This window comes from Artibeus jamaicensis, unplaced genomic scaffold (assembly GCF_021234435.1).
Source record: "Artibeus jamaicensis isolate MK-2021 breed Jamaican fruit bat unplaced genomic scaffold, CSHL_Jam_final contig_76, whole genome shotgun sequence".
Classification (NCBI taxonomy): Eukaryota; Metazoa; Chordata; class Mammalia; order Chiroptera; family Phyllostomidae; genus Artibeus; species Artibeus jamaicensis.
In genome coordinates, this window is record NW_026521954.1 from 4,045,166 (window position 1) to 4,155,326 (window position 110,161).

The 110,161-nt window shown below is 39.0% G+C and overlaps 2 protein-coding genes across 7 annotated transcripts; one reads left to right on the forward strand and one right to left on the reverse strand.

Moving 5' to 3' along the window:
* Nucleotides 1-392: 392 nt before the first annotated feature.
* On the reverse strand, nucleotides 393-68,267 carry KLHL5 (kelch like family member 5). Of its 4 annotated transcripts, none has more exons than XM_037138009.2 (12): nucleotides 67,815-67,897; nucleotides 51,046-51,497; nucleotides 39,306-39,488; nucleotides 36,576-36,712; nucleotides 35,859-36,055; nucleotides 31,194-31,406; nucleotides 28,153-28,339; nucleotides 22,719-22,943; nucleotides 18,855-19,017; nucleotides 10,695-10,907; nucleotides 6,900-7,071; nucleotides 393-2,458 (listed from the first exon to the last, which is right to left on the reverse strand). In XM_037138009.2, the coding sequence occupies exons 2-12, from the start codon at nucleotides 51,426-51,428 to the stop codon at nucleotides 2,402-2,404; spliced, it is 2,130 nt and encodes a 709-aa protein (XP_036993904.1). In that variant the 5' UTR covers nucleotides 51,429-51,497; nucleotides 67,815-67,897; the 3' UTR covers nucleotides 393-2,401. The 4 variants fall into 4 exon arrangements, with proteins under 4 accessions (XP_036993904.1, XP_053528398.1, XP_036993905.1 ...); XM_037138010.2 differs by having other exon boundaries at nucleotides 398-2,458; nucleotides 51,046-51,334; nucleotides 67,815-67,904; XM_053672423.1 differs by lacking the exons at nucleotides 51,046-51,497; nucleotides 67,815-67,897 and adding an exon at nucleotides 40,807-40,829 and having other exon boundaries at nucleotides 397-2,458.
* Nucleotides 68,268-81,756: 13,489 nt separating this feature from the next.
* TMEM156 (transmembrane protein 156) lies at nucleotides 81,757-108,906 on the forward strand. 3 transcript variants are annotated; one of them, XR_008392860.1, is made up of 7 exons: nucleotides 81,757-81,891; nucleotides 92,850-93,119; nucleotides 94,635-94,895; nucleotides 97,596-97,715; nucleotides 99,630-99,713; nucleotides 106,640-106,828; nucleotides 107,701-107,779. XR_008392860.1 is itself a non-coding variant. In XM_037138006.2 (7 exons), the coding sequence occupies exons 1-7, from the start codon at nucleotides 81,804-81,806 to the stop codon at nucleotides 108,347-108,349; spliced, it is 939 nt and encodes a 312-aa protein (XP_036993901.2). In that variant the 5' UTR covers nucleotides 81,757-81,803; the 3' UTR covers nucleotides 108,350-108,906. The 3 variants fall into 3 exon arrangements, 2 of the variants coding, with proteins under 2 accessions (XP_036993901.2, XP_036993902.2); XM_037138006.2 differs by lacking the exon at nucleotides 106,640-106,828 and adding an exon at nucleotides 108,337-108,906 and having other exon boundaries at nucleotides 107,701-107,803; XM_037138007.2 differs by lacking the exon at nucleotides 106,640-106,828 and adding an exon at nucleotides 108,337-108,906 and having other exon boundaries at nucleotides 97,689-97,715; nucleotides 107,701-107,803.
* The last annotated feature ends 1,255 nt before the right edge of the window (nucleotides 108,907-110,161 follow it).

Consider the following 110,161-nt stretch of genomic DNA (forward strand, 5'->3'; position numbering starts at 1 on the left):
ACACTAACAAAAACTGATGAGCAAAAACACTGTCCATGCATAATTTATGATTTTGTGTGGGGTCATATTCACAGCCATGCTGGGCTGCATGCAGCCCATTAGCCACAGGTTGGACCACCCTGGAAAGAAAGGAATGTTCTTAGACAGGGAAATCAGTCCCTTTAATGTGAGTCTGGCTCCACTGTGGGCACAGACAGTGGATGCTGAGTGTTCAAAGGAATGATCACAAGTACCGTATTTTGCTGTGTATAACTTTTTTGCCTGCATTTTTTAGGGGAAAAATAAGGATGTGTATTATACATGGATAGTACTAATTCTGTATCTATGTAAATGTTTTTTTAAAGATTTTATTTCTTTATTTTTAGAGAGAGGGGAAGGGAGGGAGAAAGAGAGAGAGAAACATCAACGTGTGGTTGCCTCTTACACTGCCCCCACTGGGGACCTGGCCCACAACCCAGGCATGTGCCCTGACCAGGAATCAAACTGGGGACCCTTTGATTCACAGCCTGTGCTTAATCCACTGAGCTACACCAGCCAGGTCTATGTAAATGTTTTTAATTCTTTTACTTATGCTTATGCATTAAAAGTACAACTCTAGAAAGCAATAATGATATCTGTATGCAAAATAATACCCTGGAATACAATAATGGGTATTGTTTCTAAATATAAATAAATAATTGAATTACAAAACATTGTTTACCCAAAAGTTTGGGCCAAAAACGTGGTGTGCGTTGTACATGGCAAACTATGGTACATGTCCAAGCAATTCCTTTAATATCACAGGTCTAAGCCTCCAAGGAACAGATGATGTACTAACATGTTTCTGCTTGTGAAACTTAGTTTTGTTCCTTATAGCTCTTCCTCTCCTCTCCCTTCCCCTAAATACATAAACATACTCCAGCTGATCCATCCTTGTCCGGGAAATAATTGAATTCATATCCATAATAAATATAGTAATATGTTTGTCACTATCACTATTATTTCCTTAGCAGCCACACAAGTAAAATAACTACAGGTTTTATTTAGGGGAACAGAAGTACTCATTTTCTTGTTTTCAAGGTAGAAACAATATAGAAACATACCATGAACATTTGAAATTAGCTAAAAAAAAGTTTGTTTTAATTTTTAAAGAAAGCAACTAAAATAAAGGCTACCCTGATAAAAATTTCAAAAACATATGAACTATAACATTGTATTTTAAAAGATGGGCATTTAGATTATACTCATTTTTATATTAAGATATAAATTAATGACTTATACCTTAAAGGATTTATCTTAAAATGTTACTGCTCAGTGCATTTTTGCAAACAATAAACAATTCACTGAGAGTATTAACATTCACAAATGCAATTAGAGTTTATAAATGTACAAAACATTGGGTAATAAACACTTTAAACTTATTTTCCAAACATTCAGTAAAACCCATTCCCCCCAAACTGATTACAAGGAAGCATGAAGGGTTTACTAATGGGCTAAACATAAGAAACAAGGCAGGGGAGGCCAACACAGATTTGAAAACCTCGGAGTATTAAACCAGTTTTGTCAATATCAAAAGACAAAATCAAAACATCTCTTAGAAAACAAATTCATGTAATTAAATACATGTTAGGTGAAAGAACATTTCAGGATATATGACATTTATTTTCTCTACATTAATTTGCACATCTTAATGCAAAATACCATGTTTCAATTCCAATTTGAGAATATCATAACACATTCTTCCTGGTAAATCTAGATGTAATAGGATAAATATTTAAATAAACCCCAATGATCACACCAAGTTTTTACTTGGTCATTATTGTTTTAACTCTTCAATGTTTTTCTTATTCACTAACCCAATTTTAGAAATAAAATCTGTAACCAAAGCCCATATACTACAGCAATTTCTGAGAAAAGTAAATGGCATAGTACTTAGTATATCATTAAAAGAGTGCTTGTGGTTAAACAAACAAGCAAACAAATGAATAAAAATTACTGTAACTCATGTATGATAATGTTACAAAGGATAATGTTACAAGTTTTAGCTGGTGTATTTTCGCTGTAATAAAAGATCTTTGAATAAGGTGAGTAAGATGTGCTTGATTATTAAGAAATTATGAATTATGATGAAATTCCCAATTAATACAGGGCTGTGTTTAGGAGCAGTGTGTGTGTTCTCGCATTTTACGTGAGGAACATATGCTCATAGTCTACCAGCTGTGGTTTTCATTTACTGAGATGTGAAAGAATGTGATTCCGGTTCGTCCTCCCTTGTTTTAAGATCTTCACTTTCAGATCAGGCACTTTGTGCCCAGGGATGTGGCACTGCAAATGCACTAAAAATGTCTCCATTGACAGCAGGATAAATGCACTAAATTCATAAAAGAAGAGGATATCTTCATTCAGAAACCAAAGCACTGAATTATAATTTTACAGTCACAACGCAAGCCCCAGCTCTTCCTAGGCACAGCGGAGCAACCTAAAAAGGAACAAGACATATGTGTTGGATTTGTAGGTAAAAATGTTGATAACACTAACTAGATCAGTTAGTCAAACACTGAAATAGTCCATGCTTGTTGGCAGAGAGCTGCTGCCCCAGGCCCACGGCTGGCCTACTTCCTTCCCAGAAACTCCGTTCCTGATATTAAACTTTTTTTTGTTATTGTCATTATGTTTTATTGTTGTTCAAGAACAGTTGTCTCTGTTTTCGCCCCACCCGTCCCCGTCTTCCACCCTTGATCCCACCCCCTCTGGCTCTGTCCACGTGTCCTTTATGCAAGTTCCTTGATGATCCTTCTCCTATTTCTCCCATTACCCCTCTCCCCTCTGGTTACCACCATTCTGTTCTTTATTTCAATGTCTCTGGTTATATTTTGCTCACTTCTTTGTTTTGTTGATTAGGTTCCACTTAAAGGTGAGATCATATGGTATCTATCTTTTACCACCTGGCTTATTTCACTTACATAATAGTCTCGAGTTCAAACTTTCATAGACACCCCATATCACATGGATGGATACATCACATAATTATGTATTAGCCACTTCCCTTTAAAGGTGATTTTTTTCTGTTATTAATTGAGATATAACTGACATACAACATTATATTCATTGCAGGTATACAACGTAATGATTCAATATTTATTATATATATTGCAAAAAATGTGTTTTTTTAATAACTCAGGAATTGTTCGACACAAAACATGATGTTTTGGGCAAAATGATGTGCAATATAGATGTGAGGAAATGCTGAATATTTAGAAGCAACTTTGTTGTAAGCAATGGAGAAAATATCAAGCATTATCTCGAGAAGCCCTGTAACAGAAGTATCATCTCAGAGAGAGTAACTTCGTGCCTGGGATCTGCTTCCTCCAGAGGGACCAGGAGCGTCCCACTTACTAACTGCCTTTTCTGCATGTGACTGGAAGGTCTAAACCCACCCACTGCTTTTTAGCAGAGTAAATAAATAATAAACACCATCCGTTCTACTCCCAGGAGTGGAAACAAACCTCACGAACAAACTCTGTGACAGAGAGTGTGGGACCCTAAGTGTAGGAAGGTAAACATATCATGGATCAGAAACAACTCTCAAATCTCTCACTTATTTTTCTTTTTTTAAAAAGGTGTACCCGAGACACTAGGCAATTAATAGTGAAAATAAAAGCGTAGAAAGAATAGTTTTCAAAGAAGGACTACTTTGAGCATACTAGCAATCTATGCATTTGACCTAAGAGAAATAAAACATTAACATCTAGGAAAGAGTAATTAATATAAAGTATTAAGAAAGTCTGCTTTGTACTGATGAGAGAATTTTACAAACATGTCAGACTTTCATTATAGAGAATTCTCAGTTATTCTCTATTTGAATCAGTTGTTTTGATCACTGCTCTATTTCCTTGAACAAATAATCAATTTTAATGCCATTATCTATTTACAATATTCTAGGAGTGACCTCTACATCATTTAAATCAAAGACTCTGTTTGTAATTAGCAGCTTTTCTCAAAACACCCAATACACTAAGTCTCTACACTGTGCATAGTACATGTTGTCATGACAACCAGCTAGAAAGTTTACCTTAGAGGATTTATTAAATACAATGCAGGCACCTCCTGCTTTTGGTCAAGGCTGGTAGTGAAGTGGGTGGCAGCTTAAGACTTTGTAATCTCATTTCATTTCCTGTACAAAATGTCCTTCTGTCCATTTGTTGGAACACTGAGTGAAAATACTAATTTTTCAGATACTATGGTTATAAGTTCTCATCTAGGTACATTTAAAATAGTGATAGAGGTAGCATGCATATGTGGTCATAGGTTATTAATTTTGATACAGAATAATTCGGCATAAAGTATTAATTATCTGTAATAATAAGTCTCAAATATTGGCCAATAGATTTCCTTATAACTCGCCTAAGGGCTTAAATCAAATACATCTCAGACAAAGAGATTCTTCTATCTCATTTTGGACTTCCTAGTTATCTGCCACAGTGGAAGGCTGATGGGAGGGAATCATAATTTCTAACAAAATCCTGTAGCTCTCACTCAAGCCTTCACTTCTGTCTCTGACCCGACTTATCCTGTCCCCAGCTGCTGCCACGTGAACTTTTTATTATTTTACCACTCTCAGTTCAAAGTCTCTACTGGCTTCTCAAACTCTTTAGTTGGACCTTCACAGACCCCCGTCCTGACCCCAACCTCTCCCCCCAGTCAGAACTCCTGCTCTCCTCAAGCACAGATCCTCACAACCAGCCACACCTCCTCAATAGAGGCCACGGAGTTCTGCTTCAGTGATATTCCTTTCATGTTTTCTCACACAATTTTCTTTCTACATTTTTGAACTGGATCCATTAAGGCTCACTGAAATCCAGCTTCCTTCTCACCGAAACCCTCTCAACAACCATTTTCTTTTTTTCTCTGTGATATTCTATACCAGACACCACCTGTGCCATGGGACAGTTCATTCATACCTACTGCCCTACACTGTGGTTCTCTCCTTACACGTTCAACCAACTGCTCTACACTGTGGTACCTACATAAGCAGTTAAGGTCTATGACAGTCGAGATTCTCCTAAGTTATGTGTTACTAACAGTACTCACCATCGCTTCTTGTAAGAAAACTTTGGCTCAATTAAACATTTGAGTTTTATGTACCAGATGCTGTATTGGGGCACCAATACCTGGTTCTGTACCTGATGTGTTATTGATGATGATGAAAAGAAAGATCTCAATAGGTCATTCCTAGAAGTGCTAGGCCCTCCCAGAAATAGACACAGTTTAACTCTCTGTTAATAAACTTGCCAGGTCAAGTTTCTTACTTGTTAATGTAATTTAGGATTACCATCTTAATTAGGTTATGGCCAGCCATTCAATCTGCTCCCAAATGTCAGTGGCTTGAGTAAAAATTATTGGTCACGTATGGGTAAGCAGCTCAGTTTTTTCTGACTACCATCTTTGTTTCTAATTTCCCACAATCTCCGCTCCCTTTCCTGCAGCCCTCTTGGGGTCCTGTCGGCTCTGGCAGTGCTACAACATCTCATCAACCACCCAGCCAGCAGACCGTGGCAGACTGACTAGTATTACACTTACACACTTTAAGGGTAATTTTGGATTTTAATTATGTTATAAAATTAAACACTCCCTCTCACATTTTCTTATATTTAATTAAGAGATGACTGTATTATGTTGAGACTATATACTTTGATATTGGACAAAATTAAGAGGATCTGTTTTACCAAAAACGGAGTAAGTGCACAAGGGTTCCCCTTGCTCCACATCCCCACCAACACGTTGACTTTTTGTGACAGCCATCGTGGCTGGTGTGAGGTGGTTCCCACTGCGGTTTTGTTTGCATCTCCCTAATGGTTAGTGATGTTGAGCATCTTTTCATACGTCTGTTGGCCATTTGTACATCTTCTTTGGAGATATGTCTTTTCATTTCCTCTGCCCATTTTTGATTGGATTTTTTGTTATTGAGTTGTATGAGTTTCTTATGTATATATTTTGGATGTCAAGTCTTTAATAGATATCATGTGCACTGTTGGTGGGACTGCAAACTGGTACAGTCCCTATGGAAAACAGTGTTTGAGATGCCTCAAAAAACAAAAAATAGATATACCATATGATACAGCAATTTCACTTGTGGGTACTTATCCAAAAAACAGAACACTAATTTGAAAAGATATATGCAGCCCATGTTCATTGCAGCCTTATTTACAACAGCCAAGACATGAAAGCATCCTAAGTATCCACTGATAGGAGAATAGGTGAAGAAGATGTGGTATGTGTATGTATATGTATGTGTATATATATATATGTATATATATATATATTTCAACTCATTTTCACTGGGGACCACATCATCCTCGTGGTTGCCTTCAAAGGGCTGAAATAACTTTAGGACTGTATAAATGTAACTGCTCCTTAACTGTTATAGAGTTGAAATTACATTTGGCCCTTTGAAGTCAACCACAAGGCTGATGTGGCCTCTGGTGAAAATGAGTTTGACGCCCCTGATCAAGAGGATATTATGCTAAGTGAAATAAGTTAGGCAGAGAAAGACAAATATTGTATGATTTCACTTATATGTGGAATCTAAAAACAAAACAAAATAAGCAAATAAAGAAAGCAAAAACAGACTCATAAACGTTAGAGACCAAAATGATGGCTGGTTACCAGAAGGGAGAGGGTGAGGGAATGGATAAAAAAGAAAATGTGGATACAACCACTAATACCGTGATTTTATCAAATTTACGGGGTGACAGATAATTACTAGAATTAGTGAGGTGGTCACATTGTATTGTATGAAAATGTCCAATCACTATATTGTACAAAGGAAACTAAACCAATATAAGACTGTATAACAACTATACTTAAATTAAAAATATTTTAAAACAGTAAGTGGAATAATGAAAAAGGGAACGACATACCTGGGTCCACTCATTTGACTGGGGATCATAAGCCTCCACTGTGTTAAGATAAGTCTGCCCATCATACCCTCCAACGGCATATAGCTTATCTCCCAGCAAACAGACCCCCACAGCATCTCTGCTGATGCTCATAGACGCCACTGCAGTCCACATATCTGTCTTGGGATCATACCTGGAGAAAATTTTAGAACTGGAGCTGATCTTGTTCTCATAACCTTTTATGTAAAAATAGTTTTGTTCTTTAATCTTATCTTATTATCTGCTATATAAAGCACATTTGAACACAATATAGAGAATGGCAATATTTTCCTGAAGACTTTTACTTACAATATTATAGATTCATTTAGTGAATGTGTAACATTAAAACTTTTCAGATGTGCTAATGTAAATACTGAAAACTGCTTTAAGGTCTCAGATTGCTTACTGAGAATCTGAGAAAAGCATTTTGTGAGGATCTATGCAAGATAACTTACAGCTCCAGTTATGGTAGCAGTTCATTTGGGGGCCTTCTTGTACCTTTCATGATGTATGTTTATTAGAACTGACTAAAACTGTATCTAAGATCAGATACATGCTTAGATGACCTATTTTGCTTCTACTACCTCTCATGTGAACAAACAACTTTTCACTGTATGTATGCAGTACAATGGCAAGCATGTGGTAAGGTATGGGGCAAAGTGCATAAAAACGTCCATATTCCTTTCCTTAATTATAACATGCAATAAGCATAATCTGAATTATTTCCTCCCCAATACAGGTTAAATGCAGATGTAACATTACTTCTTTCTCCAAAAAAGAACCCCACCCCAAAACCAACAAAAACCCCAACTCCGTTTATTTCACAGAAAGCCATCATTGTCACCAACAAACCTTCATTTCACTTTTTATTCTTCTCTTACTTATTTCTAATTTATTGAATAACACACATATATACACTAAATTACTATTGCTCTTTATCCAAAATTCCTTTTTAAAATTTATTTTGACTGTGCTATTGATTAGTTGTCCCAATTTTTCCCTCTTTGTCCCCCTCCACCCAGAACCTCTATGACCTCCAGCAATCTTCCGTCTCCCAAGTTCATGTCCATAGGTCTTGCATGTAAGTTCTTTGGCTTCTCCATTTCCTATAGTATTTTTAATATCCCCATCTATTTTGTACCTACCAATTATGCTTCTTAATCCCTGTGCTTCTTTCTCCACTCTTCTTACCTTTTGCCCTCCTAGGTGATAACCTTCCAAATGATCTCCATATCTATGATTCTGTTCCTGTTCTGCTTATTTGCTTAGTTTTTCTTTTTTTTTTTTAGATTCAATTGTTGATTGTTGTGAGTTTGTTGTCACTTTAATGTTCATAGTTTTTATCTTTTTCTTTTTCTTAAATAAGTCTCTGTAATATTTCATATAATAAAAGTTTGGTGATGATGAACAACTTTAGCTTTACCTTGTTTGGGAAGCACTTTATCTGCCTTTCCATTCTAAATTATAGCTTTTCTGGATAGAGCAATCCTGGATGTAGGGCCTTGCTTTTCATCACTTTGAATAGTTCTTGCCAGTCCCTTCTTGCCTGCAAAGTTTCTTTTGAAAAGTCAGCTGATAGTCTTATGGGAACTCCTCTGTAGGTATCTTTATGCCTTTCTCTTACTGCTTTTAAGATCGTCTCTTTATCTTTAACTCTGGCATTTTAATTATGATGTGTCATGATCCTCTTTGGGTCTAACTTGTTTGGGACTCTGTGCTTTTTGGACTTGTATGTGTATTTCATTCATCAAATTAAGCAAGTTTTTTTTCATTATTTTTTTTCAAATATGTTTTCAATTTCTTGCCCTTCCTCTTCTCCTTCTGGCATTCCTATGATTCAAAGGTTGGCAAATTTGGAGATGTCCCAGAGGTTTCTTATATTCTCCTAATTTTTTTTGTTTGTTTTTTTAATTCTTGCTTCTCCTTGCTATTCTGATTGAATGTTTATTTCTTCCTTAAGTCTCAAATCACTGATTTGAATCCTAGCTTTCTCCTTTTCACTGCTGGTTCTCTGTAGATTTTTCTTTATCTCACTTAATGTAACCTTTGTTTCTTCCTTTATGTTGTTGCCATACTCAGTGAGTTCTTTGAGCATCCTGATCACCAGTGTTTTGAACTCTGCATCTGATAGGTTGGTTGTCTCTGTTTTGTTTAATTCTTTTTCTGGGGTTTTGTTCTGTTCTTTCATTTGGCCATATTTCTTTATCTCCTCAATTTGGCAGCCTCCCTGTGTTTGTTTCTGTGTATTATTAGGTAGAGCTGCTTTGACTCCCTGTCTTAATAACGTGACTATTATAGAAAAGGTACCTGTAAATTGTGTGGGGTGGAACCTTAGGTAATTGCCAGGGCAGGGCAACGCGCTTCACCACTTTGTGGCTGTGTGGGGGGAGGGCACAGAGAGGGGAGTGCTGCTGCCTGGCTTCTGGAGGTTTGTCCAGCTCTCACCCTGTTTCCAGTCACTTCACTCGCTCCCAGTATGTCACTGGAGCCCTTCCAACTGTTGCCCTGGTGCTGAATCCCAGAGTGGGAGGGTCTGCATACATTCTAAGACCATGCAGGTGCTTTAAGCAGAGTTTACTGAAAATTGGCAGTTTCTTCTGCCACCCCACCCTCACTGGTTTTTCCAGCCAGAAGTTCTGGGGATTTGTCTTCCCAGGGCTAGAACCCTAGGTTGTGTGGTTTGGCCTGGGGCTGGGACCGCTTGCTCCCAAGGTTCCCTCCTGATATGTATTCACCACACGTGAATGTGGGACTGCCTGTTACGCCGCCACCACTGCCTCTCCACACCCCACCGTGTCTCCTTGCCGTGCTGCCATTTCATGTCTTCACCCCTCCTACCCATCTGGATGAGAGTGGTTTCTTTAAATCCTTGATTGTTGGACTTCCACACAATTCAATTTTCTGACAGTCCTGGGGGTTGTTTTGAGATTTAGTTATGATTCTTCCTGTGGTTGCGCAAGGAGGTGAAGCCTCTCTATCTATGTCTCCATCTTGACTGGACATCCCCAAAATTCTTAATTAAGCCTCAATACTTTACATGACCTGCCCCTGCCTCCAACCCACTCTTCTTCCTTTCCTGCCACTCTCTCTGTCACTTTGTTCTGTACTATATTTGGCTGCCTTTCCGTTTCTGAATGAGTCATATTCCCTTCTGGTCTGGAGTGTTCATACGTGCTCCCATTGGCTTGTCTAAATCCACTCAATTTTCTCTATTCCTTGAATTAGACTGAACACTAATGAGGGAGCCTGAACTTCTATACAACTCTTCCGCTAATGTTAGGTTTCTTTACCTGGCCCCACACTTGAGTTTCATGAAGCCATTTTGGATGACTTGATAAAGCTTCTACGCCTCATGAACCTTTTATTTTATTATTTCATTTTATATCAAAATGTGTTAGGAATGCCCCACCCCTTTTCTCTTATTTAGCTTCCAGCCCTAATTAATTATCTCTGAAATTCATAGAGCTCCTTTTCTTTCATTAGGTACAGTGACCAGTATAAAATAGTATACAATGAATGTTCTTCTTATGATTTAATTAATAAATTATATAACCAATTCTGAAGTACAGTAGGCAGTTATAAGGTGAGAGGAGAACCCGAGGAGGCTCTAAGGAGACCGACAGAGAGATGGCGGGAGCAGTTGATCCAGTATTTACAAAGTGCCTAAGGAAAACTGCAAGTGGTGGACGCAGAATAAAGAATTACTAATCTTTCTGAAAGTGTCAGAGGCTTATACTTGTTCTTTTTTATTCCTAGCTTTCTTTCACAAGAAATTACCTTTCCACACAGTCTGAGAGTCTGGAAGTCAAGTTGGAGGCGGGCGCGTCGTGTCCTCCAATAGCGTACAGCAGTCCATTCCAGGTGGTTACTCCCACTCCCCCTCTCCTTTTTGACATCTGTGCACAGAGTGTCCACTTATTAGTATGAGGGTCAAAACACTCTACTGACTTGAGACAAGAACTTCCATCACGACCACCAACTGCGTAAAGTCTGTAAAAAGAACACAGAGTGGTAAAGAAGACACAGTGTATGCTTAAGACAAAGAGGTTATTCTTAAGGCATTTCTTTGAACTTAAAGCACCATTGATTATAAGACACAATGTTAATTTATGTTTCACTAGAAAAGTGATATGCTGCCAATTAAATGATATATGTGTACATCATAAATACGTATAGATCAGATATCACCATGTATACATTTAAAAAGCTCACATGAAAGCAATGATGACTGTTCCACAGGTGCCGTCTGTTTAACATCTCTTTGATACACCACCCTCGATTGTAAGGTGCATTTTATTTTATTTTTTTAAATATATTTTTGATTGTGCCATTACACTTGTCCCATTTCCCCCCTTTCATTCCCTTCCACCCTGCACACCTCTCCCCCACCATTCCCCCCCTTTAGTTTATGTCCATGTGTCACAAGTTCTTTAGCTTCTACATTTTCCATACTATTCTTGCCCTCCCCCCGTCTATTTTCTACCTACCGTCCATGCTACTTATTCTCTGTACCTTCCCCCCCTTCTCCTCCTCTCACTCCCCTGTTGCTAACCCTCCATTTCTATGGTTCTGCTCCTGATCTAGCTGTCCTCTTAATTTGCTTTTGTTTTAGGTGTGTTTGTTAATAAGAGTTTGCTGTCCTTTCACTGTTCATCTTTTTCATCTTCTTTTTCTTAGATAAGTCCTTTTAACATTTCATATAATAAGGGCTTGGTGATGATGAACTCCTTGAACTTGACCTTATCTGAGAAGCACTTTATCTGCCCTCCCATTCTAAATGAAAGCTTTGATGGATAGAGCAATCTTGCATGTAGGTCTTTGGATTTCATGACTTGGAATACTTCTTTCCAGCCCCTTCTTGCCTGGAAGGTATCTTTTGAGAGATCAACTGACAGTCTGATGGGAACTCCTTGGTAGGTGACTGTCCCCTTATCTCTTGCTGCTTCTAGGATTCTCTCCTTCATTTTAATCTTGGCTAATGTAATGATGATGTGCCTTGGTGTGTTCCTTCTTGGGTCCAACTTCTTTGGGACTCTCTGAGCTTCCTGGATTTCCTGAAAGTCCATTTCCTTTGCCAGATTGGGGAAGTTCTCTTTTATTATTTGTTCAATTAAGTTTTCCACTTGTTGCTGTTCCTCTTCCCCTTCTGGTACCCCTATAATTCAGATGTTGGAATGTTTAAAGATGTCCTAGTGGTTCCTAAGTCTCTCCTCATTTTTTTGAATTCTTGTTTCTTCATACTTTGGTTGTTTTTTTCTTCCTTCTTGTCTACTCCATTGATTTGAGTTGCAGTTTCCTTTCCATCACTATTGGTTTCCTGTGCATTTCCCTTCATTTCACTTAGTTTAGCCTTAATTTGTTCCTCTAATTTGTGACTAAAATCAACCAATTCTGTGAGTATCCTGATCACCAGTGTTTTGAACTGTGCATCTGATAGGTTGGATACCTCTTGGTTGCTTAGAAGTATTGGCTCTGGGGCTTTGAGCTGTTCTTCTTGAGCCATAATGTTTTGGTCTGTTCATGCCTGTTACATATGAGAGGCAGAGCCTTAGGTGTTCACCAGGGCAGGGTGACCCAGTTGCTGGGTTGTGATGCTGTATGTGGGGGCGTGGTCAGAGAGGGGCAATGACGTTTGTTCCATGCTCTCTCTCGAATTTCGGTCCCCTCTGCTGCTTCCAGCAAGCAAATTGGGTTCCTCTGGTGCTGGTTCCTGGGTGTGTGGGCTTGTGCACCCTCTAGGACCCTGTGGGTCTCTCCAACGAACTCTCTGTGAGCCTGGGAGTTTCTCCCAGCACCTCGACCCCGAAAGTTTTTCCAGTTGGTGCTTTTAGGCTTTAATTCCTGTTGCTGGGGCCCTAGTTTGCATGGTATGTCTCACTGTTCACTCCTTTGCCTGGTTTATCTGAGTGTGAATGTGTGACTGTGGTCAGCCAGCTGCCTTGCACCCTCACTGGCTCCGCCCGTTGCTACCCCACAACTGGGATCTGTCAACCGTTGCCATGTGCGCGCCTGGGTCAGATTGGCTGCTTTTTCCTACACGACCCCGCTGCGCCAACTGCTGACTCCACCCCTCTTACTGGTCTGGATGAATGGTTCGTTGTTGTCGGACTTCCATACAGTTCAATTTTCTGTGTTTTTGTTACTAAAACTTTGTTGTCTTTAAACTTGATTGTGCAAGAAGGCACAATGTTTCCACGTACACCTCCATCCTGGCCGGAAGTCCGCACTGCATTTTTAGAGATGCTAAAATGTGTCTTGGAATATAGAAAGTACAGTGTATAAATAAATCATGCCTTATGTCTTCAATAACCAAAATAGGACCTTTGTTATAAAGGAAAGAAACTAACCTTCCCTGAGCACCTAGCACAGGTAAGGCACTTCACATGTATTTATCTAATCATCACAGTGATGCTACGAGAAACCATCTGTATCTCCATCTCACAGTTGAAGACCCTGGAGCTCATGGAGGTTAAGAGACTTGCATGGGGTCACCCACTGAGAAGCAGAACCAGGACACATAGTTACATTAACGAACAGTTGTACAGTGAACAGTTATCTGGGATGTACTTGTAGTAATAAAATAGAATACAAGGAGAGCTTGAAACAATGGTATATAGATTAATATTTACTGTATATAAAGTGATCTTCCATTAATTTAAATTAATGCAGATAAGGGTACTGTAAGTTATCTTATATGAATGTGGTATGTTAATGAGCTAAATGTTGCCTTGGTCAACTTTAATTCACTATCAATTAATATAGAGTACTAATTTGAAAGTCTTTTACTCTAAATATATGTAAAATATTTTAAATATTTGAAGATTTAAATATTTTTTATTAAGCATAAAATCCTCTTGTACTTACTATTTACTTGGGAAGCTCTTCACAGATATTTTTCTATTAGGTTTTTTTAAAGAAATAAATTCAGTTCATTGCTAACATTAAAAGTAATACAGTTTTAATTTATAGAGGCCTTAGTTAATATTTAACTATCTTTATAGTCCCAAGAAATATTTGAACTGTATCAATTTCCTGCCCATTAAAACATTAAGTATTTATATTTGGTTAATATACACATTTAAAAGACAGATTTCATAATTTTAATCCACAATTTAAAGTACACAATGCCACTGAAACTGGTTTTTGAATAAGAAGATGACCATATATTAAACAACTATAAGGTTTTAACAATATTGTGCTCTAAGTTTAAGCTATATTGTAATATGAAATATTAAATTTATTTGAAACTTTTACCTATTAAAAACTACTTATTTGTATTACTATTCCTAATATTAAACTATTCTAATCTTTAATCAACACTTGAGGGAATAATGATCTAAATATTGATCACAGAGTATTAGAAGGCATCAACAATTAGAAAATATCACTAATTAAAAATACATGCACACATACTTTACAATAGGCTCAACGCACCTACCCTCTTCACAGTGAATTCACGGGCTTCACTGTGAAAAGTGCTGTAGTGAGCATGAACTCTGAAGCCACATTCTCTGGGTGTGAAACCTGGTCCTGCCACTTATCACTTACCATTTGCGATTGTGGACAAGTTATTTAACCTCCAGCTGCTTAAATTTCATCATCCATAAAATCTGGAAGACCTGCCCCAGAGGATTATTAATGATCATATTTAAAGTACTTCAAACAGTACCTTACACTTGAATAATATGGTATAAGTGCTTGAAGGGAAAAATGAATTCTGTCCTACTTTCTTTCTTTTTTTTCATTTGTTATATGGGTTTATTATAGATAATTTTACATTTTACTGATAAGGCTAACATATACAAGTAATAATTTTGTTTTTTAATTTATTTTTTATTGTTGTTCAAATAGTTTTCTGCCTCCCCCCACCACCTCAGCCCTCCCCACCTCCCTCCCATTTCCACCCCCCTTGTTATTGTCCATGTGTCCTTTATAATTGTTACTGTAAACCCTTCACTGTTTCCCCCCATTATCCCCTCCCATCTGGTCACTGTCAGCCTGTTCTCAATTTTAGTGTCTTTGGCTCTACTTTGCTTGCTTGTTCGTTTGTTGATTAGGTTCCTGTTAAAGTTGAGATCACTATTTTCATTCTTTTAGAAAATGGCATTTTTAAGAAATGTCAGATGTACATTTATACTATGCTAATATTAAGGGCTAAATTGTATCAGTGACACTTTCTGAAGACTCATTATCTCAAGCAATGGTCTTCAACCTATTCTAAGAACTGGATTCTGTGGAGGACTTTAGGGGGTCCCCCAAAACACTTAATTTGAAATTCAGTTTTAATTTTTAAAACTATCACCTGGCTTAATTAAATACCATGCAAGATTCAGAACTCATCTACCTATTAGAATAAAAAAAAGAAATAGTATGTCAAATTGTGATAGTTTTGTACTAAATATTCAAAATGTAAGATATAGGCCATGGTTAACTTTTAAAATTAGGTCTTGCCTGACTTTTAAAATTATGATCAAGAATGCCAATGATTGGTAGGTAATATTTCAGATTGAACTTAGAAAAAAAATTTTCTCCTATCAGCAGACTACTTGAATAATTTAACTGAAGTTTCTTGAGATTCCAATTAAATTGCTCTAGTAGTTAAAATAACTTATATTTTCAGCTTATTTGTGAATAAGAATATTCTTCATACTGGACTACCAAAACAAAACACAGAAATAATATTGAAAACAGACTTATTCTCTTACATTGAAATTTATAATAAGTAAATATTATAAACTTGAACTTATAATAAATTTAAAGTAAGTTTATAATAAACTTGAACCCCCATTTGCCTTAAATATGAAGATTTTGTTAAGATTTTATTTGAAAGAGAGATTCTACTGCCAAAAATATTTGTCAGCCAGTGGCTTAAAAGTAGCCTGAGCAATGGGAGGTCTAAATAAAGCTTCATTCTGTCAAACATGGTAGAAAGAAACATTTTAACACTTTGAAATTTTTAACATACAGAATGAAACTCATAAGACATTGAAACAGTTCCTCCCTAAAGAAAAACTACATTTTGAAACAGGAAGCATTGTAAAATAAATTAAAATATCAAAACAGTAGTTAATCTAGGCTTTTCATTTTATAGATATAAAAAATTGAGATATGGAGAAATGATTTGTTCTAAATCACCAAATGGTAGTGAGAAGATACATAATTAATTTTTTTCAATCAGTGGCATGCTTTTTTTAAACAATATAGTTTCTATTTTTTCCTGATTATGACTATATACCTAATAAACAAAACCAACAAAATAGTTTAAAACATTGCTACTTTGTTAGATCAAGCCTAGAAACGTGCTGGTTGATGAGAACCACACCCTTCTTGGGCTGCATGGAGCACCTACCTGTGTACCTAGATAGTAGCAGAACAGTCTTCAAAAAGGCTGCCCATGTCAACTTATTGTAGAGACATTTATATTTAGACCTCTTAGAGCCTATTTTAAAATTTGTTTTTTAAAATATTTTATTCATTGTGCTATTACAGTTATCCCATTTTTTCCTCCACTTGCTCCTCTCCATTCAGCACCCCCTCTACCTCAGGCAACCCCCACACCATGGTTCATGCCCACAGGTCATGCATGTAGGTTCCTTGGCTGCTCCATTTGCTGTACTGTACTTTACATCCCCAAGGCTATGCTGTAACTACCTATTGGTACTTCTTAATGCCTTCACTTTTTCACCAGTTCTCTCACACGACCCCTCCCAAATGGCAACCATCAAAATACTCTCCGAATCCATGATTCTGTCTCTGTTCTTCTTGTTTGCTTAGTTTGTCTTTTGGATTCAATTGCTGATAGGTATATGTTTATTGCCATTTTATTACTCATAGTTTTGATCTTCTTTTTCTTAAATAAGTCCTTTTAACATTTCATACAATAATGGTTCAGTGATGATGAACTCCTTTAGTTTTTTCTTATCTGGGAAACTCTTTACCCTTTGATTCTAAATGACAGCTTTGCTGAGTAAAGCAATCTTGGCTGTAAGTTCCTGGTTTTCATGACTTTAAATATTTCTTGCCAATCCCTTCTAGTTTCCAAAGTTTCTTTTAAGAAATAAGCTGATAGTCATATGGAAACTCCCCTATAGGTAACTAACTGCTTTGCTCTTGCTGCTTTTAAGATTCTCTCTTTATATGTATCTTTGGCATTTTAATTGTGATATGTCTTGGTGTGGACCTGTTTGTGTCCATCTTGTTTGGGACTCTGTGTGCTTCCTGGACTTGCATGTTTATTTCCTTCCCCAAATTAGGGAATTTTTCTTTCGTTATTTTTTCAAATAGTTCCAATTTCTTATTCTTTCTATTCTCCTTCTGGCACCCCATGATGCACATGTTGGTGTGATTGTAGTTGTCTCAGAGATCCCTTACACTATCCTCATTGTTTTGGAATTTTTCTTCTTGTTGTTGTTCTGCTTGGTTGTTTTTTATTTCCTTTTGTTCCATATCACTAATTTGATTCTTGGCTTCATCCACCCTACTGCTGATTTCCTGTAAATTGTTCATTTCCATTAGTATATTCATCATTTCTGATTGGATTTTTTTATGCTGTTGAAGTACTCACTAAGTTCCTCGAGCACCCTTTATATCCAGTGTTTTTGAATTCTGCATCTGATAGATTGCTCATCTCCATTTTGTTTAGCTCTTTTTCTGGAGTTTTGATCTGTTCTTTCATTTGGGCCATGTTTTTTTTTTGTCTCCTCGGTTTGGCAGCCTCCCTATGTTTGTTTCTGTGTATTAGGTAGAGTTGCTTTGACTCTCTGCCTTGGTAGCATGGCCTGTGGGGTCCAGTGGCCCTGCCTCCCCTATCACCCGAACTTAGTATTCAAGGTGTGGGCTGAGGACAACCTCCTTTTGTAGTTGAACTTTGATTGCTGTTGGCAGGTCTATGGGAGGGATTTACCCAGGCCAATCAGCTGCAAGAATTGGCTACACCACTGACCACCAACCTTCACCTTCTGTAGAGGATCAGCTGTGCAGGGACAGGGTGGTGGTGCTCCAACCTGACCTGTAGCTGTGCACTGGGTGCACAGGCTCTGGAGTTTCCTGGGTGGTGCAGGCCAAAGTAAGCCCCCACCCGTGTTCCACCTGGGGCCACTCAATGTGAGCTACGAAGCAATCTGCAGCTGGCTGTTACTTGTGCTGGGTGGAGCCAAATTCTGATTCAAAGCTGGCTGCTGCTAGTGCCAGGCCTGAGGCTGCTGAGCCAGAGGTAGGAGGGCTTGGAGAAGGCTGTGTTTGGGTGGGGCAGAGCCTCATATAAATGCCAGGGGTGGGCAAAGTATAATCCCTGATGCCAGACACTTCAGTTCCTCTGTGTATGCCACTAGTGCCTTTCAAGCTGCTACCCCAGTGGTGCTGGAGCTCAGAGGGAGCAAGTTTAAGTTCATATGCAGACTCTTTAAGAGGAACTGCTTGGGAGTCCAGCAGTTTCTTCCACCAACTCAATCCCTGATGGTTTTGCAGCCAGAAGTTGTGGGGGCTTATCTTCCTGGCATTGGAACTCTGGGCTGGTGAGCCTGGTGGGGGGCTGGGACCCCTTGCTACCAAGATAGTCCTCCTGAATTTTTATCCACCACACATGTATAAGGGACCAGCTCATTCCACATCTGCTTGTCTCCACATCTCTGCCTCCCCATGTCTCTTACCCTGCTGGGTGGGTGTGGTTTCTCTAGTTCCATAGTTGAAAGTCTTCCATTCAACCTGATTTCTGATGGTTCAGAGTGATCATTGGCCTGTAATTTAGTTGTAATTCTGACGTGGTTGTGCAAGGAGGTGAGCTGTGTTTACCTATGCCTCCATGTTTAAACATTTGTTTACATCACTCAAAGTATTTCTCTTTTGCGATTTATTTATGTACTTTTTTAAGTTGGATATGACATAGCACAGTAAATTTAGTTTACTGTGTTTTAAATAGAACTTTAAGTATTTTCTTACTTTCCACTGAGTACTGCCACACCTACTGTGCTCCTGGGTGTGGACATGGCAGCAACAAAATTCCACTGGCGAGCCTGAGGGTCCCACCTTTCCACTGTATTCAGGTAGCTCCAGCCATCATGCCCTCCCACTGCATACATGGGACCTTCCAATACAGCCACACCTACAAGGAAGCAGCAAAGAAGGGACTTAAAAATGACACATTAACTGAAATGTAAGCACAAATCTTAAACATGCAAATTTAACTAAGTGAAAAATTTATGATGTGGACATCTGGTTTATTCACAGCTCTTCTTGGTGGATAGGAGGGTGAGTGAGGGGGAGAAATAGCACTATAGCTCTGGTCTGAAAAGTTTCAGAGGCAGTACTTTGACGTAATGAAGTGGGGAAGTTATTAAAAACTATATTAAATGCACATATTTCTGTATTTAAAACATTTTTTAAAAATATGGACTTAAGATATATTTGAGAAAGCATTTTTATTCCTTTTCCCCTATTCATTCAAATTTGTGGTATTTTTATTGCAGTTAGAGTTGACAGCACAATCTATTGATGAACCATCACTAGGGAACTGAACCAGATTCATTTGTTCAACGAGTATCTATTGAGTTTCTACTAAGTGCCAGGTGCTTAACAGACTATAACAGATAAGAGTTCTGCCCTCATGGACCTAATATTTTAGTTGGGAAACAGAAACAATATATTTTGGGTACTGTTAAATGCAATAAGGAAACCAGAATTGATCAATGGTAGAGAGAGTCGGGGGAGATCTCTCAGATAAGGTGACATTTCAATGAACACATAAGTGAAGTCAGGAAACCAGACATGGAAATATCTGGAGGAAAGAGGGTGCGGTAACGGGGACAGCATGTGCAAAGTCCCCAAAGCCATGCTTAGTGTGTCTGCGGGACAGCAAGGGGGCCAGTTTGGCTGGCAGGGTGCGTGACGGGGAGAGCGTAGCAGACGGAGGGGCGCGTGCAGCCAGAGCATGCAGAGTGGCTGGGGCTACTGCAAAGACTGGGGGTTTATTCTGACTGAGACAGAGAGCCAGGAGAAGGTTTTGAGATGAGGTATGACGTGATCACCGTCAGGTGAGATATAAATATGAATCACCAGAGGCTCAACATACAAATTTTGCAATACAAATACATTTCAATTGGTGAAATCATGGACTGATGAGATACAAATATTCCTCATTCATGAATTGACATGTTATTCCACTCATTTGTGCCCTACCAGTACTGGCTGTTGCAGACACACCTACATAGCTACAGTTTCAGTCATATGTAATATGCATCTGTGGTGTGCGTATAATTAACCAAAGGACGGGAAGAAAAGATAATGGTTCCATCTAGTCCAACACCTTAAATAGCATCTTGGAAAAGAAAGTATCAGCAGCAGAATCACGTTTTCAAATGAAGTCTTCGTACAATTCCCAGATGCAAAGGGATAAAAGGACTTTTTCTTAAGTGAAAGTCCCTTTTATAAGTTCAAGCTTAAAACATTTATTATAAGGTAAATTAATAAGACCAAGGCTGTTTTAAGTGATGCAAAAATCTGAAATAAAGGCTTAAAGCAGACACTTCAAGCTATGTAATCATTCTCCTTTGAAGTTGCTACAGCTCAATAAAGTCTTTTGTCGGGTACCTGGGACTAATGACAGCGTCCCACGCACAGTCTAGTCTGCACGAAGCAGAGCTGGCTCACGGGCATTCTCAGTCCGTGCACCAATATGTGTGAGAATTTACTTAAGTGAGCATTACGTTTCCTTCCCCCATGGTAGGGGGAAGTTTGCAGTTGAATCACACTAGTGTCCCTGAATTTCATGGTCAACCCAAATTTATAAGTCTCATGCCTGTTGCTTTTAAAGATATATCTTCCCACACTCTGCACCTATGTAATGGGTGATTTTATGGACTCAAGGGTAATGTTTATATTTTTCTTTGTTAAATTTCATATAGTTAATTTTAAGCTTTCTCTCTGCACCTTAGCCCTGAGCTTCTGGTTTACCTCCTTACTGAATGTGAAACTTAAGATCACCTTTCACTGAAACCTAACTGCACCTCACAGAATTCCTTGCCTCTGATTTTTCACTATACTCAACGACCACTAGATGGTATCTTCATGCTTAGACAATTTTCACTGGCTTTTTGGGGCATCTTCTACTCAGGTGCTCAGTATTAATAGAGTATAGTAGAAAGCTATGCAGTCCAAGCTATGCCTTCCCTGCTACTCATCCATTTTTTAAATTCATCTTTTACGATGGCCTATCAAATTCTTCACTGCAACTATATTTAAACCTTTTCCAAACTGTGATAAATCAACAACACAGCCACAAATTCTTCCTGTCCTTGACTGCAGTGTGACTCTGCAGCTTCTTGCATCGAGAGGAGGCGTCTATTTCCCTACTCTTTGAATCTGGGCTTGCCCGTGCCACTTGTGCTGGCCAGTGGGGTGTTAGGAAACAGGATGCAAGCAGAAGCTTTAGAGTGTGTGTGCACTGGGCTTGCCTTCGCTTGCTGCTTTGGAAACCCTGTGACTGCTACCAGGTGAAGAAGCCTGGGCTAACCCGCTGAATCATTTGCGGCATCAGCCTAGGTGCCTGTGTTTTCCAGGCCAACAACCTGCCTACCACTGCACATGTGAGTGAGGCCACCCTGTCAGCCCATCCGGTCAGCCTTCCACAGGTTAATGAGAAAGTCCAGCAGAGATCATCTGAGGCAGCCCAGACCAGAACAGCCTAACCCACAGATCCATGAATGAAATAAATGGTTGGTACAAGCCTCTAAGTTTTGCAGTGGTTTATTATACAGCAAAAGCTGAGTGACACACATGTATTTCAAGCCTCATGTAATTTTATTTCCACCCCCTTCACTCTCATCAAACAATTCTTTCTACTTCACCTACTCTTTCTCTTATGAGAAAAGAGAGGTCATCTGATACAAGGTCCCTAAACTCTCTTCTATCATCTCAGTGATCCATACATTTCTTGAGGGTAAAGACAGTGTCTTCCACGTTTTTACAAACCTACAGAGCAAAGAGTATGGCACCCAGTGCATGTTAATCAGTGTCTGCTCAGTGCAGAAATGAAAAGTCTCCATCATTACACTCTCTGTGCCACCTTCAAACTGTTCCGGGTTTTACTCATTTCTGCTTAAAAACCATAGATAGAGAACAATAATGTTAAAGACTTTTAAAATATATATTTTTTAATTTATTTTTAGAGAGAGGGGAAGGGAAGGAGAAAGAGTGGAAGAGAAACATCAATGTGTGGTTGCCTATCATGTGTCCCCCCTGGGGACCTGGCTTGCAACTCAGGCATGTGCCCTGACCGGGAATTGAACCAGTAACCCTTTGCTTCACAGGCCTGTGTTTAATCCACTGAGCCACAAGCCCATCATGCTACACTAACACGTCCGTGTTCTTTGCCCTGGCCATGGCTCAGTGGGTTGGGGTGCTGTCCCGTACATCAAGAGAATGCAGGTTTGATCCCAGGCCAGGGCACGTACTTAGGTTGTGGGATCAATCCTTGGTTGGGGCACAGATGAGAGGCAAGCAATCAGCGTTCCTCTCTCACATCACTGTTTTTCTCTCTCTGTTCCTCTCTCTCTAAAATCAAATAAAAATATCCTCTGCATTAAAACAATACTCATGGTTTCACTTGTACTAGTTGCACATAAACACGCAAGCACGTGCTCGTGTTCCCTGCTCCTCCTCCTCAGATAACAGATCGTGTGCGGGACGCTCGGTGGCTGCTGCTGACTGAGCAGCTGCCGCACCAGTCGGCTTCTGCCCGGCACAGAACGTAAAAAGGCCGTGGACCCGAATACGTGCTGTTCTTAACAAATCTGCAGTCACACTCACCAAGGCCATGCCTGTGTGTGGACATAGGCGGCATCACACTCCAGGTTTTGGTTTTGGGGTTGTAGCATTCTACAGTATTCAAAGTCTTCAGTCCATCTCTTCCTCCGACCACATACAGCTTGTCATCCAACACAGCGACACCGAACTGTAGCCTCCTCCCATTCATATTCGCCACAGGAGTCCACATATTTGTACGCAGGTCATACTTTTCTATGCTTGTTGCTCCTTCATGGTTATAAATAAAAGTTATGTAAATAAAAATTCAACACGATTGAGTATTTTATGAAATTATACATACAAAGTATACTTTTATTAGCATTGACAATAATACTTTCATTATATTCCAATAAGCCTTTGCATGATCTGGTCCCTGCTCATATCTCTGACCTCGCCTACTAATATTCTCAAGGGAATACAGCAGGGTGCACACCTCCTATTCTCCATGGCATATGCAATGCTCTGGTATTACAAGGTCAAGTGAGGAAGAATTACCTGTCAAAGAAGGCTGAGAAACAATAGCTAGAAGTGGGAGGAAAAGCTGGGTAGGTCAGTGTCATGGAAGCCAAAGGAAGTAAGTTGATGGCAGGTAGGACCGTGAACAGTATCTAATGCTACTGAGAGGGTCAGGTAGGATGGAAACTGAGAAGTATTACTAGATTTAACTGCGGAGGTCACTGGTGACTTTAAGAAGAGTCCCTTGTTTGAGTGGTTGGGACAGGACTGGGAGATGAGGAATGAAGATGATTCTTTGGAGAAGTTTGGCTATAAAAAAGAGAGAAAGATGGGAATTACTAGATGGGTTGAGGGAGGTTTTTGTCTTGTTTTGCTTTTAAAATTGGAAAAACTTGAGTTTGCCCAAATGGTACTGGGAAGGATCTAGTTATAAGGAAAGGAGCTGAAAGCACAGTGCATGATGGGATCCTGAGAGGGAGGGACGGGCTGCGTCAGAGCACAGGCGAGGGGCTGGCTGTCACTGGGAGGGACAGGATGTGCATTCTGTTGCGTCCACGGAGGACAAGAGCGTAAGTGTGGATCACGTGCTTTGGGAACGAGCGTGGGAAGTTTAGGAAGTACCTGCCCCATGATGTCTACATTTTTTTTTAAGAATTGGAAGGTTCAAAGAACTTGTTGTTTTCACCAAGTGACACTAGTGGAGTTAAGGGGGGAAAAGCCTGACCCCTCTATAAAAGACCCAGTCCCCCTTTACGAAGAGTTCGGTTAGTGTGTACTTCATTCCCTTTTTCTAAGCTTCTAATACAACTAATAATCAGTGCTATTCTTACAGAGTTACAATCAGGACAAACATGTATCCTACAGTATTTGTTGCAACTAGGTCATCAGAGCACTAATACTATTGATAATCTCCTAAAATTTAGAAATAGTTTCATCGTATATGATATTTTCTCATTATCATAGTTTTATCATTTATTTACTCTATAAAAATTTTAAGTTATTTAAAATAAATATCATCTTTTTCTGTCTTTATATTCTCATGGAGCCATATAATAGACTGCCTTGTATATAGTAACAGTTCACAAATATTTTTGAATTTGAATAATCTTTATTATTTTTAGGTATGTGGAGACTTTACTCCTACACTCAGATTATTTTATGTAATAGTATTCTTGACTCATCACTCTAAATTTGATTTTAAAAACTTCCTTCATTAAATAAGAAGATAATGTCAATCATCTTTCCTTGCTAATGGGTTTAAGAAATATTTATTTTAATTTTATTTCTTTATATCTAGTTCACCAAAAAGTATCATAGTCTTATAAATTGGTAACTAAAAATTCTTTTGCTAATATAAAATCTTATATAAAATCTGAAAGTATTGTCTGAAACATGTATCTTAATATATATATCAAAGGATAACAAAATCCTAACAACTGCCAAATTCTATGTAAAAGTTTAGAACTTCCTTAATTTATACTGAAGAATTAACCTTTAAAAATAATAGGCACAAATATGTTTTAACATTATCTTAGAAGCTATTTAGAACTATCCACAGTTTATTTGTTGGGCTCTGTACTAAACAGAAGGGATCAAGAACCCAATGATCAGATTACTATCCAACTAATGGTAACAAATTTTTATGATAAGGACACAAGATAAAATAAGGGCCAGGAAGATGTCTTGAAGGGGATGGAAAGGTCAGAGTATCTGCTTGTTAAGAAAGACTAGGAAATAATGTTGGTCAAGCCACAAGGGCCAGATTACGGAAAGACCTGAAATCTACAAAGAGGAATTTACACCTCATGTGGTAAGAAATAAAAGTCACTGGAGGTTTTGAGCAGAGTAATGGCAAGTTAACTGAAGAGAGTAGAGTCTGCAGAGTCGAGATGACTGAATCCTCACTCCAGCACTAATTAGTTGTGTGATCCTGGGAACGTTACTCGAATTCTGTCTTGCATCCTCGTCTGTAGGAGATGAGGTAATAATAACACTCAGCTCTGAGGGTTGCTGTCAGGATGAAACAATATAGGGCATGGGCCAAGCATAATGCTTGGCACACGTTAGCGACATAAATTAACATGATCAAAATATGTGGGCTGCTAGGAGGCTAACTGGAATTAGAAAGATAGCAATGGACACTTGGAAAAATAAGAGCCATTTGAAAGAGGTCACTTGGTGACTGCAGATTTTAAGGTTTGAGAAGGAGTGGAGGGTGGGGGCAACAGCAGATTTTATGTTGTCACTTTAGGTACTTAGTATCTGAGATTCATCCCAGGCTTAGGGAATGTTACACTGTCGTGTGAGTCTTGATGAGAGTCAGGAACCCAGCTCCCAAAAAGCTGAAAAGACAGATACACATTTTCTTTGGTTTTGGAAGTTTAGGATCCAGGACCAAGCTGAGCATGGTCAAATGGATGCTTGCATCTACTATCTAAAATCTAAAGTAGGATTTATAAAGAAGATATCATTTCTGCCTGCTTCTCATTAGCCTTCCAATAAACTTATCTACTTGTATGAGCCACAGTTGGTGTCCACTGAAGAACAATGAATTGTGAATCCAAGGCCTCAAGTCTGGGAGAGGTGGTCCGAGAAGTCTTGGACACACAGAGTTTGAGGTGAGACCTGAATATGAAACAGTGTATTTTATGCAAGCTGGAAATATAAGGATAAAATCAAAGTTTGAGAGTATAATTAATATAGAGATAACAGTTAAAGCCTGGAAAAAGAGAGGGAAAGATAAGCAGTGCCAGGAATGACTACAAAGCCAAGCGCCAGTTCCAGGTTCTCGGTGGACCCCTAATCCTTAGTTCTGCAGACTGACTATCTGGACTGTGGAGACCTATTTACACTCTAACTCTAATCAGTTATCTTTATTCACTTTTGTACTGTTTAGTCATCAAGCCTGTATTCAGAACTTAAGCATTATACATACAAAACACTCTGCTGAATGTTATATGGAATACTATCCATATAGCTGTATCTATATCTATCTTTGTCTCCACAAACCTGAAAGTTAAATAATTTAAGACTTTCTATAAGAGCTCATATTTTTATGTTTCAGAAATGTCACATAGAAGAGAAACGTTTAGACATGATTAATGCATCAAGTGCATTAGCCATATAAGTCATCCAAGAGATGGCAGAGGACAATCTTCATGCATTAGACAAATACTTACTGATGCTGTCTAAGGGCAAGGCAGTGTTGTAGGCTCTGAGAATATGTTAGTACACAACAAAATCCTGGCTGTTCTGGAGCTTACTTGGGGGAAGAGAGGAAGCTCTGGGGGAAGAGAGAGCTGGGGGAAGCTCTGGAGGAAGCTCTGGGGAAAGACAGACCACAAACAAATGTATCAAGTGCTATGAAGAAACAAGCAGAGTAAAGAGGTAGAAAGTAGTAAGCAAAAGATCAGAAAGTAATGGGCAAGAGGTTGCTACTGAATGGTCATGGACGTCCTCTTTGACATCTGAGAAGAGATTTGAGTGAGCAATTTCTGCTAGGCCTTCCAATATCAAGGCACAGAGCATCCATGAAAGGAAGAGCTAGGGCAATAATTCTGACATGGGATAATGTCTGGTATGTTAGATGAACTAAGAGGCCAATGGGACTGAAGCACCAGGAGGGAGGGAAGAAGTAGAGTGAGCTGAGATCAGACAGGTAGCCAGAGTCAGGGAGGCACTATCAGGGGAGGGCAACTGTTAGAATTCAGGAGGAGATTAATGTCTACTGAGAGGTAATACACAGAAAGCTTCTAGCACAATACCTGGCACTGGGTAGGCAGTATGTATGGTGTTTGTTCTATCATTATTAATAGCAACTGTGGCAGGAAAAGTACAAAGAATCCCTGGATGCCCTTGACCCAGATTTCCCAACTGTTCATGTTTTACTACATTTTCCTTTTACATAGGGGTTTCCCCCTGAACTGTGTAAGAGTAAATTGCAGAAATAATGCCCCTGTATGCCTAAATGCTTCAGTGCATCTTCCCCAAAACAAGGAATTCTCTTACAAAACCATATGGCAATCACCAAAATCTGAAAATGAACATTAGTACACTGTTGTTATCTAATCTACAGATCTTATTTGGATGTTGTCATTTGTCCCAGTCATGTCTTTTATAGCAAAAGAAAACCCAAGATGACACATTATAATAGCTGTCATGTCTCGTTAGTCTCCGTAATGTGAAACTATACCTAATCTATTCTGTATTTTTTAATGCTGATATTTCAAAATACTACAGACAAGTTATTTTACAGCATGTCTCTCAGCTGGGATTTGTTTGTCTTTTCCTCATGAATAAATCCAGATTATATGCTTTTTACATAAATACCACAGATGTGCAGCCAAGTTCTTCCCTGCGAGTCTTATAAAATGCTCATTTGATAAGCAGTCTCAGCACTGGCAACATGGCCTTTGAGTATTTGGTTGAGGAGCTGTGTGCCGGTCTCTCCACTTTAAAAATACTATTTTACCCTTTGCAACCAATAAGCAAATGGTTGGGAGATCCTTTGAGATGAAATATCCTGGTGACAAATTTTCACCTACTTGTCTCAGCATCCACTGAATTAGTTATTATTATGGTGGCTGCCATATGGTGATTTTTCTAATCCTAACTTTGCTCCTATAGTTATTAGTTGGCATTCTACTATTATAAAGAAGAGCCTTCCTTCCTCCCTTCTTTATTTGAATCAGTGTGGTTATGAGTACTTATTGATTTAATAAGTTATAATATTTACTTGTTCTGATGCCGAAATTAGCCTAGATGGACAGTGGTAGCCCCTGCAGACTGTGTTCCTTGGCCTGTCTCCTCAGTCTTTGATTACTTCCTACTTCCTCCTTCTACAAGGTGTTCTGGGCTCATGTTGTACTTTCTCTACCCCAATGCTGGAGCCAGCCATTTCTCCAAAACACTGTTTGGCCATAATTATTACTATTTCAAATTCAATGTTTTCTATTTCCCCATATAAGAGGTTATGTAATACCTTTTGTTGAATCTATTCCACCAACGGCAAACAATGTACCAACAGTTGACTTCCTAGGTTTTGTCCGAGGACTCTGTAACATGGGCCGTCTCTCTGGTAACAAATGATACTTCATTGCTTCCATAATTAGTTTCTGGCATTCTATATCATCCCGAAAAAGTGCATTATTTTCCATGTCTGCCAGGAACTAGGGAAAAAAAGTGAGTATGTACACTGAATGACCAAGAAAATGTTAAGTGTAAAATGATAAACTACATAGTTCACAAGTGGAAGTAATCCCATTTTTAAAAACATCCAAGTCTGGGCATCTATTTTAAAGTGAAATATGTAACACTTATAAGCTGTACATTTTATATTTCACTGAAAATCACAAAACGGTGAGGGGTAAGTGGTATGCTGTAGAATCTTAACAGTGCTTATCTCTGGGTAATAGGGAAACTGGTGCTGTGTTAACAGTATTTTTTTCCTAATTTTCTTTTTTCCACATTTTCTAAAGTAAATCGCTTTACCTTCTTAATTAAAAATAATTTGAACTGAAGAGGAATTATTATAGGTTGACTAATTAGACTATATTTATCTGTCCTCTCAAAACAATCTTCAAACAACAGCAAAAACAAATTTACCGATTTCTTAAGAGGCAGAGAGTTCTAACTGGTGATTATTGTAAGAGAATTAAAGTCATTTGTGAGTCACCAAATCCTATTTCTTTTACTTATATAGTTTTGCATAAATGCATACACCCTTCCTTTAAAAAATGCATTTCTAAATAGAGTATGAGTTGAAGAACATTTTCATTTTCTTCCAGATGGAGAGCCAGTTCTGCATGAGCACCATTTATTAAAGGGTCCCCTTCATTTCCAGCTGAATGGAATCTTGGCCATATGTTATGTTCTCATAAATAGATTCAGGATAAATCCTGAAATGTCCGAGATTTTATAGTCTATGTTTTCTTCTACATTTTTATGGTCTTGAGTCTTACATGGAAGTCTTTAATCCGGTTTGAGTTTATTTTTGTGTAGAGTGTACGAAGTTGGTCTAATTTCATTTTTTTGGCAAGTATCTGTCCAATTTTCCCAACACCACGTTATGTGGGTGCCTCTTCCTGGGTCTGGTGTTCTGCGCTGGGGAGCCCGGCGTGGGGTTGAGATCCCACACTCCTCGGGGGGTGCCTTTGTAGCTGAGATATCCCTCCAGAACCTCAGCTGCTGCCTGTGGGAGTGGGGTGAGCACCGTTCCTGTCTCCACCCTCCCTACCAGACTTGCAGTTGGCAGTTAGACCAGTGTGAACAGAGTAGGAACGACAGGCCAGATACTGACGGTCACCCAGGATGGAAAGTCCTGGGTGCCTAGCAACAGGCAAAGTACTAGGAAAACAAGTACTTTAGGCTAGGGCCTTAACCGCCCAGCACCAGGCTGACCTTTCCACCCTCAGCACATCACTACTCATGCGGTTTAGACCCCCTGATATTTCATATCACTAGTCACGTATTTTAGACTCCTTAGAGGAGGAACAAGGTGGCTGGAGAATAGCCTCATATGACTCCAATATAAGCCTGTGTACAGCCACTCCCTTAAGCATTAAACCCCAAGGACAATGTGGTTCTGGTCTGCATCAAATAATCTTAGGAACAAAGCATCGAGCCTGTTGAACACAAAGAGTTTTGGTCAAACTAGAGACAACATTCAGGTTTCAGTTGTGTTTCAGCTTCAGGCCCAGAAAGGCAGCAAAATCAGACGAAATTATGCCATGCCTGACATCAATACCAGCTGCAATGACTAATAACTGCCCCCTACCCGAGGCCCAACCAATCAGCAGAGGCTACAACTCTGAAAAGACAGACCTGAACAGCTGATGAATATTGTATCGAGATCTTCCCCCGAGACCTCCAACTAAAAACCCTTAAGACAAAGGACCCAGTGTGCGCTGTGTGCTTGCTCTGTCTCTCCTTCTCAAACGCCCGCACTTTTCCCCAACCTCTGCTTTCTACAGGCGTGTGCTCTCTGGAGCACATTTGTGCCTTTTTTCCTAGTCTCTCCTCAGGAGTGTTTTCTTTGCCTTTCTTCTAAGCTCCAGGGGCCCTTTTTTTGCTTCTATAACTTGTTTCTTGAGCCCACACAGCCCAGCTGGCTCCCTTCTTCTGCCTCTGTGACTTTCTAAATAAACATTTGCTTGTATTTGAGTCATGGCTCTGAAGTCTTACTTAGCCAACACTACAGGACTGAGTTATGACATCTGGTATCATTCGCCACTAACATCTCAATTTAGCTTCTTCCGTAAATCCTTGGTTATAAGACTTCTATTCACCTAATCTTCAGTTGGATACTCAGGTTGATTCTTCTACATTTTAATTGTAACTCCAGTTTGGTCCTGGGAGGAAATGAGTATAATATCCACCTAATCTACTACTGTCTCAAATCTCTTCATACCACTATTATTGATAGCAACAGAGCACTTTTCTGGTCCTCAAAATAATCCTGTGACTTGTCAGAGAAGATGTTATCTCCACTTGACAGATGAAGAAATTGAGGTGTGTGAATATGCTAGGTCATAGAGTTTTAAAATCTCAGAGCTGGAACTATTATTACATCTCATTAATTTATTTATCACCAGAATCCAGCTTTTAGTGAATACTTAATAAGTGTATAGCAAATGATGTCATCTGATTTTTCTGGCTCCTAGCATCTAGTGTTCCTTTTATTAGCAGCTCTACTAATTCTTCAATTGCTAGGCTAGGTTTGTAGCAGAGTCAAATAAAATTACTAAACCCAAAGCAACAATGTTACTTAATTGATGCAATTTAAGTTACTTAACTGATGCAGCCAGACCTGCTGGGTTGGAAACATAAGCGGAATTTTTTTTTTAGCACTTAAACACTTATCACTTAAACACTTTATAGGAATATATGTAAAATAACCTTATGGGATAGAATAATAAGAAAAAAACCTATAGACAAGTATATATTAATGTAGTTAACATAAAGTAAATACTCAAATTTTGTTGAAATGATGATATTGTTTTTAAATAATCAAAAACTGCTTACCTGTGGTGCAAGAAGAGGTAGCCTAATATAAGCCAAAAGTTTACTGAGATCTTTCCGTCTCTGTTCCAGATCATGGCGGACCCAGGTAAGAAGTGCATTCAGTATCGTCTCTTCATTAGGGATGTTCATGTCATCACTGGCCAAGAGCTTTGCAATTTCACTGGCCGGTAATAATACAAATTCTTGGTTTCGAATTACTTCCATGAAATGTTCCTGGAGCGGAAATAAATATCATATAAACAACACTGTTTTTTCTTGTCCATCAGTTTATTTAAAAGAAACTAAACATTTCTAAAGTAGATGTCAAAACCCAGTTTATACTTTATAACTTCCTTACAGTTTATTACTGCTTGCTAGGAAAGAAACACAGTAGGAAAAAACATTTAACCTACAGCCATGTTGTTAAACTTTTAATTTCTATATTAGGTAGAATTAAAGTGTTGTATCATTTATTACATTTTAAATGGGCATGGGACTTTTAGGTATTACTCTGTTCAAGTTAGAGATTAATTTTCACATCCTTTTCAATGGAAGATTTAAAAATTAGACACTGAGATGGACAATGCTCTAACATTAAAAGCTAGTTTAGATTTGTGGTTGCTGTAGACTTTGGCCAACAGTGGAGCCAAAGACCTGGGGGTGCTGTGCGGCTATTTCTCTTGCTCAGAAACAGGTTCCGTACTGGCTAGATTTCCTGAGACCATTCTGGACCACACAAATCTTCTCAGACTCTGCCTGGGGAAGAGTATGTGTCCTTAGAAATATCCTAAAACCAAACTGGCCTTTAAGAGTGTTTTAATGTTATTTTTCAGATCACACAGGATTTTAGGTTTGTTTTGAAAACTTTAATTTCCTCTGATTTATGTTACAAAGTTCTATTGGTCTCATAGGAAAATAAGAGCCAAAATAAAAGTGGTGACATTGAATGCAGTGGGACTCCAGGACCTTATACTGAAGGTGATTCAGTACTGGCCACACATCAGAATCGTGATACTTTTAATTTGAAATGAGAAATAGAAATGCCCTTAGATGTGAAAGAGTGACTTTTCCTAGGCTTTTATGCTAATCAATCTAAAGAGAAGCGCAATTCACTCTCTGCTGTACAAGATTACAAGTCTTAATGCATGGATTGATTACATAGTTATAATATAAATGCAAATGCTAGACATCCTGTCCCTTAATGTTTTCCTTACACTTCCTACTGTGCTCTGACTGTCTCAGCATGCAGAGTTATGGGAAAACAGCTAAGGCTATTTAAATTAGAGCTACAGATAAGGACTATCGATGCAGTCTTCTATATTAAAATGAGAACTATATTTTCCATACAGCCTGAAGTAACCCTAGTTAGGTACTGAGCTAAAATATATCTTGGGCTGACATTCTTTTCTGTAGAAATTCTTAAGAGGAAAACTATACATGAATAATTAACTAAATTCAATTGCTTCACTTCATCATGATTTGTTAAAGATGCCAAAATGACTCTGTTTTAAATGACTGATTATCCTCTTCAGAACTATATTTTAATAAAATCTCAGTGCTGGAGTGGCTTCAAGCAAACTGTTCGGCGCCATCCACTGCACACTGACATTCTGAAATGATCTGGTGACGCAGAGCAAGAGCTGTAACAACGCTGACACTCTCAACCCAGTCATCCCACAAGTAGTTTAATCCTTAATAAGTAATTCATAAGAGGATAAAAAAAAGCTGATGTTTTCTAATGTTACTTATCTGTATTATTATTCATAATAGTAAAAAATGAGGAATAGCCTAAATGTCCAGCTATAGGGGGTTGTAACTCAATGGACTATTAAGTAGGCCTTACAAATTTTAAAGAACAAAGATCCTATAGATACATGGGAAAATGTTTATTCTAAAACGTTAGGTGAGATTCTGAAGAAATGAAATATACATTTCTAATTGCTCAAAGGTATAGTGTACAGCACAGTAAACATTTATACAACACTGATGTAACTGTTGCCATACTTTCATACGGTATTAATGGCATTTCATCAATGAGAAAAACCTATTATATAAATATTCATTCAATTGTTTATGTGTTGATATATCTTTCAGAACAGGGCCCTTTCCATTCTAGTATAATTTGCACTTAGTAAAAATTGAGTTTTTAAAAAAAATTTATGGAAATACTACTGAATTTAAGGTTAAACAAAAGCACTTTTCCAAAGTATTTGGTTTGGAAGCAGGTATTTTAGCAGAATTTAATCTTTTTATAGGTTTTCTAGATCATGAAACAAAATCGTAAGCTTAAAAATTAAATGTTTATATTTATTTTATAAATCCCTAATGACATTAAGTATCTGTAATGACGAGACTAGTCTTGGACACTTTTGTAGAGGTTCAACGACTTGCTCCAGGTCCCCTTCAGTGGCAGTCGGAACAAGAACAGAAGCTTCCAGATTTCAGGATTACAAGAAGGAACTCTCATCCTTTGCTACCGGTATTCATTCAGGATCAGTGAGCATCTCAAGTACATGCACTGCTTCCTGATTGTGACAAGTGAATTCACTGTGTGGAATTAGACTTACTTCATATTCCAAATCCACTCTGTGATACCAACAGCTGTCGCGCTACCGAACACTTGCTAGCATTATGCCCCTTTCCCCTTTGGAATAGTTTTTAAGCAAATGAAATTACTGAGGGATTTATTTAAATTGAAGATTGAATTCTGTTATACATTTTCATTCAGTTCCCATAGCAACAATTCAAATCACACAATCTACCTCTAAATTACTTGTCGTTATTAGAATTCAATTTTATGTCTCTGTTGCAACTGAATAATGTCAAACAATGGCTTGAGATAAAAAAAACAAAACAAAACAAAACAAAACTACAACCAATTGGCTACCAAAAGAGCTTTAAAAAATTAAGCTAATTTAAATTCATGTCTAAGTCTTTAAAAAGCAGTGCCTCTACTGTAAACAACAGGAATGACCTAAATGCATACAAATGCTTCCATATGAATAAAAGTCCTTCCTAAGAAAAGAGTTATTAATTAAATTATGAACTGGTAATAAAGGTAAGAAATATCCAGTTTATTTTATCCACATTCATGTTATTCTAAAAAGTATTTGACCTTGAAATGAGAACTCTGCAAGGTTAAAATGAGAATTCTACCAGGAAGAATAAAGAGAGAAGGGAGAAAAGTACTTAATTTAAAGGATATACCCTGACCAGTGTAGCTCAGTGGACTGAGCGCAGGACTATGAACCAAAAGGTCAGTTCACTTCCCAGTCAGAGCACATATCTGGGTTGTGGGCCAGGTCCCCATTAGGGGACATGTGAGAGGCAACCACACATTGATATTTCTCTCCCTCTCTTTTTCCTTCCCTTCCCCTCTCTCTAAAAATAAATAAATAAAATCTTAAAATAAAAGAAGGGATGTTAACCTACTACCACACTAGGTCTGTACAGTACTGCCCTGTCCTACCTACACTCTCTTATTTTTTCACTTGAAGCTCTGTGACCATCACAAATAAGAACATTTCTGAAAAATAATTACACCACAGGGAGAAAAACGAATATTAGTGCTTTTTGTGCTCATGATTCTCTAACTTAGTGAAGAGACTAAATCTATATAATGATGATGATGACCATGTCATTTACTGACTGGATAAACTACATGTCAATCACAGTTTCAAGTGCTAAACTTCTATTAACTCATTTAATCCTCATATTAAGCTTAGGAAGTAGGTAGAATTAACCTTCCCAATAGTTGTACATATCTACTCTTATAATATTCCCAGGTCTCTATTTCTCTACTGAAAGACTCCTAAGTACTTGTCAGAAGGATGGGGGATGGAGGGGAGGGCAGACAAAAACACCTCCTAAAGGCAGATAAAATTCGTAAATGGAGAACTGTATATGTGTATGTGAATGTTGACATGCATTCTTCCCTTAGACGCTGAATTGCCTTAAATGAAGCATTTAAAAGCAAGAGTCTTCAATCGCTGTCCAGAAGTAAAGATGCACATAAGGACAGATGGTTATTCCCTAAAAATCCACACACCTGCCCTTCCCCAAATCCCTCTGCTACTAAGACCACAGAGGTTGGTCTTAACCATAGGCCCTCAACATGTCCTTATTTTCTTGCTGTCCTAAATCGGTCTGTACCCATTATCCTCCAGGCTTCGGAATCAGACCCCTCTGTGATTTATTTTGAGGATAAAATGTGCTATAATTAATACAACATCTTTCTCTATACCGGAAAACACTTCTTACATAAGAGGTTTATCTGTGCTAAAGAGCCTTCCCTTCAGCCGCCTGTATTCTGCTCCAGTGCTGCATTAATACTTTACAGTCACAATCACCAACTTCCGCAGTGAATATGGGGACGATTCTGAAATTCATCCGTGTGCTACAAAGTAAAGTGTTTGCTGGAAATTCTGCTTTAAAAACATCAGATCTGAAAGTGTTAAATGGCATAGTCCTAGGTCACTGTTTTTAGTGACTATGAAAATGTAAGGCTTGACTCATATATCCAGGAGATCTATTACTTGGTGCTTTTCCCTCTCAACTCAATCCATAGAACACTCTGCCTCAAGACACGTGGCAGAGCCGGGGTAAACAGCAACATGTAGATAAGCCCGCAACAATACAGAATAAGACAAAGAACATATGCTTTCCTGCTTTTCAAGAAATACATACCATAGTATAATTGTGAGCCACTTTATGCAAATCTGTACAACCTTGGGCATCAGCAAAAGAACGGATTCCAAGACAGTTGGACGGGTGAAGCTGTTTCATTAAAAACTTACAGCACGCTTCCACAACCTGTGAGAGCTGAAGGAGACAAGCTGTAGACAGCAGGCACTCAATATTATCTTCTTTTAACTCAAGACGGCCTTAATGATAAAAAGAAATTCCATTAGCTATGGAATTATATTAACCTCAGTTTATAAACTAATTAGTTAATAGTAATAATTCTAAATAATAACCCATTATATGCATTTCAGACCTAGATGATTTAATATACTCTAAAAAGAAAAAAAAGTACTAACTATAAAAAATTCACTCCTTGTTACTCCTGCTAAAATAAAAAACTAATAGCTCCTTTTCAGGATTTTTAAAGGATGATTTAATTAGTAAAATATCTATTTTACATACTTCAAATTAAATGCAATAATTTAAACACATATAATTGATTTCATAATTATATTTTAACATTTTAAAATATCATTCAACAGCTTAATTATGATAACCATTTTAAAGCTTCTAATACACAGATCTTAACTTAAACAGGTATCACCAAGGGTGGCGATTATAATAGCAGAATTAACTGTTAACTATTGCAGACTTTATTAAAAGCAGAAATCTGAAATCTCATAATACAACATAAATCTGAGAGTTTTAAATTTTTATTACCTGTATATGCATACTGAATCAGGGACCATAGTGAATTTGGTTCTACGCCTTCCATTTTTATTTCTTCCTGTCTTGCTTCCCTAACATCATTGGTAAACATGGCAGCAAAATAATCCGAGACAGAGGAGAGCACCAATCTGAGTAGAAGAAAAGAAAAATCCATGACCACACTGAAGTTCACGTTCATTAATAAATGCTGCTTGTACAAAGTTCTGTACAAGTTTGTAAAAATTATTTGTAAAATAATTTATAATGTGAACTGAGACAAAAAATGTCTCCCCAAAAAAGTACGAAGTGTGCTGAGAATCACAGGGAACATACTCTATAAGTGTGAGAAAAAAATAAATCCTACTTTTGCTTCTCTCTCTGTTACCCATAAAAAGTGCATGGTCCTGGGAAATGCCTTTTAGGTCTGACTAATTGCTTTATGCTCTAGTTCCTCCCTTTGAATAATAAATTATCATTACTGAAAATTTTCTGCTGAGGTAAATGATTTATTCTTTCATTACTCAAATATCAATTCGTAACATCTAGGGAAAGAAAAGCTACAAGCCCACAGCACTGAACTGACTATAGATATAAACGGGGGGAAATATAAAGGTGGTTTTCTGTTTGTTGCTTTGAAAATAATCTGTTTTTTAATTTAACCATACAAGTAGTGAGTATATGGAAGACATTTGAAAATGGTTTTAGCAAGTTATTTTTAACTTTTATGATATTTATTATTGTACTATATATTTTGTTATAAGTTACAATATTTTTGTTATAACACTACAAAACTATAACATTTTGTTATAATACAATATTCTGTAATAGCTATATTTCTAGATTTTTTGATAGTTACATATAATAGTAAAATAGGCTATAAATATGTATTTTTAAAACATGCATTTTTCATTTATTAATGTTTTGAAGATAATTCCATGTCAGCACACCTATATGTATTTATTTTATTCATATTTTTAAAGAAATAGAGATTATGATACAAATAATGGTTGAAATTCCCTGGGTTTATCTCTAATTCCATTCTCCTTCCTCCCCAAGAGCGTGATGCTGAGTCCTGAGGTTTGCAAATTGCTCTCCAAAGTGCTGTGTCTACTTAGACCCCTACCAGAATTGTATAAGAGTTAATTTAATATTTCTCCAGAATACTGTCAGATGTTCTAAGTTTTGGCCATCTACAGGATATTAAATGGTATCTCATTGTTTAAATCACCTGATTGCTTGTGAGGTTGAAGATCTTTTCAAATGTTTATGGTCATCCAGTTTTCTTCTTCTGAGAATTGCTTAGTCATTCATTTACCCACTGAACAAATGCTAATGCATACCCGGTAAGTAATGGTTACTATTCTAGATAATTAAGATGATACAGGTATAAAAACATAGACAAAAGATCCCTTCTCCCACTGAGTCTTACTTACACTGTAGAGAAGGGAGACTCTCGAAGGGAGACAAACACTGTGCAGCAGAAATAAACTCTATAGTACCGTAAAAGTGACTTAGTTCCATGGGAGAAAAGAGTCAGATAAAGGCATATGGGGAGTGGGAGGTGGTTTAAATAGATGGTTTCACTGGAAGATGACAATTGGTCAAAGAATCGAAGGAGGTGGAGGAATTAGTCATGCAGGAATCTGGGAATAGCATTCGGGCAGGAGAGTAGCCAATGCAAAAATCCAAAGGCAGGAGCAGTGTGCGTGGAACAGTAAGGGGTCTGTGTGGCTCAGAGTGAACAAGGGGAGCAGCAGGACAGAACATTACGGAGGGAATGACAGGCTGCATCACACCGCCAATGTGAGGTCTTGGGCTTTCACACCAGTGACATAGGAGTCACTGTAGAGTTTGATCAGAGGAGCAACCAAATCTGAGTTCATTTTCAAGGATCACTCGGGTGCTGTGTGGAAAACAGGATATAGGGGAAAGGAAGCAAAGGAAGGAGACTGGTCAGGAGTTTCTTGCATTGGTAGCCTAAGTGGCATGGTGATGGCTTACATAAGTGTGACAGGAAAGGCAGTGGGTTCTGCTTTGGAAGTACAGAACTGGAGATGCCTCTGGAATTCAGGTTGAAATATCTTTTCTAATAAATGGGTGCTGGTAACATGGACTTTTTGTCACAATATGTAATAGCATCTCATGCTAATTAAGTTACTGAAAACTGTAAGACCAAGGCCATTCCTCCTGATTTTACTTCTACTTTGGAGACTGTAACGAAACCTTGGGGACAGAGTGTTAATTAATTTTGAAAGGCGTAACAAAACCTTTGGGATCATAATGGTGATTAACACTGAACAATTGAATATGGAATTGTTAGAAGTAAAATAATGTCTTGTTTTTTATTAAACAGCTATTTTTTCCTTTTCTTTTATCAAGAAACAATACTTCATTTGTGCTAAAGGCCTACGTTCCTTGACGCCACGGCTTTTCATATTTCTTGGGGGTCAGCAAACAGAAGCTGAGAAAACGGAGGTTATTTAAAACCCAGGCCAAACAATACTGACTGGTCTGAAGCTAGTGTGTTATGTTTGAGGTTCTATGGAGGGAAAGTGACCCTTTTGGGTCATTGAATGTGTAATGATTTCATGTGTACTGTTTTCTTTGCAGAAATTCCATGAAATATATCCCTTCCTCAAAACATTCTGTCCTAATAATCAACTGGAATGAGTTACCTCAAATATGCATAATTAAATTATCAAGGAAATATTTCACACATACAGAAATTTAGGAAACAGTTACCTATGAGCTGGAATTCTGCGATCACCAGCAACTAGAATTACATCACACAACTGTTTATGCCTCAAATAGTTTTCCATCTTTTTAAAGGTTTGCTCAGCATGATTAAGGGCTTGGAAAAATTCATCTGATGAGCATGGCTCCATAGTATGGCAGGATGATAATGTTTGACTGCTATTGGAAGTCCTGAAAGAAAAGAAAAGAAAACACACATTTTGAGATATCACTATTACATTAAAAAGATCTTTCCCACCAAGTCCCTTTTAAGCCTTCAAATGTAATAGTCATAATCAGTGCTACCAGCGAATATTAATATAGAATGAGTCATCATTTTTGTCTTTTAAAATCAATGATGGCTCAAATTATATGTGTGTCTTGCAAACATTGTGAGTGAATGCGACATTTGTTAGTTAATAGTGACACATATTCTTTATATTGTCTGCTTTCGAGGTCTCTTCTTGGTCAACATAACATCTCGGTTGAAAAAGGGTCAGGCTATATTCATATTAATAACCACATCACCTAACAGTATATTTAATTGTGTAAGAGGTCATTTTTGGAAGACAGAAAGGCAGATATAAGTTCAAGTCATTCTCTACTTAAAAATGGGCTAGGTTCTGCACTTACTTATAACATATTTAAAATATGAAATATACTGTCATTAAAAAACCATGTTATAATTAATGCATTTCATTCTCTGGTTAGTCTTCAAAAGCCCAGATAAACTATAACTTATAGGTTAAAGGTCTTTGATGGCCTAATCTAAAAATTATTTGAAATGGACAAATTATAATTTAAAAAGTATGAGTTCTGTCCTTATTAGATTTACTGATAGTAAAAAATTTAAAAGATTAAGAATGAAATCATAAACTCACTCCCTTCCCCTCCCCTCCCCCTCCCCTCCAAGACCTTTCTCCATCACTTGAATTAAGTAATCAGCATCTGTTGGCTATGCAACGAACTATAAAACTACCAACTGTGCCATAACTTAGTTCTCATTTCTCACCAGATTCACTTTTAAGAATATTATGATTCTGACAAATGCTCTGTTCGGCCAAGCCTCACTCTATCTTAAGAGAATTTTCTTAATGTAAACATCTAATAATCCTACAAAAAGAAGTCCTTGGATCTTTTACTTTTAAAGTAAAGGGAACTGAAGCCAAGGAGATTAACAGCTTGGCAGGAGTCACAGAGTTCAATCGCAGCAGAACTAGGGCTGTTGTAGAGACTGCTGTGTGCTCGCCAAAACAGCTTTTCCTCTTCCTCCTGGGAATACAGCTAGACTCTGTTTCTCAGCCTTTCTTGCTGAGAGGTGTGGTCTTATGGTGGAATGCACTGCATTGCCTAACGGCTACAGTGGCTAAGAGCAGGGTATGCCTTTGCTGTTCTTTCTATCTGTATTCCTGAGTTGAACGGAGAGGCCTGAGGACTCGGATGAAGGAAGAGGTAAAATACACACACAGAAAGTCACTCAAGTAAGTGCACTCACACCCACTGGACTCACTAGAACTCTCACAGCACGTGGAGAATGAGCAGTTGTAGACGTTAATGGTGCCTTGACTAATGCGTGTCTCCACCTAAGTGCTCCCAGCGCAGTGCATTCTCAGTGCCAAACAAAAGCAGGCCTTAAAGAATGTTCTTGGAGAGTAACGGTCAATAATGATAATAAAAACACTATATATACTATCTAGAAAGGATTCATTGTATACTGTTACTAATGTAATGACTTGGAAAGTCCAGTGCGATATGCTCAACTTTACATTTAAGATCGTTAACATAAACATGTATTGCGTAATATATAACTATATGTTGCTTATATATAAATGAGAATTAAAAACCACTTTAAAATCTAGCAGAAAACATAAGCAAAAAAATAATAATGGTGGCTATGATGAATAACAATTTGAAGATTTAAAACACTTTTCCAGTAACACAAAGCTTTATACTGTCAAAATACTGACAAATGATTATAAGAGTATTAATAATCTAAGGATTAGAGAAAATTAGAACATCTAATTTTCATAAGCTACAAATTCTTTCAAGGACAAGATAAAGTGAAGTAAATAAATCAAGTATGGTACTTCTTTCCTATGTTTCTATATTTTGTATCACACTTCGTATACTTTATGTTAAATTCTCAGTAATAACTAGAAGATGAATTAGTTGAACATTTTTGAGTGAAGTGCCATCATCAAACATCAATGCTAATCAATGTTAAGTTCTAAAAGAGCAACAGCATTTTTATAACCTATCCTCGCTGAGTTTTTACCGACCAGCTTTGGTGTTAGTATAAGCCCAATGAATTCACAGGCCATCTCTTTTCTCATCAAGGATACTCAGGGTGTTGGTTCTTCAACCTCTGCCATGAATCAGGATAACCGGGGGGGCATTTCAGCATCTGTGTTCAGAGACTCATTCTTGAAAACTGATTTACTAGGACTGAGGTGAGACCTGAACACCATATTTTCTAAAAGCCCTAAAGGTGATCCCAATGTCACAGGCTAAAGACCACTGATGTGCATGTTAGGTAAGACAGACACAGTACACACATCAGCATGTGAGGAACTTACATGTTCAAAACACTGATTAATACATTAGGTACTTCAAACGTGCAAAGTGAATTTCTTTGAACAAAATATTTCAAATGAACTACTAAGAACTTAATGGAATATTTGTTATTTTTAAAATGAACAGAAAGGTAAAACATCAAATTACTTATATATAAAACACATTAACAAAACAATTCACGAATCTAAAATGTTTCATCCTTCATTATTTGCTGTCAAGGCTTCAATGGCCTTCATATGTTAAATAAACATATTATTTCAATGTGACAATTAATTCACTGAGATTTCTGGATACAGCAATCACTACCACTCCTCCAAATGAAGGACCAAAGAAGTGTAGCCTTCGGATTTGTATCCTATGAAAAAGTGAAGCTCTTTGTTTACAAAAGGAGCATGAAAGAGGAAGGAACAGGTCCGGCTGCCTGATAAATTTTAAGAGTTGCACAGCTTTCCAGCATTTCTTGGTTTGTTATTTAAAAATTGGGGACTCTGAATATACATTTTAACAACGTAAAAATTTACTAAGAAATAATTTAGTGCACATACATACAACTGTAGGACCTTAGGCACTTGGATAGTTACAGAGAATTTTACATCTAGATCACAGGTGGCAAACACAAGGCCCTTGGGCCTCCAGCCGAATCCACTCTCCACCTTGTTTTATCCGGTGAGGCACCTCGTTTCTACCCGGTGGTAGCGCTGAGCTCTCGCTTAACTGTTAAGGAGTAGTGACATTTACACAGTCCTAAAATTACATTTGGCCCTTTGAAGGCAACCGCATGGCTGATGTAGCCCCCACTGAAAATGAGTTTGACACCCCTGATCTAGAAGGAACCCATGCAATCATTTAATTCAACTCCCTTATTTTGCAGATGAGAAAATCTGAGGCCCTGAGTGGGCCAAGATGACTAAGGACACATAAGCAGTTGATTACAAAGCCAGAATGAGGAGGGATTCAGCGTACTGGCCAACAACTCACAAAGGAATGGAAATTCTTGCTTAACTTTACAAACAGACATCAGTGAGCAGGAGGCATGAAGGAAAAATAATGGTACACTATGAGGATAACTCATAATGGTACTAATGAGGAGAACTGAGCAGAAAACAAGGCATCAGAATTAAGGATCTTAGACAAAAGTCTCCTGTTCTGTGATGCTCCTAAGCCAGGCATGAGAAAGTGAGAGTCATTTAGGTCTCCCTGGGACAGAGGTCAGACTGCTCTGATACTCTAGCTCCGTAGAACTTACAATGGTAACACTTTCTATTTCTTTTTCTTATGTGCTTTGGACTAGAGGCTTGAATTGGACAGGTATGATGTAGTAATTAAGAGCATTTCAGGAAGGTTCTAGAACTGTGTTAACACACTAGCCACTAGCCTCATGAGGCTATTTTAATTTAACTAAAATAAAAAATTCAGTTCTTTAGTTGTACCATTCATGTTTCAAATGCTCAACAGCCTCCTGGGGCTATTGGCTGCCAGACTGGACGGCGCAGAGATGGAACATTTCTATCAATGCAGAAAGTTCCACTGCACAGTGCAGATCAGATTGCCTGCCACTGTGTATCACTCTGCAGAAGTTATTTTACTCCTTTAAGCCTTACCTTTCTCAACAGCAGAATAGGAATAAGTAATACATACTCCTTTCTTTCAAAGGATACCTCATTGGAAGATTATTACGTGAAATAATGAATGCACAGCCCTAGCACAAAATAAGTAGGCTACTGTTAGTAGAATTGCACTTTTTATGGCCAATGAAAAGGCCTGTCATCTTGGTCTTTTGTCTTTATAGGATGTTGATTGGTTGGCTGTCTTTTTGAAAAAAAATTGTAGTTACTGATCTTAGAAAGAGAGAGGAATGGAAAGAGAGAGAGAGAAACGTCGATTTGTTGCTCCACCTATTTACCCACTCAACATGTAAGGCTGATTCTTACATGTGCCCTAACTGGGGATCGAACCCACAACCCTGGTAAATTGGGACAACACTCCAGCCAACTGAGATACCTGGCCAGGGCTGGTTGGTTGTCTGTTTAAAAAATGATGCCAGTGTTACCAATTTTTATAACTAAGTTTCACACTTTCTAGTTACAAAGGCCTTCCTAATTAAAGTAGCAAATTCAGCAGACACCCTAGCCCACAATACAAACATCTGGGAATAGGCCATTTACAAAGCATTGAAAATATATTTCTCTGTGATTCCTACAAATAGCAGAGATTTGAAGTATATCGTAGAATTCAGATGAGTGAGGAGAAGAGGAGTTGGGACTGTCCCTTTAAGGAGAGGACAAGGCAACTGGGTAAAGAGAAAGGACAACATGCAAAGAAAAATACTACCATTGCCTTTTTTCTTCTCAAGACAAATATTTTCTGATTTTGGAATTTAATAGGCTTCTTTCCCTCCCCTGGGTCTGTGGCCAGAATATCTGTGGTGAAGAGAATGAAATGTTGTTTCTAAGAATCAAGTTTTCTTAAATAATAACCAGGGTGAAGAGGAAGGGCCAGTGGATGCTCTCATACAACAATGGTGAGAATTAAAATAGCAGCAATATTCCTGATATGACTTTGAGAATACAAATTAAAAACCCTAAAAATATGCATCCCCTTGGGACTTTATCCAGAGAAAGAATCATCTGTTTGTCCAGAGATATAACTACAGAGAGGGTTTATCACAGGTTGTTTCTGACAGGAAAATACTAACCACCTAAATTCCAAAAAAAAAAAAATATATATAGAACATTTGTTAAAGAAACAAAAATGGTATCTGTGCACGGGACTATGATGCAACCATTTAAAAAGACGTAAGAGAATTATGTAAAGACACGGAAAGCTCTTTTAGTGGGTATCGATTGTTCGTGCCTATCCAGAATACCTTCTATGGTTACAGACCCATCCCTGCCTTTTGGGAAACTGTCCATGTCCTGCTGCAGTCCACGTGGCTTGGGCAGAGTTGAATCTTCCCCAGTGCAGAGGTGAGCAAGGAACTAAGGCCTGACCAGTAAGAGTATCATATCTCCTGGCAATCAGAACCAATTTCAAGATGTTTGTTGTTATTCTTTAAAAACTCACTCTCTCTACATTGAGGTTGCTAAACTGATAAAAAGAAAACTTGAAGCTGCTAGTGGTTTTTTTGCTCCCACATGAGAAAATGCCATCACGGAGGAAAATGTAATCTAGAGAGAGAGAAATAGATTTCTGGTGTTGTTTAAGGATCTGGATCTAGCCATGTCTAAACCTAGGCACCATTACTGGACTTTTTATTTACTTATGTGACCCAAAAACTTCTAGCTTTTGCTTAAATTAGTTTGAGTTGGGCTTTTGTCTTTTGCAACCAGAGTCCTAATTTTAATATTTATAATAGGGCGAAGAAAGCAGGTTGAAAAACAGTATGAACAATAAGACTGAGATTTTTATTCTAAAAACAAGCTTTGTATTATGTATGTATAGAAAATATACTAGAAGGACACTTCTCCAAATTGTTACAGTTATTTTGCAGTGGCGGGGTAATTAGTAATTTGTATTTTTTCATTTTTGCTTTTTTCTATTTTCCAATGTCTCTGATAAAAATAGGATGTAATATGGGAAAAATCTAATTGAAAAATTAGATGCACCGTTCTTGAGAGCTCCGTTCAGCTCTCTTCACCTCTTGTGCTCTGTTCATCGTAACCTGAACCACTCTTCACTTGCACCACAGTAATGCATTTCAGCTGGACACACTTAGCTGGACACACTTAGCTGGACAGACCTACTTACACAGGTAGAAACCACATTTCTGAACTTCTCTTGCAACTAGCTGTGGCCATGTGACTGGGTTTTCACCAATGGAACGTGAGCAGAACTGATATATGCAACTTGTGTTACTTGTTTAATGTCTTCCTTTTCTTTCTCTGGTCTTTTCCATAAGCTGGAATGTAGAGGGGGAGTCGAGTAAGCTTTGACCGTAAGGGAAGGGAAACCCCTTGCAGGATAAAGAAACAATAGGGAAGAAATCTGGGCCTCTGAGTGAACTTGTGAAGCAGAGCTAATATATTCTTATTCAGTTTAAATAATAAATTCTGACTCCATTTAAATCAGTCAATTTAAGTCATTTAACACTATGGATGCTGACTGATACAGCACACAGATAGGTATCAGGGGCTCATGAACTGCTTGAACTGTATACAAAATATGTAACACACACACATACATGCATGCACCTGCACGCACACAGAGTGCTTTCTGGGGAGAGGTTCCATAGCCCGTGTCCAGGGAATCTGGACTATGCTGGGTATATATGTTTGAGGGAAGACGATGCCCTTCGTCCATCCCAGACACAAGTGTGTTATAGTTCAGTCTCTGCCATCTTTGGAAACAAAATGTTTCATGTGGAATGCAGAAAATTTCAGTTTCAAACCAAACCAGACTGGTTTACACAAGGAGATGTAGAGACAACACAAAGAGGGTCAGGAAAAAGGAGAGGGCTCTGGAGCAAAGCTGGTGTTACGAAGATAACCCCACGCCTGCAGAGGGGGACCTACATGCCTTCAGGCTGAGTCAAAGAATCACAAACCATCTGATCAAGGCTTCAGGAATCTCTGTAGTTGAAACACAGAGTAGCAAGCAACCAATAAGACAGGTCTGCTGACAGTAGATAAAGATTTGAGGACGTGTCAAAATAATATGCCTGTAAGCCAGCCAGGCTTACTGTTTTTGAGAACCAGGCTAAGAAAATTAACTGGAGAGAGAAGCTGACACTGGTCAGAACCACTCATTAACTATAATGTTAATCCAAGTTGAACAAGGTGATTAAATGAATAGTCACAGAGAACTGCCTACTGGTATGTAAACATGAAATCTACATATTAATTGTTTGGGTACAAAATGCAGCAATTTCCAAGTGATCAAGGTCAGTATCAACAGTGGTAAGTCTGGTTGGTAGTATGTATCCCTGATATGATGAGGAAAATGCCACTTTAGTTCCGTGGTCTTCCTCCCCAAAACTCACCACCGCAGTCCGATTCTAACAAACTCATCAGACAAATCCCAACTGAATAAGACATTCTACAAAACATGTGACCAGTACCCAAAAGTGCCAAAGCCATCAAAAAACAAGGGAAGTCTGAGAAACTGTCACAGCCTGGCGGAGACTAAGCCCATGATGACTAAATGGAACATGGCATCCAAGATGGGATCTTGCAACAGAAAAAAAGACATTAGGTAGGAATTAAGGAAATCTGAATAAAGTATGGAGTTTAGTTAGCAATAAAGTATCAATATTAATTCATTAATAGTAACCGATGCACCATACTAAGATAAGAATAATAGGGAAAACTGGGTGTTGGGTATATAGGAAGTCACCATATACTATCTCTACAGTTTTCCTACAAATATGAAACTCTTCTAAAAATATAAAATTTATACCCGAAGTGTCATCCCATAGGCAAAAAGGTTGCGGATTTGGTCCCTAGTCAGGGCACATACTAGGTTACGTGTTTGATCACTTGTCGGGGCCTCTGCAAGAGGCAACTGATGGATGTTCTCTCTCACACTGATGTTTCTGCTTCTCTCTCGCTTCCTCTCTCTCTCAAATCAATAAACATATACTCAAGTGAGGATAATAAATAGACACATATAATTTATTTGTTTAAATGCAGTTTTATTTTACTTACTAACTTTGAGAGAGTCAGCCTTTCTGTGCCTTAATGGCCTGTTCGGTAAAATTAGAATACAGGGTGGGCAAAAGTAGGTTTACAGTTGTGAGTCCCTGAAACACAGAGTTTATTCTTGTATCATTACTTATTAATTACTATATCATTTTCTATACTAGCAATTATAAACCTAGTTTTGCCCAACCCAGTATAATAGCAGCAATCTAACTCAGAAATTGTTGTGAAGACCAAGTGAGTTAATATACTAAAGTGCTTAGAACAGTGCCTCACAGAGAGTAAGCACCCAGTCAGCATTAACTGTATCACTGTATTATATTATTTTTGAATATTTATAAAGTACAGTAATACTTTATGCATATTTATTTAAAAATAGTCTGGCACTAAAGTCTAACTTTATTTTTAAATCTGAAATGAATTTACCCCAATTAAAAATGTCAAAAATTGTATAATTTCAAAGCTGGCATTTCGAGTGAAGTGTAAGGTGTGCTTGTGTCAGGGTCACATGGTGGGCCACGTGCAGACCTTGCTCACCCTGCGAAGACTCCATTGTGAATTAGGGTCTTAGGAACCTCAAGTTCACAGAAAGAGTGATGACTTTGTTACTGAGGGTCCAAAATTTCTCATGGTGTAAAAAACCTGAAGTTTGTATTTTAATACCAAAGTAATGACTTAGATGACCCCCACAGAGAAAAGGTGGCTAGACTACAGACCCGAGATCCAAGTGAAGAGAGGAGAAACTCTTAGTTGCTTAGATGTGTGGCAGCAGGAACCACCAGCTGAGGCTCGGGCAGATGTTTCTCCCGGCGGACACACAGCTGATCAAAGAACCTGTGACGCCCCCTAAGTCCAGCTCTGGATCGTCCAGACCCACTGCAGGTGTCAGGGTTCTGTGTGTGTGAAACCACCCAGCAGTCTCCCCCCTTTGTCTAATGAGTGAAAACTTCAGTCTCAGAGGTCTTCCCTTTTTCCAACAACTGAAAATGTCATTCCAAGTTTTGATATCTAAATAATATTACTACTGTCTAAATTAGAAATTCTCTATATGTCATATGTATTCCCCTACTGTCTTTAACATTTTAAGATATCAATCTATAGTATACTCATAAAATGAGCATGTTATATTTGTTGTTATTTGTGAAAATGCAGACAACTGTACTTGAACAATAAAAAAAAGAATCATCCCCAAGTTATGTACAAAGATTTGATGAATATCTGTGTTGCTTCTTTTGACATTAACAGTGATAATTTCTGATTTGTTTATAGTAGAAGAGCAACTTCCTAGAGAAACTGCTCACTTAATCAAAAAGCTAGAGGCAAATAGATGTTTCTACTCTTAGGACAAAAATCAAAGACTCAGAGCCAGAGGACTAAAGGGAATTAAGAATTAGATTCCAGATGTAAGAATTAGATATATTTAATCTAGAAAAAAATGGAGAAGTAGAAGTATACACACAAAAGACATTTCTAAAATCTAGAATGTTTGTTTTTTGCAGGAAGATGTTAAGATAGAAACTTTAAAGCACTGGACAAATTAAATTCCTTTGACATATTTCCCCTCATATCTAAAAAGCAGAGACAATTTAAGTACATTCTATTTTTGAAATAATATCTTAGAAATAGTTTGGTTACTGTAGATGTGAACTGTTAATTCCCATTATATTATTTACATTATCAATCTTTTTGACCCAAAATTTTAAAACTATATTTCAGATTTTATAAAACATCATTTTCTTATATTTATGTCTCCTATAAATAAAAATAGCAATTTTATATTCTTGAAGTATGTACACAGCCACCTCAGTAAAAAAAGGGCAGTCTTTTTCTTTTATAATGAATGTCCCGACAAGATGATATTTCAATATGACTACTAAAGAATAGATTCATTTAATTTCAGTAATCATTAGGTATGCAAACTACCTTTGTTGTAAGGAATTATAGTAACCAATGTTTGTATATAGCCTTTCCAAGATCATTTTCATATATACAAATTTTATAATCACATGTGTAAAATATCTCCAAGTTCTAGATACATGTTCAGGTTTTTATAATTTGTGCTGGTAAATAAATGGTTTGTTTTGTATAATTTTGTTAAAATATTCTTTTTACATTGTATTGATTTTCAAATGGAAAGATGATTACTCTTTGGTTTCCCACAAAAATGATAAACACTGAACCTTTTCTATATACAGTATTCTCCTATGGCAACAAGTCTCAAAAAAAAAAGAAAGCAAGAATAAAATACCGCCAAAACAATGGAAGCACATTAACTCAATTGATCTATCTCCATATTAAATTAGTTTCTCCTATTCCCTCAAGATAATGCCAAGTCATGAACTAATTAAATTTTTAAAAATGAAATACACTAGTTACCTATGTAAAGATATTCCCTTCTCTCCATTACACAAATGATTATAGATGACTGGTCTTTATGTGTTATTATTCTAACACCACAGTTCATAATTCCATGTTCCGAAGGTTAGAAGAAAAGGTGGTGAATATCCCTAAGTAAGATATATTTGAATGTATGAACTCATTTTGTCTCCATCTCATACATTAAAAAGAGAAAGAACCCATAATCAAACCACACAAATGATAAGCTATTTGCACCTTTAAATATTTTGAAATATTTGAGTGCAGATGAATCAGAAAGATGACTTTCATGCTCTCACTTGCTACACAACATACTACGGTAGTGTGCTACTCACTAAAAAGAAAATCCACTTCAAAGATAAAGTCAGGTTCCAAGGATGAATATAGATAAAATAGTTATAAAATTTCCAATGTTTTATTTTCTCTCCTCAAACTCATTTCCCCTTCTTCTTGCCTCCTCTTCACCAGGTGACCACATCTAATCCCTCCACATTCCCTTAAACTCTACTGAGGGAATGTCCCCCATTTCCCTAACCAGCACAATTTTCAGTGAAGTGAAGGTAACAGGAATTAGTAGCTGTCATCTTAGAAAGAGACATGTCACTGTATTCTCCGTATCAGTCTGGAGAGCTGCAACACAGACGAGACAAAGAGAAATAGCCATAGAAAAATACGACTGACAGCCACATGGTGTACAAAAAATACTGACAAACTACAGTGTTATCTCCGTGTGAAATCTTTCATTTTCACTAAGACTTTAAAATGATTCTATAATCTGTTGCAAACTAAAATGTCATAAAGACTGTACTGTAGAAATGTCTTTGATAGTTTTGGTGTGATTAAGGAAGGTAAAAGAATGAAGCAAACTGGAGGGCAATGATGCATAAAACTGCAACTATATATTCTGTTCAAGACAGAGCCAGATCTATATATGGAGCACAAGGTATTTCAAAATGAATGCTATTTGTTGTCTATATAATTTTACACAATTAAAATGAATATTAGAATGTTTTTTAAATCCCCAAACTACCACATGTGCATACCAAAATATCATATGTATATATATGTATTATAATATAAATGATAATATTAACTTATTTTAAAACATTATAGAGACTACTATATCCCCACACCCCATTTCTAACAGTAAGAAAATAGTCAACCTGCATGAACTGGAATCAGATTCATTTTCTTCTTCACTAGTGCCATCCTCCACTTCTGGTCTATCCAGCCAGTGTGCACCGCCACAATCTTCTGCTGTAAACTCAAATGCAGGGACTTCGGAGGTGGATGCCATTGGCCAAGAAGGTGAACTCTGAAAATCCAGTTGGCTGGACCTTCGGTAACCAATTGAAGCCAAAGGCAACTGCAGGCTACATGGATCTAAAAACTTTCTCCCACCGTTTGCTCCAGTCTGTCCTCGATTCCAAAATTCTCCCTGCTGGCTGTCAACTGCGGAATTAGGAGATGATGCTTGATGGCCAAACCACCTCCATCTGATTTTCAAAATCTGCTTCACATCAAACTCTTTACGAGAACCAGACATCCTCAGAGAAACCAAGTGATCGTCTAGGCAACGGGGAAAAAGCACTGCACAGAGATTTGTGCATCCAACCTAGACAAGAGAAGTATATGCCCTGCTGTACACAATAAACAGATTGAAAGGAAAATAAATCACATTCACATATATCTCTGCATTCACTTTTATACCACTATATCAGATTAAAAAGAACAAAGGATAATGAATAAAGATGCAACACGGTGGAACATTCCGTTCAATCAGAGCAAACTCTCACCCACCTATCCTGAAGCAGCTAGACCACTTTCCCCTGCTCTCCTTTCCCATCCTGACCATTAGCTCTCACAAACACTGACAGCATTCATTAAAGTCCTTTCAAATGCAGAACACTACCCCCTTTCCTTAAACCACAAATGACAGAGACAGAAAGCACGATCCTCTCCCAGTATCTGTCTCTGCTGCTTAGTATATTAACTCTTTTATTGCTGACACAAGACATTTCTTCCAGAGCATTTTTCTTTGTACTTAAAAATCACTGTAAAACTAAAGGGTTTCTATTTTTATACTATGTTCCCAAAAGAGATGTCACAAAAAACAATGCTTTTTTTAATAAGCATTTTTTAAATTAGATGAGTTATAATGATTTTTCACGCAGTGCTCTTTGAATTGGAGGTGAGGAGGGAGGAAGAGAACAAAGGTGAGGCTCCAGTTGGTTGCTTCCCACCTGTCTTCTCACTTCAGGAAAGGAATGCGTTGAATTAATACAGTATGATCCTGGGCAAGATGTCATTCGAGCAAGGAATAAGGAGAAGGAAAAAGTTAAAAACTACAAAGGATCAAAATATGGCAGTAGTTATTCTTCAACTAAATAACACGAAGCCAATATTGCTCTGAAATTAGGACTGGGCTATGATTTAGTATAATATGCAAATTTCTATGATCATTACAATAACTTAAATATAAAAAACATTTTCCAGAGTGCTCAACATCTAATACTATATCAAATATTTCATTCATAAGACAATGCCTTTTATCAACTGACCAAGAAAATAAAAATCTGCTTTCTATATATCTTAATGTCATACACCTCTTTAGGAGAATAAAAATTATTCAGAGAAAGAAGAATGAGTGGCATGAAAAGCCATATATGATTGTATGCTAAATACTGTAGAACAAACAATAAATACTACAAGAAAGAGGAAGGAGATGTCAGAATGGTGGGGTATGGAATGGGCCAGTTCCATTAGAGAGAAGGCTTCCAAAAGTAGGAAGAAGTTGAATTGACGAAACGATGACAGAATTTTTATAGGAGGAAAGACATTTTTTAAAAAGTATGCAGTGAGCACGGTGACAAAGAAAGAAGGAAATATTCTTTTAGTAGGCCAGCCAGACACATCTAATTAATTTTAAGGAGTAGTAAGAGATAAAGTGGGATGAATATGGTGTGATAAAATGCCTTGAGCACACAGCAAAAGATGTAAAGACTAGCAGGCAATATGAAGTGCACTGTTGAACAGGGCAGTGCTGTAGGAAATTCATTTAGCAGTTGTATGCAAGATGCATTAGAAAGTGAAGTGACACTCTCCTCTCCTCTCACCTCTGCAAGATTCCTTAGCAACACCCTTCTAACTTCACTCTAACTATCCAACTTTATTTTCCAACACACACATAACCATTGCATCTGTCAAGACAGTGTCTACACTGTGTTGCTCCCTCTTTTATATGCTGTTTGTGTTCCAGTTTCTGTGGGTTTAAAATCCTGCTCATCCTTCAAGGTGTAGCATAGGCACTACCACCCTTAGAAAGGCTTCGGCTACTCTAACCCCGTGGCTGTCAACAAGGATAGCACCAACACCACTCCCCCACCACATCCCCAAGAGGAATGTTGTTTGTTGGAATGACCGAGGAGTGCTATAGGCATTGAGTGGGCAGGGGCCACAGATGGTAAACATCTTGCAGTCCATGGTATATACCCACAAAATAAAGAATTGCCACTGCAGTAGTCCACCATGAGCTGGTCATCACAGTCTTCCTTCTAACTATTTATCGAGCATTTACATGTACTGGCACCACAAGAAATAGAAAACTGAATAACAAATCTTTTTAAAAGAGGTTTTAAACAGACTCTGGCATAGGAAAGGATAATTAAATGAACACCACAAATGAAGACTGCCTTTTGATAAATTTAATTTTATGTAATTTTTAATTGGATTCAATCTATCAGTGTAAGAGCATTTATCAGAGATTCTACTCACAATGTACTAGCTTCAATACCTAGAATACCTAGAATACCTTGACTGACTGTTGAAGCCTGAACTCAAGAGTGGAACTTCATTAAAGGCTACTGAGATGCCAGACATTTTTCAATAGAATGCAGAGAAGAAATCCAAAAAGTTAAGGAGATATGAATGTTAAAATATTAAACCATGTCCCCTCTCCCAGGAGATTCCAAACACCCTTCCCACCAAGAGATGAAGATATATATTAAACATAGATCTCTTTAAGGTAGTAGCTACTCTGAATAGTCTAGAGATGCAGCTGGGAGATTAGCCATTAAAATAGGTGTCCTCATGAGCCGCCAAGATGGAGGTATAGGTGGATGTGCCGTGCCTTCTCACACAACCAAGTTTAGGGACAACTAAATATTAGCAATAGAAATCACAGCCAGAACACGGAAAATTGAACTTTTCTGAAGTCCGTTAACAACAAATTCTTCAGCCTGACCGGTAAGGGGCGAAACCAGTGGCTGGTGGAGCAGGGTTGCACAGGAGGAATCCAGACGTGGAATCCACGCGCAGGGTTGGACCTAGTGAGCCACCGAGCCAGTGACCAGGCGAGCGACCGCAGAGGAGACAGCGGGGAAGCGGTGCTGCGTGTTGACTGTGGTCGCCTATTTGTGCACGAACGGACAGGCGAGGGAGTGGGCGGTTGGGCCGGGGCCGGCGTCCCCGCGGCAAGCGGCAGTAGAGGGCGCCGCCATTTCCCGCTCTGACCACGCCCCCACATACAGCATCACAACCCAGCGACCTGGGAGTCCAAGGCGCTGCTTCTCATACTTAAAGGGCCAGAACAGACCAAAAATGTCGCAAGTTCTCAAAATCCCTGAGCCCATAGACCTAAGTGAAGAAGAAATAGCAAAACTCTCAGATGCACAGTTTAAAACACTGGTCATCAGGATCCTCACAGAACTGGTTGATTATAGCCACAAATTAGAGAAACATATGAAGGCGAAACTAATTGAAATGAATGGAATTGCACAGGACACCAATAGCGATGAAAAGGAAACTGGGACTCAAATCAATGGAGTGGACCAGAAGAAAGCAAATAATGGCCAAACAAAAAAGATTCAGGAAGCAAGAATTCAAAGAAATGAGGAGAGTCTTAGGAACCTCCAGGACATCTTTAAACACTCCAATATCCGAATTATAGTACCAGAAGGGGGAAAGGCACAGCCACCAGTGGAAAACTTATTTGCACAAATAATAAAGGGAAATTTCCCCAATCTGGCAAAGGAAATAGACTTCCAGGAAATCCAGGAAGCTCAGAGAGTCCCAAAGAAGTTGGACCCAAGAAGGAACACACCAAGGCACATCATAATTACATTAGCCAAAATTAAAAGGAAGGAGAGAATCCTAGAAGCAGCAAGAGCTAAGGGGACAGTCACCTACAAAGGAGTCCCCATCAGACTGTCAGCTGATTTCTCAAAAGAGACCTTACAGGCAAAAAGGGGCTGGAAAGAGGTATTCCAAGTCATGAAATCCAAAGACCTACAACCAAGATTGCTCTATCCAGCAAAACTTTCATTTAGAATGGAAGGACAGATAAAGTGCTTCTCAGATAAGATCAAATTCAAGGAGTTCATCATCACCAAGCCCTTATTATATGAAATGTTAAAGGGACTTATCTAAGAAAAAGAAGTTAAAGAAACATGAACAGTGAAAGGACAACAAACTCACAGTTATTAACAACCACACCTAAAACGAAAGCAAACTAAAAGGACAGCTAGATCAGGAGTGGAAACACAGAAATGAAGATCACATGGAGGGTTAGCAACAGGGGAGTGGGAGGAGGAGATGGGGGGAGAAGGTACAGCAAATAAGTAGCATAGACAGTAGATAGAAAATAGATGGGGGGGCAAGAATAGCATGGGAAATATAGAATCTAAAGGACATGGGACACATGGTCATAAACTAAAGGGGGGTAATGGTGGGGATGGGGAGGTAGGGTGGAGGGGAATGAAGGGGGGAATAGAACAACTGTAACAGCATAATCAATTAAAAAAAAATAGGTGTCCTCATTGCACAGGGATCTCAACCGGGATCTCAGGTTGACAAAGGCCAAGTTGCAGCATTTAATTGCCACTGTCAACATGTGTATATATATTTCCAAACTTTCGTATCAGTAAACTTTTACTGCATGCTTTTTATTTTATTTTACTTTATTTTGTCGGTCCTCTTCCATTCATTCTCCCTGGTAATCAGTGTTGACAGGCTGGTGGAAAGGCGTTCACATCTTTCTTCATGTTTATAGAATCATTTACCAACTTCCATACACATATACAGGAGTTTTGTTATTGTTAATGAAAGAAACAATATATTGTATATATCTTTTATGCATTTTGCTTTTCTCAATTATATGTATATGCATAAATGAACTAATAACGATCTTTTTAGCATGTGCATAATATTTCATAATTGTAAGATACAATTTATTAAACTATCTCTTTGCTAATGCGCATTTGAGTTGGTTTCAGGTTTTTGTTTTATGTTATTAAAATAATATTGAAATAAAAATACAAGTGAGGCTTTTATGTCTATGGAACTTACTTCCAGGAATGAAATTGCTGGGTTGAAGGTATGTGTATTTTATATTTAAATACAAAATTTATTTTCCTAAATTTCACATTTCCAAAACTAGAAAGAACATACCCTTCTAATCTATTTTCTTAGACCCAACAGTCAACACGAGTATTATAATTACTTTAACTCCAGATGACTACTGGGCTTGAGCATATTTTACAGGCTTATTGGCCATTTTGACTCTCAGTTTTCTGAACTGTGTATTTACATTCTTAGACTTTCTTCCTCTTGGGCTGTTTGTTCTTCCTTTATCACTATGTGGAAGCTCTTTCTACATTACAGAGATCAGCTCTATCTACTTGTTTTGCAAATAATTTTTTCTAATCTATTTTCCAAATGAATAGCAACTAGTGCCTGCATCTTTAAAAACATTTTAAAATTGAAGTTTAACATTCAATAGAGAAGTGTACAAGTCACGGTGGGAGAGCTCAATGAATTTTCACAATGGGACTGCACCCAGGCTAAGAAAGGCACTCAAGAGGTCTTTGTCATGCTTTACCTCAAAAGGTAGCCACCATCTTTTGCATAAATTAATTTTACTTGCTTTTGAACTTCATATAAATGTATTTTTTAATCACTGTTTTGAAATCAATCTGTGTTGTGGTCCGTAGCAGCTGATAGTTGGTTTTTATGGCTATACAGTATTCAACTGTATAAATATATGACCAGCAAAATCTGTTTTATTGCTGATGGACATTGAGTTATTTCTAGTTTTGGACTTCTGCAAGTAAATCTATGAAGATTCTTGTATTTGTTTTCCAGTATACATGTACACATGAACAGAAAACTGCTCGATCATAAGGTATGCATATATTCATCTTTGATCACTCTTACACATGTACACTTCCACCGGCTGCATATGAGAATTCTGGTTATTCGACATGCAACCAACACTAGTATTGTCAGATAACCTTAGTCTATAGTTTTACATAATGGAACAGCTGACGCTACTTTGGGGAACAGTGCTTTTATTTAATGTTTATATACCTTTAAGAATCTAATGAAAGCTGTAGATGTAAGTTTGTGAATTCAAAATATGACACTACTGCCCTGGCTGGTGTGGCTTAGTGGACTGAGTGCTGAGCTGTGAACCAAAAGGTCACTGGTTCAATTCCCAGTCAGGGCATATGTCTGGGTTGTGGGCAGTGTCCCCAGTAGGGGGTGCATCAGAGGCAACCACACATTGATGTTTCTCTCCCTCTCTTTCTCCCTCCTTTCCCTTCTCTCTGAAAATAAATAATATCTTCAAAACAAAGATGACAATACTACAAGAGCAACACGGAAATGTCATTGAGGTAGATGCAGATGAGCTCACTTCAACAGTGTGACTTCACTCAATCTCAGCCATTTAGTACCTGGTTTATATGGATGATCATTACTATACAAACCTCTCTTCACCTAGAGTTTTAAAGACAGCAGTATTTGTTTTATGAGTAATTAATTTTAATGAGTCTATTCCTATAGTTTTAAGGATGTAATATATATGTTACATAAACACATCAAGAATTAATTTCACTGTACTAACCCAGCAGTACTTCACACCTCAAGTCTTCCCTCAACTATAACAAGAATGAGTGACAACTCATTTTTCTAATGAGTGCATTAGAAAAATCCTTTAAAGTTTGGTAATCCTGGGATACTTTTAAAAAATTGTCAAATTAAGTCTTTTATCAGACTATCTCATTTTAAAAAATTGAAAAATAATATAATTCCCCTAAAATTTAAATTCCACTAATATTTTTAAAATGTATGATGGCAGAAAATATCAGTGTATTTACCCAGGTAAGATGAGATTTGAGATTTAATTTTAATTCCAGAGATATACCAGATATTCTGTACCTCTTCTCCAAACTCATAAAAAGCAAACATTATAAACACAAAATAACCTAGGATTTATGTTAATTTAATAACTGTTTGTGCTTTATGCAGGAAGAACTCAAAGGTGAGAAAATAGACAGTAAAACCCATCAGGGCAGAGACCACTATATCTCTAACAACTTGTATGGTGTATGGCATTCAAGTAGTTACTGAATTTAACTCAGAGAATAAATGAATAAATTAATGGCACAGATGTTGATTTGGGAGATCTGAAAATCTAGCATAAGAGGGTCTTGAATAATATCCTTACTGAATTATCAAGGAGAAAGTATGTCCTTTATTCGAGAGAGGATGAGGTTCTTGATTTGAGGATCTAGAGGCGGAGTGCAAAAGAAATTAACTTGGCAACACTGAAGAATGGATTTGTGAGGGAAGATAACACCAGCAGGGAAACCAGTTAGAAAACTCCTCAAGGTGACAGGTATAGTTTAACCTTGGCTAGAGGCAACAAGATCTGACAATAGAATGGATGTTAGAAGATGTTGTAGGGACAGACGTTATGGAATGTCTGTGGCAAACAGAAAGACTCCAAGTTGACAGCGTTCCAAACCTGGGTGACTGGAAGAATGGTCACGCTGGCATAAACAGGAAAGTAGGAAGGGCACAGTTTCAGGAGGACTGAGTGCAGCTTTAGACAAATTTGGTTTTAATTATGTTTCTAGCAACCAAATAGAGAAACTAGGGTCTAGAACCCCACCTAGCTCAATGTTAAAATCAATCTATTTAAGAAATCAGAAATTTAAAGCATGGATAAATGAATCCTGGATTCTTAATATTTGTTATTTTTTTATCTTTATATTTACTTCCTAATAGGTATCACAAACACACTGTATCGGAATTTCTTTATAATGAAAAAAAGTTAGAATGTACTCTGAAATCTGATATTAAATCACATTGTTAAAAATCATTGAGAAATATTTCTGATTTAATTAGTAAACAAAAATTTACAATAAGTATTGAATTTAAACTCATCTGTAACAAGCTAAGAGATTTAGCTTGTAAGCTACATGGTAGATTTAAGAAATCAGCAGTCAAAAACTCTGATATACAATGAAAATTGAAGTACAGTTTCATGGTAAAAGCCACTAACACAGATTCTATTTCTTTGTGTACCCTAAAAGAACTGTGATATATACTTACACAGGATCAAGGTGAAAAAAGTAAGTGGGGTAAATGTTACGTACTTTTTAAACTACGCCATGTCTCCTTGCTACATGAGTATACAGCATCCCACACCACCTGCTCAGATAACTCAATAATCTCATTTGACGAGATCAGCCCGTTCAGGGTGGTATGGCCATAGATTCAATAATCTCATTTGAATTGCTCAAAGTCTGTCTTCTCCCACAGACTAGAAACTCCATGCGGGTTACCAAATGGACTACAGCTTTCAAGGCCCTCAGAATACAAGCACTGACATTCAATTTTAAAATCACAACACAGCATGGTGAAGATATACAGGTGCATGAATAGGATACTAAAATAGCTGCAGAGATCAAAGACAAATTTGCAGTCAAGTTGGAACTCTGAGTGTAGTAAAAGCCCACCTGTCGGATGAAACCTATAGTTGGCTCATTAAATGAAAAAGTCAGTACAGGTATCCCCCACTTTTTAAAAGTTCACTTCATGCCATTTTCACTTTTATGAAAGACTTACATTAGAACCTATTTTTGCTAACTGAAAGAGATCGTAAGAGGATTTTTGCTTTCACAAAGAAAGGCAAAAAGCAAAAGTAGTGGTCAGCGTGTATTTGGCTGCAAGCTGTTACAGAAGCAGCAGCAGCCCCAGCAGGGAGGCAGCCAGCCAAGCTCCTGCCCTGGGAGCCACACTCGGCATCTCAGCTCCAGCCTGCCAGAGCTCTGAACTGTGTCTGTGAGCATCTGCGCTGCATCTCGATTCATTCTGTGCATTCCCGCTTCCACGCTACGTTACTGTTATTTTAGGTTTTATGTGTTATTTGGTATGATTTGGTAAGTTATTTTGGGGTCTGGGAACACCAAAAAAACTTTCTATACAAACGAGCAGTAATTGCTTCTTTGCAATTACCACTGTCGTACACCAGTGACTGTCAACCTCCTTCATCTCATGGCACACATCAGTTACTAAAATTCTGCGGCACACCAAAAAAAAAAATTTTGCTGATCTGAAAAAAAAAAGTATAGTTTTGATTCATTCACACCGGACAGTTACTGTTGTGTTGCCTGTTGTCATTTTTTAAAAAATCTGACAGTCTAAGTGAAAAGGGGTCAGTGCCCCTGACTAAACAGTCAGGTATCGCATGTTTTAAAAATTCTCGTGGCGCACTGGTTGAAAATTGCTGCCTTACACCATTTCAGCTTAGAAAGGTGTCATAGGGTAGGCTCTACTTTGGGATAGTGGGGGAAATCTGTAACTGTAAAAATTATGTTGACATATTAATGCTGTTATTTTAAACACATAAGTGTACATTTATGCACAAATTTTTTTCATATAAAGTAAATGCTGTATATTTGATACGGGCCTCCTACAGAGTTTGGGTCTTCTTTCTTGTACAAGCCACGCCCACAAGTGAAGATCCATCATCTAAGATTTCCACTTATGGCTTCTATAAATGGAGAAAAATGCAAGAGCACTTCCGAAAGAACATGAATCCATCAGACCAGCGGTCTGTCCACCATGAGATAAGAAGGCTGGGCCAGATGTAAATTAATCCACTACTTAAGGAGAAAGTCTTACTACAAGAAAAAGTCAGCTGAAGTAAACAGCGTGCTTAGTGATGTTGATTTACATTTTGGTGTGAGCCCCCTATTTCCTTGAAAACCACTAGTACTCTGAAACCAGCTGGCTGGTGCATGGGCACTCACTCTGACAGGCACGCCTTTGATGATCCCCCACCCTCATCTCTTACAGCTATCCAACTTGATAGCAAATTAATTTTCAAAGAAAGAATTCTCTTTTCTTTAAACTCATTAATTAACGTGTTTACTAATGTTAAAAACAGGTTTCTGAATAAACAAAACTAACTTCCTGGAAGTATCCAACTCAACAGGTAAGCACAGAAGTGCATGTTTTCCAGGAGCTGCTTACTTGGCCATGAGCACTCAGCTGACCCTTGCGATTGGGACGTACATTTAACAGAGGATCGAGAAGCATTAGGTTAAAGATATGAGTCTGTTCAGAGGTAGCCAGTGGAGGGTGCTTCTGCTGTTATTTTTTCACATTATCACTTGTTAATGGTAGTCTAAGTGTTATAGCAGAAGGAGCCCAACAGTTAAATCACCTACCACCAGCTCACTGTATAATTTGGGCAAATCACTTTACTTTCTTGATCTTTAGCTTACTCTTCAGTAAAATGGGATTAAATAAGTAGCATGTGCAGGTATTGAGTTAAGATCTGGATTTGTAACAGCAGCTACTATTTCCTAAGTGCCTACTAAATGTGCAAGATAATATGTGAAATACTTTGCATCTAGCTGTCACAAAACCTCTGGCAAACAGGGTAACTCCCCTCCCCCTTAGAGATAAGGGCACTGAAGTGAAGTGAGGTTACATGTATCTAGTGAGTAGCAGGGTTCATTTGGGACCAGAACTTACTCCAAAGACTGTGTACTTTCAGGTACACCACACTGCTCCCTGCTTCCAAAGTATTCTCATTTGCAACCCACAGCTGCTTTGTGAGGCGATACTGTGGGTATTTACCCCCATCGTCCAAATGAGGAAGCGTGTTCAGAGTACAGCTGTCTTGTATAAGGTTAGACATCTAGGACAGAATAGTAGGGCAGACTTAAATTCTTTACCAAATAAGATCTGACCAAACTTAAAGCTAATAAGGCACTTAAAAAGAAAAAAACATGGTAAAGAATATGTCACTTCTAATACAACAAAGACTGTTAAATTCATCATTAAATATTGAAATGCCATTTATTCACCAAGCACAAGTGCCTCATAGATTTTTTCCCACTTGGATCCCTCCCAATTTCTGTCACTATTTCTTTTGGGCAAAGTGCTGGCCCACAATGACATTAAAAGAACATTTTCAACTCCCTCAACGCAGCTAAATTGATATGATATGGACTTTTTTACCCCCAAACTCTCTTATAAAAGTTATCACATTTGATACAATGAAGACCACAGCTTGATTATAACAAAATGTTTATTATTTTTAAAAGATTGTATTTATTTATCTTTAGAGAGGAAGGGAAGGAGAGAGGGAGAGAAATATCAATGTATGGTTGCCTCTTGTGCGTCCCCTGCTGGGACCTGGCCTGCAACCCAGGCATGTGCCCTGACTGGAACTGAATCGGGATTGTGTGGTTTGCAGGCTCGCACTCAATCCACTGAGCTATACCAGCCAGGGCAAAATGTTTATTTTTTAAAGTAGCCCTTTGACTTGATGATGACAGCTAAAATAAGAAAGATTTCCTTGCCACCTATGCCTTAGATTTTGTGAATTAAGTACACATTTGCTGTGGCACAAGGATGAGAATTGTAAAGATTGTGGCAAACCCCTGCTAAATTTCCTGTATGGCATGTGCTGAGATACCCAACTAACTGACATATGTGCCATAAAAAGTAATAGTGTGGATAACCGTAATTTTGTCTTTTACTGACCTGAACCAAATTCAGTGTTTGGCTCTGGATTTGCTTCTGTGCAGCTTTATGGTAATGGAGGCGGAAAAAGTAATCAATCAGGATTCTCAGACACAAATATAACCAAACAAAATTGCCTGGGTTCTCTGCATCTACAATAAGCCAATCACAGATCAGTCTGATTCTGCTGCAGGACCAATTGGATTTTATAAACTGTATATTTATATTAGACAGAACAGTGTTAAGTTGGGCAAGGAAAGGGTAGTAAAGGGCAATGAGTAAGCAATAGAAGAAAAATGTGACGCACTCTTTCTTAGCTGTTCATAATTAGAAATAGTTAATCACTACAAATGTCAATTAAACCAGTTAACCATTAAAGAAAAGCCTGGCTCACCCTAAAACTAGACCTAAAAACAAACCAAATATACCCACCAAGAGACTGTTCTATCCTTCAGCTCCAGCAAAATGCAAAATGAGGTATGTTAGTGAGTCCAGTGGAGGTCTATGGAGGCCAGAACTTCCAGCATTTAATTGAACCTAAGGAGACAGTTCAGGGGTAGTCCTCCCAAACTCCCAATCTCCACTGGGGGTGGGAGTAATAAATTTAGGACAAGCTAATTCAGGCCCCTCCAAATGACCATGCTGAATGTATCCAGCAATTCTAAACTCCTGTAGAGCTCAGAATTGAGTACTCCTTTTTCCTGCCTATTATAGAAATACCTCCCCAAAGAAAGGCAAATATTAAGTGGAAACGAGCCAACTAGCCTCAAGTCAAAATCCCCTCTCATCCACTCTCTACACTGCAGTCAAAGCAACTTTCCAAAGTGCAGTTCTTGGCTATATCAGTCTTACTTAAAAGTTACATTTTTGTGTGTGGTCGGGGGCGGGCTGGGATGGGAGTAAAAGACAGAAAACTGTACTTGAACAACAATTAAAAATTTTTTTTCGAGAAAAAAAAGTTCCATTTTTTTGTTCTCAATCACTGCAAAAATACATAAAAGCCAAGATCTTTAGTGTGGAATTCAGTGTTTTTAACAATCTAGTAGCTTTTGTCTACCTTTCCATCCTTACCTTCCTCTTAACCCCTCTTCCTGTTTCATACTTTTTCCATCATAAAGAGTTAAAACACACTATGTCAAAGGAAGCAAAAGGTATATTATTGAATACTTCCCAAATGAAAAGGACTATAGATAATGGTCCTTTAGAAGATCCTATGGGTAATACAAGTATGAGCAGAGTTAAAAATCTTTTCGTTTTCTGCATTTGACCTTCAGTTGGTTAACTAAGACTTTTAGCTCTGGTGGAAGGAGGTATGCTACTTTCATTACCAGGCAACACTGTTCACAGTAAAAATGATGATTAAATTTGCCTCTAGACTCAGAGGAACTATACATAAACTATAAATACCTGATAGGAAGCCATAGTTTTGACTTTCCTAAGTGTGATGCTCTTGTAACTGGCCTATGTCTTTCAGGGACCCTGGAAGCTAAGTCTATGGAATTGTATAAGAGATACCGTCTTCGTGGGACCTGAGATTTTCAAGGCGAAAGTCTGTCTCCTGCCACTCGAGGGTCCACGTGAAAGGCTATCTCCCAGACAGCTACATGGACTGCTTGCATGGGTTGTTGTAAGGAGCACAACTGCTGATGAGCAGCTGGGATGCTGCCTCACTGGTAATCAGCAGTTCTTGTCTGATATTCTTCTGAGTGAACAAGGTGACCACAGTTTTGTGAGCCTGAAGATTCAGTTGACCCTAAGGAGACTGCTCAACTATACAGCAACAAGAGTATAAGAATGGCTTGGGCCCTGGCTGGTGTCGTTCAGTGGTGGAGGGCCAACCTGTGAATCAAAGGGTCACTGGTTCAATTCCCAGTCTAGGGTGCATGCCCAGGTGGCAGGCCAGGTCCTTGGTAGTGGGCATGCAACAGGCAACCACACACTGCTGTCTCTCTCCCTCTCTTTCTCCCTCCCTTCCCCTCTATCTAAAAATAAATAAATAAAATCTTAAAAAAAAAGACCAGCTTGGAATGGCAGTCCATACACTGTAAAGTTTGAACCCAAACTCTTCTTTTTTTTGGTCTGCTCTTTTAGTCTAACATATATGTTCCTGACAAATTCTTTCCCTGCCTTAACAACGGTGCAAGCAGTGTTGAGGAGTCTGTGACAACCTGGGACTGACGACCTGTCCTGCCGACCTTAACTGGACGTGTACTGTGACTGACAAATAAACCTTGGTTGTTTTAAACCACTAAGGTGTGAAGGTCCTTTGTTACCACCACATAAGTTACCCTACCTGATATACTCAACAAAATCCTTTCTCATAAATGGAGTGAAGACACTGAATAGCTCTGACCCTCATTTATCTTCAGAATAGTAACATTTTGTATAGCACTACATCATTTATAGAATGCTTTCCTATAGAAGTGTCCCTCATTATCCAAACTCTCAAAATCCAAACATAGGAATTGAATTGATCCAGATACATTTTTTTACTAATCCCTCACTCTCTCAGTTCTCACTACTTGGTGGCTGAAACTCCGGAACCAAGAACATTGACCTCCAAACTCTTGTCATCTGCAATCAGGAAAATATTTGAACAGTAAAATATTCTTTTTAAAAAATTTTATTTATTTATTTTTAGAGAGAGGGTTAGGGAGGGAGAAAGAAGGAGAGTAACACTGATATGAGAGATAAACATCTATTGCCCCGCCAGGGGACTGAACCTGCAATCCAGACATTTGGCCTTTCGTTTTGCAGGATGATGCCTAACCAACTAAGCCACACTGGCCAGAACTAAAAGATTCTCCATACATTATTTATTATCACCCTTAAAGCTGTTTCTCTACTGCCCAATACCTATTCCTCTCTCAACATCTACTGAATGAAATGGGTGCTGTCATTATTCTAATCTTACAAATAAGAAAACAGATTCAGAGTGGTTCATAAACTTGTTGGAAACAACCTGGCACATCAGTGGTGGAATCCCAGATTTTCTGGTTCCAAATTACTTTCTACTATCAGCATGTTTTCTAAGACCTTTTACCACTACAAAACTCTAGAGTTTGGTAGTAAATTAATAGTATCAATAATATTTGTGATGAAAAGAACATGTTAATCACATATTCATACCTGAGAATAACCTGAGAAGTCATTCTTGAAGAAATTCTATTTGCCTAAACCTCGTCTAATTCAGGACCCAGAATACCCATGAAACACTGAACAGGAAAAAGTCCTAGAGGTCATTTGATCCAATAGGCAACTTGCAGAACAATAACTATGAAAGAATTCAGGGGAAAAGTAGCCTTTACCTTTAATATATAGTATATTAAAATTCTGACTTTTACATTAGCTTCACTTTGGTTCTTACCAAACCGGGTAGCCTCAAACTCTTAGCTTTCCAATTCCCATCAGACCTCAGCTGCAGGCAAGTCTCATGAAGAACCCCCTGAAGAGGCAATCCATCCATTTCTGTAAGTTCAGTAGTTCTCAATTTGTGTGCCATAGTCAAACAAATTGGGAAAAGGTTACAAAATATATTCCATTTTAAAAGAGTAATCTTGAACATTTGACAAGAAAGAGTAATAAGTATTGAAACTGGTTTAATCTAGCTATCACAAGCTTATTTGAACTTAGAATCTTACTTTAAGTAATAAACTATCATTTTCTCATTTCTTAGGACACAGGTTGGGAAATACTGTTCTAGATCATTTTAAATGTTATGAATGGATCAAATTAAATCTTCAGAGAGTGTATCTTTAGAGTTTTATTATTGCCCTTTATTGAAAAACACTTGTCCAACATTTATTATTTTCTGTAGGGATTTTTTAAAGATGTCAACTCCATCATACAATCTTATAATACACACTTAGTATTATCTTTTCCCATTGACTTTGTGTTCTTTTTTAAATTTTTTTTTCTGTTTTGCCTCACTTTCCTCATTTAGATTTGCTTCACCCTATGGTGAAGCAAAATTCACCAAGTTGCTTCAAATCATTTTTGGAACTAACCACTGTATATATTAAGACCTATCTCCCTACAATTTCATATTGATTTCTACATACCTGCTGATTACCCAAAAATATTGTGTTCTTTTTTGTGTAAAGGCATTCACATAGTTATAGCAAGCCAATAGAACATACATATTCACTATATAGTTAAATTTACAAAGGCTTAAAACCAGAAAAAGTCATTGTTTATTCAGTGGTCTAATAACTAAAAAGACTTATTAAACTGTTTTCTAAGTGGAGGGAGAATAAACATTTATTGGGCACCAGTCCCTGCAAGGAACTTTACTAACATATGACAGTTTTCGGTTTTTAAAAGTGCATTTGCATATACATAATCTCTGGAGGGCTACGCAAAACAGTGGTAATATTGGCTGGCTGGGTGCACAGGTGGGAGGGGAGAGAAACGTTGTATATATTATCCTTTTTGTACCCTTTGAATTTTGCGAATGTACCAACCGTTCAAATGTATTTTTTTAAATCAAACAGAACAATAAAAGATGGCAGTAATACTTTACTCTTTGATACAGCAAACTTCCTTCCTAGCTTTTGATCCAGAAGTATGCAATGAAATGCTCAAAAGACAAAGTTTCAACCAGGCATGCGGGGTTTTATGGAAATAAATTCCCTTTCTGATTCTCCACACTCTGGAATGCAGTGGTTACTTAAAATCAAAACTTAGATTATGACAGTCTGCGGGCAATGGGGAAAAAAATCTGAAATAAATCTGAAATGGTTTTCAGTTTGTTTATTAGCAGAACAGTACCGGGAAGGGCAAGATTCTGGATAGCGGTCCAAGCCTCGGCAGGCTCGCCTCCGACACCGCGTCCAGAACTTTGCACAAGTCCAGGGTGGCCCAGACAGCGCTCCAGAGCTCCAAGGGCGGGGAGGCCTGGCCCGGGTTCGAGCCCCGGATGCAGTTGGGGAACTGCCCGCCTGGCCCACCCCTTGGGGCAGAGCTGTCCCGGGGCCGCCTCCCTGAGGGCCCAGTAGGACCCGGCCGCGGAGGACCGGGAAGAGGGTCGCGTGGGCGGGGTGCGGGCCCGTAGCCCGGCTGCTCCGCCTGGGTCCCCTCCCCACACTAAAGAGGAAGTCGCACTTACCTCCTCGGTCTTCCTAGGTGGCTGGGGGTCACGGCGGGACGGGGTGGCCCGGCGCCAGGAGGAGGGCAGGCGGGGGACGGGGGTCGGTGGGTGGCGGAGAGGGATGCTCGGCCCCTCGGGCGCCCCCAACCCCTTCCTGGCAGCCTCACCCCCAGCGCCGGCCGGCTCGGGGCGGGCCACTCTCCCTCCGTGAAGCTGCACCAAGCCCCGCCGACGAACTCTGAGGGCAACGCGGAGGTGGCCCGCGGGCTCGCGGGTGGGGGGTCGGGGACAGCTCGCCCCTCCGTCCCAACGCGCGCGGGCGGCGGGCCCGCCCCGCCCCCTCGCCCAGGCCCCGCCCCCTCCTGGCGGGCCGCGTGCCCCGGAGGCTGCCGCCACCTCTGGGTCGGCGGTTTCTCTTCTCCGCCGCTCAGTGCCCGCGGACCGCAGGGGCCTGGGGAAGGGCAGGGGAGAAGAGCGGATAGGGGGTACCCGGGCTGAGGTTTGGCAAGCCCCTGAGGGGGAGGGGGACGTCAGTCTGGGCGGAGCTCTGCGGGAGGGGGCGGGGCGCGGTGAATCCGACAAAGAGCCGGTTGTTCCCCGCCCCTTCGAACTGGGAATGGGGAATTCCTGGGGTTGGAAGTTTGGGAAAAGGTCCCTCTGCAGGGCTGGAAGGCGATCAGACAGCGGGCCGTGGGTTTTGATCCTTCAGTGAACAGGACTGTATCATTCCAGAGCTTTGGGGAAACTCACTAAGAGTCGCCTCTCTTTCCCGGCCCCCCGCAATCCTTCCCCTTGCAACAATCTGATTATTATTATACTCCAGGTACGGGTTTGTGCCACAGCAATTAAGATCCCCAACTGTCCATCATGATCGGTTTCCAGTGGCGGGATACTAGAATTCTACAAAAGTAGATTGCTTAATTCACTCCTCTAGCCAACATGTATTAAACTCCTACTATACAGTATACTAAGTGCTGAGAATAACTCAGCACATAATTTACTCATCGTCCATATGCTAAGCACAAATCTTAAGCACTTTATATACGTTAACTCATAATCAGACTTGAGCAAAACAGCCAAGGTTCCTTCCCCAAGAAGCTGGTGGTGAATTAGGGAGGACAGGGATTTCCCTAGTGTGTCTCACAGTGAGGTGTAAATAAAATGTCCACCTACTTTTGGTTCACCAAGTAATGCACGTGTTCATTATGTACAGATTCGGTGTTTGCTACTCTGAGCTAGACGCATGCTGTTTGCAAGGGTTGAATGTGGTCATTCTCCACCATCCACTAATGACATTTGCTCTGGACATTTTCAGTATGTCTTCATAATGAAAATCCAAGTAGGTGGTCCAGAAGACTGATGCATCAAGTCACTATCAGAATAACAGCCAAATTGTGGCAGCAATCTAAGGTGGTCAGGGGATCTATTTTGTACCCCCCTCCTTGAGAAAGTGGTTAGAAAAAGCAACATAATGTAAAACAGTGAAGCATTGAAACAGACTGCTAGTTCAAAGTAAAGCGGAAGGGCACATTTAAAACTGTCACAGTCAGGAAGGAGATACATTGCAAAATCTACCACTGAGAGCTCCATAAGAGTGGGGGACACACTTTCTTTTCTTTCTTTCTTCTCTTTCTTTCTTTCTTTCTTTCTTTCTTTCTTTCTTTCTTTCTTTCTTTCTTTCTTTCTTTCTTTCTTCCTTCCTTCCTTCCTTCCTTCCTTCCTTCCTTCCTTCTTTTCTTTCTTTCTTTCTTTCTTTCTTTCTTTCTTTCTTTCTTTCTTTCTTTCTTTCTTTCTTTCTTTCTTTCTTTCTTTCTTTCTTTCTTTCTTTCTTTCTTTCTTTCTTTCTTTCTTTCTTTCTTCTTGCTTTCCTTCCTCCTTCCTTCCTTCCTTCCTTCCTTCCTTCCTTCCTTCCTTCCTTCCTTCCTTCCTTCCTTCCTTCCTTCCTCTCTTTCATCAGAGCCAAGTGGAAGAGACTCCCCTTCCACCTTTGTAATCACCTGCATGCATAGATAAAAATTATTTCAGTAGCATAGTCTTCAATTTTTTTAAATATTTTATTCATTTTTAGACAGAGGGGAGGGGAGGGAGAAAGAGAGGGAAATAAATATTGTTGTGAGAGAGAATCAGTTGTCTCTCCTATGGGCCTGGACTGGGAGAAACAAGAAACTGAGGCAGGTGCCCTGACCAAGAATAAACCAGTGAACTTTAGCCTTACAGGACTATGCCCAACCAACCAAGACACACCACTGAAGGCAGTAGCATTGTCTTTAAGTACAAAAGGTAGGTATCTAAATCCATAGCCTAAATTTTTGGAATTTGATACTATTTTGTAACCCTCATTTGCCTTTTCAGTGTTAACATTTGTTTATGAACATTAACACCAAAGGACATTCTTCTCATAGTCCCCCCACCCCTCATTTGTTGTTCAGTTTTGGAATGTTACTCAGTCTTTTTCTATGGGGCTCATAGTGAGAAAGACTAGAAAATCATTACAATCAAATCACATTACAATTGCGGTAACAAAAAGAAAGAATCATAATTTAAGAAACAGGATTTCCCCTACAACCTTTGCCTTTTTTAATGTTAAATACATTGGTTGTATTGTCCTAAAATCTATTTTCTTTGATTTACTAATGCGTATTTTCAGTTTATTTGATCCACCCCTTAATAAAAGCAAATCAAATAAAACATTGCTTGTGAACGGCCCCCTGCTGCTGGCCCCAGCTCCTACCTTGCTTGCTCTCAGGCTGTTCTCCACACTGGGCTCCTTTCTCTTCTGCCAACACACCAAACGCTTGCCAGCCAAGCTTTCGCATGTATGGGCCTCTATTTGGAAGGCTCCTAGCTGTCCACACGACTGTTTCCCTTTTCCTTCATGTCCGCTTTCCTGGCTATCCTTGTAAGCCTGCAACTCCCCCTTATTCCTCACACTTAGTACTACCTGACATACATCTATTTATGTCTCTAGTTCCACTGTAATACAAGCTCCATGAGAGCAGAAACTTGACAGTTTAGTTCACTGTTACATCTCCAGTGTCTGTTACTTCCTCTGTCTGCCACATATTAGACACTCAACAAATGTTTTTTGAATGGATGGGTGACTTCACAAAGGAAACGTAGCTTGTATTTCTTTTTGTGTAATGGCCAAAGTACTTTTATACAATTTATCCTACAACAGAGTCTTATGACTTAGACATATGAATAAGGTTTAAATTACAGCCCATTTTTAAAATTAGAATTTGAAATAGTTATTTTTCATCTCTCATTCTGGAAATATATTGAAGAAGAATTCACAGCCAAGAATTTATGCTGAGATATTACAAATTGGCCCGTAAATGGACCCACTGAATAGGAGAGTAATGATGGATCAATAAGTGCTGTGAAAGTCTTAATATTTTTCCCTGAGATGAAACATACAGCAGTAATCAGAAATGGAATAATGAACCTAAAATTTGGTGATTGATAACTTCAAAGCTAGTGCTAATACCATGTCCTTTGTGAGTGCTCAGTTTTAATTGGTAATAATGATGGTGGTGAAGTTAACAATGTTTTCATGTGGTTGAAGAGCAGTACTGACAGGTAGGGAACAGAACTTTATCATGCTTATGTGTAGATGCTCTTAATAAAGCAATGGCTTTTCGTTTTCTGCTCTGATTACCAGATGTGTGGGTGGGGACGATTAAAGGCTCAAATATCATTATGTACAGTATCTAATGTCAAAATCTGGGTCCCAGAAGTGGGATCTCTTTTAGAGGGTTTAGGATTACTTTAAACAGTCCTGCTGCTATCTATGTTTGGACACAAACAGCTTCCTATTAAAATATAGCTTTAAAAGATGTGAACAGATCAGACTCCTGGAAGGAGAATTTCCGGATGGAAAAAAACAGGTAGCCAAGAAAATCCAAGTCAAAATTTGTCCCCAGAAAGTGCACCTCAAAGTCTCACTCTGGTTTCTTTTGGTTTCCCAGGGTAACTTGTTCCCCTCAAGGAAAAAAATGGTTTCTTGGGCTTTGTTTTTTCTTTTTCTTTCTTTCTTTCTTTCTTTCTTTCTTTCTTTCTTTCTTTCTTTCTTTCTTTCTTTCTTTCTTTCTTTCCTTCCTTCCTTCCTTCCTTCCTTCCTTCCTTCCCCTCCCCCTCTTTCTTCCTTCCTTCCTTCCTTCCTTCCTTCCTTCCTTCCTTCCTTCCTTCCTTTCTTTCTTTCTTTCTTTCTTTCTTTCTTTCTTTCTTTTTCCATTCTCACTTAAGGACATACTTATTGACTTCAGAGAGAGGGGAAGGAAGGGAGAGAGAGGGAGAGAAACATTGATGGGTTGCCTCTTACATGAGCCCCAACAGAGGACAAACCTGCACCCTAGGCACGTGCTCTGACCAGGAATTGAACCTGCAACCTTTCGGTTTATAGGATAACACTCCAACCCACTGAACCACACTGGCCAGAGCTCATGGGTTTTCTTTACTGTAGCCAAGCTGAACTTGACTTTTCAAAATGAACTATAAGCAACAGCCATAACACCATTCATTTGTTCAGGTATTCTTCTACAGTTTTCATTCTTCCAGGAAAAAAACTTCCATCCCCGAAGGGCAGGTGTAGGTTTGCAGGCAATCTGCCTAGACCTCTTCCCTCTTGGCTCCCTTTCTTGCTCCACATGGTGGGGTCACCTTTCTGTCCTTCACATAGGAGCTATCAAGTTTGTCCCAATCACAACCAAGGCTAAGAGCCTCATCTGCACTCTTGTTCAAGTCTCAGTTCTGGTCAGAGGGGTATGGCATAGTCCCAGCCCAGTCTTGGGACTTTGGGTACTGACACAGTGCCCCTGCTTCTCGTGGGAGTCTCTTTCCACGTGGAGGAAAGGTCATAATAAGCCCGCTGCCAGGTCACTCCTTTTAGTCCCCAGAGCATCTACCTAAGAACTGCCTTACAATATGAAAACACAATGAAATCTAAAATAAATTCTGTCCACAATAACAGGTGACCTAGATCTCAGGAACTGGAATCTTTCTAAGGCCTTTAGCAAGGCCCCCTCGGAGCACAGGTGCCCAGCAGTGCTTGAGAGCAGGGATGGCAGAGTCAGGCATCGCAGGTCTGCCCACCCCCAGAGCAGGGCATACCACCGTATCACACGTGGCCTTGTCAGGCTTACTCCCGAGCAGAACCCTGCTGGCTGACCCCACACACGGTCTGCTTGGTCCCACTGATGGTAACACTGTGGCCTCCGGCAGGCCAGGCAGCAGTCCCCAGACTTAGGGGCTATGAGTTGGAGGGTCCTGGGCCACAGCGCTGCTTGGGCGCTCACTCTGTGGTCACCGATCAGCGATTTGTGGACGCTGACTCCAGCTTTTAGGGGACTGTCATTGTGGATGCCAAAACAGTATGACTGAGATAAGGTGAACAAGTGACAAATAAAGCCAAATTTAAAAACCCAACACGCTGCTCTATACGGCACTGAGACATAGGGAAGGAAAGTGTGTTCTCTCCTGAACCTCTTTTCATCCACCCATTCATAAGTAGGCTTGTAATCAGTCCTCACTCTCTGATGGAAAAAAAAAAGGTTTTTGTAAAACAAATCTAAACAGTCTCTGCCAGTCCCCCTAAACTTTCTAAAATACCAACCTAATTTTGTTCATCCCCCAGGACACTGCTTATTACAACTCTTTGTTGCCTTCAGGGTAAAGTTCAAACATCTAAACAGGGTCGTGAGATTCCTCATAACCGAACCCCTCTCTCCCTCTCTGGGCCTGTGCTCATTCTGGCCGATTTCTCTCATGATTATACCTCTAACTAGGTTTCCCCATCTGGAGGGCCCTGCCTTTACAATCTCTGATTGTACAAACCCCTCAAGCCTCAGCTCAAGGGTCACTCCTCTGACAAACTTCATCCCAGACTTTCCAGGCTGAGTGTGTTCCTCCTCTAGGTTCCCATGACCATGGAAAGAGCCACATGATGGGCTGTAAACGTTGGCTAACTGGTCCCTCTCCCCGACTAGCTGAGAGATCTATGACGTGAGGCAGTCATAAACACTGGGTGAAGGAAGGAAGGGAGGGAGGAAGGAAGGGGCGGGGGAGAGAGGGAGGGAGGGAGAAAGGAAAGACCTGTGAGGCCTTGAGAAATAACTATTACAGTATGGTTATTTTTCCCCATGAGCATTATAACATTTATAAACAGGACCTTTCCTCAAATTTATAATGTTATACTACCAGTTTTAGGAAACTCTAGAGCGTCCTTAATTTAGGATTCCAGACACTTACAAGGCAAGAGGTGAACAGAAAGTACTTGTATTTATTTCCATGCATTAAAATAATTCTTTCACCCTCTCGACACACTTGCTTTGCTTTTTAAAAATAAAAATCACGAGAGTACTTATTGATGTTGATTTCTTAGAAGTTCGAATGTTCTAGGACATATCTTCACATTTGACATATCACCTCCGGATTCACTAACAGAGAGGAACGACTCAATCTGTCTTTCATTTTAATGTTCTCAGACAATGCTTATTGCCATTCTACAAGGTTGAGCATTCAGGTTTTTCCACTGTGCTGGTGGTTTGCTTATAGAATATTCATTCAGCAACATTCACCAAGTATCATGAAGAGGCCTGCGGCACAGAAGGCGTGGCGCTACTTGTTACGGGGGATGGAACGAAGATGAATCAGACAGATAAGTGTCAACTGAAAAGTTCTTATCGATCATGACGCTTCCTCTTCCTCCTCCATTTCGTTCCTCTTTTTAAAAAGCACACATCCCTTCGTGTTCACACTTGCATTCTACATTCAGTGACTATACTTAGCACAGAATTGTTGAGGGGAGATTCTGGCAGTGTAGCAAGCAGCTGACCTGAGCTAGAAAAACAGTGAGTGAGCTGAGGGTGGCATGCACCACATGCATTCGAAGCCAGTCGCAGAGCCCACGGTCTAAGGAACAGAAAGAGGAAAGAAAACAAGTATTTCATTCTCTTCCTCTCCATCCCCAAGAAAATCAAGAAACAATATTACTCACAGATTACAGGTATTAAAGAGACCCCCCCCCAAAAAAAAAGAAAAAAGAAAAGCCCAATTGAAACATTTTTCATGCTGCTGGCATATAACAACCTTTGACTCTTTAGGAAATAGAGTAAAATCAATTGCCTAGAATCTAAGAGTATTAGGTTCAAGAGGTCCCATCTCAGAGAAGGATGAGCTGCAACAAGAGGGCCCTTCTGAGTCTAAGCAATGCTATTTCTTGAGTTTCTTGGGGATGGAAGGAAGGAGAATGGAATGCCTTCATAATTTAAGGCTCAAACACCCTCTTGTTGCCTCTGGTTCTTTTTATCTGAGTCTGGGCATATTGCATGGAATATTTTCAGACTCTGAACAACTGATTTTCCTGGATTTCTTAGAGCTGGGTTGTTATATTCCAGTATCATGAAGAATATTTTGATTGTGTTTTTCTGTCTCTTTATAGGTAGAAGTAACATGATAATGCATTTCAATGGCAAGTTAATTGTCAGAAACTTTGTTTCCAGAGTTGGAAATGCCACAGTGGTCCTAGGAATCCATTCCAGGCTGGTTTCCCTTTTTGTCCCCCACGCCTACGGCACCCTTTCCCCCAGTCTCTGAATGTGCTGGCTGGGCAGACAAGCCTGTCTCATGTGCCTTTAAAGGAAAGTGGCCCCACTGGGTTCTTTCCTGCACAGCTGCTATCACAGTGCAGCGGGTTTTGTTAGTGAAAACAAGATCTTGCCTCAGGTGATGGGGTGGGGACGATGTAGGCAGAGCAGACATGTATGGGCTTCGGAGGAAAAGGCCCGTGTGCAAAGGCCTCAGGTGAACTCTGCCCAGTGAGCATGCAGAACACAGAGGTGGCAGATCAAACCAGATGCTCCCTGGAGGGGCGATGAACAGAGAAGGTGGCTCAGTGAACCGCAGCCTGTGGTCTGAGCAATGCTGACCACCTTTCCTGGTACACTGAGGGGCTGGCTGCGCCTGCCAGGTTGGCCTGGCTGCGCCTGCCAGGTTGGCCTGGCTGACCTGGGTGCTAAAGGGGGGACCTCCTGTGTGCCCTCATGCCCTGGGGTTCTTTTCGACAATGTCACCACAGCCACTGCAGGCAAGCAGGGGCAACACTGTAGTCTCCCGCTGACCTGACCTGACGGATGCTCCCTCTGGAATGCTCTTCAATTAAGTTCAGGCTTTAGTCCACACTCCCAGCCTCAGAAACAACATCCCAGCCCCTTTCTCAACAACATCTGTTTCTAAAACAGCAAAAAAGCCTCCGTGTGTGTGTGTGTGGTGTGTGTGTGGGTGGAGAGAGAGAGAGAGAAGGAATTATGTTTACTGAGTTATAATTTACCTATATAAAACCCATTCATTTTAATGTACAGTTCTAGAGTTTTGACTGATGCTTACAGTTGCGTAACCACTACCATCATCAAGATACGGAACATTTGCATCACCCTAAAAATTCCCTCCAGCCTCTTTGTAGTCAATCCTTCCCTCCACCTCCAGCCCCTGGCCAATCACTGACGTGTTTTCTGCCCCTGTGGTTTTGCCTTTTCTCTCGTGCCTTATAAATGGAATCATACAAGGTCTTCTTTAACATCCTTGTTTAAACCAACATGGGCCCTGCTTGACTCTCTGTTAGCACATCATTCTCTGCCTTATTTTTTTTTTCAGAACACTTAATACTAGCTGAAACTAAGCTATGGTCACTATTTGATTACTGTCTGCCTCTGGAACGTACCTTCCCACTGGAGTGTGAATGCAGAGACACCGCCTCATTTGCGACTTCATCTCTGGGGTTCAGAGGGCTGTGTGTCATTGTGCGGGTGCTCAGTGAATACTTGTTGAACAATCTCAAAGTGAATGAGGCCATTGGGACTTCCTCAAACCCTCTCCATACTCAGGCAGACCTCAGTGATGAGAGATTATCCCCCCCCAAATGGGTTAATCCAAGCGTCGCTGTGTTGCCAAAGTAGATGGTTTATCTGCAAGTACCACAGTAGAAGTAATTAGGCTGACTGAGATTATAAATTGTCTTTTATAGTCACTTTCAATTAGATTACCTGGAATAGAACTGGTCTGAAGCCAGCAAATTGACGATACGGAGTGTTTCCCAGGGTTGTTTTGAGAGTTAAATGACTTAATGCACATAAAGCGTTTAGCACAGCGTTTCTCAGCTGGGAGCTATTCTGTCCTCGCAGGGGTGCCCAGTGGGATCTGGAGACGTTTGTTGTTGTTGTTGTTGTTGCCAACACTGAGGGACGGTGGTTACTGGCATCTTCTGCTAATCCGGCAATGTGCAGGACAGTCCCTACACACAGAGGTCTGCCTAGCCCAAAATGCCAGCCGTGCCGCCTGTGAGAAGCCTCGAGTCACAGCGGTGTGCGTCTGGCTCATAGTAAGGGCTGCATTTACGTTTGCTACTGTTATTCTTTTATAGATGATCCTTCCTGACACAAGTTCTTACACAGTCTGAGGGTGGAGCCTTAGACTTTCTGGGTTGTGAAGCCTAGCTTTACTCTTTATTAACTGTGTGGTTTTGAGCACATTATTTGACTGCTTTATACCTTATCTTCTTTGTCTGTGACACTGGAATATCAATAGTAACTCCCACAGAGAGTTGCTGGGGAATTGAATAAAATAATCCATATAAAACATTCAATACTGTGCAGTAGCACATAGTAAATGTTCAATAAATGTCACTAACTTTTGCTGTTGTAGACCCTTAAAAGGCCTTTCCTCAGACTTTAGGGAAGGGATTGGGGATAATATTAATGGGAAAAAAAAAGAAAATATGTTGCTCATATAAAGTATATACAAGTGTGTATTTCATACAATAAAAGAAAACTACATACAAGTTAAATCAAAACCATCTTTTCTAAGGCTGTTATTTATTGTTTTTAAAAAGTATATTGCTCCTGCTTTCCTGGTAGAGCAGCTCCTTGAAATAAAGGATTCTGTCATTAAAAAAAATAATGTGTCAAGCTGATAGTAACCAGAGGGGGGGAGGGGATTCACAGGGGAAAGAAAGGGAAGGGTCATCAAGGAACATGTATAAAGGACCCATGGACAAAGCCAAGGGTGGGTAGGACTAAGGGTGGGAGGTGGGGGGTGGGTGGGGCAGGGGGGAGTGGTGAGGGAAAAATGAAGAAAACTGTACTTGAACAACAATAAAAAAATAAAATAAAACAGTGTGTGTAGTATATAATGTAAAATTATTTAATTAAGGCTTTCAATCTTGATTAGAAGTATAGATACATTAAAGCACTTTAAGAACCAATGTTAAACATAAAAGTGTTAACCACTAACACTAACACAGTAGCAACAATCTTTTGTGCTTTAGATGTATTAATCTCTTATTCCTTTATAGAGGTAGCGGGGAGAAACCCACAGTGGGTGAGTTTACAGATCTATAAGATTCTCATTTTACAATCTAATATTTGTGAAGGTTCTTTGGAAATTGTAAAACACAATGACGCAAATGTGTACCTTTACCATTAACGTCAACTCTCTAACGAGTTATTACAGGGTTGGATGTTGACATTGTGAGTGAGGCAGCTCGGCTTCTTAGTCTAACCTGTGTTCCAGGAGGGCAGAATCAGGCTACTGGTAAGTTTTGCATTTAATAAACTACTTGATAAATTATCAATTATTTGGTATAATATTGTAGATATAATGAAAAAGAACTGTTTCTCAGCATAAAACTTTAAAGTATATAATCTACCATATTTTATATTCTGTCACAGAATAGTTGGGGGAAGAAAAACCCCACTATATACAAAACAGAGGAACACAACAATCTGGGAAAAATGTTTGCAATGTATATGGAGGAAGATACATATTCCCATTAGAAACAAAAGGCCTATAAAGCAGCTACAAGGGTGTGAGTACTCTAATAAAAGTCATGAATAAGCAATTCACAAGAGAAGAAATTGAAATATCCAGTAAATGTGAAAAACGACCAGAGACTTCTGATCAAGATGGAGGCATAGGTAAACACAACTCGCCTCCTTGCCCAACAATATCAAAATTATAACTAAAATATAGAACAACCGTCACTCAGATCTGTCAGAAATTGAGTCAAATGGAAGTCTGACAGCTATGGAATTAAATAAACCACTTCTATCCAGAATGGTAGGAGGGGTGGAGATGCAGAGCAGACTGGTCCCACACCCACATGTGGTAAATAAAAATTCAGGAGACATATCTCGGGAGCAAGGAGTCCAGCTTCACACTAGGATCTCCAGCCCAGGGTTCCAGTGCCAGGAAGATAAGTCCCCATAATTGCTGGTTGCAAAAACCAGCAGGGATTGAGTTGGTGAAAGAAACTTCTGGAGTCTCAAGCATATACTTACTCAGACTCACTCCCTCTGAACTCCAGCACCAGGGTAGCAGCCTGAAAGACACCAGTGGCAAAGAGGGTAGAAATGAAGTGTCTGGCATCAAGGAGAGAGCTGGGGGACAGCTTTGTCCCAGACAGAAAGGCGGGAAGAGGCTATAGTCCCTTTTCTGATCCCTCCCCTGACAGAGCCATGGAGCCATAGAGCCACAGAGCTGGGGCCAAGTGCCATATCTGAGACTCCATCAATCTGGATAAAACTGCCCTGCCCAGGTGATCCTCTGAGGCTCTGCCCCACCCATCTTATGGGCTTACCTTAGCTGTTAACAGTAGCTTTCCCATGTGAATAGCTGATGTCAGCTCATGGTTCACAACTTCCTAAATCCTCTCCAACAAGTGAAAGCCAGCTTCAGTGAGTCCCCAGACTTCTGTGTCTCTTGCTAAATGGCCCCAGGCCTCGCAGTAGCAGCAGCCAGCCTAGATTCACAGCTTGGCTTCACCTGGGAACCACCAAGCCCAGCACAAGTAGCAGCCATCTCAGATGCTTTATAGCTCAGGCAGGGTGGCTTCAGGCAAAACACAGGTGGGGGCTGACCTTGGCCTGCATCACCTGGAAAACCACAGAGTGTGCACACCCAGTGGAGAGCTGCAGCCCATGTTGGAGCTCCACCACCCTTCTTGTACACAGCTGATCTTTCATGGAGGGCAGAGCTTGGTGGTATATGGTCACAGCCAATCCTTGCAGCTGGCTGCCTTGAGTAAATCCCTTTCATTGATCTGCCAATAGCAACTAATGCTCAACTACAAGAGGAGGGTGTACTCAGCCCACACAAAGGGTGCTCCTTGAATACCCAGTGGGGGTAATAAGGGAGGCTGTGTCAGTGGACCCTACAGGACATCTACTACATTAGGCCATGCTACCAAGAGAGGGAGTCATAGCACTTCTTCCTAATACATAGAAAAAAACACAGGGAGGCTGCCAAAATGAGGAGACAAAGAAACATGGACCAAATGAAAGAACAGATCAAAACTCCAGAAGAAGAACTAAATGAAATGGGAGAAGCAATCTATCAGATACAGAGTTCAAAACACTTATTATAAGGGTGCTCAAGGAACTGAATGAGGACATCCACAGCATAAAAATTCCAGCCAGAAACAAAAGATACACTAATTCAAATAAAGAACAATATACAGGGAAGCAACAGTAGAGTGGATGAAACTGAGAAACAAATCAGTGATGTGGAACATAAGGAAGCAAAAAAAAAAAATATATATATATATATATATATAACCAATCAGAACAACAAGAAGAAAAAAGAACCCCCCACAAAAAATGGTGATATGTAAGCAGCCTCTGGGATGACTTCCAGTATTCCAACACTGGCATCAGAGGGGTGCCAGAAGGAGAATGGAGAGAGCAGGAAATCAGAAATGTATTTGAAAGAATAATGAAAGAAAACATCCCTAATTAGCGATAGTGGTACGATGGGGAAGGATGGAGGGACAGGATCTCCCGCCTCTCCCCACCAGCACCTCTACTGAAGATGCTGTTAGATCTGTTTTCCTACATGTCTCAGTGAAGTAAGCTGTGTGGGCAATGACTCTCATCAATTATTTTCTTCCCTTGAATGATTCTTGATGTCATTCATAAAATAAGTCTAATATTTGAAGCCCTATTCCCATTTGACTGTTCTTAAGCTAAGGTCCTAAGAGTTCTTGACCCTTGATTTCTGTCTATCAAATCCCTGCACTCAGTCAGAAGAAAAGTGAGTCTATTCGTCCTCTTAATATATCCACAGCATGACCTTTGTTCCTTGCCTCCTACTCCCCATCACCATTGTTCCAAAAAACCCAGGGCTGGGTGGATAAAAACAAGAAATAGGGTAAATGGAAACAGATGGGTGATGAGGTTACAAGTGAGAGTGAACCAGAACAATGGGATAAAAATATTTGTTTGCACATATTCTTTATTCATTATGAATTCCCCCCCATATATTCTAAACAAAGTACTTGATTTCACTGGGATTATTATATTAAAAGTTTTTTTTGAAATGGGGACTGAAAAGGTGGATTCCGTAACAATAAACACTGTTTACAGGCATAACGATGAGTCCCATTCTACTGCTTTTATACAGTAGAACTAAAATTTTGCATGTCTTTAATTTATCCTTATCGTTTTTACTGTTTACTGTCCTCTAGACATACTGTTTTCTGAACACCAGAATCTGGCATAATGCCTGCCTCGCACTTAAAAGAGGTCAACAATTGTTTAATGAGTAAATGAAGGAATGATGTCTATGCAACCGGGACATGACTGACATTCGTTGTTTTACTTTTGCTGAGTAAATTGTGGGTCTATATTTACTCATACAGATTGCTACATGAGAAAATAGCTTCAAATTTAGACGAGGACAAGACCCTTTTACTTCTTGAGATCATTTCTTTATTTTTATCTTGTTTAGAAGATAGTTTGGAAGGGCTTATTTGAGGGTAGTTTTTTTAGTGTCAAGTGACTCAAAATGAAGAAGTCTCAGTTTGAGGCCTCTGGTTTTTTTTTTTTTTTTGAAGTCTTACCCAAAAGGAAGTACGAGGTGAATTGCATAAACTTGAAGTACGACAGAGACGAAACTTAAAGCAGGAAGAGCCTTGCCATTACGGTGCTGGATGGGGACACATGTGTCATGTGAACAGACATGACAAAAACAGCCCTCCTTAAGTTACTTTTAGCGATAGTGATCACATTCATTTTAATTTTGCCAGAATATTTCAAGACACCACAAGGTGAGTATATAATTACAATGTATCCTTTCTTTTTCTAATTAAAAAAATTATGACAGCTAATGGCTACAGGAAATGTCCTCGTTTTGCACACCTGCTGCCTGGGCTGAAGCTTTGTGTCTGAAAAGCTAATAAAATGAGACGGCAATTTCAGTTGCTGGTTAGCACAGCTCAGTGCTAATACTTAATTATTGTAGCACGTAATGATGCAATGAAGGAGTGATTCGAAATTTGTGGTCTAGATTTTAAACACTGCGTTTATAATAATATAATCATGTGATTTTTGCTTTTTAAAACATTTTCTTTCAAAAGTAGTTTTAAGTATGCTTTTACATTCTGAAATTATTTTTTAAAGAAAAAAAACATTTATTATGTATAAAATGCTTGAGTCTCTCCAACACAACTATTTCACACAATAACTTACTATTGCTTTTTGAAAAACAAAAATATTTATTTTCAATATATAATTAGAGTAAAAGGGGTGCAAATTTAAGCAGGTATATGTGTGTATGTATTTTAAGGAGAGAAAAATGGACTCATTTCAGAGAATTGTGATGATTGCTAGAGTCTACGGTAGAAAAACTAAATAGATGTAAGCTTAAAGTATTTTTATATATTGGTGATATATTTGAAACTATATTAATCTGACTGGATGATTTGAAAATGCATTAATGTGACTGGAAGATAAATGTCCCTAACATTTAATAAAAAGAAAAAATAAAAATTATGTATTGTATCTTAGAAGTTATATAAATATTACTAAAATAAAAAAATCTTATATTCGATGACTTGCTACAATAATTATTATTGCATATACATAATGCTAAGTAGACAGATTAAAAGTTTTGAGTAAGTAAACACCATAATTGTACAGCTTTGTGAACAATTGAATTTGTTCACAAAACAAACCAAAATAAATTTGAAAATTTCTTTTGGTTTTCTGGCATTATGTTGCTTAGGTTAAGCATATATATATTGAATTTAAAAGAAATTTGGGCCTGGATGGTGTAGCTCAGTGGATTAAGCACGGTCCTGCGAACCAGAGGATTGGGGCTTGATTCCCAGTCAGGGCACATGCCTGGATTGCAGGCCAATTCCCAGCAGGGGATGCACGAGAGGCAACCATACATTGATATTTCTCTCTCTCTCTCCTTCCCTTCCCCTCTAAAGATAAATAAATAAAATAAAAATAAAAAAATTAATGACACTTACATACGATGCAGTTGGTTTCAGGTGTTCAGCAGTACCGTGCTGAGACAACCGTGCACTTCACCAAGTGCGTCCTGACATTGCCGGCTCCCACCGGGCACCGTGCAGTCATTACGTGACTTGTATTTTTAATTCTTGATTTCACTGAGGGAAAACGCAAAAAGAATAGTTAGAATTGGACTAGAAATAATTTATTTCAATTTGTAAGCTATTTTGGACTGAGAGTAAGCTTATTTAATAGTTATCTATGGTAGGTCATATCAAGATATATATATGTCTATAGTATCTCCCAAATATCAGGTTGGATCTAATGAAAACCAGGTAATCAGTCCAAAAAAGATTGAATAAACTCTTTGCTAACTATTGGTTAGTGCTTATGAGAGCTGGTGACTGCCAGCATCGATAAAAATTGTAGTTCTCCTAGTTTCCTAACTGACTGTATCCGACCCCAACACGACCTTTGCTGCCGCTACAAACCGGGAACAGCCGTTTCTCTTTTTCCTGCTTCAGGAACAGAATAGATATTCCCTCAGACTCTTTGGGGTGAGAAACTTATTTGGGAAATTTGTTTCAAAGATAGTCCCTGTGGAGCCTACAAATAAAGTGTTTAAAAACCACCATCTTATCTTGATATTTTGTGGTAGAAGGAATTTTTCCCAGAATCAACATAAACAAAAAAAGTTGATTATTAGGCAAAATGTTTTATATTTACAGTAGTATAAAAATAATCTGTTACAGGTGCTATAGTGTAGTAATAATGCTTTATATCTTATAATGGTTTATGGATGACCAGGAATAGTTCATGTTGCCTCATTTTATACATAAGGGCCCATATAAGGGAGGACCCCCCAAAACCAGAATTATCTTCTAGAAGGCAGGCCCCTGGCACTACAGTCTTCCCCCACTAGGTGAGCGTTCCAGGAGCCCATCTTTAGCAGTGTACCAGCTGGCATTGTTGTGAGAGGCTGCATTCAGCTTCAGTGGATTTTTTTGAAGACTTTCAATATGTTTGCCCATTTCATGATGGGTGATACACAAAAGCACCTGCCCACAGTGTATTGTTCAGCAGCTATTGACCCAAAAATGGCCTGACCTCCGTGCTCAATCCTCCCTATTCACCTGATCTTGCCTGAGTGACTTTTTTGTTTCACCTGATCTTGCCTGAGTGACTTTTTTGTTTCCCTGGATAAAAAAAAGTCCTCAAAGTGAAACATTTTGCCAATGTGGAAGAGGTGAAACAAAAAATGGCAGAAGCACTAAAAGGCATCAAAACCAAAGAGTTCAAAACCTGTTTGGGGCAGTGGAAAAAAAGGTCTGGATAGGTGTATTACATCAAATGGAGAGGACTTTGACGGTGACTGAAGTTTAAACATGTAAGAGTAAACACAAAATTTTTTATAAATAAATCCCGTTTTTTTGGTCCCCCTCGTAACTGTTTTTCTTTCTCTTTAATTAGTAACTTTTAAATCACAACAATACTAGTGTCTTATGAAATGAATTGACTTAGCTGATATAGTTCATAAAATATTATATCTGGTAAAATTATTTAGATGATAAGCAAAGAGTGCCCTGTTAATGCTGAAATCAACCTTGAGATTTTCCTGTATAGTTTCACCCTCCCTATCAGTTACTTGTGTATTTTTTTCTTTTTTTTCTTATTTTCTATTCACTTTAATTTCTAAGATAAATATTATAAATGATTTACTTATAAATTATTCACTGATACTCTGTCTTCAACACATCAGATCGTTTAAAAGGAATCTTAATGACGAATAAATGTACTCACAAGGTTTAATAGATTTGACTTCAAAATAAACCCTCTGAAGGCCTATGTTAAGAATAGAGAAATGTGTTTGATCATTTTTCATCAAGAATGTATCTGGGTCTGAATAATCATTACTCAGAACATTCAATTATCATAATTACGCAGTATAATCTATTTATTCTAACTTTATTGAAGGAGAACCTTTTTACCAGTGTCTGGGAGTTTTAATGAGTTTGCATTAGGTATGCACCGGCAGGAGAGCTTACTGTAGAACTTGTAGTTTATTTGGAAGGCAGCTTATACTAAAATTCAGTAATAGAGATTCAAAAAGGTATGGATATATTTTGATTCAGAGCTACTTATAATTAAGGGAGCTGGGTTTCCCCAACCTTCCTTTGTTGAACTCAGTGTTTAAGAGAGAGAGACCTGGTTAATTCAGATAAATCTCAGTGATCTTTTATTTTTTATTCTTTCACTTATGAATACAGTCTAACTGTTCCAGGAAACCAGGGCTACAAAAATGAAAAAAGGTCTTCCTTCAAGGAATTTTCAGTTGGAGAGGACTGGCTGGTAACTAATTACATATGATATTGTAACTACAAACGAGCAACATGAAAAGGTGCAATGGGAACATAGTAAAAGGTGCTTCTGGTCTATCTGGGGAAAGAGGTTCCTTCCATTTTTGTTGCAATGGGAAATGGCTCCCAGAGTTCCAGCAATCACCCTATATTTCTCCTTGCCTGCTTGCAGAAGCACTTTCTAAGAAAAGCAATCTTTATTGATTCTCAAATAAAATGTACTTGTATAGATATCTCAGAAATTCTGGAAACCAAAGATTGTAATGAGTTATGCAAGTGTTTTCCTGGTGGTTTGTGGTGACGGGGGACAGGAATAGTGCAGATGAAAACACCTCAGACCTATTTTTATCTCGCTGTGTTGACTTCCTCACTTCTTGTTAAGGGCCAAACTGACATAAACTATGGTTACCAGTACTCATTTCCCCTTCCTTTTCACACTTTCTGATGGAAATAGTAGTATGATGAGTAGTGAAATTGAAGAAAACAAAGGATAAAGTAACTTTAAATACTCATCAACTATAGGCTAAATCCTAAAGTATATGAGCATATCTACTATACGTTACTTATTGTCTGCAATATTAAAATGTGTTAAGTAAGGGTAACTACAACAAATTCACCTGAAAGTGTTTCTCTATTTTTCAAAGATGGACACTTTATTTTCTTCTTATTGATTGGCTCATTAACAATTTAACCAGTAATCCCTAATAAGATTTGAGATACAGTTTTACAACTACTTAAAATTTTTAAAAATTTAACAAATACTTATACATGTACCAGGTAGTATACCAAGTACTTTTACATAAAATAATGGATTTCAACTCATTAACTATTTAAGCTCATTCACAACGAAGCATCTTTCTCAAGATGCTATTCTGAAAATCTTCAGAAAGGACTGTAACTAGGTGGGTGATTTTACTTTATTGTGAGATTTTACCTGAATTTTATGAGTTTTTATAGCTTTAAAGTGGTTGCTAATAGATATACTTCTTTACATCTATATTTTAGACAATGTGTGCTGACAAGAAACCACTGCTGAATATAATGCTTTTCACTGCTTTGGCAGAATTGGCTTATTCTTTCATCCTTGTTACAATACCAACAATTCTTGCTTAGGATTATTTCTAACTGCTTGTCTCATTGCACTGGTGGAGAAATGCTCTCTCTGTGTATCTTTTTTTAAAACAGAAAAATATGACTTTCTCTAAAACATTAATATGGTAATATATCTTCCTCTTGCACTGCTGTTTCTTTCTCTACAGACTTATCACCTATATAATTTTACTTATTTATTATATTTATATTGTTTATATATATAGTTGTTGTTGTTGTCTGATTTCTCTAAATAGAATGTAAGCTCCACGAACATGAGGTTTCTGTCTGTTTTGTTCATATATCAAGCACGTAGGGCAGTATTTGTGGATTGAGTGGGTTTTCTGAGTCATATTGTAAAGCAAATAACAAGGAAACATTCTTGAAGGAAGCATTTCTCATCTGATCTTCACAACCGTGCTTTGAGTTAGGCAAGCCAGTCATCACTATCCCTCTCTTAACATTTTTTAAAACATAAAATGTCATCACATATCTAGAACTTTCAGGTTGCACAGCCTGTGAAATTTAGGTCACAGAATTTTTTACTTAAAAGATATGTGTTAAAGCAACAAATGAACAGACAAACCTGACGGACATGCAACAGGACAGCGGTTACCAGAGGGAAGAGGTGGGTGGTGGGAAAGAGTCAAAAAAAAAGGTCAGACACATGCTGAGAGAAGAGATTCGACTGGGTGGCGAATGCACAGTGCCATATACAGATGACGTATCACAGAATTTTACTCTTGAAATTTATACAATTTTATTAACCGATCTCACCTTGATAAATTTAATAAAAAATGTGTGCCTTTACTCTGCATCATTTTTCCACCAATTTTTTCCCAAGGGGAATTTCACAATATATTTTTATCCCTTGTTTTGACAAGTAAAACCTGCAGTCTCTTTCCTTTGTCCCAAATCTGCCTTTCACAAACTGCTACCATAAGGTAAAAGTAACCCAAAACTTTGCCCCTTGCCCCCGGACATATTTCAAATTGTCTTCCCCCAGTGTTCTGTGAATAAATCCACGTCCTATCTAGACTCCCCTGTCCCTGGCCTGGTTACAGATGTTCCTGTCTGTGCCAGCATCATGCACACACAGCATGATGATTTTTACCCTTTCCCATTCACTAAGAAAGCATCAACATGAGATCCAAAATAGAAATATGATAGCCTTTTTGCTACTGAAATTGATACTCTTTTGCGTCTATGCCAATTGTTACAGAGGCAGACCTGTGACCAAAGGAAGCAACACGTTAACCAATGTCTCTCAAAATGAAGCAGCAAAACCATACAATCTCTCTTATCCTGGCAGCTAATATTTTTAAGTTGCTGAATTACGGTATAGAATATCCTATAATGATGCAAGATCTTTAGAAACAATTGGTAGTGCTTTGTTTTGCTCTTTTTTTAAGGGCACAACTTATATACAATAAAATGCAAAAGATCTTAAGTGTTCAGTGTCATGAATTTTGACAATGGTATGCACCTATGTAACTATAACCCCGTATAAGATGCTATTTTCATCACTTCCTGAAAGATTCCTTCTTCCTTTTCCTGTCAAATCTCCTCCCATCCTCGAGGCAACATTCTGACCTGGGTCATCATAGTATAGTTTATAGTATAGTTTCGTGCCCTCTTATGCTTCGTATAAATGGAACCACCACACCGTATCTATTTTTGGTGCGGCTTCTTTATCTTAGCACAGTATTTTGAGATTCATGCATGTTATTGAGTATCAATAGTGCCATCTTTTCATTGCTAAGAAGTCCATTGTATAAATACACTAAATTTTTTCATTCATCCATTGGGTTGTTTCCAGATATTTGCTATTATAAATGTTTCTATGAACATTCTGGCACAAATCTTTGTATGAACATACATTTTCTTTTCTATTAGGAAACTAGTAGTAGAATAGCTGAGCATATTTAATTTTATAAGAAACTGCCAAATGGTTCTCCAAAATGGTTGCACTAGCTATGTTTCTAGTGGAAAACTTTTCTTATTCCCCCTAGTTTAAATTTAATATTCTGAAGCAATAACTCAGAATACGTGTTGTCTGAAATAATCCATGTTTCTCCCGAAGTTCCCTGGCAACTAGTTAACAGACGGATAGCCTTGGTACTAGGGAAATGTGACATGACATGGAGCAGTTTCTGAAGCTCCTATTGTCTGTCAAATGGTGAAGGTTTTATTATAAATTCTCACTTGTTTTTCAAGGTCAACAGAGTTGAGACTTTTGTTCTTATAGTCATACCTTGAAAAACATCCCTAGCACAAAAATCTAAAATGTGAGATGATGTGTTTAAAAATTTAAAAAACACATAGTTGAACTCATGAGAAAACTTCTCAAAGGGGGAAAATGACTAGAAATCACAAGTCCACATAGGTAAGCAGCAGTGAACAGATTGGCCACTCGAGAAGCATCTACCAATTCTTGGTGGCTTTAGAGTCTCAGTTTCACTGGTTAACACAGTAGGGGACAGAAGTCAAATGTAAGACAGGGACACTGAAAGGCACTACAAGGGTTGTTTCCAATTCTTGGCTATAATAAATAAAAAAGCTGCCATGAAAATTTATTTACAGGTATTTGTGTGAACATATGTTTTTATTTCTCTTGTGTAACTTCCTAGAAGTAGAACTGTTGGGTGATATGGTAAGTATATGAGGTCTGTCCAGAAAAAATCCAACCATTGTTAATATGACAAGAGCAGTTTGTGACACATCAGTGTAACCTGGAGGTAGGTCAAGGAGAGTGGACTGGAATGTGCATGTGTGGACAATGGTGACTTCACTGTACTAGTCAGTGGGGATGGTAGATGCCACCAAGTGAGTATATTTACTGTGTGCTCATCACATTCAAAATGACTGAGCAAGTAGAGCAACAAATCTGCACCCAATTTTGCATTAAGCTTGAACATTCCTCTGTGGAAACTATTCAGATGATTCAGAAGTCTGCAGCTATGGGCAGCTGGTGCTTGGCAGCTTCATCATGACAACATGTCTACTCATGCATCACATCTCATGCAGAGTTTTTGGCAACACATCAAATCACCCATGCGACTCAAGCCCCCTACAACCCAGATTTGATGCCCGGCAACTTCTGGCTTTTCCCAAAACTAAAACCACCTATGGAAGGGAAGAGATTTCAGACTATTGATGAGATTCAGGAAAATATGTTGGGCAGCTGATGGCAATTGGGAGAACTGTGTGAGGTCCCAAGGTGCCTACTTTGAAGGGGACTGAGACGTCATTGTCCTATGTACATTTTCTTGTATCTTGTATCTCCTTCAAAAATGTCCCTATTTTTCATATTACATGGTCAGATACCTTCTGGGCAGACCTCATATGTTTAACTTAAAGAAAATGAAAGTCTGTTTTCCAAAGTGGTTGTAGTATTTTACATTCCCACCATGTATGAGAGTTATAGTTCATAGAAATATTATTCAAAACAGCAAAAAATAGAAACAACCCACATGTTCACTGTCAAAGAATGAATAAATTGTGGTATATTCATTCAAATGAATACCACAAATAATTAACTACAGCAAAGTGTAACAACATGACTAAAATATATTAAGCAAAAAAGGAAGTCATCAATGAACACATATATATTCCATATATCTGTATACATGTCTAAAATGTTAAATAATGTAATGTTATTTAGGAATAAAAACACTTTGGAAAGACTACGATAAAGCAAAGGGGTGATAAACACAAAATTCATGATAATTGTTAACCTCTGGGAGAGAAGGAGAGTGTAGGGATAGATGGGAAGGGTAGGATGCTTCAAAGATGTTCGTGATATCCTGTTTCTTAATCTGTGATAAATACATGGTGTTTATTTTTTATTATTCTCTAACTGGCACAATACATTTTATATATGCTTACATATGATTTGTTTATAATAAAAGCTAAAAAAACATAAAGATAGTTTGTGTTACGTTGCTTTTCTTTAAAAAGAAAACATGACTGACTTGGGCATTGGTCCAATACTGTAATGTACTTTTCTATTCTATTTAGTATTCTATATACTTACTCTGAGAGATTGCAGTCTTAGTAGTGGAGTAATTCTGGAATGCATTCTATCTCTGGGAGTGAGAATTGAGATGTCTGATTCCCAGCAATATTATTGCCAGTAGTTAAATTCATAAATCCTTATTTATGGAGATGAGACTATAGCCCATCTGATAACAAAAATGACTGAGTAGAATTCATTTATTTCTTAAAATTATACCGGGGAAGGATATGCCCTTGATTTATTTTCCAATTGAATTATTTAAAACTAAGGTTTAAAAAACATAAAATCATCTCACAGCCAAATGTAAAGGATATATCATCAACTCTAGAAAGCCCAGATCATCATTCATTGGATAAGACTGTAATACTGACAGTGAAAATTTGCCTACCTCCCTTCTTGGTCATAGCATAAGTATATACATTCAAAAAGTTGAGGATTTCACAAGATATAATGTCTAGCAAGGAAAATGGAAACATGGCAAGAAATACATTTTTCATGTATTTTAGTAATATAAAAAAAGCTATGGAGTTCTATCAGATGGTACAGTTCTATCTTTGTCCTGGGACAATATTTAAAAAAAATCAGCTACTATTTGATTACAACTTTGTTTATAGATAAATTATAAAATTGTGTATTTGAGTACATTACCTTCTCCCCCAAATAATATCTAGCAGCTCCAGTATGAAATGTGTTTGTAGCTGGAAATCACATGAATTATTACAGAAGCAATTTCAAATATAGGGGGCAATGAACCTTTAATTTATTAAATAATAAAAATATAATCATTGGTAATGAAACACATAATGGAACTAGTAACAAAGTAAAAATTGCAAGCAAAAAATATTTAATGTCCATCAATAGCTTGCTTTTCTTTTCAGTTTTAATCAAGGTGTATGACTAGAACTAATTTTTTAAAATGGAGTAATTCTTCTATTGTGTTCCACATTATTTGGAAATTTTAAAAAATGTGTTTTGCCCTATATGGTAAAGAAAAACATGTAAAAGTGGAATTGAGCACGTTACTAATTTTCTTGTACCAGCAATGACTGGCAGTCTGAGAGAGAGGCCTCCTGCTCCTTAGGAGATCACCATGCCTAAATAGGGATCCCCAATTTTTGTATAGTGAGCTTTATTTACTTGTGGAATATGGGTTTTCATTTTAAATAATATACATTGGGATAATTTTTTAAAGTGTTTTCATGGTGCTATAACCCCGTGAGGTTAGCAGGATCTAGAGTTATTATCTTTATTTTGCCGATGAGAAAATAAGATTAATGGAAATTAAATTGCTCAAGTACCTTGTCACCAATGGCTTTGTCTTTTGATGTTCTTGGTGTTTTTTCTATTTATATCCTCATTTCTTTATCTGATGCTTGTCTTCAGACAAAAATATAAGTTTTGTCTCCCTGTTATATTTTATCTTTGGAAAGTCAGGTAGGCCAATTCATGGCCACCCAAACACATTAGGTACTAATCCCCAGAACCCATAAATGCTACCTTATAAGGGAAAAAGGTCTGTACTGATGTGATTAAATTAAGGACCTTGAGATAGGGAGATTATTCTGCACCAGCCGAGTGAACTCTAATCCAATCACAAGGGTCCTTATAAGAAAGAGGCTCAGGGAGCTTTGACCCAGAGACACGGAGGAGAAGGCACCAAGACCGCACAGGCTAAGTTTGGAGTGGTACGGCCACAAGCCAAGGAATGCCAGCAACCACCAAAAGCGGGAAGAAGGGCAAGGCACAGACTCTTCTCCAGGACCTTCAGAGGGAGTGCAGTCTTGCAGACACCTAGGTTTCAGACCAGTAAAACTGGTGTTAAATGTCTGGCCTTCATAACAGTAAGGGAATGAATTTCTTGTTTTAAATCACCAAGGTTGTAGTAACTTGCTGCACAGCCCTCGGAAACTAATAGCAGTACCGTTCATGATTTTCATCCCTGTTCGACTCCATGCGACTGACTTGAACCTCTTGTGTAGCACAGATGAATTCCGGGGAACCTGAGGTTTGTCCATTAAAACTTTCCCAGGAGAGGGAGCAGTTAAAATGCTAGGATTCCCAAGCACTTCTGTACAAGGACGGTTGGCTGAAAATTAATAGAGAATGTTGATAAATTTTAAAAAGGAATCATTAAATGAGGTAGCTATTATTAATTCACACAAAAACAGAGTCTTGTCATCGGTAAACTAAAATGTGCTGAATCCACCTAAGAAAAACTGGGAGCTTTTATTGTGTACTTATTTGAATGCCCAAAACACAAAATTTCATAGTAAAGAAATGTTTGGGTTTTTTTCCTTTATAGGAAACATATTGGAGCTATCATGTCTGGAAGTGTGCTTACAACCTAATCGCACCTATTCACTCCCCTCCTCAAATTTTTCTTATGTGACTTTTCTGGAGCCAGTAAAGGAAACGGAGGCTATAATGGGCATATTTCTAAATCACTCCAGCTTTCAAAACTTCACCAGGATATGCCAAGACATCAGCAGTGAATTTACAATGTGCTCCTCATGTTTGGTTTGTGAGTCCAAAGGAAACATGGATTTTATTTCTCAGGAACAAACATCGCAAGGTAAATGCAAAGGGAAAGTGAGAATAAAACTTATCGAGGATAAATGGCCTTATTCTGTTATAAAAGATATTAATAGCATATTCCAACTTGGAGTCCATTGGCAATGGGACGCTCCCTGGGCAGCTCTTGGTGAGTGACGTGTGGGGCTTCGGGTGTTGCTCGTTCTTGTTGTACTTTGTCAAAAAGAAAATATATTTAAAGTATATCAAAATGCCACCGTAGTTCACATGCATTTCATGGTTAAAAATTATTTAACATGGTTTTTCAAAGGTACTGAATTTTAAAAAATGATTTTAAAAATTCTAAGTAAATTTGTAAGTTCTCATAGTAAAAAAATCATATTTTGATTCTCTAAAGAGTCATTGAATTCCTGATGCATTTGTAATATCCATATTTTGCCATGTATAATACCCACTTTTTTTGCCCAAGTTTCTGAGGAAAAAATAAGGATGCACATTATATATAGGTATCACTAATTTGTTACTGGTACACACAATTTCTTGCACCTTGTATCTGTTCCTGTGTTTTGTAATTATCTGTCACGCAACATTTCTCATGCCATAATATGATAAAAAATAATTGCTAAAATTCTTTATAATACAAAAACTAAGCATCTAAATATCAATCAATAAATAAATAAATAATCAAATTAAAAAATTAAAACAAAAGATTTTTGCCTGAGAGTTTGACCCAACAACATGGGTGTGTGTTATACATGGTGAAATACTGTACTTCTGCTTAATGTTTACCAACTGTATATGAGCTGTCATTTCACCTGTCTACCTATCCAGTGAGCCTCTTGATGACAAGAATTTTGTCTTTGTTCACCAGCATATTTCTGTATCTCAGAATGTGTTATTACCTGAAAACAAGGTTATTGCCAGTGTAATTAGTTAAGATGAGCTCGATAGGGTGGCCTCTAATCCAGTATGATTGGTGTCCTTATAGAAAGGAGAAACGTGGACACGAACAAGCACAGAGGGAGGGCACCAGGTGGAGTTCAAGGCAGAGATCAGGGTGATGCTCCTACAAGACAAGGGACACCAGGATGGCCAGCAGCCCCCAGGAGCCAGTGGGGAGGCATGGAGCACATCTCACCTTCAGAGCCCTCAGAAAGAAGCAACTTGGCAACACCTTAACCTTGAAAGTCCAGCTGCTAGAACTATGAGACCATACATTTCTGTTTCTTAAACCACCCAGTTTTTGGTACTTCATGATGGCAGCCCTAGCGAACCAGTATAATGACGGATGAGCAGTACTGTTGTGACAATTTTGAAGAATAAGCTCTGTTCCATGAATTGTCGTAGAAATACCTGCGTTTTCTTTGAGATGCTCTGATCTATTTCAACCTTACTGTCACCTGGTTTTCACAATCTCTTGAATGTAAATCATTGCTTTTAATGCAGGTAATTTCTTGTTTTTCCTTTTTTTATGTAAGAAGGAAAGAATTTAGCTTTGAGTTGTATTACTATGTATTACTATTTTGTGAATAACATTTTCTTAATCTCTCTCTAGTTCTTATCATGAGAGGATCCATGGAAATGAAGGCAAATGATTTTCATTCAGCTTGTCAACACTTTAACTTCACTGTAGAGCCCACAGTTGACCACTTGGAGGAATACAACATTACCTGCAATCTAAAAGCAAACACCAGAAGTTTGGCAATCATGGAGGAAGATCCAGCCAAGGAAAAGTCTATGAACCATACTTGTAGAATCATGAATTACCCGAATAATTGTATACACATTTCCTTGCACCTGGAAATGGATGTAAAAAGTAAGTTTTAAAGGAAATTAGAGGGAAAAGAGAAACTATATCAGGGTTATCACATTAACTTCACTAAAAGTCAAATAGTTGAAGAGTTTTATGGATGAAATAATATGGCTGGAAAACTGTTAGCCCTTTTATCTATTTTTTTTCAATTTGGGCTTTCATGGGGCCCAACTATACCTGGAGGCAGAAGTAGCATCTATGGGTTGTCATTTGAGGGTCACTAGAAAGACCCTCTCTTAGAATAAAGGCCTTAGAATAAATTTTGCACATGCATTTAGTTGTGCTTGAAGTCATACTACTACACTTGGGTATGAGATTAATTTTTTTATGTAAATATCCACGTACATTGCAGCATGCTATTAAAATCTTATTTCAAGTTGATTTAACATGTCCTCTCTTAGAGCTGAGAACCAGGGCTGGCTTAACTGGGATTTTGGATGGAAAACCAAGAAGATAGGCAGGGTCCAGGTTAGGCAGTTTGGGTCACTGGATGGCTTGTGGGGACTGTAGGAGCCCCAGAGACAAAACTTACATATGTCCTAGTTCTGATGAAGACTGCTTAACTTCCTAGTCACTCTCTTCTGAATTTCCACAATCGATCATTTCTTACTAAGCAGTGCACCCGTACTTCCCCCCACAAAACCTGCTCTTGTAGAGCATTTTATAATACAACCATTGAATGAGTGCCTGCCGTCTGCCAAGCAGCGTGCCAGGCATTGGAAACACAAAGACAGATGAATGTGAAACAATCAAGCAACTGCATTCAGGGTGACAGGAGCAACGACAGAGTAACTTGCTGTGCGTCTGGGTATTCTAGACAGTGGGGGCCCTTCAGGTGACTTTAAAATGGTTTTCTAAAACTTTATTTTTGAGGCAGATATTTTAAAAACATTTTATATTTATTCTAAAGCCAACAGAAATAGATAATATGTATGCATTTGTCGAAGTAAAATACATGACTTCAGAGAAATTTCGCCAGTGAGTTAGTTTGACCAGGGCCCTACAGCTTCTGTACTTGGGAGGCATTTTAAGATGTGCGTATGTGTGTGGGGACTGGGAGGGCATGAGAGAGTTGACCCCTCTGGTTCAGAAGTGAGATTGGAAGGCAGGTTTTGGAAAGGCTGCCTGTGGAAGGAGACTATGATAAAATCTGAAAGATAAAGAGGTTTGGATTATAGATACTAAAACACTTATTTTAATGTGCATTTATGTATCCATTGAATTGTATTTTATATTTTCTAAAACATAAAGGGAAAGATAAGCATTTCTATTACTCTGATTTTAAGAGGATTTATTTTTGTGGGAAATAATGGAAAAATCCATCAATTCTAGTCAGAATGAAATGACAGTTAATTTTTTGCTCCCATAATTCAGAAAGATAACAGAGGTGCACAAATGGGTTGTCTCATATTCTGGAAAAATTGTAGCCCTTTGACCATGTGTAAGAGATTAAAGAATGATTTGTTTTTTCCTCTGCTGTACAAAGACTAATGTGATCTTTTTTAAAAGCCCTATCCACCAGGGGATGAAACTAAATTTAGTCCAATCTGGTCAATTTACTCTGAAATAATACCTTAAACTGTCACTTTAGATGTTTTTCAGATTTTTGTCTGTTCCCCCTCGGTTCTTTGCAAGATGGCCTCAGGGATGCGGGGAGACACCTGGCCCCAACTGTGCACAGTCGGCTCTAGCAATATCAAGTTGGCGAATGCATGGTTTTTTTCATAGCTAGATCAGTGCCCAGTGACACCTTGGTCATGGGACCCACCTTGGTTCTTGCTGGCGCTGCAAATCTTCTATTCCAATTAACTGCCTGCCTGTATCTTGCTGAGTGAGAAAGGCAACTGGCTATCATGGAATGACACTGAGGAGGCTGAGTGCTGCCATCCCAGGCAATTCTCACCTTTCCCCCAGTCAGCCTCTCCTCTGAATAAATGTTCACTGCTTATGTAATGAGCATCTGCCTGTGGAGGGGACCCCTGGGAAAGGAGCACCACGGGGCAGTTATCCAAGGATGTAAACAAGTTACGTATCTGGCTGAGTTGAATAAGTACTGGCTGTGTTTTGTGTACAGGGAAGAGGGTACAGAGGATGGCTTAGAAAGTCAACCGTCCTCCCCACATTGCCTCACTGTCATTGGAATGAACGAATAAGTTTCTACCTATATATTCATTAAGTATAGACTGGGATAACTGCATGTTTAATGAACACACACACTTGTTCTGATCATCACTGTGACAGCCCCTTCGAAAAGGGGTTCTGGGTATTCACCTGCCTGGCCTCTCCCTCCTCTGCCCCAGCCTAGCCCTTTCTCTTTGCCTTCTTTTCTCTACTTTCCCCATCCTCCTCATATTCAGTGCATCTTTGTTGATTTGAGGATATAATTTTTAGCTACTTGGCTCTGTTGTGGTCTTAACCTGTGATAGAAATGACAGTGAAACTAACACCAGCATAAACTGTAAGTGAAATTAACCCTAGAATTTTGGACCTAACTTGATTCCTGGAAGCCTACTTAATCAAGTTTCTTCATTTAGTACGTGATGGAAGAATTCAGGAGAGCAAATTACCCTATGAAGTGATGTTAGGTACTATTTAGCTTTTTGGTTAAGGGCAGAATATGTACTAGAACCCAGTTCTACCACTACATAGTGTCTTATCTGTTGCACATTTTATTGTATTTTTACAGTATTTTTTTCTTTGCAGATTTCTATTGTTCCATGAAGATCACTTGGTATATTTTAGTAATATTTGTTTTTATATTTTTGCTCATCTTCACTATTCACAAAATACTTGAAGTCCATAGACAAATGCAGAAGTGGCAGAGTAAGTATTGAGAAATAAATCCATCATTTGGGATACTCTATTTAGTCTCAAGGAACTCCTAATCTTATCTATAGATTCTATTTCTTTTTAAAATTCCACTTACCATTTACTGAGTGCTACTGTGTATAAGTGGTGAAGATAAGCATAAATAAGACAAACACCAGCATTCAAGAAGAACCATGTGTCTTTCCCCTCCCCAGACAAGTGAATAGGAGGAGAAGGAAGACTGGGGAAATCGAAAGGAAGCGATGCACTGAAGGTCGAGCAAGAGCTGAGTGGAAGTGAGTGGAGACGAGGGGTAGAGGAATGGAGAGTGGTGATAGAGTTGGAGATCTTGAGCAGAGTAGCTCCAGGTGATGAATGTGAGTAGGAGCCAATCTGTAATAAGGGAGAGTGAGTCAGCAGAGTTGAGGCTAGGATGAGTTAAAATGTGGAATTGGAAATCAGGATAATAGGGATAATATTCAAAATATGTAATAACTAGTATGATGCTCACCTGTCAGGATGGACACTGACTGTTAACTATTGCTGTGGTCCTACTGGCATGTTCCCCTGCATATCTTGGCCCTGCTGGTGTGTACCTACCCATCTAGTGTGTACCCGTGCAAATACTGGCTGAATACCAGGCCTGATCAAAAGTAACTGGTCCCTTAAAGACAAGAGAAAAACGCATCACGATGAGATTAGGCCTTGGAGATAAATGGATGTATTAGAATCCTAGGACTGCCACTTACTGGTTATGTGACTTTGAGCCAGTTGCTGATTGTATCTGAGAGTCCCTTTTCTCTTTTGTAAAATAAGGCTAATCACCAGTACCTCCCAGGGCTGAAGTAAGGATTGAACTAAAGAGATTGCATAAGAAATTAACACAATGTCTAGTGCATGGTAATGCTCAGTAAAGGAGAGTGGTATTGCCATGCTTAGATTATTGCCCAAGGCTCTTCTGTTCTTTACCAGGCAAGGCTGTCAGACATTTCAGCAGGCCAAGCAAACGGTTGCTTCCAGGTCAGAACAAAAGTTAGTTCTTTCAATAAAGTATTTGTTGCAGATATTTCCGGGGGCAGTTTCATATCAAGTTTTGTCACTGATACCTTAGTAAGAAGACCCCCTAATGCATCGGTTGCTCATCATAAATTTGTGTGTTTGTAGAATAACCATTTTCATAAGATTTTGTCAAAGTATGAAAACAGGTTATGTATTATCATTTTTATTTCATAGATGAAGAAACTCCTCAGAGAGATTGTTGTTTTGTCCAAAGTTATACAGCTAATCAAATGTCAGCTTTAAGACCTAGGGTCTTTCTAACTTTGGAAATTATATTATTTTAAATAAATAGTATGTTATTTGCAAATAGTACTTAGTTTTGAGTTTTTGAATCCATTTTTCTGTATAATTGCACATTAAAAAGGAGATAAAGAAGCCAGAAGGAAAATGGGTCTAAAAAGAGGTGAATAGTAGGAAAGGACATTAAATTTCTATGAACATCTAGCATCATGACAAGCTTAAATAGCTTTCAAAGCCTTACCTTACAAATTCAAACACATACAGTGATGAAAAATGTCATGTCACTTAGGACATTAACTATTGTTAAATATTAACTCAGAATACATTAAGTATTCTGCGTATTGTATGTATGTGCATAAAAATAATATAACATTCTATAATAGGAACCGGGCATTGCAGAAGAGGAGATGGCATTATGACATTTATGGCAGTGGAGAAGCCACTGGTCTCAGAAAGCAGCTGTATTTGTTAGTGAAACGTAACTTCAGGAGAGGCTCTAATGTCTCACTATTCCAGACCCTGTTGTGAATGGCCCATTTTCCTTGGTAATTCTTTGAATCAACGTGGGGAATATATTTTTGGAATGTGCTTGTTTATTACCTAAATGTTGAATTTCTTTTCTTGGAACAGGCCATAAATACAAACCTTCATCTATTCTTTTAAGAGGGAGTGATTCTGAGAAGCTTCGAACATTGAAAGCACAGGCTCTTTCAGGTGAGCTCCGGGACAGGTGAACAGAACGCTGCTTAGCAAACTCCAAAGCTTCACATTTCAACATAAACTCAAGATCATGAGCTCTGTGCTTCTTTAAATTGGCCTTGTGTCTGCAAGAACGGAACGATGGGCACATGATATCTAGTTTAATATGTCTTATCATCAGGGGACAGTTACAATCAAAACTGCCTCCTTAAATAATGGAAAGTTCGCTCAACTGGCAAGAAGAAATTCATGTGGCTAGGCAGAGTAGAAAAACCAATTAGGAATAAGTCTCAGATTTACTTTTAAATGAGACAAGATACCACTATTCCTCAGAGTTGCAAGAAGTAATTGCAGAGCAAGCATGGCTTTTGCTGGAGCCTTCACTAAACAGAGGGTGTCACTGTATAAAGGCAACTTCTAACAGCCCCAATTAAAAAGTCCTCTGTCCTCCCCCAAGAAACAGGAACGAGTGACGGAATCGTAATAAGAGTAGGAAGAGGCTGCTGGCACGGATGCTGTGGTTCTATTTCCTCCTTCAAACTGTGAGGCCTCTTTCTGAATTTAAGCCATCAAATCACATTAAAATGACAGAGAGGGAGAATCCGACATGGGCAAAGGGCTGTTCTTTATCAGGGAGAAGTAATATCCTTGAATCTTTGAAAGCCACAGAATTATGAGTGATATTACTACAGCTCCTCGTGTACAGCCAGTGAGCAGACTTCTTTGTACTCTGTAAGAAGTTACAGAAGGAAACTCCATGCCTGGAGCATAAACTGTTTTCAAAAAGGCAAGGCAACTGAACGAACCTGGAGCACCGTCCACTTGCCTTCTGCTGCATCTGTAGCCATTTCATTGGGTGCCATGCTCCTGAGACATTTCCTAACTATTTAAATTAGCCGGTACTCAGCCCCTTGGCTTGAAGAAAAATTGGATTGGGTGCACCTAAAGAGCTCACTTTTATTTTTTAAAAAATTGGGTTTCTATTTTCAGCATTAGCAGTAAAATTATTAACCTATGGTTAATCAGCATTAGCTAAATAGTCATTGGATACCAGCTAAAGGCGGAGAAAGCTGATGGAAATTTGGGGGGCTCAGTGACAATTTGGTTTGGTTAATGAACTAAAAATCACAGGGTTGTTTCCAGTGGCAAAATTACTTTTTTTAATCCTTGCCTGAGGACATTTTTTTCCATTACTTTTAGAGAGAGAGGAAGGGGGAAGAGAGAGATAAAAACATCAGTTGGTTGCCTCCCACACACGCCCTGACTGGGAGTTGAACCCCCAAGCTTTTGGTGCATGGGATGCCACTCCAACTAACTGAGCCGGGGCTCAAAATTAATTTTCAAAGGGAGAGAACAGTGGTTCCCCTTGTGTCCCTTCTTATCCAGTACGTGTGCTTGACATCCATACATCAGGAATGTTTTAACCGGCTCTGTAGGGCTTTTTTGGTGGCCTTAGGGAATCCCAATCCTTTCTCTTTCAAGTCATAAATTTGAGCACTGCAGCCTTGTTGGAGAAAAAGCCAATAGTTCCCCTGTCAACATAGATAATCAAGGGAGTCACAAATTTAAAGTTCTAGCAATCCAAAAGACTAACCTTACACAATGTATTTATGAGCCTGTGATTTTCATTCACTAGGGAAACCTGCCTCAGCCACGCTTTCCCTTTAATAGCTCTCACCAAAAATCCTCTGGCTTCATTACTAGGTATAGAGTATTAATGTTTAGAGCATGCCAAGGGATGGTGGCCTGTTTGAAAACGAAGAGTCCTTTTGAGGTTCAGCATCTTAAAAGGGATAAAAAGCAGATTTTTTCTTGTTATTGATATCCCTTTAACCTACATGCAATTTTTCCTTCTCCCATTAGAAGTTGCTCTTTCTGAGAGAGAAATGGAGAAGAAATAATGTCTCCCTCGAGTGCTGTTTTTAAGGCCTCTCTTTGTAATGATGGATTATAGGCAGTAGTGAGAATGGAAGGAAAAAATGTGCCAGCATGGTTCTCCGGAGAAGCAGTGACACGAGTTAAAAAAAATTGTAGTTCAAAGACAGCAGGGACTGTAGTCACATTCAGCAGATCAGCCTGCCATTGACACTGGCTGCTCAGTCCGGAACGTCTCTTTAGTTGTTCATGCTTTACAAAGTAGGCATTGTTGCACGCGCACACACAGAGATATAGACATAGGCTCGCACCCTCAAAAAGACAAGAGAGCAGTAAGGAGAGGTCACCAAGATGCTGGCACCGCACAGTGCCTGGCACGTCATGGGGCACAGCAAACACTGATGGGAACAATGAGTCTTGCTGCTGTCAAAGAAGTCGTACAGTATTGACTCCCCAGCTTTCATACCTCCCTGAGATTTTCTTCCACACTTTGAGGAGCACAGTGGCATATGTGGCCTGTTTTGGCACTGATCTATTTCATATTTAATTCATTCGACTATTATCTTCAGACGGGTGATGATTCTGTCTTATGTGCCTTTGGGTGCTTGTCCCTGGCATAATATCAGGCGTGTAGTAGTTTATGGACAATAAAAGCTTATTAAATCACACAAAACCTAAGGGGAAATGTGTATAGAGAAAAGAGCAGGTGAATAAGAAATGAATCTCAGGGGTGGAAAAGGTGAAACAAATGAACAAAGAGTGATCAGATGGAACATAAGTACTTCATTAAAGAACATATTACGCACTTCATAGAAATCATCAAAGAACGATGCAAAACACTGACCATCTTGAAGATTGTGAGAATTGTGCAAAAGCAGCTTTAACATGTATCCCTAGAAACGATGCTTAATGAGTTGACCCCATGGGAGACCAGGGCCAGAGAAAGAAGCAGTAGACTAGGACCCAAGTCATTGGATGCAAACAGTGAAACCAACTTGGCTGACTGGGCAGAAAGGAAATTTATTGGAAAATCAATATAGAACCCACAGAAGCAGCAGGAAGGTTAGAGACACTGAGCCTGGAAAATAAAGAGGAGTCAAGAGAGGCTAGGCAGCCAGAAATACCTCCAGAGTTACACCACTGGGATGGTTGGGTGACAAAGCCTCTGATGGCATCACCCCCACTCTAGCAGGATTGCACGTCCCAGGGGGAAGTATCTGACTGGCCTAGTTTAGGCCAGGGAGCCGAGAGTGGGAATACTGGCCCTCTGGCCACCTGCACACTTAGAGTCCCTCTCAGATATCCACCTGCTGCACAGCCAATACATAAATGCCTGCAACACCAGGTGTCTGGGATTAGAGCCTCCACCAATTCCTGCTTCCTGGGTCAGTTGACAGGGTCATTTCATCTCTCTTCTCTATGTCCATCAAAAATGCTCAAATTTTGAAAACTTGACATTCTTCATTTTCAAATAGTCCACCAAAATCTATTGAACACGGACTACACACCAGGCATCACGCTCAGTGCTGATGACAGAGTGGCACATGTGACAGCGCAGCCCCTGCCTCCACAAAGCCGGCGCCACAGTTAAGGAGACTCTGGCTGCCTCAGGAGAAGGGAAACCAACTAAACAATAAAAACGCCCATTTTTATTGTTAATAACCGTATTGTTAAAAAGGTCCGTTAAGGACCTTCCATTTGCACAGTGCTTCCACGTGAATCATTTCATCTCATCTCATAAGAACCCCACATTTTCTCCTGATGAGAAAATGGAAGCTGTGAGAGTTTCAGTAACTGACCCACAGCCTGGTCCTAGCAGCATCGGGGCTCAAACTCAGTTCTGCCCAATGCGCACTTCCTAGCACCTCCGTGTCAATGGTGAACTGGGGAGCTTACCTCTGCTGGTTCAAGTCAAGATCAAAACCCTTCACGCACTTGAATATTTAACACTGGGAACCGAGATGAGACATTTCCTCCATAAGGCTGTAGAAGCTTGTGTGAGATGCTGTGAATCATCCACAAAGGAACGTTTCAGCACCGGCTGACATGCTTTTGGTCGTTAAGGTGGGTAAGTTTGTAGGGACAATGAAGGAAAGAAAATGGCATTTTATTGTTAAAGAGAATTAGTACAGGCCAAAAGTGGATGACTCAGTAATTTGTATTACTCCCCAAAACAAAACTAATGGCAATGTAAAATCACAGTTTGCAGCAGTTTATGGCCAGTATGATAAAGACTAAGCAGGTTTCAACTGCCTGCAGAAGACAAGATAAATGACTGGTGCCAGATGTCTAGCCACCAAGCAAGATAACACGGAAATTCAATTTTTACTTGCTGAACTATGATCTTTATGACTCTTAAAATACAGATTTGAGTTCATAAAACAGCAAAGGTTATAGCCATCTGCACGGTTACAGAATAGATCAAAATGCAGAGAGTGACTGTACAAGCAGAAAGAAACTCGTAAGTGTGAAGAATGTGTAGGCAGGAAAGGGTGATTCCACTTATTCGTTCATTGAATGCCTCTATGTGACAGCCATTTATGTCAGGTATGAAGGAATCAATGCTAAAGCCTGTGCAGATAAACCTTTTCTCCATCTCTGCACAGACTGTCCTCCCTGCCTGACCCATCCTGCCCCCCTCGCAACCCCCTGCAAACCTCCCCTCCTCCCGCCCTGGCTCAGCAGACGCCTCCTTGGGGAAGTCACGTTGGACCTTCCAGACTAGACAGTTTTAGGATCACTGTCAACAGTAACAGATGGAACCTCGCACATAGTAGGGAGTGGGCACCTGGAATACTGGACATCTATTTTAAGCTACCATAATTGGTTCTGTCAGCACTGAAAGGCTACATAGGGCTCTCTACGGCTCGCACAAAAGTGCCAACGTTTGTGGGATGGCAAGGTTAGGGGTACAGGAGGGGTCAAGTTCTGCCTTGCTCTAGCAATGAGAGAAATCACTGCGACTGGAAGGTTTTTGAAGTCCCTTAGAGAACTGAAACCCCCAAACCTGAAAATCTCCCCATCTGTCTTGACCACAGTCCCCTGTGGAGGTTAACTTGAATTCCTCAGTTTTGGAGGAGTTCTTCTGAGGAAACCAAGTCCTTTGTGGGTAACAGTTTAGACACTCCCTGCCACTGTCTCCACGAAGGGTCAAGTATGGAGGAGAGGAAGGACGCAGGGAGGCCATCATTTCCAGCCCTGGCTGTCCTTCCGCGGCTGCTGCTGAGCACATCCGCAGGGCCTCCTGCCTCCTGAGCAGACCCCTTGGGTGGGCTGAAAAGGACGCTGGTGGAAATACTGTTTTGCGCTTTGTAAAGATTTTTATTTTCCAAAGTACATCAAATACACCTTTATTACCTCACATTACCCTTACCTTTATTTTCCCCTATAAGCAGCAAGGCAGCCGCACTAGCTTTGCCGACACCACAGGGAAATGGTCTCAGTGGTTCGGACTGCGGAACTTTCAGTCCACACGACTCGCACCCAGGGAGGCCGGAACTTGTAGGGCAGATGCTGCCTGGAGCTGCGGAGCCGCACAGGTGCCCCTGTAGGTGCACCTGCCCCGTCCAGTGCCCTCCTTCAGGCCTGGGGGCTCAGCCTCCCGCAGCGGCAGCACACCGAGAAGGATCCGTGGTGCAACCCCGCTCATGTCAATAGGCTTATGAAACCAGAAGGCGAATGTATTAATTCACAGAGTAACGCAACAGAGAGGAGCTTTCTGACAGCAAGCATGGGTGTTCCCTCTCCTTAGAGAGAACCACGTGGGAAGGCAGATCACAGCCACGCCTTGTTTTCGCAGGTCTTAACGTGGCCCTTGCCAACGTAGCTGGAGGGGCCCTCCATGCCCCCCGGTTTAGCAGTAGCCTGATCTGCTCCCATGACCCTTTTAACACTTAGCAGGCTCTGGCCTGGGGAGCCATCTCTGAAGGTGACTCGGTGTGTTTCTGCTCTGATTATGGGTTGATTTGCTACATTGACTCTCAGAGGACAATCTTGTTTTCCTTATCCCCCAGTTCCTAGGTGGCGCCCCAGCACCTGTAGAGCTTCTACCTGCACCCTCATTAAGGAAAATGAGGCACAAAGAGGTTAAATAACATTCAACACGTCTTTACTGAGGACCCACCACGTGTCATGCTCCCAGGTGGCTTTTGGGGAATAAAACCATGCATAAAATACAATTCTTATACACAAGGAGGCAGACAAATGAGCAATTACAGCAACGTTGGATAAATTCACTGTCGGGGAAGGAGTCATCACAGAGGGTCGCCTATGGTGTGGACACCTAACCCTGCTGACTGCTCCTTGTTTTGTTTTGTTTTCGCTATTTTAGTTTCCCAATGTAGTAACCAAGTAAAATATAGTTGAACAAACAGATAAGAGAATAAAAAATTGATGAGGCCAATCCTTTAGCAGCCAAGAGAGTGCTGGTAGGAGAAGGAGGTTTTAAACGTGGCTTCCCTGTGGGAGATGGACCTTGTCTTTGACCCGAAAACCACCAGGAACAAAGCGAAGAGAACATCTTGTGAGTTCCTGTCGCTCTGTGGGAATCACAAATTACCTTGGAAGGGTGAATTGAGGTTAGATACCAGATGTCATAGCTATAAAAAAAAACACTTGGAAAGTGATAGAAATCTTAAAAAAGAGAAAAGAAAAAGATTATCAGAGGGCAACCTGGACATTGTCATGGCAGTGTCCATAGAGGCTTTATTTGAGAACATAGGGCATGGAGTGTTATTTTTAATCAAAGTTTCTACTGCTGGAAACCCATTTTATTCACTGGATTCAGCCAGGTCAAGGCTCTTTTTAAGGTGTTCAGGCTCTCCTGAATCTCCTAAAATAAGTCAAAGAAATGTTTGGTTCAGAGATTTGACAAATTCATGATAAGACTTCTGGGATGTTTTAAAATATTTCTGACTGCTACTACTGCCTTAACAACTGTCGGTGAATTGATATTATTTGGAAAAACTCTGTTTCCCAGTATAGAACAAAAAGAAAAATTCCACCTGTTTTAACTATTCTGAAGAAGTTATTGAAATGATGTATCTTACTTTTTATATTTTTATCAGTTTTTCAGAAGTTTTGTTATTAGCATTTAAGTTGCATGACTGATCTTGGACACCAGAAGAAACAGAGAGTAATGCCCCACTAGAGAGTTACTGTGGACTAGTCATCACTCAACAGAAAATAGCTTTCTGCAGTAAAATATGGTTACACCATGTTATAAAATATCAGCAAACTGAATGAATAAGCTAATGGTGAGCAATTGGGCTTTCCAACTAAAGGAGCTCTGTTAATTTTTTTCCAATAATTATTTAGTTTCAAGAATGGGCTCTTTTGATATTTTAACTTTATTGTATAAACAATTATTTGCATGGTAAATTCATTCTGAAGCTTGATAGGTCACCTCATTTCCATCCATGTTCAGGGCTTTGTATAAAAAGCAGAGATATCAGGGAAGCAAAAACCACATGTATTATGTATTATAGAACTCAAGTTTCAATATAAAAACTAGAAAAGCAAGGCCCCCAAACCCCAGTGGGAATGGTATTCCACATTACCAGTGGATTACCATTATGCCATGGACTTGAACTTTCATCTTTTACCTTAAAGTCAGCTGAAGGTAATAATAGAAGAGTTTGATAGAGTCACAGAGTCATAAGTAAAAAAAGACACTACAATTCACTGAATCTGTAACTTTGCTTCTCACTAAAATTGTCTCTGAAATAAAGGACATCATTCATATTCTTCTTAAGGGCATATTTTAACAATATATAATAGACATATTTGCAGTCAGTTTCTAAACTAAAATTCTTTTCTTGCTATTTGACATTATACTTATTATTTTTTTAGCTCTACTTTGCTCCTTCTTAACTGTGCTTCAGGTCTTGTCCCCAGGAAGCGGGACTAGAGGAGGAGTGAAAGGAAAGAAATAGAGCTGAGAGAATTGGGTTAAAGGTGTCAGAGTTGGAGGCAGGAAATTTAGTGAATGGTGAAAATTGCTGAAATCCTTTATAGGTGGAGGGCTTGGTAGAGAACCAAGAGATACTATAGTAGCAAATATTATGTCTGGTTTTACATTGCTATTGGCTACTTATAGACTGAAACAGCTCTGCTTCTTCAATGGCAGGGACCATGCAGAGGATGCCCTTGCGTCCGGTCAAGGAAGTGCTTCCCCCAATTCCAGAGCTTGAAGTTCCTTCCCTGGTGCATCAGCAGGAGCAGTACATGCGGTGAGTGACCATTTGGCTTCATTGATGTTCGACTTTGTTCATTACAAATGTGAAGAGATCCAGGGAAGTCAAGTATACTTCAAACTGCGTTTCTCTCTGAGAGTAGGAATTGAAAATGATGAACTTGAAAAATCAGCTCATGTGAATGAGATGACATGAGATAAAATTACTTTTTTCTCCAAGGTGTACGAAGGACCAATAAACTGATCTGTTAGTCTGTCAGTGCATCCCTTGGCACTGTGTCCTGGGGTTGAGTCATAATTCCAGCAGGCCAATCATTGTTTCAGATGGAACAAGAGAAACAAGAGCATGTAAATTTACAAGGCAGAACTACCCACTGACCACACTGTCTTCTTGGCTGTAATGGAGGTTCCATTACATAACAGGATTGGAAAGAACTCTTAATCAGTGACTTGAGGAAGATTTTTGGTGTTCTTGTAAGACATAGTTTTGATAAATGGTTTTTAAGTTGTTTTCCACTAATTCTTTATTATGTGATTAATATTTGCCTCCCCCCCCCCCTCAATTTTCAGAAGATCCTTCTGAAGTCCTCTGGACAGCTTGGACCAAGCCCTTTTGAAGAACACCCATAATTTTATTTTGGGAATGTGTTAACTGGTAAATACATGAGTCCAGCTGAGGATGCACGACAGGAAATAGCAGGGATGCCGACCGGTTAGTGAAAACAAGCTCAAGAGCACTCACTGGACCCATGAGATCAAAGCAATGGGAGTGTTTTCCCAGGAGGCCATTATGAGCCATGGAAACAAGCTGACGAAACCCATGGAAATAGCAAAAGAACGCATGTTCTCCTTGTCTGTCCATCTTCATGTAGCTTACAACAGCTCCAAGATTTTGATTTTAAGGGATCAGCAACAGGGTCAAGCATGAAACTGTTTTCTCTCATTGGCTCACATTGCAGATTCTGGCTTGATGGCTTTTCCTGGGCAGATGGATTGTTCCTCTTTGGCAAGCTCCTCGAGAGGGCCTGGGATGTGCGCTTCTACATTTGTTTGGATTTATAAATCTGGCCTCCTTTTGGCACTGAGAGTGTTAAAAACTATCAAAGATACTAAAAAAAATAAATTTAAGTGAAATATTAAGTGGAACTTCAATATTGAAATCTAATAGCAAAATGCGTGCTCTGATTCATTTGGCTTTCATATTTTTACAGCTATCATTGATATCAGGAATGGTTATAGTTTTACTTATAAGAAAAACACACATATATGAGATGACAGTTCTTACTGAAAAATACAGAAATACCTTCTCAGAGTTAAAGTAGAATTTAACCTCTTGTCCTCATTATTTGGTTAAAATTGCTTAGCTGAATAGACTAGCAGAATTCCCAGAGTTGGGAATTCTGCTAGTCTCACTTTTTCTTGTCTGTGTACCCCTGATTAATAGGTGAGTCAGGCTCAGGTCTGGAATATTCAGCAGGAGTGTAGGGGTGTCACACTCCATGAGGTGTGCATACTATACAATTTCTGAGAAGCCAAGCTCTTGTTTTCTCGCACATCCCCTATTCTGTTCAGACAAATGACTTGGAAATCAGTGGGTACTTGGCTTACCAAAGGCATAAATTAAGCTTCAAGTTCTGCTAAATTGCATGAGTTTTCTGGAAGCTAATTTCACTTATTTATTAAAATAGTAGACTTTAACAGATACTATGAAGCATTCAAAGATATAGTTAGCCTGCTCTCTTCTACAGAGTTTATAGTCTTGTAGGGGAGACAGAACAGGCATACCACTAGTTATAATACCAGACACAATCGAGTAAGATAAGTGTGTCATTTGCAGGCTCCATGCTTCCTGCCGGGAGTTCACAGGCCTATGGTATCTGTTAAGGTCCACTTGCTTCTCTGTCTACATGTTTCTTAATAATCTCCAGCTATTGATGCTATTCTGATGGGTGGTGATTTTAGGGGGGAGTGGAAGCCCTTACATTTTAAAAATCTAAATAAGGTATGTTATCAGATTACCTAGAGGTAGGACAAACAAAAGGATGCATTTAAAAAAATCCCTGTGAACTAGCAATTCTATACTTTGGTAAGGACAGGATGGTGAAGAAACTCCCGTGAGGCGAAGGACAAGATGCAGTGCGCATGTTTGAACAGGGGGAAAACGGAACATTTTGGCAAAAATATGATACGTCACAAAATCTTCTAGAAGAATTAATGTTTTCTACCTCCTGAGAGTTAAGGTTGTTACCAGAAGAAAATATGGAGATAATATTGCTGCTTACTAGAAGAATATCATTTTGCGGGTTATTAGTTAGGATACTTTCATCTTCAAGTAACAGCAGGCCCTAGTCAAAATGTGTTAAATAATAAGAAGATTTATTATCTTACCTAACAG

Excerpts from the sequence above, each read along its gene's own strand:
- TMEM156 (XM_037138006.2), top strand. The coding sequence starts at position 81,804 with ATGACAAAAACAGCCCTCCTTAAGTTACTTTTAGCGATAGTGATCACA. Across the intron at positions 94,896-97,595 it reads CCTGGAAATGGATGTAAAAA|ATTTCTATTGTTCCATGAAG; the intron begins GTAAGTTTTAAA and ends TTTTCTTTGCAG. Across the intron at positions 99,714-107,700 it reads GAAAGCACAGGCTCTTTCAG|GGACCATGCAGAGGATGCCC; the intron begins GTGAGCTCCGGG and ends CTTCAATGGCAG.
- KLHL5 (XM_037138009.2), bottom strand. The coding sequence starts at position 51,428 with ATGTCTGGTTCTCGTAAAGAGTTTGATGTGAAGCAGATTTTGAAAATC. Across the intron at positions 36,713-39,305 it reads CGCAGAATTCCAGCTCATAG|ATTGGTGCTCTCCTCTGTCT; the intron begins GTAACTGTTTCC and ends TCTTCTACTCAG. Across the intron at positions 19,018-22,718 it reads CACACACAGGCATGGCCTTG|GTGTGGCTGTATTGGAAGGT; the intron begins GTGAGTGTGACT and ends GCTTCCTTGTAG.